Source organism: Sparus aurata, chromosome 23 (genome assembly GCF_900880675.1).
Source record: "Sparus aurata chromosome 23, fSpaAur1.1, whole genome shotgun sequence".
NCBI lineage: Eukaryota > Metazoa > Chordata > Actinopteri > Spariformes > Sparidae > Sparus > Sparus aurata.
The window spans coordinates 7,146,935-7,263,957 of NC_044209.1; the positions used below are offsets into that span (position 1 = coordinate 7,146,935).

General features: G+C 44.2%; 5 protein-coding genes and 1 long non-coding RNA gene across 22 annotated transcripts; 4 read left to right on the plus strand and 2 right to left on the minus strand.

The window, feature by feature from the left end:
• The first annotated feature begins 613 nt into the window (after positions 1-613).
• Positions 614-2,415, plus strand: junbb (JunB proto-oncogene, AP-1 transcription factor subunit b). Its single transcript, XM_030408924.1, has one exon. The coding sequence runs from the start codon at positions 937-939 to the stop codon at positions 1,924-1,926; it is 990 nt and encodes a 329-aa protein (XP_030264784.1). The 5' UTR covers positions 614-936; the 3' UTR covers positions 1,927-2,415.
• Positions 2,416-10,172: 7,757 nt separating this feature from the next.
• On the minus strand, positions 10,173-22,509 carry rtbdn (retbindin). Of its 2 annotated transcripts, none has more exons than XM_030408904.1 (6): positions 22,171-22,509; positions 20,896-21,057; positions 20,666-20,765; positions 18,783-18,911; positions 17,934-18,030; positions 10,173-11,816 (listed from the first exon to the last, which is right to left on the minus strand). In XM_030408904.1, exons 2-6 carry the CDS (start codon positions 21,053-21,055, stop codon positions 11,460-11,462), a joined length of 843 nt encoding a protein of 280 aa, XP_030264764.1. In that variant the 5' UTR covers positions 21,056-21,057; positions 22,171-22,509; the 3' UTR covers positions 10,173-11,459. The 2 variants fall into 2 exon arrangements, with proteins under 2 accessions (XP_030264764.1, XP_030264763.1); XM_030408903.1 differs by having other exon boundaries at positions 20,896-21,075; positions 22,171-22,508.
• A 3,421-nt stretch (positions 22,510-25,930) lies between these two features.
• On the minus strand, positions 25,931-39,343 carry LOC115576343 (uncharacterized). Of its 2 annotated transcripts, none has more exons than XR_003982826.1 (2): positions 36,969-39,343; positions 25,931-33,695 (listed from the first exon to the last, which is right to left on the minus strand). It is a non-coding gene; the product is annotated as an uncharacterized LOC115576343 (long non-coding RNA). The 2 variants fall into 2 exon arrangements; XR_003982825.1 differs by having other exon boundaries at positions 25,931-33,698.
• Positions 39,344-39,894: 551 nt separating this feature from the next.
• LOC115576340 (microtubule-associated serine/threonine-protein kinase 1-like) lies at positions 39,895-84,697 on the plus strand. Of its 6 annotated transcripts, none has more exons than XM_030408895.1 (27): positions 39,895-40,479; positions 49,524-49,555; positions 62,801-62,895; positions 63,467-63,545; positions 64,785-64,857; positions 66,029-66,189; positions 67,314-67,389; positions 68,176-68,385; positions 69,844-69,945; positions 71,975-72,107; positions 72,193-72,260; positions 72,697-72,773; positions 72,918-73,126; positions 74,294-74,432; positions 74,521-74,653; positions 75,373-75,538; positions 75,636-75,737; positions 77,078-77,200; positions 77,532-77,641; positions 77,753-77,913; positions 78,055-78,308; positions 78,407-78,631; positions 78,725-78,954; positions 79,394-79,516; positions 79,635-79,768; positions 79,920-80,107; positions 81,065-84,697. In XM_030408895.1, the coding sequence occupies exons 1-27, from the start codon at positions 40,441-40,443 to the stop codon at positions 82,705-82,707; spliced, it is 5,085 nt and encodes a 1,694-aa protein (XP_030264755.1). In that variant the 5' UTR covers positions 39,895-40,440; the 3' UTR covers positions 82,708-84,697. The 6 variants fall into 6 exon arrangements, with proteins under 6 accessions (XP_030264755.1, XP_030264757.1, XP_030264756.1 ...); XM_030408897.1 differs by having other exon boundaries at positions 49,527-49,555; XM_030408896.1 differs by having other exon boundaries at positions 39,896-40,479; positions 63,470-63,545.
• Positions 84,698-84,796: 99 nt separating this feature from the next.
• LOC115576341 (cysteine protease ATG4D-like) lies at positions 84,797-92,911 on the plus strand. Its single transcript, XM_030408902.1, has 11 exons — positions 84,797-84,964; positions 87,168-87,415; positions 87,527-87,610; positions 87,709-87,882; positions 88,841-89,114; positions 89,200-89,264; positions 90,763-90,890; positions 91,157-91,235; positions 91,335-91,411; positions 91,855-91,974; positions 92,121-92,911. The coding sequence occupies exons 2-11, from the start codon at positions 87,223-87,225 to the stop codon at positions 92,292-92,294; spliced, it is 1,368 nt and encodes a 455-aa protein (XP_030264762.1). The 5' UTR covers positions 84,797-84,964; positions 87,168-87,222; the 3' UTR covers positions 92,295-92,911.
• A 4,863-nt stretch (positions 92,912-97,774) lies between these two features.
• Positions 97,775-113,261, plus strand: smarca4a (SWI/SNF related BAF chromatin remodeling complex subunit ATPase 4a). 10 transcript variants are annotated; one of them, XM_030407265.1, is made up of 34 exons: positions 97,775-97,933; positions 100,734-100,997; positions 101,285-101,417; positions 102,142-102,600; positions 102,792-102,890; positions 102,984-103,239; positions 104,077-104,203; positions 104,359-104,532; positions 104,708-104,881; positions 104,994-105,161; positions 105,251-105,301; positions 105,402-105,532; positions 105,641-105,719; positions 105,800-105,906; positions 106,091-106,238; positions 106,387-106,550; positions 106,690-106,756; positions 106,883-106,993; positions 107,082-107,324; positions 107,461-107,574; positions 107,837-107,944; positions 108,041-108,127; positions 108,270-108,316; positions 108,438-108,604; positions 108,763-108,926; positions 109,103-109,369; positions 110,142-110,219; positions 110,319-110,537; positions 110,651-110,913; positions 111,256-111,364; positions 111,491-111,592; positions 111,709-111,847; positions 111,938-112,077; positions 112,564-113,261. In XM_030407265.1, exons 2-34 carry the CDS (start codon positions 100,776-100,778, stop codon positions 112,594-112,596), a joined length of 4,950 nt encoding a protein of 1,649 aa, XP_030263125.1. In that variant the 5' UTR covers positions 97,775-97,933; positions 100,734-100,775; the 3' UTR covers positions 112,597-113,261. The 10 variants fall into 10 exon arrangements, with proteins under 10 accessions (XP_030263125.1, XP_030263127.1, XP_030263126.1 ...); XM_030407267.1 differs by having other exon boundaries at positions 111,709-111,841; XM_030407266.1 differs by having other exon boundaries at positions 111,259-111,364.
• The last annotated feature ends 3,762 nt before the right edge of the window (positions 113,262-117,023 follow it).

Sequence of the window (117,023 nt, forward strand, 5' to 3'; positions counted from 1 at the left end):
CTCATGGATGGGCTTTATACAGGAGCTGGACTGCTCCTGGAATGAGGCCCGGGTGGGCGTGGCTTCCCGGTTCTCCCGGAGAGGAACCGGTACGTCATCATGCCCAAATAAGGCCTGAGGACTTCCTCCACTGGCTGGATCATAATAAAGCACAGTAACAATAGATACATAGGCAACATCTCCTATGTAATGGATCTAACGTGAGCTATAGAATCATCTGATCCGTATTTGATGCCACACTTGTTATATCACGTGAACTCAGACAAATGATGGCGCGTTTGTTTCACAGTCTAACAACACGGATGAATGAATTAAAAGCTCTGACTTGGTCCGCCGCGGCCGCCTCACCTCTCCGCTTACACAACAAGCTCTTATTCAACACACGAACGCGCAGAAAAGCGTGTAAGATACGGAGCGGGCTCGTCTATTTCTGACAGCGGGCTCCGCTGCGATCCCTCCTCGGTGCGCTCTCTTGCCTACAGGCTTGTTTACAGTCGCCTCTTCCCGGCATCAGCGTTACGCGTCGCGTTTCGCTGGGCGTGGCCCGAGCCGAGCGGGCCAATCGGGGCGCCACACTGCCCCAGCGTGTATGCCTATATATAAAGGTACGTGCCGGACGGACTGCACACACCTCAACACGCACCGCGAGGAGCAACTGACAGGAGTCCAGAGAATAAGTTTTGGCTCACAGGACTGAAGACAGCAGCAGGAGGACACTGGAAAAGACTTTATAGCCGCTGACACTGAGCTGCACACTTTTGTCGGACATTGGACTTTCACTCTTTCTCTTTTACGGAGTGATTTTGAATTCCCTCTTGATTTTGGGACACTGTTGAGAGAGAGAGAGAGAGGACGAGCGCATGCTCTCTGCTGTAACTCACTTTTGTTGACTGTGTTTCTATAAGCAGCCGGTAAGCTTACTTTTCCTACGACTTTATGTCTACAAAGATGGAACAGCCTTTTTATCATGACGACTCTTTTCTGTCGGCTTACGGCCACTCAGATGCTGCAATGCACGACTACAAACTGCTAAAGCAGAATATGAATTTGAACTTGACAGAGCCATATCGCAACCTGAAATCGCAGCTGAGAGCCGAGACAGACCTCTACCAGGGGGTTCAGCAGCAAGACGTGGGGTCCCTGAAGCTCGCGTCCCCTGAGCTCGAGAGGCTCATCATCCAAAACAGTAACGGGGTGATCACCACCCCGACCCCGGGCCAGTACTTCTACAACCGGGGCATCACCGATGAGCAGGAGGGCTTCGCGGAGGGGTTCGTGAAAGCCCTGGACGAGCTGCACAAGATGAACCAGATGCCCCCTCCTAACGTGTCCATCGGTGCCGGCGGGGTTACGACGTGTTCGGCGGCGGCCTCTAGCGTCTTCGGCTCCACCTTGCAGCCCGAGCCTCCCATCTACACAACACTGAACGCCTACTGCCCGAACACGAGCCTCTCTTCCGCATCCAGCTACCCCACAGCCACCATCAGCTACTTGCCGCCGCACCAGCAGAGCCACCCGCAGACCTCGACGCACGGCACGCACCCGTTCCAGCACGCTCTGCCCGGCGCAGGGCTCCATCCGCAGCGGCTGGTCGCTCTGAAAGAGGAGCCCCAGACCGTGCCGGACCTGCTCAGCAGCGACGGCTCGCCTCCGATGTCCCCGATCGACTTGGAGACTCAGGAGAGGATCAAGGCGGAGCGCAAGAGGCTGAGGAACCGGCTAGCGGCCACCAAGTGCCGGAGGCGCAAGCTGGAGCGCATCGCGCGGCTGGAGGAGAAGGTGAAATGTCTGAAGAACGACAACCAGGGGCTGTCCAACACGGCGTCCGTGCTCCGGGACCAGGTGGCCCAGCTCAAACAGAAGGTCCTGACACATGTGAGCAGCGGCTGTCAGCTGATGCTTACAAGCAAGATGGAGGCATTTTAAAACACCAGAGACTAATAACAGACTGATAAGTAATAACACTGGAGTCTGCATGCGCAGCACTGGGACACCGGCTCATGTGTGCCGTCAGCACTGACAGACACACGGGGTCGGGGGCTATGTGTAGACATCTCTTTAGGCTATTTAGGGTTTTAAAGACTGATTGAAATGGTACTTCCGGATGCTGGACATCGCTCAAAAGACCATTCAACCCTTTGCACCAGGGCAGCATCCAGACTGAGCAGACACTGAGCAACACGGCGGGCACAGGCCCAGAAAGTCGGGTTTACTAATGGTAGAAAATGGGAATGATTATTGTATACTTTGTACTTTTTTTGCAACTGATATTGTCATGCAATGCTGCATTTATTCAGTGTGTAAATTATTCCGTTTGCCCGGTTGATCCGGACAAACTAATGATGTCCAATGTTTACATGTCTTTTTTTATTTGTGATGTGTATTTAAGTAAAGTGTCTTCAAATGAAACGGAAATGGTTGACTTGAGTGTCTGTTTATATTCATCACTTATCTATACTTACATATATATTACACACTTATATATATATAACACATTTACATATATATTTTATATTTATCAAATTTAAGAGTTATTAGTCAAAAACATGGCACACACATAAACAGCTGGAAAAGAGTGGGGCAGATAATCAGGTTTCTTTCCAGCTGTAATGTCACCATGGCAGTTACCATGGCTCCCGGTGAGGAAGCCTTACACAAGCACATTCTGGTTTCAGTGTTTTTACGCACGGAGCGTGGCCCGCGCACGTAGGCCTTTCCTTATTACGCACGGGGCTTGTCCATATACGGGCATGTTGATGACTACTTCGTCATATGGGAGGATTTCTGGGAACCCCCGCCCAGGTAGCGAGCTGGTTTCATTTCGATCCCTCCCTTGTATCGATAAGGCCAGCGAGCTTCATGAGGGTGGCGGAATTTCCTTTTTTCTTATTGAGCAACTTCACATTAATCCGCCACTCACGGCTGGCGCAAAGTCCAAGCTTGTTATCAGGTAGTTAAAAAAGTCGGTCTGAGTCGAGTTGATGTGGGACACCAGGAAGTAGACGAGCCCTCAGCAATGAGACGTATGTGATCATTTTTAAACACTTCATCCACCGTGAAACCTTTAATTATGAAAGAATCCACATTCTTGCCCCAAATCCGCCTCCGCTCATGCGTGAAGGCATGTTTGAGGTGTCAGTATAATTGAAACGCTGCACACGAGGGGAAGTGACAGCGGCACCGGGAATGTCGGGGGCGTCTCAAGATGCCACGCCGCTTGGCACAGCAGTGGGTGAGAGTGGGCGCCCGGAGCGCGCGGGAAGGAGCATCTGTGTGGATGGATGGAGATGCGCGCCCTGCCAAGGACAACAGTCTGCCGGGACGCATCAGAGGCCAAGTATGTGCGGCATGAGGGGCTCAAAGGACTGGATATAAGGGGGAAAGTCCCGCGTTAAGTAGATGTGGATGAGTCATTAGGCTATTATCCAGGGGTCAGTAAACGTTTTCATGGGCCCCAGATGGACCAAACACTCATTATAATGATAATATGAGGCGGACTAATTGCTCACCAAACTGACTTAGGGGAGCACTTGGGGCTTAAAGAGGAAAATCAGTGAAGCCAAGAAAACAAACAAAAAATAAAAAATAAAGCATTTGTTCAAAGTCTCTGTGGCCTTTGGCAGAGAGAGAAGTGGTTCACAGGCTGGTCTCAGGAAAACCAGAGGGGGGTTTCTGTCCTGTAACAGCAGCCTGTGACGTACGAGTAAACAACAGAGACTGTCTGGACTGAAAACAGAAGAAAAAAAAAGAAAAGAAAAACACACCTCTCAGTACTCACGAAAACCACTTCAAAGGAGCCTATAGGAGAGGGCTGGTTGCGTGCGCGCTCTCACCTCTCGCTGTTTTGGAGAGGTTCTACCCTTTTTTCATCACACAGACGCGTGTTTTTGAACAGCCCAATTTCCATCAACAACAACTCCCCTTTATTTTTGTGCGCCATGGACCGTGGAAACAGAACCAGGCACGCGCCCACACGAGTTCCCCTTTCCTGTGACTTTTTAACAAGAAACCTACATTTCAGGGGATGTACATTTTTTCGAGCTCGGCGCCTGTTTTCGACACTTTTGTGATCAGAATCGCGATGTAACCGGCTGTTTCATGTTCCGCACAAAATATTCAGAGTCGTTAAAAGTCGCAACCTATAACAGCTAATCAGAAGCGGCACTTGTAAATGCCACTGCAGTGTTAGAGGCTGCGTTTACGCACGCAGCGGGCCTACATATTATAATGCGCGCACAGAGTCCAAAAAAACGAGCCAATTGAAGCCATACTGGCTCTCCACACGCCTCGGCCCACAACCCACACTGAGTGTCTGTGGGAACATCTGTGATGCGAACGGTGACGTATGAAGAGCTCTGGGTGGGTTTGATTTTTCCTCTCCACGAGCCCCCTTCCCCTCCCACAGACACACACATGCACACACGCACACACACACACACAGGCCTGGCTCTCTCTCACTCACTCATTCTCTCCCTCCCTCCCTCCCTCTCCCCTTGGTCTTCTGTTATCTTCTCGAGAACCATGAATATTCCTCCCACCTTGCCGCGGCCATCTGAGGTTCTTACAGAAGTTGGATCACAAGTTGCATCACTAGTTTTGGGCGGCTGATAGAGGGCTGGTTCTGGATGCGTTTGTTTGTTTGATGAAGCCCAGTTTGAGGAAAGTTTTCAACAACATTTGAGCCTTTTTTTTTTTTAATGTGAGATGCTCCACATTAAATGTAGGCTCCAAAAGCGAAATCACACGTGTGGGAAGCCCGCGATGAGGTAAATGGCTCGTTTGAAAGGTCTCTCGTGAAGGCAATAAGAGTTTCTTTTGAAATTAAACACGACAAATGATTCAGTGAGTCACGTGTCCCGTAAATTCAACAAAGTGTCCCCGTCACAATGCTGCCACATGTAGCAGGTCATCACAGAGTCAGTCCATCAGTCCGGTTGTGACAACACATCTGCGACATACTGAACCCACAGTGAACAGAGAGTTGTTATCCGGAAGGAATGTACAACTATATGGTCACATTGTAGTCAAGGTCGGTGTATTAATACTAAAACAGAGCCGTGGTCCTGGCAGCAGGTCTAGATCCACTCTCACACTGCACAGCAGGGACCAGCCAGGTTGGTTCGGAGGAGTTTTGGCAGAGCCACGTCGCCATCTAGTGGACCAACACCGGAACAACAGCTGGGATCATGAACTGCAAATTCGTACCAGTCTCAAAGACTTCCTTTGCTGTGATCAGGGCTGGTAAAGGTCCAAATGAAGCAGTGTGTGTGTGGGGTATATGTTAGATTTCTTTATTGATTCTTACACCAGGTCAACACAGGTTGGTAATCACATGCAGGACAAGCGCTACTGTCTGTCTACATACTGTAGTAGTAACCTGGTTTTTGAATGAAGGACTCAGTCAAGCTTTGGTCTGCAGTTGGAGCATAATTGTTAGTTTATCGAATTCCTCTTACATTAAACATTCACTTTGGGCACTGTGCGATCTTTATTTAAATGTGGAGGGCTGGCGTATTGTGTTTAACCAGCTGTCTACCGCCTTCATCCCCGACACAGGCAGAGTGCATTCATTATTCTTTTTTTTTTTTTTTTTTTCTTTTTTAAAAAAAAAACAGCAAACCTGCCCGTCTGCACAGCTTCTAGGATTACAGTACAGTATGTTTTTAATCTCGGCAAGGGACCGTGTGCAAATTATCTCGAGGGAAGTATTCAGAAAAGGGTGGATGGCTCTTTGTCTTCTGTTTCAGCTGCAGGTCCTGATTTGGATGAGCGTCCTGTATTTTATCTATATATTTCATGAAGTCATACAACAATGAAACAAATAAAGTAATAGAGTAGCTGTTATTCCATTAACTTATGAAGGTTAAGGTTATAAAGTGCTGCTTTACATGTCGGCGTACACCATCTTAAAGTCATCCTGCTTCCTCTGTTGTAGTTGTCATGTTGATATGAGTGCTGATTCCGTTTACAGATTCAGAATCAGAAATGCATACGTTACAGTTTCTCCTTCCAGAATATAACAAAACATCACACTAGATGTAAACAAAAGGTAAACACAGAAAGATAATAATACAATAGTAAGAATAGATTATAGAAGTACAAAATAAAGTAGTGGAAAATGAATAGCACTAAAATATGACAAATAAGTGTATGCATTTACTTTGCATATATAATATTCTCTCTCTCTCTCTCTCTCTCTCTCTCTCTCTCTCTCTATATATATATATATATATATATATATATATACACATCTTGAACTAGAAGAACTAATGGAAATAGAGATGTATGTGCCTTGTAATACACTGTAACTACAGTGTAGTTTAAATGATTAATAATGCAATGTGTAATAACTGACTAACCTATATTATAAATCATTGTATATAATGATATTTTAGATACTGGTGGAGGAGCATTGCAGATTCTCTTTCTAAGGTTTTTTTTTCACATTTGGTATGATTGTGTGGTCCTGAGCCTGAGTACAGTTGTCCCCCCATCTCCAAATGGACCCTACCTAAGACCACTTTTTCAAGTGGATCAACACAGTTCAACAAAGCGTGGGTTTCACAGTGCTTACATTTATTGAACGACTTGAAATTCGCAGTCAAGTGTACTCTGCTGATCTACAGCCATCCCTGATGTTAAGGTCTTATCTATCAAGGGTAGGCGGAAAATAAACGACTGTAATGCTGCTGTTTAGGGTCTGGCAGGCCCACCCCTCTTCCTCCACCCAAACAATTTTCACACAGTCCCTAAAGCACTTGTTTTGTATTTTTCCATATTGTGCTGTACACTTAATACCAAGTGTGTTGTCGCTTTGGTTGTCCATGAGCATCTCTTTGACGCGAGGGGTAATCTGCAGAATGAGGATGTGAATAAAACCAGACGCAGACGCACAAAGGCTCCATTAGTCACTACTCAGAAATACTGTGTGTTTGTGTGTGTGAGAGGGAGTAAATCAGCGAGTGAAAGGGAGAGAAAGAGACAAAACTGAGACATTGAGTCTATTGGACTTTGAAGGTTAGATTTTGGCCTTTCAGGAAGAAAGGAAGACGAAAAACCTCCTCTCATCTGGGCTTACGTAACAGTTTGTTTTTGTACATCGGCGCCGTAAAAAAGTCTGGATGATGCTGAGACAAATTAAAAAGATAACCTCATCTCATTTATGTCACACCTCATCCTATCACTGAAGCCCTGGCAGACCCACAGTCATTAGCTCAAATGTGTGTGTACTGTGTGTGTGTGTGTGTGTGTGTGTGTGTGAGAGAGAGAGAGGGAGAGAGAGAGCAGATGACATTCTTCGGTGACCCTCTCTGTCCAGCCTCTGTCCTGTCATCTGCTGTGATGATGACTTTCACAGAGGACACGCTATTAGCTCACATCATCAAGTAGCACCAGCTCAGGACAGAAATAGCTGCAGCGGACTGACACACACACACACACACACACACACACACACACACACACACACACACGCACACACACGCGCACACACACACACACACACACACACACACACACACACACACACACACAAAGAGACCGTGCCTCATTGTCTGCCCTTTTCACAGAAAAATGTCAAGCACTGTGTGGCTCTATCAACATGACACACATATTGTCTTCGTTTCCACCTGCAGAGGGCACACACACTGCTCCACTGAGAAACATCTCCAGCATGATTTATGTGTTAAATCCACGTATCAGTCACTTCTAATGAGATTAGAAAGTGCCACGTTGTGATAATAACCGGGATATTGTTGGTTAATCTAAACAATATTCATGGGACCTGATTTATGGGGCCAGCCTATTCCCTGGAGTCAGATGATGCAGTCTTTGCTGTCAGTTCAAGTGCTGCGAAGCTGAATCCCTGGGAAGACTTAAATCCTTCCGAGCCCGAAAGGCATTTTCTTTTTAATGTGGCCTGGTTAATAAATTCTGACTTTGACAGTGTTAAAATAAATTGTCCTGATACTTATTTAAATCTAACACTATTTGAATTTCTCCCTCAAAGCAATAGTTAGGGAAGGGTGAGACTGAGTGACAGCTGTCTGAGCGGGAGGGAAGACACACTTGTCATGCTGTATCAGTAAATTGGAGGCTGACAGTGATGGGAGAACAATGCATAGAAACTCTCTGCCCCTTTAATAAGAGGTGGAGGCCATGTTTTGAGACACAGACACTCTAATGTTTCTCATCATGCTGTCATCATCTGGGGCTGATGTTTAAGGTTGTTGGGTTCGATTTGACACGTTTTGAACAAGAAGAATTTCAATTAAGGCTTTCTTAGTTCATGAAGACTTTTCAGTGCAATCACCAGCTGTGTAGCAAGCGCAGAACACTGCGAGGAAGCGAGGCATCTGCAGTGTTTCTATTTCCAGAGATGTGATGTTTCTGATGCACGGTGTAGAGAAACTGTGTACGCAGCTCCGCACAGCAGGGGTTTTGGTATTTGAAGAAAGGATTACATGACAAGGCCTCTCCTTCGCACAATCCATCATCCATCCCTGATAAAGAAAAAAAAAATGCAGAAATCTTATGTGTTACTAAGGTTCCCTTGAAATGAAACCATGAAAGGTTTCCATACATATTCTGACAGTGATTCCCAACCATCTTAATGCCCCCCAGGGATACGCTACTCCTATTTTTGCGAGGTATAGGTAGATGGAATGCTATACTATGGAACACAAGTGAACTCCACTAGAGAATATAAATGTGATTTGATTAAAATTATATCCACGTATTTATGTTAAAGCAACATTGTGTAACTGTTTTACCTTAAAACAACAGCTTCATAATCACTTTGATACTACAGTGTCTTGTAAGAGGGTATCTCTGTCTCAGCCACTCTGCCCCATTACTTGTGTCTGCACTATGTAACTTCAGTGAGACGGTAATGAGTTCTGTTTGTTGTTAGCATTCACATTTGTATTTAGGACAGTTGTGTTGCACAAATTGCCAGCTTCCACATGATGTTGCTTTAAGGAGGACCATCATCAGCAAAGTAAAATGCTGATCCTTTCAAAATAACAACTGAATCCATGTCATCACGTGTAGTCACGTTGTTATTATTTTTCTGCATATTTCTGGACTTTTGAATGGGAGCAGCTGTAACGCAAGCAGTTTTCCCTCGGGGATCAATAAAGTATTTCTGATCTGTGATTGTGATTGTGATTAGTCTATGTTTGAAATGGATAGAGCACGAAAACAAGGCAAACAGCAGAAAATCTGGAATAGTTAGACAAATGTAACGGATCACAGTTATACTTGTTAAGGAATTTGAATAGGAAGGTAACTGTATGGATACACAGCAGTGAGCAGTTGAAATAGTTAAACAGTCTTGGTAGTTTGCTAATAGTAATGGATGACAATTAAAATAGTTTGCTAAAATGATTAACATTTGAAATAGATAGCTGTTCTAAGTAATTGATAAATGTCTGCAATAGTTAGCTGTAAGTACTGAATAATGATTTGAAATTGTCAGCTAAATAAAGTGAAGTCAAGTTTATACTGGTAAGCTAAATATCAGAATCAGAATCAGAATTCCTTTATTTGTCCCACAAACAAGGACATTTCTGTGTCACAGCATCCACAGGACAGTAATGTTACAATAAACCGTAATAATTGTAAAAAATAAACAATATAATAAAAAGGTAAGACATAGAATAGACTCGTATATACATAATATTGTACATAGGGAATGAAAACTTATAATGGTAAGCTAAATATAGTGAATTTAAGTTTATAATGGTAAGCTAAATATAGTGAAGTCAAGTTCATAATGGTAACCTCAATATAGTGAAATCAAGTTTATAACTGTAAGATGAATGTAGTGAAGTCAAGTTTATAATGGTAAGCTCAATATAGTGATGAGGATTGAAGAATGGTAAGCTAAATGTAATGAATAAATGGTCGTAAAATGGAGCTCCAGCCACGCTAAATGGTAGCATTAGGCTACGTTATGATTGCAGATTTGACGGAACTGACCTTCACATTGACAGTTGAATTCTATGAAAAATGTCCAATTCAAAATAATCAATAATGTTGAAAAATATATGCAAACAGAAACATCTGACTTCATCTAGCGTACTGCATCATTGTGTAGGGGGACAACAGATGAAAAAGGGCTTACTGTGTGAGGAGGGCAACCGGGAAGAAGAACTACGCAGGGCTCCGAATGGCATTTAGAAATGTTGTTTTTATTTTGAACGTAAAGCACAGAAACACCCATTTCAGCAAGCTCACCGTAACTCGGACAAATCAGTTTTCCTTTTATTACAAAACATTGACATCTAACAGTGCCTCACTCTAGAAATACACAACATGATTATAAAAGAAACGTCCACGGTGTACATTGATGACATACATGATCAAACTACCAGAGCATAACCATAACTGGTATGAGAGCTGCCTCTGCGGATTCACTCTGGCAGGCAGAACTTTTGACCCCGATTAAACCTTCCTTGGTCATTATCATACCAGATCCCCTTATGTCTGGCCAGTAGTCTCTGCTAGAAAGCCTAAGTTACATTCATTATTATCAATATTCTGTGTGACCTTCTCTTCTATCATAAACCTCATATACCTTACGACGTGTAGGCTGCACCATACGCCATCACAACAGCAAGATCTGCGTTTAACAACTGACTAATGCACAGATTAGATGATTAAAAAGAGTAGCAGGGTATTGAAGAAGCACTGGTGCAGATACGTCATGTTTACAATACAGTCAAGAGGACTCGTCTGGTTAATGATGACATGTTTGACTCATGCACAAGCGCCAATACTGTAGGACTCAACATTTCCCACATGCAAGACTTGTATGTGGTTTTATGGAAGCGGAGGACGACCACGCTTTTAATGCTTTTTAAAGTAAATCACTTTGCTTTCTTGAAAAAACAAGCTTTGTTGTTTTTTCGAGATAACAAAATAATTAATTTATGATCCCAAGATAACTAAATAATTGTGAGCAGGGCCATCTTTTCAGCTTCTGTATTTGTTAACTGAGCCCTACAAAGAAAAGAAAATACCTGATTGTGATAAAGATCTCGCAAAAAAAATCTCCATTTTACTGGCAGTAAAACATCTGTTCAGCCATTATTGGATATTATAGATATGGTTATTATTGAAGTCAGAGCCCTTGCAGGATTTAAATACTTGACTTTATCATTCAGTTGTGGCATCTTTAATAGTGACTGTTTTTATTTTAAATTCTGGCTGTTTAAATCGCTCATAAAACAGACCAGGCGTTACAAGCTTGTCAGTCTACCTTATACCAGATTTAGTATTATTCAAAACTGCACAGATTATATGTAGAATGTGATGATGATGATAATGAGAGCTTAGGTTGGTGTGGTAAGGTTAGTTACAGGAGCAAACGTTACAACTCCATTCCAAGAGATAGATTTTGTTTATTAGGTTCTACACAGTTATCTCTAAATATAATCACCATCTATCACTCCTCTCTACAAGCCGCTTCCGCTCCCCTCCATGTCGTCCACCATCACTGAGCGCTTGCGTAGCACGGAGTTACCCTTCCTGCCGCCCCTGGCCTGCAGGGGCAGCTTGGTCTGGCATGGGGCCCGATACTGAGGCAGGCCGGACTTGGTGGTGTCCAGCTCCTCGGGGTCGTCTTGCTGGGCCCTGAGGGCGGCGATCACGTCCTTGTCCGAAGGACTGAGGGTGAGGCAGCCGCAGGGGCGACCGCCGTCACCCTCAGCCCCGACCTCTCCGGTCTCTCCCACCTCCTCAGGTTCATCCTCCACCGTCATGAAGGCGTCTCCCCACAGGCTCTCGCAGAGATCCCTGCCGTGCTGATACATCTGCATGGACACAGAAACAAATATGCAAAGTACTTAAAGGAATGAAAAAGATATCAACAAGACAAGTCTTGCATTCAAAATTCATCTTACACCAGTATTACCAGCAAAATTTACTTAAAGGAGTACACCTCTGGCCAGTATGTTATGTTTTCTCTTCCACTTAGCTTTAATTTCAATGTGAATATAGGCATGAATTACTCAAATGTGTGAGATGGCGATGTAGTGTGATGTCACAAAGTCATGGAATTAAAGGAGGGGCTACTGATGCAGTGTTTTCACTTCAGGAGCAGTGATGTCAGTGGGAGAGAGGAGCTCACACACTGGCATCTATAAAAGACGCTGGAGGACAGCCAAAAATACAAAAAAGCATATTAAGTCTACTTTAAAATGTTAAAGGGTAAAAGACCTCATTATGCTAAATGTTACCTTTCAGAGTGCTAAAGTATGAGGAGATGCTAAGAGATAGTTATTTTCTTGTAAGCAAAAGATTACAAAAGCTGAATCCTAGAACAGCCTTGGCAGATGTATTCAGAGACAGGACTGAAAACTCAGTGGCTTTTCATCTACAATAATTCATCATATTTTATAAGTTGTTAATACGCTTGAAATTCGAAAGAACTGTAAGCTTTTACATAGTAGTACAATAAAGAGTAAATGCACACTATCTGCAAGGTTTTTTTTTTGCCACATCCAACAGGTATGGCCTTTTCTTTGACTGTAAACGTCAAAGAAAGTCCAGAATAATGGATTCTGGCCTTTCAGGGCAGCACCAGCCTTGAAAACAAACACCCTGTGCCAGGTGTTCCAGGGGGCTGCAGGCACCCGGCAGCTGCTCTCGCTCTCGCAAGCGGCTTTTGTCTGCCTCGCTCGCTCGCCCGCCTCAACTCACCTCGTCTCCACCAGCCTTGAGAGCGAATTACAGTGCGAGGTGACCTTGAAAAATCCCACTCTGGTATCTGAAAGGCTTCATCTCTGCGCCGCTCTCACGGCAGAACGACGAATACTGTCAAGCCTCAGCGAGCGCACGGGGGCAGATCCAAACTAATCGGAAAGGTCACTTCCAGCACCTTTTGTGACAGGAAATTCATTACAGCGCTCAGTCTTCCCAAAGTTACACTTTGAGGGAAAAACTCCAATTACTGCTGACATTAGCTTTATGTTTTCTGGAGCGTGAAAAATCAGCCTCCTCTCTAATAAGACACGTATACGGATTAAAGGGGATAGTGCACAACGCTGCAGAAAAACAAATCACAATTCAGCATTTAAGCTGTTTAACAGTAAATGGCGTGGGCCTGCATGCTTAGGTGTAGTTCAGAAAGCTCATTAGTGGAGTTTCAGTGACACAAACGCTGTGATTTGCTGTGTTTAAGCTCCCATTCACTCTCCAGTGACGGTCCCGTAACCAGTCATTAAGATGTGCTGCCAAGTCACGTCGCTCCCTCCTCCTATAGCTCATTTTGTCCCCTACCCAGCTTCCACTATATCTCCCGAGTGCAGTTTTGTTCTTCTTCTCTTGCTTATTGCTGCATGCACTGTTTGTATATGTGTCTTACTCTTCCTGTTTTCTCTGTAGCACACCCCCACCCCGACGTCTGCTTCCTTTCATCCTCCTGTCTGTTGGGGGATTAAGACTGAGTCACAGAGGGTGCTCAGAGATGGAAAAGCTGTAATATATTTACCGTGTTCGAAGGACAAAGAGGATGACGGCTGTTTCTCTCCACTACATATACGCTCTGTCTGACACTTAGGTCTTATCGCAGCGACCCCATAATACACACAGGGAGTGCGCACACACACACACACACAAACACACACACACAGGCACACACATTTACACACACACACACACACACACACACACACACACACACAAACATTTCTGTCCTTCCCCAGGCAGACATGGTTTCCTGCCAAAGCTAATTCAGTACAAGCACAAGTGGCTTTGGACGACATGGTGTGATCGAATAAGTGAGATACTGAGATTTCCTGCGGCGGTAACATGTCCTCCCCGTCCTTATCTCATTCAATTCTGTCCTCTGATCGAAAGCCCATGACATTACACCAGGTGTGGGAGGGAAACAGAAAGAGAATGGTCCTAAATCCTTGAACTGGTTAGCACCTCGCTGGCAGCGACAAAAGATAGATTTCTTCTTTGAGCGGTCGTCAATTGCAATGATTCACTTGGCCGACGGGTCACAATCAGATTTAGAGCGAGGCACATTTCATATTTTATGTGACCGAATAGAAATAGCTGTCGTTATGATAGTTGAAACAGTTATAAATGTCAAAATCTGCTCTAACATTCTTATCTGTGGGAACTAAACAGTGTTCAGCAGATTTTATGATATTCCTCAACAAAATGCAACTGGTAGAGTTGATCGTTTTAAAGGTAATGCTAGAGATAACAACCCACAAATCACAGTGGGACTGTTTAGTACATGTATATGTAGCACTTACTTTACCTCTACATTATTACATTTATTTTCTCCACTATGATTGTGTTATTACCGCGCTGCAGTGTTCTGTGCAACCAAATTTCCTTTTCACTCTGTAAGTCAGTGCTTTAAACTGCACCTTCAGAGTACTTATGGCGTATGTGGGCTGTGAAATAAAGGCTCTTTTATACAGTAATGATTAAGTAATAAGTAAGTAACTAATAAGTATTTTGTAAGCAGGTTGTAATATGGAGCATAACTGATGAAACAAACACTTTTAACTATTAATTTTACACAATGTCAATTAAAAACTACCACTTCTTCAGGTAGTATCTCTCCCTGTAACTATACAAACCCTGTCTCACAGCAGTTTAACTGGAAAAATGTATATTCATGGCCATGTACACATGTCCGAAAGACGACATTTTGTCCAGTATTTCAAGAGGATTTTTATCACCATACCATTACTGAAAACCATGATCTTTCCCTAACCTCAGTGAAATCCTATAAACACAATTTTGTGACTGTTTTCCCAACCTTAACCAAAGTGCTTTTGTTGCCTCAACCTAACCAGAGACTGGATGCAAAACTGGATGTTGGTGTGACAGTCCTGGATTTCATAAATGTCGTACCATTCAAAGAAATGTTGTGCAAGCACTGAATTTAGTCACGCCGAGGACACAAATTATGAAGTGCCGTGTTATGTTGGCACCCTGTGTATTTACACTGTCATTTTCGGGCTGTAATCTGCAGCATTACCAGAAGACATTCAGTTAAACCACACGGTCCAGTAACCTCATGTGATCATTGTTCCCATCCTCCGACCATTCTTCTGGATGTTTTTTTTTTTTTTTTTTGTGCCAGCGTTTCGGCACAGACACGGGCACTATTTGCTGATTAAACCTCGTTCCCACAAAATCCGGAGCAGAAAGAGTGTCTAATGCTGCGATAAATCAGACCTTGGCTGGCAAAGAATGTTGCCAATGAGTACAAAGAGAGAGTGAGCCACTCAGTGCCAGAGGGATTTTTGCATGCAGTGGATGTATGTGTGTGTGTGTGTGTGTCTGCCTATGTGTGGCTTTAAATGTATCAGCTCGTCTCTATGCAAATTGACATCTACTGCAGTAAGCACTGACAAATCCTGACTGTATCAGAGTATATTTATTCTACACACACACACACACACACACACACACCTACACAGTGTTTCTGTGTTTCGGGTGAACTTTTCAGGAGGTGGAAGAAAAGCCAGCGAGGATTTTTAAAAGGATTTGTTTCGGAACAGAGTGCATCTGTGTATTATATCATTTGAATTCGAAGCCTATAAATCACAATCTAAGACTTGTGAGAGCTTTTCATGTTTGTGTGTGCCTTTTCTATCCAGCGCGTCTCAGCCCCGAGGTGGACTACAACACCACCAAGTCTCCCGCCCCTGCTATCTTCAGAGCAAACAAAAAAAAAAAATCGAGTTTTACCGCTGTGACCTCCGGGAAAAAAATGCTGCGAGAGGCCGCCAGTTGTCTGCAGCCCCTCTGAGATGGGTGATTTGTTTGGATGTGCCGAACGCGGTGACTCATTTGTTTGTATTCAGGTTGCTGTTGTAGGACACTTCGTTTTGAGAGCTACTTAAATTTATCGGAGCCTATTTTGTGCCATTAGTGGCGCCCTACATGAAAGTGGGCCAATTCGGAGCGCACAAAGCACCAAAACACATGGGCGCGGAGACACACACACACACACACACACACACACTTAGATATTCTCTATTAGAATTTCCTCTCCTACTACAAATCAGTCATTTTGATTAACCATCCAATATCCACCAGAGAGCCTTAATAGGTCTGCTGTCTAGGGGTGTGTGTTCATTTGTTGGAGTGTCCTTTTGTCTCTGTGTGTGTGTGTGTGAAAGTGACAGAGAGACACAAAGAGAGAGAGTAGAAAGAGATAAAAGAGAAGGGAAAGCATGGAAAAGGACACATTTAGATAGATAGATAGATAGATAGATCGATAGATCGATAGATCGATAGATAGATAGATAGATAGATAGATAGATGAGGTGTCATGGCCATGGTGTGTGTGACAGTTAGCTCACTGACAGCCCCCCTCGGTAACTCGGCCTCTTCTTAAATCACCCCTCTGGCCTCTGCCCACTGAAGCAGGACCGAACCTTTTCATGCTTCAGCTCACAGAGCCACCCTGAGCTGTTAACCCTTCGCTGACCGCCCACTCTTGACCACCAGCACGCAGCGCACCGACTCCGCGCGGGAACCTTCCACCTGCAGATCGCGGCTCATGTGACAAGCCTGTCAGCGGGATTCAGACCTCTGACACCTCGTCAGGAAATCTCAGGTGAGGTGCGGCTGCACTGGGCTCACATCAGGCACGACCGCGTGTTTGTGCTAATAGTGAAACAGCTCGATTACAGCAGCTGCATCAGAAGCGCTTTATAACTGTGTCACAACAATTAAGACAAGGATCATGATGACACTGCTAACCTCCTGATGCTTATACCAGGTATGATGTGACCATGGTGACCACCAAACATCCTCTTCACACGTTTAAAGATCCAGTTTCATGTCACTGCAACAGAGATTTTACTTCTTTTTGGCACTGCTGGGTCTAATTACAAGTGTACGTGGTGTTGCGATCAGAAACTGTGGTGGGTTTCTACATAATGTAGCTTTAAATAGAAAAAGCTTGGTGAAAATGTTGAGTATGTTCTTCCCTGTTGTTTCATGTATTGTGAGGTAGATTGTTGCCAGCCCTTGGCTCGGCACGTTTGTTTGAGTGTTTGGAAATGTCCGTGCATTCCCACGTGCACAGAGATACATTGTAAAATGAAAGTCATGCTGACAGAGAGGAAACTATCTACTCTAAGAAATATATGTGATACATGTGTACGTGTGGATAAGGCCTTAATTTCATCACCTGACAAACTCCCTGAGGGTCAGAGTGTGGACATTCGCGTGATCGTCCACATTAGTGAACTCACGGCGCAACAAAAGTAAACTTGGCACTTAGTTCATACACTGTGTTAGACACTTGATGGTAATTTTTTTGTTAAACGGTCAGACACACCATTTTTCTTTTGACAGAATGGGGCCATCATGCTTTCTAGGGTGTATGTTTCAAACTTGTTGTGAACTCATTAAACTTTGTCTGCAGCTGTCTGTATGATCCACGCTTTATTTGATCGTAGTTTAACATGCTAATATCTTTTCATTAGCAATAAACAGAAAGTATGGGACTATAATTATGGTGTACAACTAATAATTATTTAGTTATACACCAAAGTAATGGTTACTTAATGGTTGAAAATGTTTTAACTGATGATAGAACTGGATGAACAGTTAAGGGAGCATCACAATTCATCCTAAGGGTAACACGAATGTTTGTGACACATTTCATGGCAAGCCAAGCAACGGCTTTGGAGACGTTTCTCTCAAAACCGCAAATGTCAACCTCGTGGCAGCGCTAGGAGGAAAAGTCATCCAAGTATCTCCTGGGGATCGTGAGTGGTAGAAAATTTCAAGTGGTGGAACGACTGGAGTTACGACCCACAGAGCCAGCGCTGCTGGTGTGACCGAGAATTCAGCAATAACAATCCCTCAACAGAATAAAAAGGCACAAAGTCCCATGATATGTAAGCAGCCAACCACTGATGTCCCAGATCAAAGCCTACCTGCTGATACTGAACACAGGTTCCAGTGCAGTTCTGCCCTCTGGGGTCTCTGGCCCAGTTACGAGCGCATGTCATGTCCATCCTGCAGGCGTCAAACCTGAAGGAAAAGGATGTAAAGTGTCAAAATAAAACAACTGAAATGCCAAAACACACAACTGTTATTCTGTCATTTGAATATTTCCTCCTATGGCACACTTTAGAGAGGCGGACGAGAATATTGATACTGTTATTTCCGGATATTCCGGATTATAGGTCCTACGTTTAATCGCTGCAAAAATGATGTAGAAATGTACTGTTTTATAGGAATGTACTGTACGTTACAGACATCAGCGTTCTGCAGTTGTTCCCGGAGGTATGACATGTTAATTAGTTCCATATTTACTGCACAGACATGAGTGGGATAACCATCTTATCAAAGGCTCAGCAATACAGAGAACAAAAGCATTTCCCAAATGTCAAACTATTCCTTTAAATACGCACATTGTAAATGTAAATACATGCAATACATACTTGGTATTTCATGATTTTTTTGTGTTTTTCCTCAGAAATGTAAGGAATATATGTGTGCTGAGAAGCAAAGCAACCACGAGACAAAGCCGTTCCTCATTTCTTAGAACCTCCTGGGTGTCTATGAACCCGATCCAACTTACCCTACTCTATAAGGAAAGCCTGATATACCTAACCGTACAGTTTTATGCCGTTTATTAGCCCTCTTCTCTGTGTTAGCGTGGACAGCGCCTCGGGCTATTGATGCACTGGCTGGCTGTCCTGCCTCTCTCCCTTGTCAGCCTCTCAGACGGAAACTGATTTTGATTTAGCTTCGCTTGGCAATGCGCTTGGCAGCCTCACCAATCACGGCAGAAGCTGTGGCAGAGCGGCACAGCCTGGATGTACGAGCGGCGGTGGGGATGGGGCCAGCGCGCGGCATCAGGGGAGCAGCGGTAAAAACACGACACACGCTTCAGGAAGCCTTCACACCTGAGGAGAGAGAGAGGGAGGGGAGCAGTTAGTAGGGACATGATGAATGGGGACATCTGCGTTTGAACCTTTATTGACACTAGGAAGGCTGACTCAGCGAGGTCTGAGGCAAGGCAGGTAAAGATGGCATGACCTCTAGCTGCTCTTGTCCTTGTCTGTTTTTTTTTTTTTTTGCCCACTTTACCTTAACTCACACTTTATATTTGAAATTTAATCAAGACCGTTCTACATTGCTGAATGAAGGAGCCGGCGACCCGCTGACACGTCTCATTTTTCATCCCACAGACTTATTTAAAACCTCAAAGTTATTTTCTATACTGGGCTTTAACATTTCACTCAGTTAAGCTCAAGTGACGCCTTGAAATAAGCGCTTACAAGGATGGCCCACGTAAGACCATCGCACAATGTGGGAAAAATAACTTGCATTGAAGCTACTTAAACCTGCGTCACAACTGATTTCTTGGAGGAAAACCAGCAAAGGAAAATGCGAAAATGCTTGTTTCCATCTACTCACATGCAATTATAGGAGCTGGTTCATTAAGAAAAGCAGCGGGCGACACCAATTCTCCATTGCACCGTTTAAGAAAAAGGCGGCGCTGAGGGTGCCGCAAATGAAGGTGAAAAACAATACAGAAAACACGATGGAAATATGACTTTTCTGCTCGTTTGACGTATTAATTAGAGGAAAGTCACATCAGATCTGTGTGGAGCGATGAGGAGCTTTAATCTGCTGCTGTTTTCATCTCCATCTCGGCACAGCAGACGCTTCGGTGGGAGAGCATAAGCTCTTTTGCAAAACAGGCAAAAACCGCCTCAAGCGAGCATAAACACTGTTTTGCAAAATTGAAGATGTTTTTCTTTCTTCGACCTTTTCTGATGTGATACTTCAAAATACACATAAAAAATGTGTTTGATGGAAACGCAACTACCGACAACGGCTGCCTATTTACACATCTAGCAGGGCAACATTGACATTAATTTACCTCCGCTGAGGAGGTTATGTTTTAAACTGTGTCTGTTTGTTGGTTGGTTGGTTTGTCATCAGGATTACACAAAAACTTCTGGACGGATCACCACGACACTTGGATGGAAGATGGGTATAAGACAAGAACAGACTCAATTAACTTTTGGTGCGGATACGGATAAAGGGAGCGATCCAGGAATTATTTCTCTCACCTTCTTTAACATTGAGAGATCTTCAACATTTTTGTTACTTTCACCGTGAATAAAGCGTGGATCTTGTTGAAATAAATGAAGTGTATTTAGGTGGCTGATATCTATGGGTAGGTACGATATGATGCAGAAAGCTGGATCTAGCAGATTAAAATATGTGTAATTTGATACTGGGCTGGACTGAACTAAAAGAGACTGTCGGGCCTTGGCAGAGGTATGCACTCTAATGGGCTCCATTCTAAGTTTTCTGCCAACCTTACAAATATGAGTCCAGTATTCCTTTCTGTTTTAGCTCTGTTTTTGGTCTCCACCAGAGAAAAGTGGCGAATACGCTTTACCCTATTTGCCAGCAATAGCTGCTAATGTTGTCTGTTTGCTCGTTTAGGGTAGGAAGCAGACACTCGTTTGTTCTTAAAATATGGTGTGACCGGAAAGGGTGGAACTAAACAATAGAGCTGCTGGCCGTAAAACAAAGAGTCGGTAATGTGGGCCATTGCTTTTTTAAAAAAACGTCAGTTACACAATTCAAAGTCAAATTTGCAGAGTCCAGATCAGCAGGATGTCTGCTGGGTGAGACTTACTCGGAGCTCAGAGGGCCACACTTGTCCCATGGTTCATTCTTGTTGAGGACAGAGGGAACATGGGAGATATCCTGGATGTCTTCGTCCGTGCAGCAGCTATCTGTCATGAGAGGACGTGAGAACACTTGAGCCAGCTGTCAGTCAAGAGATTTACTTTGATATCCTCACCACTGCTCGTCATTACACCATTAGGCTCTAAAGTGTTTAGAGACAACCACGCAGTCACTCACTGTCAGAGTAAAGCGCACACTCCCTCAGGTGCGGCTCCGGGCTGGGCGTGGCCTTGTGTTTGCCGTCTTGGAGACACACCCCCTCCGAGCGGGCTCCGCCAATCAGCGCAGCCGCCAAACACACGCAAGCCAATAGCAAGGGGGGAGAGGTGACACCCATCTCTGCAGCCACAAACACGTCTGGAGTTCAGCACAATGGACAGAGGCAGAATGAAAGGACAAATCTAATGCAGCAACATGTATTGAATATAAATGACTTCATGAAAACATAAAGAAAACAACTTTAAAATGACACATTTTAAATCTGTTACTCTCACGCCTCTTAGCTTCAATTATGTCATACTACAATGAGTGATGCGGTGTGAGTGAGACATCCAGCTCAGACTGTTTAGCTCCGTGTGAGCCCTGCGTGTGGTGACCCAGTATACGGGGTGAGCCTAATTAGGTGAGATTGAGGCACCGTGCTGAGCCCGGTGACATGCGGAGCTGTTTAATCTGACAAGCGGCTGGCCGATGTGTAGCCTACATAACACAAATTAAACAAATCTGTCGGACACGGCGGCGTGGCCCCTGGACAGGTCCGGCGTGGCCCGGTTTTACACAACAGAGAAAAATACAACAGAAGCACATTAGGTCACTTAGTGAAGCCTAAAGCCTATTAGAGTAATACTAAATTGTAAACAAATGAAAAGTGATGTGGTCGTATACTGTTGCAAGTAATATGCAGTTCACAAAAAAATAATTAAATGTGAATCAGTTCCTTTTTCCAAAATAAATACATAAAAAGAACATTTAAAGAAATCTTGCTCGGGAAAGTCTTTATCTCCAAAATCTGTCAATGGACACCTGCTCAAAGGTGTACAAACACTAAAATAAATAAATACATAAATAAATAACTAAATAAGACTCAGGTAGCTTGTACTATTTGCAACATATTAAAAAAATCTTAAGAAAATAAAATGTATAAACAAACATATTTCAAAAATGTCCAGTTTTTCCTATGGAGTCTGGTGACACTCATTAGTGAGTTTACACTCACCTCAAGGCACTTTATGGTATTTTTGCCCATCTGCTGTAGCAGCTGTGGCTCAGCATTTCTGCTACATTATATTCTCACATGAGCTGTAGTTGTAGCTGCCACACATCCGACTAAATGTTACCCTGAGATCACGACGACCTGAGGAATCAGGTGTTACTGTAATCTGATCAGATCGTTTCGACTGTTTTTTGTTTTCTTAAATTGTATTTATTTATGAATTATTATTTTTTTTTTACCTGTCGGTGGGTTAAATGATGCTCCGTCCGGATTAGTTCCCTCTGTTTTCTGTGCTCCTCCTGTGGCTCACTGTTGTCTCCGTGTCTCCCGGTGTGTTGCTGTTGGATCCAGCGCCTGTTCGCGGTGCTCGGTGCTCCGGTCTCCTCCTCTTCTCTCAGTCTCTCTCTCTCACTGTCGGTCTGTCTGTCTGTCTGTCTCTCTCTGTGCCGGCTGTGATCTCTGCTGCCTGGGGGCCGCTGCTCGCCACTTTGTCACCGGTTTATATGAAGGACATTTCAGTCCCTTCCACCAGGCGACTCACCCCCTCCCTCTGCCCCATGCTGGGAAGTCCTCTCTCTCTCTCTCTCTCTCTCTCTCCTCCCTCCCTCCCTCCCTCCCTTGTTTGCGCGCACACACACACACACACACACACACACTCACTCACACACACACACACACACACAGAGAAAAGACTCCCTCCTTGTTAATCTCCCACTGAGATGTTTACCAAATCCTCCTTGTTGACAGCCTTCAATCCGAGTGTGTCCGAGCAGCCCTGAAGATAAAAACACTGACTGAAAAAAAAAAAAAAAAGATTTCTCAAATTGACATCAGGAAAACAAACAAAGCAGACCCCACGGGGCATGTGCTGCCCTTGATTTTTGAGAGGATCATTCACAGGTGGTGCTGAGTCACACCTGACCTCCCCCAGCCCTTTCTATCCCCCCCCCCCCCCCCCTCTCTCTCTGGAGGTCAGGGCTTTTTCCAGATGACGGGGTGAGAGGAGGGTATGGCTGAGATTTAATACCGCATGATATGCTGAGGACAGGGAACACAAATCTCTGCGGAACAAAACACCGCACGGGGGCGGGGGAAGCTGCTGCGTGTTGCAAAAACCCCGTCCTGTTCTCATAAAGACGGGGTTCACTCCAGCCGGTTTCTCTGAATGCAGTCAACCCCACCCCCCCCCACCCCCCACCCTACCTGTGTCAATGGATGCATGTAGGTCACCGCACTGGGAGCTGGTGACCTTGCCAGCGAAAGGTATAATCCCTGACAGCGTGTCTTCATTCTTTCCATTGGTTTTTGTGTTCACATGCGTTCGAACGAGAGCCTGAGACTACAGGCTCTGGATGGGCTTATGTGAACACATGAGTGTGGGCAGCCGGTGTGTTTTTCCACCATGCGTGTATTATTGCTCCTGGCTTTTAATCTCACCTCCCCTTGGACCTGCTGTACCATCCTAATCCCTGGCCGGGTGAATCTCTCTCTCTCTCTCTCTCTCTCTCTCCCTGAGTGACCTCCCAAGGCTTTTGGCCACAGAGGAGCAGATGGAGAGTGTCTTGTGGCCTAGATACATCGGCCAAAACCAAGGCTGTGAAATTGGTGACATGCCTTCGACATGATTGGTTTTGGCAACCGAAAAAACCACGCAGAGGACGGGACGGGGCCGGACAGATTGGCCGTCACATAAACGCACAGATTTGAGTGCAGATGAGACGGCTCCTCGCCGGGGACTCAACTCAGAGTCCTGCTGTACGAGCTGAATGAGGATATGAGGGCTCTCTCGGGCCCCCGTTGTCCACCAGACTGTTTCATAACTGCTGAGGGTCATAACCACAGAGCACTTTATTTCTGGGGATGCGAGCAGGGGAATGAAAGGCAGACAAACAGCTCTCCATCTGGTAATTAGAGAAGGAATAACGATATCCTTTGTGTGAGAGCTATTCAGGGAACAGAGAGAGAGGGAGGACAAAGCAGGCCATCGCCGCTCTCTGTGTCCCCTTGTTGTCGCTCTCATTTAACAGGGTAGGGTCACTGCCTGTGCTCGGGCCTTAGGCTGGCCCTCGGCTGGCCCTCGGCTGGCAAACAGTTTCACCCACCCTTGCCATCTCACTAAATGACAGACATTCATTTCCGCCAGTTAGAGTTTCTTTGATTTGTTGTTCCACTGACCTGTTTCTCTGGGATGGCAGACAATTGAACCGTCGGCACGGACCTTTGGGAACAAAAGGTGAGAAGTGGGGAACCTGTCACAAAACTCTTCATAGGAGCAGGAGTACGAGATGTGTTGTGGTCGTCAACCAAGAGTAGGCCACTCGTGCCCCAGGGGGTAAATAACTGTTAAATCAAAACAGTCGCTATTTTTTTAAGTCGCGTCACAAATCGCTGTGAGGATGAAAACTAGGCTAGTTAGCAAGCACGGAGAGAAGTTGGCACTAAAAGTAAAGTCGTAATAACTACTGTTTATTTTTAACAACTTAGGTTGAAATAATTAAAGTAGGCTAGTGGTAATAGTACGCTCAAAGAAAACTTGAAAATAGTACTGAATGAGTCAATAAAAAAGTAACCTAAAAGCAAAGTAGGTCTATGTCTATGGCTAATCGATCACAGTTGAAATAGTTAAATGAAAGTAGTCCTGAACTAATGAAGAAATAGTTGCAACGGCTTGAAGTGAAGTGAAGTGACTGATAATAGATTGAAATAGCTAGCAAAAAAAAGTTCAAGCTAAATAGTAGATAAGTAAATAATAGATAAACAGATATAGCTGAAAGTAGGCTCAAGCAAATTTACAAATACAAATTTGAAACAGTTAGCTAAAGGCAAAGTCATTTAGGCCTGATAGCAATTGAATAGTTAGCAAAAGGTTAAGTTAACATGTTTAGCTAAAAGTAAAGTAGCCTCATGAAATTACTGGTGAAATAGTTTGCTAAAGGGGATAGACAGTTGAAATCTAAAGTTGATGGCCTATAATGTTAGCTAATAGAGTGGTGTAGCAATGAGTCCTAAAACCCGAAAATCAGGTAGCATTTTTGTATGTCCGGTTCCCTTGTCTCAAGTCAATGGGTTTTTTAAATTAGTTTTTAGTTAAATTCCTCAAATAAGGTTACACATTTTGTTCTACAACACAAAATACATCATGCAATGTCTCACAATTTAAATCAAAAGCTAATGTGTGCTAACGTGTCTTAAAATGCTGGTTGCTAACAAGTGGCTAAATGAGACTCAGAAGTTGTCAAGGACAATAAAGGCCATCACATTGAACACAGAAACTCATCCACTCACTAGTCTGTCTTTACAAGTGGACTTTAGTCACAAACTATTTTAACTCTAACATTACAACTTGTAGATGAATCATTTTATAGAAAATATTTATAGTAATTGAGGAGTAAGACGCTTAGTGGTGGTGACGTTTAATTCATGCGACCCACTGTTTTGTTTGTTCATAGCCTTATGTTAAACACGCTGAAGAAAAGTCGGACAGAATTCTGGATCTTCGTCTGTTTCCCCAGCATGAGGATGTCCGAGAGTGTCCTGTACTTGGAAAAACATGGGAAAGCCGTTGAACTTAGATGCTGTCGGTCATCTGGGAAATGATCTGACACTTGATTTCAGCCAGCCGTAGTTCACTCTCGTAGCATTTAGGGAACCACCGCTCCGAGTGTAGAAGCTACTCTCAAAGAAAGGTCAAAGTCAGTGACCTTTCAGTGGACAGAAATGTCACTGGTCAAATACCAAATTGTTGTTGTAGCTAATTAAGCTTTTTGCTAAGAAGAAATGTTTCAAATGTCAGGAATGTGTCTGAGGTTCGCAGTTGAAATGACTCAGTTATTAGTATACAGTATGTCTACTGGACTGGGCAATTTAACTTTGTATCTTTTGGTGTTAAATCTTTAATTTGTGTCTTCTGAGGGCTACTTTTGTGACTGCTTTGTCTAAATGCTTGTGTGTCCGATGCCGGTGTTAGACGACAACAAATCAGGGGAGAAATGTGCACACTTGAATATAATTCACCATTTATTCAAAGACAGTGTTTGAGCCAACATAACTTTCGGTGTGATCAATCAGCTCACAGACACTTGAGCAACATAACATTATACTTAGAGTAAGAATCTCCAATGCAATGTTGAAATACAATTTTATGACAAAGATGAATAGAAAAAAACACACACATATATACATACACATATACTCAAACATCTAGCTGTGAGACATAGAGCATCTGATCTCATCAATTTCAGTTCTGTCTAAAGCCTTGAAAGGGTTTTGTTCAATTGTGTCACTGTTCTGTCATGTGGAGATGTCAGAAATCCAATTTCCAGAGATCCTGTGGACTGTTGTTGGAAATCAAAAGAGGGAACTGGAGAGGTCCCAGTTCTCCACCCTGTGGTCACATGGCAGCACTGCATACACAGTATTCATGTCCATTCATTATCATTCAGCTATGGGTAGGACCTCATTTCATGTAAAACACCTACTTTGAAAACAGATTAGATTGTCTTCTTGGTAAAAATGTGTCTCTGCAGGAGTCCTGACCGACATCCTCGCAGCTCAGAGTTGAGATGGGTTGAAGAGACACATTTGAGTTGAGGCAAAAAAAAAAGAGTTCTGTTCATTTGTGCCCTGGAGAGACGAGGCTGAGCCCAGGTCTTTGGTAAGGCCATCGCTGCTAGTTTCCGTTTGGTCTCAACCTTCGTTCCTGGAGGTTTTTCCCAAAGTTCATAGTCAGGGTAGCAATGGCGTAAGTGGACAAGACCATGATGGTGCTGCCCACAAACTGTGACGAGGCTCCCCGCTTGGGCACAATCCTCAAGGCTCGCCTCTGGAAGTGAGCATCCGCTGCCTCCACTGTCTGAGTGATGGTCTCCATGCCTGTGTGTCGAGACGAAGAGCTCCTTTGACTCCTGGAAGTGTTGGTGAATTCAGATGTCAGTGCTCCTGATGGATGCTGATGGTGCCTTTCTTGCTGAAGCTCAGAACTCCTGTTTGCCTGCTCCACACATGCTTCTTTATCTACCCGGCCCTAGTAGCACACGTCAAATCCCCAGAGATGGCTGGGTGCCAGAGTACGTCAACAACCTGTTGGGAGACTGACAGAAGGAACAAGGTCTCCTGCCCGCAGGTCAAACTGTACAGATGGTGCTCAGTAATAGAACGAACAGAAGTCAGTCAGTCCTTGTATTTCAGGACCAAGGTCAGCACCAAACGGAGGACTAAATCCTGAATATCTGTTGAGAAGCTATCACCAACTGATCCCACAACTGTCAATATTTAGTATTAAAGTTACAATATGTGCTCTTTCTTGCTTTAACCCTCCGATGGTGTCCATTTCTAGAGCTCTGTGGCAGGTATGGTAGGACCCCCACACATCCAGGGTGCACTGCAGTTTTTTGAGCCAGACCAGTTCTGTTTATGGTTTTTCCCCCCCAAAGCAAATCATATCTTTTAATTCAGTTTAATTCCAGAGGGCTTACTGAACAGAGTGATACCCTTTTAAAAAGTTTGATGACTCTCTATTATTTTTTTCAAAACTTGCTTGAGATGTCCTTTAATGGTGGTATTTCTACTCCTCAAATCTCTAAGTATTATACTGTCATTACTACTACTATTACATTTATGAGGCTCTGTACCTGATCACGAGCCAAATCAGGCTCCAAAGCATTCAACTTTCGAGCCTGTAAACCACTGTAAAATAAAAAAAAAAGTGAGATGTGCTTGTTATTGAGAGGCAGTATTCTGGATATAAATTGTTGCCAATCTGATAAGATAAATGTTATTGCTTAGTATATTTGTTTATAACATTATTTCAATATCGCTCAATATAAACTCTCTGGACATTTTTAGACGTCAATGAAAAACACGGTCGTTGATCAGGTAAATCAAAGGTAATGCTGCTAAAAGTGGCAACTATGATTCAAACTTATGCAAAATAATGTTTGTGGACATTGACCAGTTTATATCCCAAAGGCAGCCTGTGTCACAACTGACTGGAACAGGAAATACCCAGATTTCTTGTGTTTTAGTGCTTAGCAAAGGTTTGAAGACTACCACTGAAGAAAATAATTCATTTAACATAACCTTTAGTTAAATGTGCAATATGTGAGGGTTTTATTTAAAAACTTGTAAGAATTTGAATAATCAAAAGAAATAAATTAAAAAAAATTGAAAATGGGAAGAAATAAGTTTTGAGTAGTTTTGGTTTTGTCTTGCAGAGACTAGTGAAGTTAGCATGCTAACCAGCTAGCCCTAAGCAACTCCTATCTCCTATCCTAGACAGCTATCTGTCTAGCTAGATGCACGGTTAACTGAGCTTTCTAGCTAAAGGCAGCTACAATTAGCAGCAATTAGCGGTTACTCCACTGATTCACTGCCCCCTATTTGTTCGGAAGTAGGAATTCAACAGATGGCCAGTTCCTACATATTGTATCTTTATTTTTATTTATTTATTGATATAATGATAACAATTCGATGTTTATGCTACATAGCAAATCATTTGGATGTTGCCCGATGAAAGTAGATGTGTTTATTAAAAATACATTAACAGAAGAAAACTATGTTAATTGTTAAAGGGTACTTTTGCTGTGTAATGACACTTCAACTGGTGCCATAGTAATGCAAATTAAACTGTGTTGATCCATGTTGAGAGGCTCACAGTTTAAAAACGGTGGGATCAAATGAAAAAACTGACATATATATTCACTGTTTTACTTCATTACTTCACTGTTTATCGAGGTTATCTCACCACTATCTATGCATGTGAAAAAAATATAGGTGAAAATAATGTTCCTACACCTCAGCAGCCGCCTCTGTACATTGTTGCTGTCCTCATCATCTCTGTCACATCCCGATTATTGCTTTCTGGGACATGGAGCCTGTTGTTCATCGTGTCTCATTTCCTCTGCTCGCATAAGGAGGAAATCACTCGCCGGCAAAACAAGACACTAGATATAGAGGAGGAATCTCTGAGTCACGATCAGACTGAAGTTTGTCGTTAAGGAGGGGATAAAGAGGCACACACGAGAGACAAATCTTAATGTGTGAGCTGTGTGGGTGCACCTTCAGAAAGATGTATCACATGACAGGCGCCCAGACAGATTCATGTTTGGATTACAGGCACAAGCTCTGCAGCCGTAGACGGATGGCGGAGGAACGTCCCGACAAACAGCTGCGTTCGTCCCATCACTCTGCTCGTGAAGTGACACCTCAGTGGCATCGGATCGATAGACAAATCTCCCTTTTTTTTTGTTGCTGCAGCACTCCTCTTCTGGCAGCATCTCATTGCTCCACTACATGTTTTTCAAGCCATTAATATTTCAAACTTTCACGCAGAGCTCATTTTAATCAAATGCGACCGGTTGTTTGGTGTGAATCGGTTGTTTTTAAAGATTCAAATTTAACTAACCGCATCAGCGTCTTGGTCCCCGCGCAAGAGGTCAGTGAATGTTGCATCAATCAACGCCAAGGCTGTGTGCTTCTTTTTGGATGCTGTGTACTCTTGCGTGGACTCTTTGCGTCATCGTAATAGGCTTAGCTGTGTGTGTGTGTGTAGGTAGGTCTTTGCATCAACTGTCTGAGGGACTAAAAACACTGATTTGGTCTTTGCTTAGCTCCTTTGAAGCCGCAGCCAATTACCCTTCATTCAAACACTAGGACACACACACAAACGCACACACACGAAAGAAATGCCTTGACTTTAATCAGTTCATCAAGCTGCTCTCTGAAAGCACTTTGCTCTGATAACATCTGCCTTTGTTCTTCTCTCTGTCTCCATGTTGCCGGTTGGGTCTCCCTGTTGCTTTAGCTAAGTAATAATGAATAATACAACACAGCCCCTGTCATGTCTCCTGTCTCCTTTCTCCCCTCCCCGGTTTATCTTTCTGTTCCTCCGCAAGATCATCTGATACCTCGAACAGCAAAACAGCCGACGATCTCTCTCTGCGTCGGTGTTGTTTACATTGCCATAAACCAAGAGGACACGCTTTCAAAACACTCGACTGCAGCGAGAGGCTGTGCAGACTGTTGATGTGAAATGAGACCTCTCAACAGTACGATCCTTTAGAAAAAATAGTTTTCCATCAGCTTGATAATGATCTAGTTTCCAATTGCCTTCATAGCATCTTCCAGTTTGGATTTCGTCAGACTCACAGTACTGAGACAGCTCTTTTTAAATGTTTAAATGATCTTTTCCATGAAACAAGACTTCTATCTCTGTTCTTCTTCAAACCGTTGCTAACCATTGAAACAAAATAAATCTGAGTATACGGCACAATATTAGAATTGGGTGGGATTTAGGCAATTATATTTACAAAAGGAACTTTTTTGTCCACACTATGTCGAGGTTGTAAACAATCCAAGACTTTATATGGTGTTCCACAGGGCTTAATTCCCGGTCCTGGTTTATTTAATCTCTTCATTAATTTGTTTATACATATTACTTAAAATAACAATATGTTCTATCATAGTTACGTAGACGACACTCAACCCTATCATGGCAACTTCCATCAAGTTCAGAAGTTGGTTCAGTCTGTTGATTTTTTTCAGTCACAGTGTGGACAAAACTAAAGTAATTTTTTGGGTACTCCACAATATAAGTAGGCAAACTATTAGTGCTCACATTAAATCAAGTCAAGAATCTCAGCAGATATAGTGATAGACTCTGACTTAAGCTTTATCAACAATATTAGAGGATGAGTTCACCCAAAACAATTACTATCTACTCACCCTCCTATCAATGCAAAGTCAGGGTAAGTTACTTAATACACAAACATTTCCAGAGCTTCACAGCAAAACACCCCCAAAATATTTCACATTTCTACCACCTTGTGTTTATTGCTTTTATTAGATTTTTCATGTCTGTATTTTTATTTTCAGCCATGCTCTAGGAATAGAAATGTCTGTCTGTTAGTCAGTTGACCCACCGCTTTAGTTCAGACTGAAATATCTCAACAACCATTCAACACATTTCTGTAAAACGTTATGCAGCCAATCCATTTGTCCCCAGAGGACTCCTACAGACTGTGGTGATCTGCTGACTTTTCCTCCGGCGCATTTCTTGTTTATCAGTAATGCCTCCATGTTTGCATGCTTTCTTTTCGTGCATGTGTTAATGAAATGCTCTTTAAACCAGCCCTGTATATGAATTCTGCATATGGATTAATTTCCCTTCCCTTCACAGTCCATTGCACTTCTTCTAATATTATTTCCTCATTACATGTCTGTATGTGCTGATCTCCTGTTCTTTGGTTTGTGACTGTGACGTGTGTGTTTGTGTGTGTGTGTGTGTGTGTGTGTGTGTGTGTGTGTGTGTGTGTGTGTGTGTGTCTCTGTTGATCTGCATTAGATCATCCGTGTGTTTTGGCCAGAATGAATGAATGAAGCAATCCTCTTATGGTGTCCACTGGGCAGAAGCAGCAGTGTGTGATGCACTGCTGAGGAGGGTTTAGGGAAGTCCTGCTGGGCCGGGCCTTTGGGCTGCCAGCAGGAGAGGCACCTCCTGATTCAGAATGAGACACCAAGATTACCCACAATGCCCGCTGCCACTGTCTGGCCTTTTCTAATTGGTGACGTCAGTCCATGGAGGTAATTAAAGATTGGGACACGACGACTGGAAGTAGGGATGGAGCGATGCAGAGGTAATGAAGAATGAAACGGGAACATTTTGATCCTCTTCTGTTCTGGGCGGACATTGGACACAAATCCAAACCAAAAATCCACATTTTCTATCTTTTCCTGGCTTCTCTCTTCTCCAGACAGGGATAACAACACTAAGCACCCCTGACCTAAGGCTATTAACCACAGCACCTGACACCTTGACTTTACGCACCTGTTTTGTCTTTGTGTGTTTAATTCTGGCCTTATCGTGACCCTGTGATCGTCTTACAGATTAAGTTGCGCTTTAAGTGATCACCCTAATCCATCTGATGTGGGTAGAGGACTTTTTGAATGAGCGTGAAATAGACTCAAGACGTTGCTCCCATATGCTTTCAGCGTCACAACTTAGATGAGGATATTTCCCCCTAAAAAAATCAACCAAGCGCCAATTAGATCACGCAAGTGGAAAAATGCCCCTGAATGAATGTGGAATTCTTTCAAACGGAAGAAATAGGACACTGAGTCTTATTCCCACCGGGTGGATGATCAGATGTCATATCTGAGATCAATTTAAATCACTGTTATATGGTCGCACTGACACAAAGCATCATACTTTTTCTCTGTTGCACTGCCATCTCCCGCCACAGGGAGTCACAGTGGTGATTTATTGGAGGAGAGAGGAGCCTGCGCCTTCAGGAAATCACAGAACTTCACATGAATGTGTATTAATGTTGAGAGACAACTGGAGAGCAAACAAACAGCAGCAGCAGCAGCAGCCTAATGCTGAATACATGTAGGTGACACAAAAAGCCAAAACAAGCTCATATTAACTTTGCTTTCACCAAATGCACAATAATAGCCACAATATGACACACACACACATGCACTTTAAAAAAAAAAAAGAAATTTTGGCCTTTATTGACAGAACAGCTGAAGACATGACAGGAAACAGGTTGAGAGAGAGGGGAAGTGACACACAGCAAAGGGCCGCAGGTTGGAACTCCAACCCGGGGCCGCCGCAGCGAGGACAAAGCCTCATGGGACGCCTGCTCTACCCACTGAGCTAAACGGCGCCCCACACACGCACTTTTTAAGTGGCTGTAATTCTGATTCCTTGCCAAACAGCAGGCAGCCTGTTTGCTCCCACTGTGTCTGTTTCCTGGTGATGGTGATCCTCTGGAGTTCTCTGTTAATGACAACATCGCAAGTGTGTGTGTGTGTGTGTGTGTTTACAACTGCGCCCAGTCCGAACATGCACGTGCAAGCCCATGACGTGTGTGGAGCATTTAGGAAAGAGGGCTGTTTGTGTGAGTGGACCCGATGACTCATTTGTTGTTGTTGTTGTTGTTGACGCTGTAGAATAATAGAGACAATAGCTAAACATGCCTTTAGGTTAGCTCGAATGGTAAAATCAATTGACGCTGAGCTTGCTTCATGAATGATAGTGTCTGAGAATCATGGGGCTTGGAGCTAAGATTGCGTTGGGATGACAAAGACGTTTAAAGATCCACTCCACACATGTTTAAGATCTGTACAAATGTCCTGCCTTGAAAAAAATGCTTTGTTTCTTAAACTCCAAAAAAATCCACATGCAGGTTCAATCTAATCCAAATATAATATAAATATGTAAATATGTATCCTATGTGAAAACCACCTTCTAGTGTCAAACCCTGCACATGATCTACACAGACACAACAAGCAGAATAGTGAAGGGGGATTTAAGGAACATGTTAAAAGCTATTATATTTATGAGGAGTAACATTGGGCTGAATAACAAGTTACTGTCTGCCAGCTTCAGCTGCAGTGTTTTATAAGTTATTATTTAAAGGGATACTTATGCAAGTATTTAGCATTGCACTTTGTGTTAGAGGACTCATTAATGACAAAATAATCAATGGTAGCACTTCATATTACAGGTCGGGATGTTTTATAGCAGGTGGGCCCACTAGCAAAACTTAACTGACAAAGTTTTTTTTGACATTTATTGAAAATTACCTCCGAAATACTCCAGTCATTTTCACAAAATGCAGTGAAATTGACCCTGATATTATTTAATTATTTCAACAATATTTCAACAAGCAGATAATAAATAGCTGGTGAAACAAATGTACTGACCTGCAGATGTTGTTTCAGATCTAGTTGGGCTGCAACAACTGACATTCTCTTCAGTGGACTGCTGAGAGGAGGACAGACAGAAACTAGCTGAAACTTAAGATTGCAGGATCAACAGACGTTAAGCAGAAACCAGTTGGAAGTTAAATAAAATGGCAGAATATGGGGTTATAATGGACACATTTTGATGGGTAATCATTGTGGTAATTTCAAATAAATTTAAATATGAAATGACCTGTGGGTACATGTAAAATGAGGTGTCACCATAATAGTCAAAATCGAAGTAGCAGAGGCTAAGACCTGCTCACTTTTATCCCCCAGAATGAGTCTCAGATGCTGGAACCTAAACAGTGCATCCACAGTACGACTCAGTGGCCCCTGCCTGCTTAACCAACAAATCTTTCAACCTTGCCTTTATATGGCAGATTTATGTTATAAATTTGAAGTTAAAAGACTTAACTTACTTCACCTCAGACAGTTATTTATTGAACATTTAGAAAACTCCTCAACACAGTCAACTAATCTGATGGAGTGTTATGTCAGTGGAGCGCCCCTCTGTGGCAACACGAGGGAACTTACAGACACATGGACAATGATAGATAGACAGGGGTGAAACATGACTGAATGATGGATTCTTCTTCTTTTCTATACCGTTTGATGAATTTGTTCATACATAACTATACTGTATGTGTTAACAACACATATTGTAGTCGGTGTCCTCTATCGTGGAGATGCTGGGTGCACTGAGAACCGGCAGCTGTACAGTTGTGTTGTTACAGTTGATGCTGCTGCTTGATGAGACTGGAGGCTGTGACCCGGAAAGCATCCCTGCCTCCCATCTGCTCCCATTCTCTGTGTGTGTGTGTGTGTGTGTTGGAACATATAATAACACCATGTGTGTTATCTCCTCCTGAGGGTCATGGGACTGGAAAGATTATCATAACATATAATAATATAAAATCCCCAAATCAAATTTGTCCTTTATTATTTTTTCTCCACTGTGCTCACATCGAGGCAATTTGTTTTCAACTTGGCCATAATGAACTTTTGTTCATCTGATGGATTTTAAGAGTGTTTCGTCATTCTAAAGACCATTTAATCCCTGAAATAACACTGAGACATTTGTGTTGGTTTTCAGATGACAGCAGGGGGCTTTCTTCTGTCTGTCTTCGGAGAATAATGTGAGTGTGTGGGTGTTTCAGTTGTGTAATAAGACATGAATGGGGAATAGATGTCAGTGTGTCTGAGCACTAATCCTCGCATTTATGAGGGATGTTGTTGTTGAAAATGAGCAGTGTAATAATTTAGAAATAAAGACTCCTCACTTCATACAGCTTAAAGGCTTTAAACGTGCAATAACATCAGGAGTCAGGAAAATTGGAGGCCGTGTTCAGTCCCAGGTCCTTGTCTGGCCGGGTTTACTCCCACATCTGGCTGTCAAATGGCAGATCCAGACAAACTCTAGAAGCCACTGTCTCCACAGCTAACTGAGCCATGAGCAAATTAGCGAACAGTAGCTAGCCACAGCCAAGGTTAGCCTGCAAACGGCAGCAGTTGTCGGTCACTCTGGCGACACGCTGCTCCCTGTGTTTTTCTTCGCTCTTGTTTAGCTCTGGTTTTGGTCTCCCACCAACTCCTGAGTGAAATATCTGGCTCTTTATCTGCTCGATGCTCCGCTACGCTTGCAAACTAGCCTCAAACTGTGTCCGTCTGCTGCCTGTTGCTGAGCAGGTAGCTCACAAACAAGTGCAGACGCTATCGAGAAGAGTGAGACTGAACCAACACGGTAAAGTCGTGGGCGGTAAAACCAAAACAATGAGCTGAAATACGCTAAAACACCCTGTAGACTTCAGAAGAACTGCAGAGTCGGGTGATAATTCTCTTTGGTTTGGCCACTGGGAGTGAGCACTTTCGCAAATATTTTTCACAGCTGTTTTAAAGACACACGCGGGTATTTATTTTAAATCTAACCAGGGAGGTAATTAGGTAAGTCTGTCCTTCAGTTTTGCATCGATGGCATCAACTCTTGTTCCGAACAAAACTGAGCAGCTGTCTCCAAACTCAAAGAGATTACAAAATCATTATGTAAGAGGATATGAAAGCACCATCGCTTCTGTGTTCGGCAGCTGCTAAGCACCAGCAGTTCATTCTGCGGCGACCATAATGACGACATTAGGAAGCTCAATGAAGTGAGTCTCCCCGGCCAGACTTCCACCTGCGCTGGGCCCTTTACAGTAAGCTCAGTTCAGCCGGTGCCGGAGCAGAAATCAATAGTCTCTCCTGCCTGCTCTGTGTCCGCCGGCTCCACTGCGGCACAAGCAACACTCCTGACTGTGACGGAACAGAAAAGCAACAAGGCTTTGTGTTCATGAAAGGGAGTTGACAGTGCTGTCGGAGTTCGGTGTGCTTGTCAGGGTTTACACAGCACATAGACCGCAGAACAAAGCCAAACCATCCGCACTCAGGCGATCTGGTTTTCTGACTGCCAGCCAGACGGCTCCGACAGCTCCATTTAATCTAACAAATAACAGCCTGCTTACTGAGGCTTTTCTCTGAGCAGATTTGTGCGTCTCTGAACACATACTGACACAGCAGGGGAAAGGTTTTCTGATTTCACTGTTGGGCTGATATCTATCTATCTATCTAGCTAGCTATCTAGCTATCTAGCTATCTGATTTACTAAAGGTGTCCACCCATTTCCCGGCCCCCATGATGTCGTGCCCTAATAATCCTATGGGTGTGACACTTTATTAAGTAAATATTATTCAGACTATTATAGCTCAGCCCACTCAGCTAACACTTCTAAAGCCTTGAAAGTGCAACTATTGCATCAGTTATTATCTGAGCACTGCAAATATCCCCCAAAATAGTTTCCCCACTAACCTTCCCAGGGAATCTCGTGGAAAATATGCTTGATAAAGTATTTCTGATGATTCTGATTACAGTGACAAAGCTAACATTCTATCCCAGCCCAGCCCCCATGTGAATAAGCCCATAGGTGCAACTTCTAGTGTGTCCTGTCACTTAGCTGAAGTCGCAATACTAGTTTTTTTTTTTTTACAAACACTAGTTCCGAGTACTTGAAGTACCCACAAACGTTTCCCCAGCAACCCTCCCACTGACCTCCATGGGAAACTCCATTTTAGCTTAGCATGTTAGCATCCTACTATTTGATAATTAGCTCTAAACACAAAGTAGAGCTGAGAATGATGGGAATGTCAGTTCTGCAGGTGCTTTGTCCTGATGATGGCCTGAGGTAAAAGTTTCAGTTATTACAATTAACCCTGAGGTTAACATGAATGCCTGAACAGAATTGAAGACTGAACCCACTGACCTGCTGCTAGCACTAGTGGAAAAGTCAGGATGACCAAAGGTGGTTGCCTTCTTCCTCTGGGGACCATGAACATCTCTAAAAAAAACATTTAACGGTAATCCATCAAAGACTGTAAAGACATTTCAGTCTGGAACAAAGCAACAGACAGACCAACAGACCGACATCGCCTTCCAAGGAGGTGTCTACCTTGCTTGCCAGTCAAGCTATGAATTCTGTGCAGGCAGTATTTACTTTGCAAAAATGGAAGGATAAAACATTAGTCAGTCATTCGGACACAGTGTCCCTGCAGCCTTCCTGCCCATTTCCTTTCAGATGGGTCAGCGTGGGCCGAGTTTGGACGGCGTGTTTCGGCTCTCTCGCTGCGTCTGGCACTGATGAGGTCATGGCTGTGTGGGCAGCGCCGACCATATGTTACATAAAAAAAATGTGTGAAAGTCCTAATCCCCAGCAAGGCATTACGTAATGACTTTGCCAAAGGGCCACCCGCCTGTCAATCACGGAAGTAACGTCATGAGAGGAAACATTGCGTTAGTGTGACCCAGAAAGCTGAATCTTTTCTTTGTTTTGTTTTCCGGCATCGGGTTTAGTTTGGGTTGGAGAATCTTTTCCGTCTTTGTCAATCTATATATCTATTTTGTAAAGATATACACAAGCCTTGGGTTTTTGTTCTCTTTGAATGAGGCATTTATATCTACAGAGGAAGCGCTGACATGTTTCTACAGTAGCCCAGAATGGACAAACCAAACGCTGGGTCTAGAAAAGGCCTTTGTGTTTGTTTTGGCTACCATAAAGGGTTGATTCAGATCAGAGCTGCTCAGTTGGCTGCAACCTGTAATCTGGCACTAAATCTTGGGTCTGGGTTTGTTACGAGAGTTGAGTCACAGTATAATGGACGTTTTAAAGAAACAAAGAGTTTAAGCACACGTGAAACCAATGGTTGGATTAATCTGTAAGGGGCCCTCTTTGTTCATTTAATCTAAAAAAATTCAATTGGACATATTCAGCATTTGTACACAATAGTAACTCAAAGACAACGGTCTTAAAAAAGAAAATGATTTTACCAAAGGACAATATATAGAAAAGACTTTTAATTAAGCACTGGTCTTAAAACAACAGTAATTAAATGAAAATAACTATACCAGCTTCATGACAGAATGATGAATAAGTAGCCCAGGTAAAAGCTCAAGCTTAACTTAGCTTAGCATAAACACTGAAAACAGCTAGCCTAGCTCTGTCCTAAGGCAACAAAATCCAACTAGCAGCGCAGTGGTACACTAAATCATTTTTGATTAATTAATAAAATAAACGAGGTGCAAACACGAGACGTGGTTATACATCATTATCATCATTACATATGATTATTACGGATCACACCCAAGTTCGCCCAAGGCTGTTGTTCTGACCGGGGAAGATGCCGAAGAGACTGTTCACCTGCAAAACTACAGCAAAAAAAAGACTGTGAAAACAGACATTACCAGAGCTAATGTGCAGGTTAACAGTTTGATTCAAGCATAGAGAATGAGGCCAATGAAGCCAGCCAATCAGAAGTGGAGTAGGACGGGCCTTGTGAGAACTTGGGTGGGATCATAATAATCTGTGTTTTCCACTGGTTAGCCTATGTGTCTTAGTATTTGCTGCTCTGCATTGTGTTTAAGTCTGTGTCCCATTCCTCTCAATGTTTGTTTCCTGACCTCTAACCCCAAAACAATCGTCGACACGACACCTGGAATGGTCTTTGTACGGATGAAATAAAATACAAATTGCTTTAGAGATGCTGGTTGGTGGATTTTGTAACCTTTGGTCTGCTAAGTCCTAATTAAGCAAACCACCTGCTGGCTGTTGTATCTGCATTATGGGTCTTATCTGTTGCAGCCCATTCACTGTGATGTGTCGAGGCCTCAGCCATGAGGTCACATGGAGGGGGGGACCAAAACCTTTCTACAGACCTCACGCAACTGCCTCTGTTGGCTACGGCAACACAGCTTGGCCAAACCACATACAGAAGTGCAGTACACTGTGATACTAGCCTTATGGCAATGTGTTAATGATTACTTCCAAAGTTATTTCTGTAGAGGTGTGCAGTTGCCCTTCGTAGCAAAGCAGTTTTTTGTATGACTTTTATCCCTATATTTGGGGGGGGGACATTTTGAGTATATTTGGATATTGAAGAGGGGTGTGCCCAGTCCCCCAGGAGGCTAATGCCCTGGTCTATATGCACATATTATATGTGCAATTAATTATTCATGTCAATCCGTATTGTTACAAACTTTATAACTGAGCAGAAATTATACTTTACATTTTACTGTGGCTTCTCACTCTGTGACTCCTCTGCTGATGTCTTCTTCCACGCACACACATCTACACACCCAGACCTGAATGTCCTCAACGGGCTTGAACAAACCAACCCATTTTTTTAGGATGGCTCCTGAGTTCTTAACCCTGAACTCAACACTGGTGTGTGTTGCGTCTCCTGAACTCGGGTTGGATGCTCCTCAATTCATCTGAGGAGGCTGTGCGGGCTGTGCGCGCAGGAGGAGGAGGGGCGAGAGGGAATCCCAGGAAGGGGTTACAAATATCGCGTTGCTGCTGTCGCCCCGTCCAGTCACCAGCTTCATAGGAAGTGAAGGTTCGGGAGCGACGGGCGGATGAATGAAACGCGAAAGAGCCTCAACTTTGTGCGTTTGTGAAGAGGTCCGAGCGGGAGGGACGCGCTCTCCTCGCCGCTGATGTTCACGGGAGCTGACAGGCTCCTCCGATGTCAGCCCGGCCGAGGAGCTGTGGGATGAAGCGCGTCTCGGGGCTGCGCTGCTCATCTCCGGTGCAGTAGTGTGTGAAATAATCGCCTGGTTGTTTTTTTTTTTTTCGCCCGCCGCTGAGCTCCGAACACGTTGTCCTTTTGTGACCAAATGTGCGGTGGTGGTGATGGTGGTGGTGGTGGTGGGAGCTCACGTTTCTTGTTGGTCCTCGTTGGGACATAAAAGGAGAACTTGGGTTCGGCATCGGGTCGGCTGATCCTACGTGGACATTGCGTTCGCATCGATCGCCCAGGCCTCCGAGTCGCTCCGCTGGACGGCATCGTAAGCGCACGGACCTCTGGCAAAATGTCAAGGATGCTCCGAGAGCAGGAGCGCAGACCGCAGCATGACTGGCAACACTGAGGCGCAGGACGCAGGAGAGGAGCGGGTCTGAGGGAATACTTGTCGCTGCTTTTCTGAGAGACATTCAAAGACAGGATGGGACTCCTCCGCATTTGGGTACCCTCGACGTGACACCTGACTCCCTCAGTGTTTGCGTGTGTGTGTGTGCGCGCCGTTCTGGCTCCGAGCGCGCCTGGACTCTGCAGTTCGGGTGTGACCTGGAGCCCGAGTGGATGCTGCAGCCCTGCCGGCTCCCAACACAGATTATTGAGGGGTCCTGATTCTTATAGTGAGGGGAAATCCCCGCTAGGAGCCCCACAGCTCGTCATTACGCCATGGATGACTCGGGGATAATACGGCGCCGGAGGCTGCAGGTGAGCCGGTCTGGACATCATCATCCTCATCATCATCATCACCACCATCCCGTGATCTCTGTCTCTCCCTCTACATGAAACACAACCTGTCCCTTTGCTTTCTAGCTTTAGGACACACAATCAGACACCGTCTCATTACACCACCAGCCTCATTTACGCACGCCTAAATGGCAAGTGACTGTCATTCTGAATTGTGTGGCTTCATCATTACAGCAGGAATCCTCCTGGCACCAGTGCAGCCCACCAGGCCTCAGGGTACATCACGATAATATTCCCACAGAGACTCCTAAATTTATCTTATATGGATTACATCATGGCATTTATTAGCTCTCATGCCATCACTTAAGATTAATGGAACCATCTGTCTATAAAGAACAGAGTGAGGTGTAATGATGTGTCGGCACAGTTGGCCTTGTACACACTATCCAAACGTGTGTTTCAGTTTGTATCGTTTTCATCGTGGATCCTGGCGATGTTCCGTCACTTCTTTGGTCTGTAAAACATCCGGGGAATACTGAAAAGTGGTCAGGATAATGTCACCAAACAGCCTTTTCTTTGTTTGACTGACAGCCTAAATCCAAAGTTGATTATTTTTAACTACAGTGTGAGACTGGGTTAAGAGGCAAGTCATCACACTGGACAAGCTGGAAGCCTCAGAAGTTTGGCCTTCTTGCTTAAATAACGTCTGAACGGCAAATCCATTATTCATGGGTTAATTTAGCCGATTGTTTCAGCTCTAATTACAGGAGGATGCAGCAGTCTGCATACCTTCCTGGCTTGATGCTGTCACATGGGGTCACACAGTGTGTCCCAGGTGCCGGCCGACCCGATCACTTTGCACGCCTCTCATCACCACAAAGCTCATTTTCAGATCGTTTGTATTTCGGTGTAGCTTATGAAGGCCAGAGTCTCTCTGACAAAATGCTGGTAATGAATCGTCGCTCATGCATACTGATATGACGTGTTCAAATGACTGTGCTCATCCATTATGGAGCAGCCTGCCTAACCACGGGTCATACAACCCCCCCCCCCCCCCCCCCCCCCCCCCTCTCCATCTTTGTGTGATTCAGTCAAGTGAACTGAGCAGAGATGAGCAGCCTCCTGCGGGAGTGTGTACATGCAGTGTGTGTTTGTGTCCTGATGTAGTTTGTCTTTAATAAGGTTGTTAAGATGGCAAAAAAACAAAAGGAGGGATTGTCAGCAAGCGCTCTGGATCACACCTCTGAGCTGCAGATTGACCTCTATTACTGTGTGAGAGAGAGGGGGGGGGGGGGGGGGGGGGGGGGGAGAGAGGAAAGAGAGTATGAAAGGAATCACGGGAGGATTAGTAGTGAGGTGTGCCGATGGTCTCATGTCTCATCATCCCCGTCGCTCAGCTCGCCGCTCTGCTGCTGTGATGTATGACAGGAGCTGTGAGGGAATTAATCATCACAGAGTCAGACTTACAATGTCCCTGGCATCTTATAGATATAGGCAGGCCAGCTGGGTGATTTGGAGTCTGTCCGTGCGTGTGTGTGTGTTAAATAGTGTGTTGTGTGATTGGCTCTCTGTGCCCTATTCAACTGCCTCGTCACTCCCCCGGGTCTCATCAACCCAACCGTCACTCTCTCTCTCTCTCTCTCTCTCTTACACACACACACACACGCACGCACACAATCATTCTGTCAGCACCATATGGTGACACGCCCCACTCCCCTGCAGTCAGGGGTCAGGGGTCACACCCATGATGCATTGCTCCAAAATGACTAATATGAAATGGACATCTTTGTGCCTCTTCATAGTGGCTGCACTCGTGACAGTGTATTTGGCTCGCTGGCAAACACTTACTATGTTTGCTTACCTTATAAATAAGATAATTAGTAATGATAATCATCATGAGGATTATATAGAAAGAGGATAAAACTGTTTTTGGTCATATTTGTGGAAGCTGTCCAAACATCAGGCCTCTTGATGTTCTTCCCTCCATGTTTATGGGGAGAACCCGTCATGTTTTTATGTTACAAGACCTGCAAGCCAAGCTGGCTGAGTCATTACATTACATCTTTCCCAATTCTACATATGTGCTCTCAGAGGGTCCCGTGTCCCCAGGATTTATGTTGGACATAATCGAAAAATGACAAAGAGTCCTGTGTTCCCAGGATTTATACGGGACATAATGGGAAAATTAGTCCTATGTTGCCTAATTCTATATGCCCTCTCTAAGGGTGTTATGTTCCCAGTATTCTGTGTTTCCAGGGTACTATATTCCCCAGATTTATATGGCACATAATGGGAAATTGACAAAGAGTCCTTTTTTTTTAGGGTCCTATGTTCCCATGGTCCAATATATTCTATTTATGTGGCATGTAATGGTAAAAAGACACCAAAAAAAAAGACTATTTTCTGCAATTCTATGTATGTGCTCTCTCAGCATTTTTTCCCAATATCCTTTGTTCCCAGGGGCTTATGTTCCCCAGCACTAGGGGTTAGGGTTATGATGATTTGACCCAGAATATTGAACAGGGGAACATAGATATGCTCCCTTCCACTGAGAACGTGGAGGCTTATTTAGCATATCATGTTAGCATTAGCAGTGATTCTCACAACACATGTAACCTTTTAAGCCAGATGTTCGCAACCCCTGGAGAACACTCATGTAGGCGGCGCTATCGCTGCCAAGAAATAAATCAAACATAAATTTCAGTACAGTTTGTAGAAATGACCACAATTTTTTACTTAGTTGCTGGAAATGGATAGACAGCCTTTGTGTTTGTCCCATATAAGAAATAGAATAAATGGCTGCAGAAAGAGAAAGAGCTAGGCTAGGCTTTGACTCTCGCGCCTCATCCACACCCATCAGCCCCTCTGCCTTCTCCATCCATCAAAACCCTGATCGGTTAGTCAGTCAGTGCTGTAGATGACGGCGGGCCCGGTCTCCGTCTCTTGGCAGCAGGACACTCCTTGATTGATCCCCGCTGTCCTTCTCCGGGCCAGCTCCCCGCCATTCTTCTTTTGCCGCGTGTCCGCAAAATGATTGGACTTCCCGACGTAGTAGCGGTGTGCTTTACAGGCATGCGGCTCAGCTAATGTCATTTCATTATTACAGGGCCTTTTTTTTTCATACCTTTAGTGCCAGCGAGATGACATGAAGGACACAGCTGAAATGGACCTTTTATAGGTTTATGTGTACCAGGGGACAGAAATCACTGAAGTCTCAGTTATGGGGTAGTGCATTCATCTATATGTTTACCCTCTGGCTTTCTGAATGGATGACTGAATGGACGGTTAGATGGACGGAAGGACGGTGGACCGACTCGCCGGCTAGGCTTAATCATGTTAACGTCAATTTTAATTTTGAAAACTGACATCTGTTCTCCGGTTCGAGCAAACAAAAGAGTTGTTCTTTCATTCAAATGAAGTAGACTAGCTTCATTAGAATAACGTTTTCTCTTCCCTGTACGTTCATGCCTCAGGTCCAGTCGATTTAAAAATGATTCATCGGGAATGACAGTGGCGCCAAACACGAGGCATCCATAAAAACAGGCCCCTGGAATGAGCTGGCGCAGCACATATAAAGAACATAGGCGTATATTGCACGAGTTGAACCACAAACAGGGTCATTTGTTTTAAAGTGAACGCGCTTTGACAGAAATGGGCCATCTGCAGGTTAGATACTACAAAAGTCAACATTAATCTGCATCTGTAAGCACTTGAGGTAATCTCAAGGCAAAACGCTCATACATAAACCATCGACATTACAAGACGAAATCACCCTCTGGTGGGCGCGTCTGAATTTTCTATTTTCCACAAACACATAAACACTCCTGTCAGTTTGATAGCCTGGGACGAAAGGGGATCAGACAATCATTTATAAGCCGAAGCCTTGGCTCGCTCCCCCAGAGGACGACGCTAAACCTTGATAAAAAAAAAACAAACAAAAAAACAGCAGCCGTCTCCTGTCAGAGGAGCCGGGGAGTACGGTGTGGAATTGTGTTGCCTTCTGATCTGTGAGCGGTGGGCATGTCATGATTGTGACAGGGCCTCCCCCATCTGTTGTCAGTCACCCCTCGCCACAGCCAGACTTCATTAGCAGTACTCAGGGAGCACTTAGCTCCGAAACCGACTATGCGTCGGCCATCGGTTGATGTCTTTCTCAGCCTTAGTGCACGCTGTGATGTGCCATGCAACGGGCAATAAGCGTGGTGTTGTGGCGCACTAATTACACCACGGGAGAATTAAGTCACAGCGAGCGCAGGCGTCAGAATATGTCGCAGGAGCTGGGTACGGTTCCGGGAGAACATTTCCTTAATGATACGTGGTCTGCTTATTCTGTGCTTTGTGGAAATGCTGAGACGTTGAGTCACAAAGGCAGATTTAGCAGCGGACTGGGGAGCTGGTCTCCTGGCACCATGACGACGGACAGAGTGCGTCTAGCCTGGAATCAGGAAATGAGTTGCCTCTTTCTGACCTTTTTACAAATTAAAGTGGAATTGAGGATTACGAGGGGACATTCAGGCAGATACTGTGTGACACTGGCTCCCAAGAATTATAATATGTAAGTGAGGGGTGGCAGACGACTGCTTTAATGGAATTTCTACTGGGTTAATAAAGGCCCTGTCGCTTGAGGATTAATAATTGAGCTACCACAGCACAGGGATGTAATCCGCAGTCCTGTAGATTCACGGCACAGTTTATACCTTCGGTTATAACTCTGCCTGTGCATCCACTCCTTCAGTTTCCCGTGTTCAACCTTGAACCAGTGAAAAGGCTTTGTGTGAGGAGGGGAGGGTGGAGGCATCGTATTGGCGGTGTCTGTTTATTATTTCAGGCTCCAGCGGACGGCCGCGCTTTGTTTAATGTGCCAACTGGTTTCTTTTTATTGTCTAGACATGCCTGAACATTAAAGAGCCCCGCAGAGGGACATCAGACAGACAGTGAGCAGATGTTCACAGGTCTGGAATCAGATACAAAAGAGATATGGAAGTCTGCTACTGTTAAACGTTCAGTGGATTTGGAGTTTCTTTTGTATTCAGGTATAAACGGACTATTTCTGCAAAACAGTGCTTTTTTTTTATTTTTTATGACCGCAACATTTGCAGCCCATCAGTTTCCCGAGGACGAACAAAAGCAAAAGCGCACACCTCTATTCTGTTTATACACGGTTTTATGTTAATGTGTGCACCGCCCAGGGCTGTAGCTAACACCGACGACACTGAGGTCATGCCCAGTGTATTTATTAATATATTATCTAACTTAATAAAAAAATATTGGAATTAAAATATTCCCACAATGCTGATGCCAGCATGCTAGTGTTAAGCAGTTCTATTGTTGGCCAGCTTAGTTTAGCATGCTAGCACGCCAGCATTTTCAGATTTGCTCCCAACGCAGTCGCCAAAGACGTTACTCCTGCCATCGCCATTCCTTGCAACTTAAAGGATAAACTTCACCTGAAAATGAAGATGCAGTCATTATCTACTCACCCTCGTACCGATGGTAGCCAGGAGAACCCTCGTAGTACTCTGGAGTTTTCCTAAACAACTGATGATTTTTTTTCAAAACGTAGAAAAAACTGCCATAAAATGTACGTTAAATGGCTCCATACAGCTCGTCTGATGTAATCCAAGTCTCCGAAAGCCCAGAGTTTGTTGGTTGCGCCTTATTAAAAGCTGCTAAGTAAAAAACTGGTTGGGGGGGAAAAAAAAAACCTTTTTTTCAAATCAATCTTGGATCTCGCAATCTCAGAAGACTCCTCATACACCAGAAAAGCTGTAGCCATTTCTTTGTTTTTATTGTTTTGGTTATGTAATATTTTTTATCTCACATGAATCCCAAAATGTGCCCAACAATGATCAGACCCAGAAAAATCCCGAATAGCTCAAGGAAAAAGCTGGTCGACTGCCGCGACAACCAGATGAGGAGGGAAGTCGGCGAGCGTGACTAAACGTAACGTGAATAAAATCCAGGCCCTGAGTTTAAATCAGAGTTAAACTTCTTTCCTCACTCTCTTACTGCAGTGTTAGGTTGCATTTTAGCGCAAAAAGCTTACGTATTATATCTTTAATGCCAAGGATTCACTTTTTATTCATATACAGAATTTAACAGTGTGCAGCAGGTTTTGAAATAGCATTGGGATTTTCGACGTGGTGAATTTTATTTACTGGAGCGTCAGCATTAAATGTCAGAAATAGAGATTTGTACATTTTGTCTGATCTGGTCGCTGGTGCATGGAGAGACTCTGGACTGATGAGCTCGAAATCCAGTCGGCGACCCCGACACTGCCCCTGTGTACAGTTCAGGATGAAAAGCACACATGATGTGACATGATGAGGGTTCACGGGGTCGTGTTTCACTCTGGACTCTATCACCGCTCCGTAACAGCACCGACTGTCAGGTCCAGTCAGGGCTCGTTTGTACAGCTGACCCTCGTCGGCACTGACAAGCCCGTCTTGATGCCTCTCTCTCGTGTAAGCCATCGTCTCCTTGGCTTTGACGGCTCAGGGTCAATTAGCCTGATCAATGAAGGACAAAGTGAGGAGGGATCAATAGGTTGAATATTCAGTTGTCCTTGTAAGGAGGGATTTGCCCCTGTTAACACGTAAACCCTGGAGACATGCAGTCGAATAGCCGTGTAGCCTGTTATTGGCTTATGATCCAGAGATTACTCCCTATTCCTTTTATCGGGGGAGTGTTTTCCACTCTGTTTGGTATATTATGGCGCCTCACTACTCTGTTTTCCCCTTCTGGAGGTAATTGCTATCCGTGACATAGACTTTTAGCCTTCTGGATGGCGACTGACAACATAAAAAATGCGCCGCTTTGTTGGAGGTTCGTCCTTGTAATACAGCGCTCTCAGGCAGCCACAGTATAATACGCTTTTTGTGGCTCGCAGGAAATCAGTAGCAGCAGGTCCACACACACACACACACACACGCTCACTTAGACACACACACACAGAGACAATCTTTGTGAGAAGGTTAACCTAATAATTGCACTGACTGTGGTTAGAAGGCGGTCGATGCGATGCTAACTGCAGCTTAACAGCGTTAACCAGCGTGTGACAGGAGAAGGCGCGAAGCGGCTAATGCATTAATTGCACACTGTCGTGGCTCATACCTGAGACTGATTTACACACCGACACACACACACACGGAGCTGGAGGTCAGATTGTTCAGGCCCAAGGGTAAGGCTGTGTGTCCGTGAAAGCGTGATCTCCCTCTCCCCCTCTGCTCCACCCTTGTTTACACCCTCGCTCCCCAGCTCCGTCGTGGAGGGTTTTGTAAAGAGCCAGGCTGTGCTGGCGTGAGTTCTGGCTCCGCTCGCACTGTTTTCATTCGGTGCAGTGAGTGTCTGCTGCTGCTGCTGCCTCAGCCCGATGTACTCAGTCCATCTGGACTCGGGAGATGGCAGGAGATAGAGGAGGAGGGAAGGGGGGGAGGGGGTGGCTTGGCTCAAAGCACTGGCAGAATTAACAGACTGGCTGGTTTGAAAACAAACATAGATGCTGACACACAGTTAGATGTAACAGGTATAATGTAAAGCTGATCATGATAAGATCATGTCCCCACGAGGCCTCCAAAAGCACAATTCACCGCGTAGCCACCTTGTGTCGTTAGGGTTGCTACGCCTGTCCTTCTTGTTGTTACACGCTAACGGTGGTAGATTGCCCACTCATAATTCCTTAGGGCATTTAAAAAACAATGTGTCCTTGATTTCACTACAGTGATCACAAGCAGGTTTCTCATTTCTAGCCAAGGATTAAGCGGCTAAGCTGATTTTTGTAGCTAGGCGATTTTATCAGCTGCAGCTAGTTAGCTAGTAGCTACAACAATGAAACCAACGTTATGTCCGTGAGTTCGTTGAGAACATTATCTCCTGCTGACTTAAATGTTCAGTGCACTTGACTCGGTTTAAAAATAGGACCCCGTGAAAAGGGTTTTATATGTTCAATCGATGGCTACAGACATGAAATCATCTGATGCAGGCTTCATGTCCCAGGCAAAAAGTTAGCATCCTCACCGTCTTAAGATTGATGTAATGAAACAGAACCGTTCTTAGATTGTAGGAAGTGGAAAGTTGTTCTTACTGAGCTCTATTTTTCATATCTTTAAACAGTATGTTTTCACTTTTAATATAACAAGGGAAAATCATGTTAGCACGAGAACATAGTCTTCTCAGATAACAAGTTGGTTTGGAGTCAATAAAGAGACTGACAGAGCTGCTAATGTTAGCATGAACACCGATAGCATCCAGAACACGTTGTGCCTTTTTACAGTTGCTAAGATATTGTTTCCTGTTCAGTAGTAAGGGTTTATTGTACAGTCGATTGGTTTGTGGGAACCTTTATAATTATGTATTGAATATAATTCCCAGGCAGACAGGACCGCCTCTTTATGGGGTGCTTTGTCCTGATTGGACAAATTGGGCAGGGATAGCAGAACATTTCTTTTCTCTTTTACTGCATGAAAGAGGGATAAGAGATTACAGAAACACTTTACAACAATGATTACTGCTAGAATATACAGCTATTTAACACGTATTTTAATTAAGAATTGATTTTACAACACTTACATTAGCTTTAAGGTGGACCGCTTTAATTAATTTTGTTTAATCGAATTTGCTCAAAGCAAACCTGGGACTGTGTTATATTTTAGCATAGGATTACGTAACGGAGAAGGGGTCTAGGATAAAATGGGCACAGTCTAATCTGTCTGTGCAGATATTTAACAGTAATCCTAAATAGCAATTTAGAGTTATTTTTACTTGGAAAAATGTTTTTGTTTATTGTCAAATCCCAACTTCTGGTTCTAGGGAAAACATCACATTTAACATGAAGATGCTCTCAAAAGGCTTATTGTGGTTTTAAATTCCCAACAACTCACACACAAAGGCCTGTTGACGAGTCATGGGATGTACGCAGCCTGTGAAAACAGTTGTTCTGTTGTTCCTCAAGAAGAGCTTTGTCAAGTCTGTGGATGATTTTCCTTCCCTGCACATGTGAACATGTATTTTGAATTTTTTCTGTACCTGATCTCTCTTTTTTTTCTTTTTCTTTGTCTTTCTTCCAGAAGGATTTGCCACTGCCTCGCAAAAACAGCAGGTGAGTGTTATCTCCGTTCATCCCTCCAACCCTCCTTCTCTCCCCCTCCCTCTGTTTTCTCCTGGCTCTCTTGGGAGAGACCGGCTCCCTCCCTTCATGACGAAAAACAGTCGCACCGAGAGATGCTGCCGACCGTGATTTTGCACATTGTGTTTAGAAAGCTCTGAGGAGGCTTGAGTGGTGCTCGTGGTGTTGAGTGTGCAGCCTTTAAGCGAACGGGGGGGGAGGAGGTTGTGCAGGAGGGATGCTGTCGGTGTCTGATTAAGGCCAGCCGGGAGCTCTGGATGCTGTCCATGGTGCTGAAAGCCATTCTGCCTTTTCCAGTTGCTCAGTCACTGGCTCCTTATCTCCCATTCTCTTTTCCTAGTGCTCGGTTATAATCTGTGGATACTCTGCTCACATATCCAACCCTCGGCTGTACCTATCCCTCTTTTTTGAATCCCTTTACCTTTATCTCCCGCTCGCATTCCCAGAATTTATCTGGTTGTTAGTTTATAAGTGTACTAAGAATCAGCTTTAGTTCAAGGGCGACAGAAGTATAAAAAACAAACATAAACATTAAAAGCAGGAAAGAACGCACTGTGATGTAATAATCTGATATATAGTAATATTAAAAACACTGGGGTGATTCTGCTGGGTGAGTACTTTTGGTACTTCAAGTACATTTTGCTTTTGACACTATATTTTAGGCAAAGTTTGCTATGACCCTTTTTTTCATAATAAAAAAAATGCCATTATTATGTGAAAAGAAAAGTCACAAAGAACTATGACCTTACAGTTACCTTCAGCATTTTAGCCTCTTTCGGCAAATTTTTCTGCTTTTCCAAGCTTATTGGCAGCGGTTTCCAGACGCTACTAGCAGCTGCTTTCTGAGAAAACACTACAATAAGCGTAAGCCACCTGCTCAGCAAGTAAATGTTGGCGGACAACGTTAGCAACTAGCTTCTGAACATAGTGGAGCATTTAGCAGCTTAAGAGCCAGATATTTCCATAGCGAGTTGGGGGAGACCAAAAACAGAGCTAAAAAGTCAAGTGAAAATGGGACTTACATTTGTCAAAAAGTGGCAAAAGGTACACACATTCTTTAATCGAGTAGGAAAGTACAGGCTCTGAAGTATTAATTCTAAAATATAAAAACCATCTCTGTCAAAATCAACTTTTACTAGCTTTCGCAACCAAAACAAAAATCCCAGTGGAAGCAGCACCCTGCACCTATAGTGTCTCTAAACATAGGATGTCAGTGTGTATGTCTACTTTAACTGAATGACTACACTAAAATTGAATTAAATTATCGTACACAGACTTGAGTACACAGACAGTTTTAGAACCACATAAGATATATAATATTCATAGTTATCTTTTCGTTAGTGTACAATCACCATGAGATGAGAATTGTTGTGTTTTTGTTAACTTAGAATTGAGTCTTTTATATCCACAGAGGGAGTGGGTCCTCTGCCATGGAACCTGTCATGTTTCTACAGTAGCCCTGAATGGACAAACTTGCTTTGCAGAGGGTCACTTTAGAGAAACGAGGGGTATTCAGTTGGTTGCCTTCTGCTATCTTATTGCTTGATGCCACAAAATCCTGCAGAGTGGATCTTTAAGGGTTAGGAGCGTCGTCTGCAACACGTGTCCCATTTCCTTGGAGTAAAACAACAGAATACTTCCTCCATCACTGCATGATGACTGGATTATTATGAAGGTATTACAGAAGAGCAATAGCGTCTTGAGAGTTCTCGAGGTGCTTCACTATAATCTCTTTGCTCCACTGAATAAGAGCAAATCTGGAGTGTGTGTGGGGGTTTAAGTTTGTGTGCGTGGTCACACCCCACTACCTCCGTCTCCCCCCTCCTCTCTCGTCCCCATTTCCTCGCCCCATCCATCTTCTGCCCGCTGCCCCCTCACTCGTCCCGAGTCATCACGGGTAATCAGACATGAAATGAAGCCGCGGCATTACCCATCCCGTGTTCCCCGATGCGTCTCACTGTTGTCCCTCACTTTCCTCCATTACTTTGCCATCGTGCCCCTCTCTGTTAAGACAGCGTCCATTTGGATTCAGTCCGTCTCCTTCTCATCGCGGCCCTCCTCTCTCTGTAGGGTGCTATCAGCACCAGCATCCATTATAGATGAGCTCGGTGGAGTTGGCTTCGCATCCAGTTCGCCTGCTGCATCCATTCATGGGTAAACACAGCCGTTCAGAGTGTGTTTGTGTGTGTGTGTGGCGTGCATCGTCATCAGTTATGCTTTTCAAAGATTCTTTGAACCCATTCAACATCTGGTTCTCAGTTATGTAACAGTCCCTGTGACTTTGTCCCTCATTCATTTCTTCTTCTCTGTGCTGAGGTAAATTAACCTCCCTTTACTCTCCGCCTCACTCATTCACGGTGTCCATGGCCTGCAGTAAAAAGCTTTTAACTACCCATCAGGTTTCTGCAATGCACAGACATCGAGAGAAAAACACAAACCAGACACAAAACTACACTCTGTACCAACCTTAGCCTTGAGAAAATGACCCACAATCCCCTGCTGCTTTTTGTTGTTCCTCTCAAAAAGACAGGCCCTCCCACCCTCTCTACCCCCCTCCCTCCCTCCCTTCCTCCCTCCCTCCCTCTCTGACTCCCTCTCCTTTGGGTCTCGGCCACACCAGCCCAGACACCAGTGCACATCCAAAGGTGGTGGGAGCTTACAGTTCGTGTTGCATTGCGGTGACACTGTCTCAGAGACTCTGCTGCTTTCTGTCGGCTTCTGGCTCACCGCTGCTGCTCCTGCTGCTCAGAGCTACGCCTAGATACCCAGCCGGCAACATGTTCCGACGCACTAAAAGGTACAACAAGAGAGGCGGCGCCGTGGTGATTTGGCTTCTGTGATGTGAGGTGTGGCGGCACAGGCTCTCTCTTCTCCTCTCTGTCTCTCCCTCTCTCTCTCTCTCTTTTTGTTCAGTGTCTCTGATGTTCAGTCAGTCCTCTCTCTGTGTCGGTATACTTCGTCTGCAGTATACGTTACAAATAGGGCACGTATTGACAGTGCGGCTAGTGTGTAAGGTCACCGCGTCTGCCTTCAGCTGTCTGTTCTGTTCTGCTGAGTCGTGGTGATTTTTCTTCGTAGATTCCAGAATGCTGTTACTGCGACGCTCAGGGTCTGACAGCTTGTAAAGAGGCATTGAACTTGTATAGAAGGCTATTTAAGCCAAACTTTTAGCCAGCCGACCGCTTTGGTTGTGTCTCAAATATCTCACAAACAGTTTCTTCATGGATTGCCATGATATTTAGTTTTTTTTTTTTTTTGGTATTTGGACATTCATGATCCCCAGAGGATGAATCCCACTGACTTGAATGGTTCTCCCTTAAGTGACGTCACGAAGTTGACGTTCGCAATTCTGAGTGACGTGTCTCGACAAGGATGGCTCGCCATGATGTTTGGTTAGTTGCATAGTTTATGCAATTGTATGTTAATTCAATACATTTTCTCATGCCAGTGTTAGGGTTAGGGTTTCTTTCCCGTTTTATTTCTTCATTTCTACCCTCGTGGGTCAAGTTTCATTTTTCCGCTTCCTCCCTTTTGTTTTTTTTCTCGCCCTTTTTCTGTGCACACCTGTGTCTCATTAGTTAATCCACCCCTGTGTATTGAAGCCAGTGTTTCCCCCTCACTCTTGTCCCTGTCACATCTTTCCGTCGCGCGTCTCCTGCTTTTGCTGCCTGATTCCTTTTGTGTTGCACCGGTTTGCTGCTAGCCTTTCTAGCCCGCCTTTTTCTTTGGATTGTTGCATTTTGGACTTTTCGGATTTCTTGTGTACTGCAGCTTTGATGACGTCATAGCTTGTGTCTTGCGTTCTGTCCCTTTTATGATTCAGTCTCACAGTGTGTTGTTTATATTTCTTGAAATATTTGATAAGCAAGTATTTGTTAAATGTGACAAAATACTTTCTAATGTGTTGGTCCTCATGTCCGATGGTTTGTCAATACATTTTCAATCAGTTAAAGTCCTGACAGTAATTAACTGATGAATCATTAATGTCTGTAGTTCAGACACTCGTGTTGGCCTCAAGATGAATGAGAAATGATGACACACCCATCAGCCTAACTGGCAAACATTGGCAAATTAGCATGGTGAACACTGTCAACACTGAACCTGATAAACATCGCAGTGTTTGCACTGTATTGTGAGCGAGCCTGACGGAGCTGCTAGCACGGCTGTAGACTCTTTCTTTGGAAGTTTTGAAGAAGATTCCACTTTCATTTCACATACTGTGATATTTATCATGATGACAACCTTCATGTTGTGGCACACTATCCAGCTAATAACAATAATACATTCGATTTTTTCACCCCAATGATAAAAATTAAAATATGTCCAAGAGAGATGTTTGGATGTGAAGAGCCTTGAGATTGAGACTCATAGTGTATTTACCGCTATATCTTTGGTGGCGATGGTCTCACCGATCCTGATGATGCGAACGTGACATGACGTTACTGATAGTCGGTTACTCATCATGGTGACATTTCCAGCAGAATTACAGGTAGACTGATTCACCGACTGTGGAGGGATCAGTCGATGATGACATGGACCCGAGATGAGTCAGACGGAGCAGAAAGTTTTAGATGGATTTTTTCCCAGAGTCTGAATCACTGATGGTGAGAGATGTGCTTTTTTTTCCGAAGATCGACTCTCTGGGCAGGTTATTTATTACCCGGCTGGAAGTTTTGTTATGCGACTGCAACCGTAGCTCATTGAAAGTACAAAGACTACTTTCCTGCGGGGATAAAAAAATACAATAACAACCCAACAACGTACAGTCATTCTCCTTAAATAAATAACATGAGCGCTGCTTTCCTTTGTGCCCGTAATTGTTGCTCTTAATCACCCTGTTGTCAACGGCCCGAAAATTCGAGCTGACATTCAAACACCGGGGGGGTTTCCTCTACGGCGGCGGGAGAAGTGGATGTCATGCTGAGTCTCGCACGGTGACTTCACCCTCCCCTGCTGAAGGGGGATTAAAACCGGCTTCTGTTACAGCAGAGACTCTCGCTACGGCACACCTGAGCCCAGACACACAGGCCGACAGATGGAAAACAACACAAAAGTCCGAGTCGAGCTCAAACACCAAGAGGAATGGTTCTGGAAACCCTGAAACCCTGCAATGTACGGTTAGGCGTTTAAAGAAGTGAGCTGAAGTCAGATCCAGGAAAGAGAAGAACAAGGGGAACGAGTGATTATGAAAGCGCAAGAGTTGGATAAAGAAAGTGAAGGTTGTGCAAGAGGTGAAGGGAGGAGAGAGTGAGAGGGAGAGTGCAGGGCCCTGGGGTGATATCTGTGTCTGCTCCTCCATTAGAGACCAGCTCTCTGAGGTTACGTGAGCAGGCAAGACACGCACACCAGCTTCGACTGCCTCCCTCTCTCACTTTTCCCTACCCATCTTTCTTTTCTGTCTCTTTCGTCTTTCATTTCGTCTCTCTGCGTCCTTCTGCGGCGTCTGCGCGAGACAGTCCTTTAATCAGGTTTCGTTCACGAGCATTTGCCATTCGCCTTGCCATTTTGCCAACAGCTCATTATTCAGAGATACCAAAAGTCAGAAGGCTGTCCCAGTGGACAGAACGGCCATTTGTCCGACCAGCCCATCGCTCTGAAAGCACACGCTCTCCCTACAGTGGTTAGTTCAGGGACGGCCCGCCCTGTCCATGGTGCTGAATCAGTAGTGGTCTATCCCTCAGTAGGCAACAGGCCTTAACCCTAACCAATGATCGGCTGGTCTACTAACAACATGATGCATCCTGATAGAGTGGGTATTCTCGGAACAACAGGCTTTCAAAGCGGTGGGCTTTTCTTTTTGGGGTAATAAGCTGTCGGACAAATGGGCATACCATCCTATGCAGCATTTTTCGGGCTTAACTCTGCCCCTTTGTCCGAACATAGATCTGCAACCATTACTATGCAAGGCTGCTTTGTCAAGCTTTGTAGTTCTCCACATGATGAAGCTTTTAAGCATGAACGTGAGAGAGAGTTTTTGTGTTTAAAACCATAAAACCTCAGACGAAAGGTGCAAGAAATTGCACATGTTAGCAAGTCAGGTTAACAAACTTACTACCTGCAGTAGCAGGCGTAGTCTTCACTGACTACATTAGCCCGTGTGGGGTAACAGCATGCTACCAGAATTTAGACTAACGCTAGCCCCTGTTCTGTAACTTTAGCAATGTCCTGACCATGACTGAGGTGAGCAGGGGTGAGGGAACCAATCAATTGCTATGCTAACGATGCTAACGGGCATTAGGGAATTACATGAATAGACTGTGGAAGCAATAATGGTGGAGAAGAAATATAAAGTGTGTGTGTGTGTGTGTGTGTGTGTGTGTGTGTGTGTGTTCCCTCAGGTGCTTTGGCTCAGGTGCAGTTTTGTCGCACAGCCCTGACACGCGTAAACAACACACCAACACACCAATACACACACACGCGCGCGGTCGCATCCGCGTCATCTGCTCACAAACGCTCCTCCATAACTAAGTTAACCATTCCACTTCACTTAGCCAATTATGCGCCAACCAATGGAGGTCGGTGGAAGGCCAGGACACCTGAGACAGACCGTCGAGTTTAAGTGCTGCAGCTTTCCCCCAAGAGGAGCGCAGGGCTCAATACACACAAGTTCAGGTGCTGCGTCTCCCATTAGCTCCTGATGTTAGTGAGGGACTCTGTCGTTCCTCTCTCCTCTCAGAGTAATGGGGCTCTTATTGCCTTTGATCCTCCTTCTCCTGCAGCGTCTCCCCTCTCTGGGCTTCTCTTACAGGAAAACACTTTCGAGGACACAGGCTCCTCAATGGCTCCAAATTTACCCGTGCTTGATAGATATTGCTACTGTCAGCTGCCGTGCAGTACCCCAGACTGAGACAGAGGATTTGAGCCTATTAAAGGAGGGGGGAAAAGCAAGAAAATGGTGTGTTTGATCCCGGCTGAGTGGCTTTGAAGTGCTGTCAGGGACCCCAAGGTGCCGAGGAACCTGGGAGTGAAAGAGGTGGACAAAAGGATCGTGGCGTGTGATTTGTCTCCTGGCCATTGTGCATTAGGGCCCGGCGATGATTTTTGACATTTAACGGGACGCTCGCTGCGGTCGAGTGCAGATGCGATGGAGCTGAGTGAGGACAGTGTTGTGCCTCGGGTCCTCGCCGCGACCACTTTAGCATCTGTCCTTGCCTTTTATCGCCGCTCGTGTGACCCGGCTGGACCATACTGTTTACCTACTTAAAGAGAGCAATAGGGATCAATACATCGGGTTATTTACACTAAGCATGTAGTTAGGGATTATCGTTGAAAAAAATACATTTATACAGAAAAAGTGCAAAGCATTTCCCGGCTCAAGCTTCTGAAATGTGAGATGTTTCTCTGTTTCATATCACCGTAAACAGACTGTTTGCTTCCCCCCTCCGTCCTGAACACAATCAGCGTAACAACAGTAACTTGGCGTGGCAGCCCTTCAAACGTCAAACGTGATATTTGGAAATTGATACCTTTTGATACCAGTGTTTATCTACTCCAATGTACGCTGCATGACTCGTTAACTAGCTTACTTCCTAAAAACTGGACTAACTACCTGAAATAGTTACTCAGCATTACCTCCGTAGCTAAGAAACCACATCATTACAGACCGCATTTTTTTGTGGGGTCAACTCCATCCTAGTATTTCCCCCACTTTCTGGATGTTTTCAAAGTTTAAGCTAGCATTAGCCGCGCTGTCGTGTTAGCGCTGGATTTGAAATTTTTCATTCTTATTATTAGTAGTAGGAATGACCTGACCTCCACTTCGATTTAACTACGCCATGTTGGATCACCTCCATACTGAGGATAACTCCTTCCGAGAGACGTGTAGTTTTAGCTTCGGCCTTGCAGCGTGATATCACGTAGGCAGTCGCAAAGTGCCTATTTAAAGGTCGATCTTCAACCGACTCTTAAAGACAATATTGACTCACTTAGCTACATAATGTACACTTCAATATACGCTGTGCTTACCATATGAGAGGTCTGACAATACATGAGTACACAGATAAACATAAACACTTTGACTTTTACTCGATTACTACTCATATGTCAGTTTGTATCACGAGCACATCTGCCTGATGTTGTAATATCTGCACCTACATTTTGCTCTGACCGTGTGTACGATGCACATTTTAAATCTACAGAAGAAAGACTTGTTGTTTTTTTCCCCCAGTCAGTGCCCTTACACACACACACACTATATTCTTTCCAGAGAAGCTGTCATTTGGTTCACTTGTTTGTTTGTGCACCATTTGATTTTGCCTATTGTGTTTTTTATTCGATGGTTATTGTTTTTTGCGGTGCGTTCATGGTTCACTTCCCTTTGAGTGATTCTCTCTCTCGCTCTCTCTCTCTACTGCTGCTGCTGCTTCCACTCGTAGAGATTCACCCATCGATCTGTTCTCCTGTCTCATTCTGTTTTGTTTTTTTTTTCGCTTTTTTTCCATTGTTTGCATAATTCATGTCAGTCATTTTAGGGGGCGACTGGTTATTCTTTGCTGCGATGAAACCTGTGACATTTCTGTTATTGAATGTCACTCTGCCTGTGGGCCTAATAAGTTATTTTACTCTCCCACCAACTTCCTTTACCTGCTGCCTGATGATTTGTCCGACATTTCGCTTTGTGTCGCCGTTCCGAAATCATTCCTCCCCCCCACCCCCCCCCACCATCTCTCTCTCTCTGCCTCCACCGTCAAACAATGAACTTGAATGACATCTCAATTGAGCCCTGCTTCTCCTTCGCTGTGGTCCCTGGTCGGCGTTATCAGAAGCCTCCTTGCTGCGCGCTGCATAGCAACAAGCCGTCATGTGACCACAGCTCCCTCCTCTCCTGTTCCCTCCAGGGATGTAGACGCCAACTACATTTTCCTGTTTTATTTTTTGTTGTTTTATTTTTTTGCTGCGTTAATAAAGTCCTCAAGTCTTTTTCGTGCCTTCATGAAAACTTTATATGTTGCACGGCGAAGCAAAGAAGGCCTGGTGCGCTCTTCATTAGTGAATGTGTTTAACCGAGAACATGAAATGAAAAGAAAACGTGATATATTTTTTTGTTTTTCTTCACGTCCCTTTCTCCTCCGTCTCCCCTGACCCTAAATCATCCTTTTCATCGTTTCCACCAACACATCATGTATTCGCTCCTTTTATTTCTCTCTGGCCACTTATCGTTCATTCACCGCTCTCTCCTCGTGTTGCGGAGGTAAACACACCAGCCTGGCCCGACCCCTCATCAGCACGTCTTTCCTCCCTCTCTCACCCTCCGAATCTCTCTCTCCCCCTCTCTCTCTTCTCTTTGAAGTGCTCTCTCCTTCTCTCTCTTATCTGCCTCCGTGTTCAATCCATTCTCTCCTCCTCTATTTCGCAGCTCTGCCTTCATTTGACTCAGTGCATCGCATACTTTTGTGCGGTTTCATATGAATGGGCGGTTTGGTTTTGATCAATATTAATGGTGCCCCTGCTGTTGAGTAGAGGGAGGAGTATGAACATGCAGAGGATGAAGGCTCCTGTTTGTCTGGCTTTGTTGGGAGCCGTGCTTCTCGCCCTCTGAATCATCCGCTCGAGCTTACGATGAACAGTATTCCCTCGTGTGCGCTGTTCATGCGATCTGTCGTGTTTGTGCAGCGTGAATATACTTACGTGTGTGTGTGTGTGAGATGGTAAGAAAAAAAAAAAAACTGGGTCATGTTTACCTTGCGCCTGTGCGGGTGATGAGCACCACCAATAGCGCGGTTCAACCCACATCTCTAATTCCTGTTTTCATCTTTCTTTTGTTTCGAGTTTCGTTCTACCGAGTTTGAAGTGGGCCCCCCATCCCCTCCCTCATTTCCCCAAACATTTTCTTTTCCGCTCATCTCGCTTTCATGTCATGATTTTGCCGGCTAACACCTCTCCCTATCTCGCTGCACATCATCTCCGCTCTCATCCTCCACACCTCCATCCCTCTCTCCAGCCCTTGGCAACAGCCGGTAGAATCCAGATTTTTCTGAGTGCAGTGGAGTGCATCTCTCCCTCCCCCTCCGCCCCTCTCTTGATCTTGAATGACCATCGAGCAGGAAGCAGGCCCCCGGGCATCGCTCGGAATTTTTGACTTTTCCATCAGCGGCTGCATATGCCCGCCGAAGTACATACACTGTAGAAAAGCTACAGAATACTGAAGGTGTTTTTTTTTTTTTCCCCAAGCTGTAGATGGAAAGTCAAGGCCGCGCGTTGTGTGTTTTTCGGTGTGTTTATACACAGCTTCCATTGATTTCCTGCAGCACTGAGAATCCATTAACCAAGAGTAATCCTGCTGCTGTTTGGTTTCTTGCTCTGTCTTTCTCTTTACTCCGAAGACACAATTACAGATGTAATGAAAACCAGTGAAGCTACGTTGAAACGTTCACACTAAGACCTACTACACACACACACACACACACACACACACACACACATACACACACACATGCCCTTGATGAGTTGAGTGGCATCACCGGAAGAAATTGAGAATATTGCAGCATCAGAGAAAAAGATTGAAGGTTATACAACCATGTCAGGATCTCATTGATCCAGTTTAGAAATGTCTGAAATGGCACAATAGCAGCTATCGGACCTGCAAGTTAAATTGGGCCTATTGGCATTTGCGATCAATATCCATAAGGCAAAGTAAAGATCTGATCAATCAGGATATCCTGTCTGGAACTAAGATAATGAAAACTGATAAATGAGATGGTGCTGTGTGTGTGACCTCATCACAATATTTTCGGTGGTGAAACAAAATTGAATGTCTTTATTCGATCGCGTTTTCACGAGCTTCATCAGTGGCTCTCTGCTCTGCCTTGTGTGTATGTAGCTGAGCCCCGCCCTCAGACACGCAGACATGCAAGCTCGCTAAGACAGCAGATCAGCGGGAGACCGGCAGACAAAGCAGGGTGTGTTTGGTTGTTGTTAGTGCTCCTACAGCCAGTCAACTGTCAGATGTCCCATGGTGGAACGGGAGCTGTTTTTCCTTTCTCTCGTCAGCTAGAAGACAATGCAGTAGGGCTCTAAACAAATAAAAATACACAATTTGCTTATGTGCAGATACAACACACACACACACACACACACACACACACACACACACACACACACACACACACACACACACACAGCTAACACACTCTTAACAGTGATGGAAAGTCTGTCAGTGTCTACAAATACAAAAAAAACAGAAAAAGGTTTCCGTATTAACAGCGATGTGGTCAGTACAGTGTGAACAGGAAATGTTTGTGGCAGCTTTTCATGGTGCAGATTTGCCGAAATGTCAACAAATAGACTAGAGGCTGAAACCACTGTGACGCAGATGGTATCACACTCACGATTCAGATATTGTGCGAGGTTCAGACCTTAAACTTTTATCGGCTTGCACCAGATTTGTTTTCTCAGTGCAGGATGAAGCCTGACTGATGTGTCACAGGGGTGATTCGTGGTCTGATTGTACTTCGAGGTCTGGCGCCTTGCAGCACTTGACAGCAGAGGGGAAACCGATTGGTCATAGGAGCCCTTTTGTGCCTTTATGTGGAAAGATTTATATATTTTTTTGTGTTTCTATCATTTTTATCCTTTCATTGATCTAGACCTCGTCTCATTTTATGCACAACCTCTAGGGCGGGGTAGGTCGATGAATTAATACACGTGGGTAACACATTTTTTTTTTTATTATTTTGCCGGGCCCCGCCATTTCTAAGCCACCCCAAAATGATTAAGGGGCTGCCTCGTGATAAAAAGTCTGGGGGTGCCCCTGTATATGGTGCGTACATATGTAACTCCATTAACAGATAAAATCAAGTTAAGTGCAGGCACAGATAGTAGCTCTGTGCTACTCCCCTACAATGCTGGAATTAAAGATTTCTTAGATCCTCTGGCTGACAGTTTGTCAGCAAGTAACGATGGCAGGTGTTAACACGTCGCCACAGACCGCCTGAGTCGGTCTACATCTATGGGAACAGAGTGGGTGTGAGGGAGAGAGGTCTGTACAAGTGAAGCTGCAGCGTGTCGTGTTGAAAGTCCTCTAGCGAGCATGACCTTGATTTTCTTTTTCCGAAATAGGTTTTATTTAGTAATTTTGGTAATTAAGATTCTTTTCTGTCTGGGCGTTCCTTATGAGATCCGTCCTGAAATCAACTATTCGATAAATGATTTCCATCCAGATGTGAAGTGGAACACGCTGCTAATGTTGTTAGCATTTCTATATAACGTGAAGCGTCTCCCCCTCCATCCATCTCGCAGTCTGTCAATGTGTATCTTCAGCCGGCAGGGTTGATCCCGTCTCATTCAGCTCACGTCTCGACAGTGCAAGTGTCAATGAAAGTGTACGGTGTGTGTGTGTGTGTGTGTGTGTGGCGAGATGGTGCGTCATACTTACATGTGAACCAATGTGCTAGGGGCCTGAAATTGGAGGGGGGGGGGACGACGACAAACCATCCTCTTCATCAGACAGTGGAGATGAGATTTCGTTTGCCATTTGTTAGTTGTCTTTCTTCCCAGTTGTTAGTATTCACATGTATTTCTGCCCCTCATGACTGCCCTGGAATCCAAAGCAAAGGGTGCTGCACGTGTTTAAAAAAAGCCTTTGAATTAAAATTGTGCCCTTCCAGTGTGAGTGTTCCGACAACAAAAAAGGGGCGTCTATAAAAAGCCTGCTCTGTTTACTACCTAATTGTGCGTGGGTGAGAGTCAATAATACCATGTGCAGTCTGAGTGTGTATGGAGTCGACAGGCGGATCTGAGTTGACTCATTGCGGTGACGACTGCTATTAAGCACCCAAAAAGCTTAAAAGCGAAGAGAAGCGGATGCGATATTTCTTTTCTGTGACCCAATCTTACAATCTCCATCCTTTCTTCTTCTTTTTTTTTTCTTCTCCTTCTCTTGCTGCTACTGTTTCTCTCTAACTTTGCCACTCTCTCATCTTGTTCCACACTTCCTCCCCCCCCATCATTTCTTATCTTGGCTGAGAGGAGGCAGACAGGGATGGATGACTGAGGAAATTGAATCCTCCTTATCGCTGTTGTGCTCCGGCAGTGATCCATGTGTTTTTTTACGCGTGCCTGCTTCTCCTGCGCCTACCCACCTACATGTGCAGCAACAGGCCCAGAGACGCAGGGCACGAGCGCAACTCTGCTGCGGTAACTTACGACGCAGTATATCCTCTCATGTTTACATGTGTCCCTCCCTCTCTCTCTCTCTCTCTCTCTCTCTCTGTCTTACAGTTGTCGTACGAGCAACAGGAAGAGCCTGATCCTGACCACCACGTCTCCCACGCTGCCTCGCCCACACTCCCCTCTTCCCCTCCCCGGACACCTCGGTATGGTTTGGCGACGCGTCACATCTCAGCTGTGACCTTGCCTTGCTCGTTTGTTGATGGCAGACAGGCTAATTTGAGTGCTTACGTCAACTGCAAAAATATTTGGGTCAGACAGACAAAGGGATTGTGTACATTTTACACAGATTGGCTGCCCCCAAAGTAGCTGGCTTGATTAATTCATCCATGAAAAAGCCCCCAATCAAATCTCACAGTCCATTAATCAAAACACCCGGATAACTATCCAAGAGACAAGGCTGGATGTATAAAAGGCTTAGGGTACAAAGCATTTATCAGTCTGACAATTGATGAACAGCCTTCGTAGTTTGGAAAAAAAAAAATGCAAATCTCTTCAAAAGCCTACGCAATTATCATGAATGTCACATTATTGCTGCGATCCAAATAATTAGCATTCACTGAGAAAAAGGCTGGTAAGAAGGTTTGAAAGTGTGCTTTGTTTTTCCTGCATTCATTTAGTCACAGATTAAAAGGGTCTGCTCACCTGTGTCGCATCTTTTCCCACCTTTGTGTCTCATGTCATCCCCCCCCCCATGTGCTCGTCTTGTTGTCCCAGCAGGCAGCAGCCCCCTGGACAGCCCGCGAAACTTCTCCCCCAGCAACCCGGCACACTTCTCGTTCGCCTCCTCCAGAAGGTCTCTGATTTACATCGACGCATTTTACCGAGTGTGATCACGCGTGTTTGCAAACACTTGTTTCCGTGCCAGTTATGTGAGAGGGACGGTAAAGCGAGACGGAACAAGGGGAGAAAGACAGAAGTGAAGTCAGCGTGAGACAAAGGGATGAGGAGGGGAAGGGGAGCAAGTGAGCATCAGAGAGAAGACGAGGTGTGGATCTGTTGTTGTGATAGGTCTCGCACATCCCGGGGAGCGGGGGGGGGCCTCCCGCTGCACACACAGGTCCTCGCAGTGTAACAAGCTGACTCATGTATGACAGGGCCAAGCCATTACTTTCACGGGTGTTTATTCACGCCGCTCTAATTAAACTGGGTGCGTGGACGGGTGGCCATGAATGTGTGCGTCTGCGGATACAGTAGAAGTTTTTTAGAATGCATAATATATTGCAGAATATGCGCATAACCTTGTGTTCTGTTTTTGTTTTTGTTTTAATTTTGGAGTTTAAAGGGGCGGTTCACTTGTCTGCATTGAACTAGAAGGCACTCAGCTTGTGGTGCTCATAACTCAGTTGCAAAACCACAAATCATCATCAATTACTCAAAATAATCCATACAGAACTTGTAGTCAGCAGTTGTGTAGCATAGTATAGACTACTGTTTTTCTTTCCCTGCACCTTCGGGTTGAACTGGAACATTGACTGTGAGCCAGGCCAAAGCGACTGCAATAAAATGTGGGTCTAAAATAATGATCCGGCTAGAGTATGTACACAGTAAGAAGGGCGAGACTCCACTAAGTGCGTCTATAGGCAGAGATGTATTTGAAAAAAGGCCAATTGGACTCTTATTTAGCTCTGTTTCTCCTCAGTCAGACACAGCGTTGGGGGTGGGGGCTCTAGGAGCCCGGTGTTCCTGTAAATCCTCTGTCCTCATTTATCAAATATGTCTGCCTGCCTGTCACTGTGCGATCGAAGCATACAGGAGCACAATGAATGGCTCCTCTGTGCTTTCTTCTCCGAGGAAGGCCCCTTGGACAAGTCACTGGTCTGCTGCTGAATGACATCATTTTAGTAAAAGTGAAACTGAAACACGTAGCGTTTGAAAATAGGTCAGGGTTTTGTCTCACAGTCAATGAACTGCTGGTATTTCAGTACGACAGCCTTTCTTCAGGCTATAGTGTTCAAGATAATATGATCTGGATTTTTTGGACAACGTGTATGGATAACAGTGGGCTTTTTAGTGACATTTGTTTTCTCTGCAGAGCGGACGGACGACGATGGTCTTTAGCGTCTTTGCCCTCGTCTGGATATGGAACTAACACTCCCAGTTCAACGGTAAATAATCACTCCCTTCCATTCACATACACCAACAGTTCTCAACAAGGGGCACTTGTACCTTGCAGTTGCAAGGAGGCACATCGTTTAACCAACAACTGACATCAACAGTTTGGTTGGTGGCTAAAAGCATTGGATAATTGTTGAGATTGATGGCAAACAGTGAAAGATAAACAGTTGACATTGTTGGCTAAAGGTATATGGTTGAAATAGCTAAAAGTAATAGATAAAGCGTTTAAACAGTCTTTCGGTGTGTCTCGTTGCGTAACAGCAACGTCAGAGGCCTGGTTCCCTCTCTGCATCCGGCTGTGGATGGAGAACAGGAGGGCAAAGTAATGAGCACCAGGCCGGCGAGATGAGAGGGATAAGAGAAATGTGGCATAGAGCGGAGGAGCTGGCATGAGACGGAGCACATTCTGTCCCACGGTCATTTATCTCGGGCTAAATTTAGCCATCGACTATCATTAGCAACAAAACGATGTTTCCCTGGAATCAATGCGCTGACTTTATGAATCAGACAGAGCGGTGGAGCCCAGTGCTTCCTCCAGCTCCCCTCTCTGTTTGTTCCTCACTCCACTGCTCCCAGTGAAAAGATGTCCCGCAGTCACAGTGAAAACACCACATCAATGAGGAGCTTGAATTGGAAATAGATTGAGTCTCCAAGCTCGTTCCATCCGCCCTGACTGTTTTCAATTAGTCTGACACCGGTGATTGATCAGTGATCGACGTTTCGGTTAGCAAACTGAGTGGAGGAGTCTCACTGCTTAGACGAAGGCAAGTGAGGGGGACGAGGCGAGGCTCGTGGGTCTGTCTCCAGGCATCAGACAACTACGTCAACATTTAAATTCTCAGTGTGTCATTCGCTTCAGTCTGCAAATACTGTATTAATTGACCCATTAGTTGCTTAACTTATGATCCCTCAACACGTAAACATGGGTGATGTTGCTGCACCTCGGATGAGTTTTGTTGTCGTGATTTTTTAAATTCTGTCTGATCCGTCCCACTCCACCCACTCTAATATTCTTGTTTCTCTTCCTCATCTGCCAACCTCTCTCCGCTTCCCTCATCCTCCTAATCCTCACCCCACCCTCATCCGCTTCCTCTTCCTCACCCACTCTTTGCTCTTGCCTCCCCTCCTCTTCCTCTTCCTCTTCCTCTTCTCTCACTCCAGTCGTCCAGCTCGTCGCAGGAGCGACTGCACCAGCTGCCCTTCCAGCCCACCATGGATGAGCTCCACTTCTTATCCAAGCACTTTGGCAGCACCGAGAGCATCACGGATGATGACGGGGGCCGCTGCTCTCCCCACATGCGCCCACGCTCCCGCAGTCTCAGGTCAGCAACAGCAGCACCCATGAGATTAACCAGCAGCTTCAGCTGCCCAAGAGCACTATCCTCTTTTTAAAAGCCCGCTTTCAAAGCAGATTTACAGGGGCAACTCCTGGTTGATCTTGTTATTGCTTTTATAGAACCTTTTTGCATTGTTCTGTCAAAGCCAAAATGTCTGAACGATGTTTAGTTTGGATAGGGTCTTAAAGATATGAATGTGTTACATTTCTGCATGCAAATGTCAATGTGTTATCCCAAATGATTCCAACAATGTTCAAACTCAGAGAAAAACACAAGTTTACTCAAAATAACAATGCATTTCATGTATTAGCCTTTATATGTTCAGAAAATTAGTTGTACTTTCATTTCTAATGATATATAAGGCATATAGGCATATTTAGAGCTATATTTTGAACATTTCTGCTGTCAGACAGCCCTTTCTTTTGGGACTACATCACCTCAACATCTGTATTCCTACCCACGAGTGCAGCTGTGCCTGTCCCACACTAGCTAATAAATAGGTCTTGCTGTTGCTCTGCTTCTGCGCCGGTGCTGTGTGCTGCTCTGTCAGTAAAGCTTTAAAGCAACATTTAGCTTTAGCTTACAATGTTAGCCAAACACCATAAGCTACTGGCAATACCAAGCTATCGAGGATGTAGCTGAAAATCCCTTCGTGTATTGAACTGAGCCAGCAGTTGACTTCAAATTTCCCTTTTTAAGGAGGTGAAATGTGTTATTTTTTACCTCACAGTGTCTCACTTTAATGAAAATATACATAAAGTACTAACTCTCTCTTTGTATTGGATAGAATCGTTGCATTTTTGTTACCTCAGAATGAGTCTTTTACACCTACAGGGGTTAGCGGGTCCTCCTCCCACCTGCACTTTTCGCCTTATTTGCATTCTTCGCTTTTTTTCACTCGAGGGGAGGGTGAGGCGAGGGGAATTCAGTTGGTTGCAATCAGCAACCTCACTGCTAGATGCTACTCAATTCTACACATTACCATCAAGTGCCAATCTAACCTCAAGCACAGTTCGAACATGTTCTTCATCAGACTGAACGCAGACTGTAACTGGATTGATTGAATCTTCTTGACTGTATTCCATGTTCTTCTGTTTTGCCTCGCCCAGCCCGGGACGTTCCTCCTCCTGCTATGATAACGAGATAGTCATGATGAACCATGTGTACAAAGAGCGCTTTCCAAAGGTGAGACACACGTACACAATGCTGCTGCGTAATAAACACCATATTCCATGAAAATACACGCAACCGTGAGCAAATCCTTCAGCCCACAGAGAATTCAATCTGTCACGCTACAATAACTAGCTAATCCTATTAAGTCAAAACTCCAATATCAGAGAAATAAAACGGGATATAATTTATGATTGAACATGTTCAGAGATTTGTGTGTACGAATGTTTGATATCATACATCCGAACACAGCTAAAAAAGAAGGAGCCATGGGGGATGCTAAACCGTAGCAAACAAGATTATGTGACACTGCCAAGTCGAGATAACTTCACCCTGTCAGAGAGTATATGAAGTTCATTCACTGAACACTGCCACAGCTATGAACAGTTAAATAAAAGACATTTCCTCATTGCCTTTTTTTCCCCCCCTCCCTTTCACTCTTGGCGGGTTGGTATCTAGAGGAAACGGGCTGAAAGCTTTTTACAGTGATAAAATCACATCTTAGGAAATTGGGCATTATGGTTTGGAGTTCATCTGAGGTAAAAGCTCTTTGGGCATGTTTTCACACGAGTCAAATGGAAAGAAATGGCATTTGTATTGAATTCAGTGTAGCAGCGGAACCACTCTGCCAGAGCCACAAAAGAAATTGCTTTCTGAACTTTCTGTCACATACCTCTGGGTCTTGTAAAGAAATTCAATCTTTCTCTAAACTTAATCTCTGACAGTTCTGTTCCGCTCTCCGTTCTCCCCATTTCCGACACTCCTGTTCGCTAATGCTAGCTGCGTTTGTCTCTCCACCAGGCCACAGCGCAGATGGAGGGGAGGCTGGCTGAGTTCATCCAGGCTTTCTCTCCTGAAAACGTTCTTCCGCTGGCTGATGGAGTCCTCAGCTTTATCCACCACCAGATCGCTGAGCTTTCCAGAGACTGCCTGGCCAAAGCCCGCGAAGGCCTCATCACTTCTGTCTACTTCTTTGAGCTGCAGGAGAACCTGGAGAAGCTTTTCAATGATGTGAGTTGGAAAACATATCAAGTTTAACTTGAGTAAAACCCAGTGAAGACATCTGACTGCCCTCAGATAGTTCTAATAACTGGGTGACCAACATTGACTGTATAAAAAATAGACAGAGCTTTGGGGACTAAAAGTAAAGCCAACGTGGAAGTGTCTTTAACCTGCTTTTTAATGGCCAGCAGGGGGCGACTCCACTGGTTGCAGAAAAAGGAAGAGTTTATGTAAGCTCTTCTTCTCACTTGATTTATTTATATCAGCAGCTCCCCAATGAGTTTTTGGTCTCAATCACTAGTTTCGAGTCTGAGTCAACACAGCATGATGTTCATTTTGTAAATCATTGTCCCGTTTAGAGTAAAATTGACAATGAAGCAGGCTAGGCTTAAGGGCGTCGCTACCTTGTGATTGAGAAATCGCCATCATGGTGTATCCTCGGATTCTTAGTCGCTCCAATTAGGATATCTTCCCAAGCTCCACCCTCTCGCCCTAATATGGTAGATTCTGGCTCCCAATAAAAAAAAATTTAGTTTGCGACTGTTGTAATGCCAAACTTGAGGCTTTAAAAACAGTAGTCCACAAACCAATTGGTGCCTCTTTTGGTACATGGCAGCAGATATCAAAAACAAATTGGAATTGGGATAAAGCTGCGAAATGTAAAACTAATTGTAACTTGTATTGATGAACTTACAGAGAATTATTACCAATATCTGCACTTAACGTAGCGTTTTAGCTTCTTTCGGGTCATTGATTGTGGTTAAACACCCGCGACTTTATTGTTTTATTCTACAGCAAGTGCTCAAAAGAATTGCATTTCCAGCAGCGGCAGTTTTTCCTATCTTGAGAATCCCACAATACACTACCTGCACAGCTATTAACAGCAGACGTTCAAAGTTAGCAACTAGCTAGCACAGCATGTAGCAGCTAACAGTCAGATATTTGTGTTGGTGGAGCCCAAAAGCTCCTGCTGTGATGTGGTTTGGTGTAATTGTTTTGGAGAGCACTCGTCAGGCAACCTCCATGAAATGACAGACACATAAACAAATGCATCTATCTGACGCTGATTATAATTTAGTTCAAACTCTGGGGCGCCTTCGGTGAGAAACATAATTGAATTGCCGTGAATGGAGGTTAATTGTGCTCAACACTTTCCTGGAGGAGATAACAGGTATCGGGGAATTTCATCACAACCCCATTTTGGCAGCTTGATTAGATCACTGTGATTCCTCTGGGTCGCCCTGCTTTGGGTAGATCGTATCTGCTGTGTTTTTTTTTTTTTACGATCAGATATTCTCTTTTCTCACAGCCTTTTAAAACAGCTGATCTGCGTCTGTCACACCGTCCGGCTTTTGTCTCTCTTTTAAATGTGTGCAGTGCTGTGTCTGTATACCAGTGTTGTTACAGGGATTTTATTATAAATGCTGTGAATCTTCTCTGACTCTGTCCCTGTTCGTCTCCACCCAGGCCTATGAGCGTTCCGAGAGCTCTGAAGTAGCCTTCGTCACAGAGTTGGCCAAGAAGCTCCTCATCATCATCTCCCGACCTGCCAGGCTTCTGGAGTGTCTGGTGAGATAACACACACACACGCACTTTTTTTCAGTATTCACCCGTCATGTAGCCCCCGCGCCGTTCGGCGCAGAACATTTCATGGTTCGCGACTCTTGCGACTTAAGACAAATTGATTTTCTGTAAATAAACATGAGCACAGATACTCATTTGTTAGCCCATTATAAGCATTTAAGCACTCTGATGTGTTACACAGCGGGGGTAGGGAATCAACAGACGCTGACACTGAAGTAGAGGTCCAGTCTGTCTGGATGGTGATGACATTTGCATTTAGATTAAAATTTGCCTCAGTACAACTAATACCAGGCAGCCAGCAGCCCCCCCCCCCCGCTGCCGGGCCGCCTTCCAGTCTGACTCAGACAGAGCGTGACCACAGTGTCATTTAAAGTTGGAGGATGCCGATTGTGTGTTTTTGTGTGTGTCGTCTAGCTGGTTTGTATTTGTGTCTGTAACAGTTTTCGAGGCCCTCTCGATGAGTCGTGCCACACTGATGCGGCGTTTGATTATGAGTGACAGCTAAGACTGTGACATGGAGAACGGATTCATCGATGGAGCTGCACCCTCGTTTTTTTGCATAAAGTCGCAGCGTTCCATCATTAAATCTTTTTGGCGTCGTTAAGAGCCGGGTTTGGACCAGCAGCCAGAAGTTGCACCCTCCTCTACGATATAACAAGTCTGGTTCAGTGTTTGGTGGAGGGAGTGGGCTTGATGTGAGCAAACAATTGAGAGTTTTCGAGCACAGACATTTTCTTTTGCAAGCATTCCGGTTAACATCACTCAAAAATACTTTGTGTTCCATCACCAGCCAGTGAACTGCAGACAAAACAATGGGATGAACAAAACAACCAAAAGGACAATCGGATATTTTCGACTCCAGCTGGATGAAATCGTGGCTCAATGGAACACTCTGTCGGCTTGAGCGAGCGTGTAGGCAGAGTTAAAGTCACGGTGAAATGGAAGTTAGAGGGATATATTCTGCACTGTGACATACTTTCAAGGGAAATTAAATATCTGGCCACGGCGTTGTTTCGCAAATACAGGTTTGTTGGGATCACTCAAAAGTGAGCGTGGCTTAGCAAATACAGCCTGATATGACGAGAATAAAGGAATATTCTCCTCAGCTGCACTCTTTTGAGGTGTAAACAGAATTTTCACCTACAAATCCAAATGCACACTCCTCCTCTCAGGGTGCACCAAGTGGATAGTCAATGTCCAAATGTAACCAGCTGCTCAGTAGACAATCCTTGTTTGATTGGCTGGTGGTGACTGAGTCCACCAGCCACATTTTGCATATTTTACCAGCGTTTGTTTGGTAGCTGGTGCTGAATTTGTGCCTTGCCTCCTTTGATACCTCTCTGCAGTCTACCGTAACTACAAGCCAGCATGAAATATTTTCCAGGAAGACAAAAGAGAAGGGTTTTGCTCTGAAAAGGTTGGAATTGGTGTTGCCACTTGAGGTGCAAAGTGGTATTTTGAGAACGTACAAAACTCAAACAGCTCCTTTAAATTATTCCTTGTGCTATGATAATTTATCAACATAATTAATTTGTGCGCATAAAATCATATTTGTGCTTAAATGTCCTGTCACAGGCTTAGAGTTATGCCGCAAATATAAGTGACAAGTGACTCTTGTCCTGGTGCCCTGCTCGAGCTCTCCTAAGGAACTTACTGTATTTACTATAGGTTCTGTTGCTGGGCTTACCCTCGAACAGATCATTTACCTTGTGTAAGGGTACCTTTCAGTGATAGGTCGCGGCATAAATAAAATTCAGTCTCTCCTCAGGCTGAACAGCACAAACTGCAGCGATGGCGTCTTCCAGAAACAAACCCTGGAGCTGCTCCAGAGGCAGTGATTCATGAAACGCCCGCTAAAAGCAGCCGCGCTGGCATTGCCCGGAATCTTATTTGGAAGCAATTTCTCGAGCAAAGATTCAATCATCCCACAGAGCCTAATCGAATGACATTAATTTCATGTTAAAAGAGCAGCCCCTAATCTTTCCACCTGATGACATCATGCTCTGGTTTCCAGGAGTTTAACCCGGAGGAGTTCTACCATCTGCTGGAGGCGGCAGAGGACCACGCCAAGGAGGGTCACCTCATGAAAACAGACATTCCACGTTACATCATCAGCCAGCTGGGGCTGACCAGAGACCCTATTGAAGGTGAGGAAAGAGAAATGTCGCGCGACATACAGATTGCTAGAAAGTAAATGACAGCTGATTGAAACCAACACGTTTGTGTCATCAGAGATGGTCAACCTCGACAGTTACGACAGCGAGGGGCCGCTGACGCCCGAAACAGACGACTCGACAGAGGTGAGATCTGAGACCATGGCAAATCTTCCCCGCGTTCGCCCGTCCTTTCCCCAATGTGCTTAGTTTTTAAAGTCTGCCCTGCCAAAGTCCTTTCTGCTCCCCGCTGCAGATGTATGCTTCATCTGCTAATGACTTGGCACACATGCTTTTATCCATCTCATTTAGGTCATTTATGCTGAAGTACAAAAAGCAGGATACCCCTCTTTAAATCTCTGGGCCCTTGCCTCTGGCATTGGGCAAGAATAAGCTACGTGGACAGAAGTGAATGTATGCGCATCGCCAGAATTAAAGTGACAAAAGAAAACGTGATTCTCTTGACACGATAGTAATAAGACTACAGGCTAGGGCTTAGGGATCCATTAATGTGTAGAATGAGTCGTTTTCAGCAGCCACGTTGGTTTGGTGATTTCAAACTCTGGTGACCTTTGATCGACAGGGTAAGATCAGAGCTATGAAGCCGCCAGGAGAAGCCGACTTCCAGACCATCAAGCTGATCAGTAATGGAGCGTACGGGTGAGTAGAGCCGATCACTCCACTGACTGAGGATGTGTTGACATGGAAGTGATTCATTCTTACATCTGTCAGTCCGGCCTGGGCACAGATCAAAACGGAGGTCATGAAGGGAAATGTAACGGTGGTTATGTGTCTGTGTGCCAGCGCTGTGTACCTGGTGCGGCATCTGGACACCCGCCAGCGATTCGCCATGAAGAAGATCAATAAGCAGAACCTGATCCTGAGGAACCAAATCCAGCAGGCCTTCGTGGAAAGAGACATCCTGACCTTCGCGGAGAATCCCTTCGTCGTCTCCATGTTCTGCTCCTTCGAAACCCGCCGGCACCTCTGCATGGTCATGGAGTATGTAGAAGGTAAGAATGTGTGTGTGTGTGTGTGTGTGTGTGTGGGTTGCGCTGGAGGAGGCGTACCGACCAGTGGGAAAAATGTGTTTGTCGAGTTGAAGCTGTGCCCACGTATACACCTCCAGTTATTCTATGTAGAGAAACGCTCCTTGTAAACAGGACTAATGTCGTGTCCAAAGTCCGTACCAATTCAAAGCAGGTATTGAGTGTGAGTGTGTGTGTATTCTTGCTGTAAAAATGGCGGATTCTCAAAGCGGATAAGATGAGTACCAACCTTGCGTGCTGTCGATGGATCCTATATACCCACAATGCAAAGAACAAAGGAAGTGAAGGAGCCTCTCACAGCTAAAAAAAAAGAAAGAAAAAAAGAATCCAATAATTTGTGGTACCAGAAATACAAAAAAATAATGTATTGGGTCTGTGTACAGCCAGTAGATTAAAGCTTCACATTGTAATAAAATAATTTGTCTTTTGTATTCCTGCGTTGGATCCTCTACGATCATCATCATCGTCGTTTATTGTGTCGGCATGCTAGCAACTGCTAATAAGCGCTTAACACCAAGTGCAGCTAAGGCTGGTGAGAGCTCACTGGTTTAGTCATAGACCACTGGGAATTTTGGCGCTGATGATGGCGCTAGATACAAAGCCAAGGGATCACCAGAGTTAGCGTAATTCATCCTGATGGGAACATGAATCTCTGGCCTGAACTGCACGCTAATCCTAATCCATTCGGCCATTGTTGAGATATTTCAGTCAGGAGTGATGCATTGACCAGTCCCCCAACATCAAGTCAAAATGTTTTTGGGGAGGATACAGAATCAAAAATTGCTCCTGATGGCTTTTCTATAGAAATATTGTCAGGCGCTGAGGACGGAAAGTGCTGCGTGCGAATGGGTCGACTAAATGCAGGTCCATTAATGCTGTCCTATTGAAGGGACATCCCATAGGTAAACAGCCTGATGTGAATAAACCCAGTGAATGCCGCATATCCTTGATTACACCGGGCAGAATGACTCAAAGCACAGTCATCACTGCAATGATTGCGCTCTATCGTGAGTGATGCTCATCGGCCTAAGTGGAAACTTAAATGGTCCCGGACAAGAGGCACCGAGAGACATTCATGGTAATTGCAAATGTCAGCGGCAGGACTAATCGAATAATGAATTCCACTGTCAGGTGGAGACTGTGCCACTCTGCTGAAGAACATCGGGGCTCTGCCGGTGGAAATGGCGCGCATGTACTTCGCAGAGACCGTCCTAGCTCTGGAGTACTTACACAACTATGGCATCGTGCACCGCGACCTCAAGCCCGACAAGTAAGACGGATCTACTGTAGTTCCCACAATAAAATGATGTCACGTCGCTTGTGTAGCTTGAATTTGACTCCGCTGTGTCTGTTCTCAGCCTCCTGATTACCTCAATGGGCCACATCAAGCTCACAGACTTCGGCCTGTCCAAGATGGGTCTGATGAGCCTGACCACCAACTTGTATGAAGGACACATAGAGAAGGATACCCGGGAGTTCTTGGATAAACAGGTATGACTAACACGACGTGCAAATGATTTGAAGTGAACCCGCACGAGCAGTCGGAGCCAAATTTCACATGGACGATTTAATGAAGTCATCTGAATTCATTTGCACTTTTAATTAAATGTGATACAAGCGGGGGAGTGAATGTAGCCGTTAAATTGCGTTCCTCTTGGCCTTGCCGCGGCGCACCGTCTTCAGCGACAGCACGATCCAAGTAAAGTTTAAATATGAAAACGCCCTTTGATGTCTCCATTCCTATGCAAATGTATTCCATATCATTGTGTGCCAGGGATATCTGAAGAAGAAAATGAGGCCGATAACAGTTGGCACAACAATAGGCCAGTATTTCCTCAGTTATTATAATCATTCCTCTTTTTACGTGAGGTTTATTTTTCCCCGAGCCTTTGATGCGGCGCTCGCGCTTTGAATCCGAGCCTCGTTATTTCTTGTGCGCGCATTTCGGCGGCCAGGAATCTGTTAGCATTCAGCGGATACCCATCTGCACATGAAAAAAACCCCTCACCGGGGCTTTCATCTTGGATTGGCGTCTCTGAAGTGAGCTACTTAGCTATGCACACGTGTCTCCGACTGATGGGTCATGAGTTTGGCGAGCTGGTGTAGAATAATCTGGACTCTTTTAAATGAGATGCTACAGTAAATGTTGGTGGTCATTGAAATGATGAAAAAAATCTAAATAATGAAGTGTTGCTGTTTTTTCCCTTCAGGTGTGTGGGACCCCTGAGTACATTGCCCCGGAGGTTATCCTTCGTCAGGGTTATGGGAAGCCAGTGGACTGGTGGGCTATGGGCATCATCCTGTACGAGTTCCTGGTGGGCTGTGTGCCTTTCTTCGGAGACACACCTGAGGAGCTGTTCGGACAGGTCATCACAGGTGAGGGATCAAACTCGGACGGATTGAAGGTTTCATTACACCCACTATCGCCAATCGATAAACCCATCGTTTCGCCTCTCTCTTCTGTACGTGGTAGATGACATAGTGTGGCCAGAGGGGGACGAGGCTCTCCCCATGGATGCCCAGCACCTGATCTCCTCCCTGCTGCAGACAAATCCACTGGTCCGACTTGGCACAGGTCAGTCACCTCAATCAGCGGATTCTAACCTCAAGTCACAGTCATTCTTCATTTTAATTCCTGGTCTCTGTTGTATTATTTTTTTTTTTACTAGGACCAGTTGTTCCTTTTTTTAGACAAGCCCCCACAGCCCAGTCAGATAAACTCAAGTACCACCAGTCATGCTCAAAATGTTTTCATTTGAATTGATTTTAAATGATTTATGTCAGTAACACTTACCATGTTAACTGTATTGTCACACTAATTTTGTCATGCAACAGCGCTGTCAGTGTTTTGGTTCGGCCATAATTGTTTTACGAGCACAAGCTAGTAGCGCCAACCATTAGTTTTAGCTAACTACTCAACCATTTATCAGCTGCTAGCATACTGCTTAAAATGTTGATTAATTACTTAAGGATAACTATTTCAACTGTTTTTATGTTACTGTACTTAATTTAAACCTTATTAATTTAGCTAACTAGTTCAGCTATTTTATTTAGCTCTCTGTTTCAACATTTATTAATTACGCTACATTTACCTATGTGAACTGTTTATCATTACTCCTGGCTAACTTACCCTTTATCTATTACCTTTAGCCTTTTCAGCCATTGACCATTTAGTTAACCTGTTCAACTGTTTTATTTAGCTACTGTTTCAAACATTTTTCCATTGAAATGAATAAATTAGGTTAAATATTTTAATCTTTTTCTTTTCTAATCGTTAATTATTTAGACTTATTTTGTCTCTCGCTGGCTGTTTTTTTAAGCACTCCCAATTTTAAAAATATGGTGTTCAAAGATTTATCCATTACTTTTAGCAAACTTATTGTTAATCTGTTGCCTTTGGCCTTTCCAACCATTATCCATTTAACTAACTTGTTCAACTGATTAATTTAGCTACTTGTTTCAACATTCATGCATTATTTTTACCTATTTTAACTATTTATCCATTGGCTTTGCCTCATTATTTCAGCCGTTTGTTCTTTACTTTAGTTGTTTAACTGCTTAGACTCTTGCTGACTAGTTTTTGTGCAGTCCCAATCTCGATGTGTGTCAAAATGTGGTGATTGCGGACATGCATTTTTTAGTTCAGTCGTAATTTCCATATTTCAAATTAGCTCCGCACTACTCCATGTACCCCGTGGCATCTGCAAGAAGCACCCCCTTGGGTACATTCACCTCTGGTTGGGAATCATTGACCTAGAATACAAACTGTCATCCCGCCCGTCGGCTCTCCTGCTCAGTTTACCCAAATAAGTCAACTTCTGTCAGGGTCACAGTGCCTCAGCCTGCCTTAGGGCTGCTGTTATTACCTGTCTCTCTCCGTCTCACCCTCTCCCCCTGCCTTCCTCTGCCTTGTAGGTGGTGCTTTTGAAGTGAAGCAGCACTCATTCTTCACTGAGGTGAACTGGAACAGCCTGCTGAGACAGAAGGCGGAATTCGTTCCTCACCTGGAGTCGGAGGAGGACACCAGTTATTTTGACAGTAAGTCTACCTGTGGGGGTTCAAGGCATGTATCACAGAGTCCTTTGAGCTTAGGAAATCCTATTGATCAGAACAGCTCAGCTACTGTAAATGTAGAAAGGCACTTATTACTGTGATGCACATCATTACGCTTGAACGTGTCGATTAAGCCTGAGCCGGGTTATCTCGGTTCAGTTCCCCGTTCACAGTGACTGCTTTTGTCTCGTGTGGGCCGATGTCACTCGCTGATAATGTGTGTTAGTGGGATAAGTGAGAGCAGTAGAAAGCTAATGCCGCCGTTCACTGTAACCTTTTGTTAACGCCTTGATATCTTGTTACCTTTCCTCGCCAGCCCGATCCGAGCGCTACCACCACGTGCAGTCATACGATGAGGACGATACCAACGACGACGAGCCCGTGGAGATACATCGCTTCTCCTCCTGCTCCCCTCGCTTCAGCAAGGTCACATCAACACTTCTCCTTTTATCATTACCATTATGTAGATTGCAATGGTTAATCCTCTGTTTAAACGACACTGCGATGTTGACTGTCCTGTTGTTGTGGACCTTGCAGGTGTACAGCAGCATGGAGCATCTGTCACAGTTGGAGCATAAACCTCATGGCGTGACTCTACGGGAGCACAAGGTCCCCAGGGAGGATCGAGTGGCCAAGAGAGAAAGCCTGGGTAGCCTCAACCTCAGGGACAAGAGCTGGAGGACTGGCTCGCCCGAGATGTGAGTGCAGCACAACAACACAGGAAGATCGTGTCCATAGATGTATCTATCCAGGCAGATTTGTTCCTGTGTGTTTAATCTTCATTAGCAGAATGATTGAGGAGAGATTCATACTAAAGCGCGAATGCTTTGTTTTTTCAGGAAGCGTTTGTCCTGCTCCGAGTCCTCCTTCATCGAGAGTGACTCCAGCCCTCCATCTGGGGCCCGGAGGCGCTTCTCCGCCCTCATGGACACGCACCGCCTGGCCTCCCCTCTGGAAGTCGACTCCGAGCTGCCTGTCCCCACCAGGCAGCCTCCAGTGAAGACCAGGGGGGCGTCCCTGGAAGGGGCAATGGGGGCCTCTCAAGGTGACCTGAGAGCATTTCTCAAAGACAGCAACGGGCTCACAGCTGGAGGTAAGACGGGATGAGGCAGCACAACATCACGCCTTGCTATAAACTTGATCGCAATTTACAACGAGAGCATTCACTGACTGTTGGGTTTCATGTCACAGACAAGCATCTGAGGCCTGCTGATGCGTCGTTGCCTCTACCAAGCAGCGCTACCGTTCTGGGGCTCCCGGACACACAGGGGCCTCGAGGGGCCACCACTGACCTGGTGCTGCGGAGGGTTCGCCACCAGCAGCTCTCAGCTGAAGGAGAGAAACGCAACTCGAGACCGGGAACCAAAGTTATCAAATCTGCCTCTGCCACTGCTTTATCCGTCATCATCCCTGCAGGTAGCCACACTGTTTATATGACATCTATACTATCGTAACGTACAGAGAAATAAACGCTGCGATGTAACCATCACTCCGTCCGTCTCTCCTCAGTGGAGCAGCATGGTGCCTCCCCTCTGGCGAGCCCCATGTCTCCCCGCTCCCTCTCGTCCAACCCCTCCTCCCGCGACTCCTCCCCCAGCAGAGACTTCTCTCCCATGGTTAATGTCCTGCACTCTCCAATCACCATCCACCGCTCTGGGAAGAAGTACGGCTTCACTCTCCGAGCCATCCGAGTGTACATGGGGGACAGCGATGTCTACAGCGTGCATCACATGGTTTGGGTGAGGAAACCACCATCAGTCATGACAATGACATATGCAACGTTTGAAACATATCAAGCAAAACAGAAGCCACAGAGAAACATTCAAATCCAGCAAAACAGGGCAAATAAGGAAGAATAAAGAAGTTAGACGCTGGCCTTACGTACAGCGGTGTGTCATCTGCATAGCTATGGACGTTTACACTGAGTTGTCATATATTTGGGCTGGGTTGAAGGATGTGCGATGATAAAACGAGTATGACATCATCTGAAATAAAAATGTGTATCTGAAATAAGCTCAGCAACTCTTCCAGAACCTGTCTCAACACAGTGGGAGCCATGGTTTCAAACGCAGCACTTAGGTGTGTCTGTCAGTCATCAGCATGTTCAGTTTAGAGCTTAAACCTGCAGGTAAACTGAGTGTCTGTGTAAATCCGTCTAAATCTTTGTTGTAATCACAGCATGTGGAGGATGGAGGTCCCGCTCAGGAGGCTGGACTCAGCGCTGGTGACCTCATCACTCATGTGAACGGGGAGTCAGTCCACGGGCTGGTGCACACAGAGGTGGTGGAGCTAATCCTGAAGGTGAGGACTTCCTACCTGTCTAATTTATATACATTTTGAGTTTTTTTTTTTTTTATAAATGGTTCAGTTACAATTTCCTCATACAATAATGTGATTCATATAAACGTATCATCTACAGAGTGGGCACAAGGTTACAGTCACAACCACTCCATTTGAGAACACCTCTATCAAAGTGGGTCCTGCCCGGAAGTCCAGCTATAAAGCCAAGATGGCGCGGCGCAGCAAGAGGACGACAGCCAAGGAGGGACAAGAGTGCGTTACTGCAGTATAGATGCATTAGAATACAAGAATATTAGAATATTATTAGAATATAGAATATTGGAAAACAAGAATACATCATCATGATTGTTTTAATGCTTTTATTCTCCTCCTCAACATATATTCTTTCTTTTGTCTTTTTCAGGAAGAAGCGCAGCTCCTTGTTCAGGAAAATCACCAAGCAGTCCAACCTGCTCCACACCAGCCGGAGCCTCTCCTCCTTGAACCGCTCGCTTTCGTCTGGAGACAGTCTCCCAGGCTCCCCCACCCACAGCCTCTCCGCCCGCTCACCCACCCAGAGTTATCGCTCCACTATAGAATCCCCTTACCTGGGTTAGTATGGAAGGTCGAGAAAACGTGTTTGTCTTACCTGGTGATTTTCTGCTGGGTGTAAAAAACTTTATATCGTATTATAACCTGGTGGTACTTTTTTGAGTTGCCACCACTAGTTGTGCTGTGGGCTTTCGTTCGTGTGGGAGAATGTGGGCAGTGCACTTCACATCTCGAAGTTGGTTTCACACTCCTCCACCCTTAACAGGTGGTGCTAACAAGAGGCCAACAAATGCCGCTATGCACCATCGGTTGGTGCATTGCTGCGTTTGTTGGACCAGTAAAGAAGATGACGTGGACGTAAATAATTCATGACTGAAAAAAAAAGAAGAAGCTTCACAAAATTGACTTTGCAAGTCTTTAATGTGAGGGGAAGAGCACTCAACACAGTCTTAGTCCTCAAGGATATAAAAGTGTTTTGGGGAGAACCACTCAGTGTGAACAGAAACTCGATTTGCAGGAAAACTGCAACTCCGCAGGGCGACTTTTACACAGCAGTCTACAGCATCAGTGTGCCGGGTGTCGTGCTCCCACCGCAGTCGTATTTAAAAAGTACAGGAAACAAAAGAGCAAAACACAACTTTTATCTCTATTTCAATTCCTGACAGGACAGAAATACAACTTTTATCTCTATTTCAATTCCTGACAGAACAGAAATACAAAGTTGAGATATGTTAATCAAAACGTTTGAAGATGCTATCGATAACATTCAGAAAATGTGACGTCACACTATTAGAAGCTGGAACCAACCGCCAGAATTCTGACACATACATCAACAAAACAATCATTTTGGACAAGACAAACATGTAAAAGATATTGATTCACAATCATAGTCATGTTTTGAAGGCAGAGACACTTTTGTTCTACCTTTCGACATGCTCTCTAGATGTGCTATTTGAATTTGTTTGCATAAAAATGTTGTATGTAACCTTTAAAGTTTATTTCCTCTCTTCCCCTCAGGCACCTCCTCCCAGAGCAGCTCCCCAGCGTCCAGCACCCCGAACTCCCCGGCCGCCTCTCACCACATGAGGCCCAGCTCCCTGCACGGCCTGTCTCCCAAACTCCACCGCCAGTACCGCTCTGCGCGCTGCAAATCTGCCGGCAACATCCCTCTGTCCCCCCTGGCTCACACCCCCTCCCCGACCACCTCCTCTCCTCCACCTCTCTCTGGCCACACAGTTGGTAGCTCCAACACCACGCAGATATTTCCCGCCAAGCTGCACTCCTCTCCTCCTGTCGCCCGCCCCCGTCCCAAAAGTGCAGAGCCACCGAGGTCGCCGCTGCTGCAGCGGGTGCAGTCGGCGGAGAAGCTAGGAGCGCCGATGCTGCCTTCTTCCTCCTCCTCATCGTCGTCGCCTTCTCCTCTGACAGGCGGGGTGTCGTTACGCAAGCATAGCCTGGAGGTGGCTCACGGCGACTACAGGAGAGAGTCTTTCCACTGTGAGCACAGCCTACAAAGTCTGTTAGAGATGGAAGGAGAGAATGGGCCTGCTCCCCCGTCCCCGTCATCATCTTCCTCCCCCTCTCCTCCGATGGGAGGGGAGATCGGAGGCTTGAAGCCCGTCAGGAGGCTCGGAAGACAGGAGTCACCGCTCAGCCGTGACACGCTGGTCACTGTGAGAGAGAAACATACTCAGACAACAGCGTCTGAGCCCGCTGAGGGCATAGCAGCTAAAGCTGAGGCCAAGACAAATGTTGTTGATGCAAGTAAGACATTATCAAGTGCTGAGGTGCTAAAGAAAAGCGCAAGTGAAGCTGCAGTGGAGACTAAGTCTGGTCCGGCACTGGTTGCATCCACTGCAGAGGCCAAGCCTGGCCAAGCTGAGAAACCTCAAAGTGCAAGCAGCTCAACTTCTGAGGCAACAGTCACCAAGAGTAAACTCAGTGAGAAAAGCTCAACACCCAGTGCATCAAAGGGCCTCCAGCAACAAGACAGCAAGCAGCAGCATCCACAGACAGACAGTGGACCTGCTGCTAAAGCTCAGGAGAAGACTGAGGAGAAAGTGAAAGGCACTTCAGGAACAGACAAAGGGAACATGCAGAAGGCGTTGTCTTCAGAGCAAACCAAGCCACGGAAAGGCTCAGACACAGGAGAGAAAGGAGGCATCGGTGGCGGTGATAAAGCCACCGAGACGACCAAGGTCAAAGGACCTGCACCTCCGGTTCCCACCCATGTTCAAAGCCACGCTGCAGCTCATGGCCCAGCTGCCAGAACCAAAGTGGAGAAGGTATCACACAGTTACCGCGGGGCTAAAGAGGAGAGAGCCCACCTGGAGGTCCTGGAAGAGAATCCCATGTCGCCCTCGTCCAACGCAGCTTCGCCCTGCTCGAGCAAGTCTCGCCCAATGTCTCCGGGCGACAAGGCCAGCTTTGTCACCCAGCTCACAAGCGTGGCCAAAACAGTGCTGGGGCCTATGAAAGGGGCATCGCAAGAGGGGGCCAAGGTGAGAGACACCTCGAAGTCAAGCGAGGAGAAGCGAGGAACAACAGCAGGAAAAGCGGAGGCTTCCTCAGGGGGCGGACGTCGAGGTGCGCAGACGGCGACCTCAGCGACAGTCCAGTCTGACAGAGGGAACAGTCGGAGCTCCAAGCATCATTCGTGATAAGAGGCCGCGAGAAAGAGTCGGACTCTCCCATGTAATGCCTTTTACTGTAGCATCACACTGACATATCATGAATTAACTTTGAACGGCGGAGAGACGTGAATGCCTGATGAAATATCACCAAAAAGATGACATGAGACATGTAGACACGTGAGATGTGAACAAAGATGCATCAGCCATGTTGGAAAATGTGCGCTCATGGTATCATAATGTAAGCCTGTGTATGTACTGTGCGTCCATCACAATGTGTTGTATATAGAGAAAAAAAAAAAAAATGCATATGTCTTAATGCATGTCTGACACTGCACATGGAAAGCGAGAGAATATTTAAAAAGATGAAAAAAATATAAAGCAGACCTGAAGGTGGTGAACACTGTGAACAACTTTTCAACTGACCGCGACGGGCAAACTGTTAACTACGTGTAAACAGGGAGGTTTTCTGTTACAAACGGGCATTACTCAGATTTCAGATCAGCTCCGGTGCCATCGTTTAGTTCGGTTGAAATTGTAAAAGAACAACACAAACTGTATTCCCTTAAAGTTCAGTTACTAAAAGAGTTCAGGCTTGAAGTGAGGATTTGAAAAGAAAATACTGGAAACCGGACCAAGATAGCAAAATGCCTGGAGAGTGAATCAGCAGGTTTGCTTCAGATCTGTTTAAGGGCTGAATTTCAGTGGAATTTGAAAGAGGTTGTATAGATGAACTTGCACAGGGACGCTATGCAATGTGCTAATAATGCAACTTTTTTTTGGTGTCCCCAACCACTAAGTTTACATTGTGCTCCGGACGGGAAGAGAAGACAGAGGAAAGGGTTTCGCAATAAGCCGAGAAAACACGTTTTTGTTTATATCATTGTCTCCATTGATCGTAGTGAAATGTGCAATGATATATTTTAGGTTACTGAGTGAGTATATTGAGTGTGGTAAGGAGACAAAGTGCGTAAAGAACCATGATGAAAGTAGCACTTACAGGACAATAGGCTAGAAATGCTCTTTCACTCGTTATTTTCTATTTATGCAGATGTGTGGTATATGGTGTAATGTTACGTGTGAAGGAAAGTGCCAGTCTTTTAATTTAAGTCTTTTTTCTTTTTTTTTTTTACACTTTAATGTAAAAATATATGCAATCCAACAGTGCCCAGTTCAATTAAACTGAGCATCTCCATCAGTGATACAGTAGTAGTAAAAAAACACAAAGCCAGGAGTAAATATGTTGAGAGCATCTTAGTGGTGAGGTTGTTAGTTCTTGTGTGTTACAGAAAACTGATGTTGATAGTTTCGCGACTCGAGGCTCAGACCTGTCTTAGACTGCCACCCTGTGGACGACATGTCAAGGTAACAAAAAGGTCCTAAGGTACAAAGAAAAATAGGTGTACATTTTGCCTGGGGGATTATTCCATTCCACACATTATTATTCTGATGCGTCTTTCTTCTGTTGATGAGTTTTGCAGTCTGACCTCAAAACATCACATCTATTTAGGATATAGTGGTCATCAGACATTAACCCAGTGTTTGGACATTCAACAGATGTGTTTTTGTTTGTGATGTGAGCAAATTGCACTTTATTTTGTGTCAAATATTTTTTTATTTACTTGTCTTATATATTTATTTTGTTATTTTTTCTATTTGTTCTATTTATTACTTTTTTATTTATTCAAATGTTTTTACATGTTATCGGTTAGGGACTTTCTGCTTTACTACTGAGATTAGTTATTTTTTAAAAATGTTACATTTAGACGGAGAAATCTACCAAATCTGTGTGGCTACCCCATCCTGTGCAGTTCTGATGCTGTCATTCCATGAGTCTGAAGTTGTAGTATTGCTGTCATGTCCATCTTTGTCCAAGTGTTTGACTTTTTTACAGCAGCAACTATCTCTCGACTGTTGTTGTCCATTGCATTGCATATTTACTAGCCACTGTTGTGAGAACAAAAAAGAACAAAACAAACAAAAAAAAAAAACAATGCAAAAAAGCCTATAGTGCAGAAATGTAATAAAATGCAGAGAAACCCCTAGTCTTGCCTGAGTTTGTTCAGGGACTCGCTCCCATTGGTCGTCTGTGTACCAATCACAGCAGTGCAAACACGTCACCAGTATAAACAGGAAGTGAGAGCAAACTTGATACGCTGCTCCATCTCAGAGTCCGAGCGCAGATTATTTGAGACGGAAACAGGCCAAACAGACGGGCTGCATCGATGAAATTCATTCAGTGACTTGCTCTAATTAAAGGAGACACAATGACGAAGCCTGAATGAAGGTAAAGGATGAATGTCGTCATTTGATAATTTCATAAATCCTCTGAGTCGGGGCTCCGGTGGACGAGCTCTGAAGTTGGAATGGAGAATTTGTACATACATATTTATACTTGAAGTTATACTCAATCGTTAGTGTGCCATATTTTGTGGTCGTAAAATGCGCAGTTTATATTTTTCTCCTACGCCACTGCGGTATTCTACACTATTGTAAACGTGTTTGTCATGGAAAGCTAAACTTTGTGACGTACAGGACATTTCATGGACACAACACGGAGTCTACATGCAGTGTGTCGTCAGAACTGCAGTAATTTATACATCAGTTTGAAATCTTTAAGGACAATTCACCACCATTTTGTCTTATGTCATGAGTTACATGACAAGTGACAGTTATCACTAATCTTTTTCCAACCGGACTGCAAGGCATGTACAGTAAACTACATACAGAGTGTAGTATATACATGTAAAGCAACCTGAATGTGGATTTTAATATGTGATATAGAATCGTGTTCAATTACAGAAGAGCTATATAAACTTAATATTTGACCACCTGTATGATGGTTAAGGAATATCTCAGTATTTTGAATGTGTTTTGAGTTATAGTTATTAAAATTTGAAGGGATTCCAATCGTCTTTATTTTTATTTTTACTTCCAGTAGGCCGTTTACTATATTGTTTTAATGCACCACAAATTTTATGGAAACTAACTTTAGTGGAGTATCTATATTTTTATCCTACTTTACACTTCTAATCCTCCTATATTTCATAGAGAAATATTGTACTTTTTCACAGCTTTACTATGTCTGTCTGACAGCTATACTCACTGGCTACTTGTCAGATAAAGATTTCGTACAGAAAGCACATTATACGCTGACGATTTTCGATCCATTTTTAAGGATAAGAACCAGTGGTTTGCAACTTGTTTTGGTCGTGACCAATAAAAGCAGTGTTTAGTTGAAATCCCTTGACACGTCTCAGATGTCTGTGAGGTGTCACCAGAGATGTTCCACAAAACCTGTCGGATTGTCCCGTTTAAATAAGTCATTGAGGCCAAAAGAGGGAACAAAAACACCAACCAGAACACAAATATCCAAGAAAAGAATAACATGGTATGCTCTTTGGAGCATCAGTGTTAACAATGTATTAGTGTTATGTAGCTCAATATAACAATCTCTCTGTGCTCAGTGCTATTATTTTTGATGCCTAAATTTCCTTTTACTCACACATGTGTACTTAAACTTGAGAAACACTTTCATTACAGGAGTAATTTTACATTGCTGTGTTGGTGTTTGTACTCAGAGTAGCTGCAAGGAACTCCTTATTTGTTGATTGTGGCCGACCCTTTCAGGACTGTAGGGTGCAAATTATTTTAGTCAAGCATGCGCCCACAAATCTGTCAAGTGCGACGAAACATTTTCATTCGTCGCACCAGTGCACCTGCCGGCAAGCACCTTGGACATCCAAAGTTTAAAACTTGGCGCATAACTTCTTCTTGCGTGTGCTGTGATTTAAATGAAGAAAACATTTATCTGCACTTCATTCCCGTTTACAATCAAGAACTTGAATTAAAATGTTTTATTGGGTGCTCCTAATTTAAACGTTAATTTACATTTTTAGTGCCGTACCACCAGACTACAGAGAAGCTTCTGTCCTCAAGATGTTCTTCCTCAGTTCATCTGCACGCTGCCACATAGAAACTTTAGATTAGAACTTATTTTACCTGAGTAAATTGGAATCCATGGAATATTTATGTAAACTTTATTTGCTTATGTAGTTCATAAAGAGGCATACGTATTAAATTAAGGCTGTTTCATTTCCAGTTTTTTTAAAAAGTACAACATTTAGAGTTTTTTTCAGTCAGTGAATGTGTGACCACAGCTTGTTGAGTCATCTTGTATCTACAAATGTGACGTGTCAGAGGAAGCAGGCCAAACACGGGTGAGAGTGGGTTTCCAGCATCTCTCCTGCTGCAGCTGCAACAGACACATATCTGAAATTCCTTGAGTCACAGGGTGCAGTCACATGGTCTCCCTCTTTACTTACCGTCATGGAGAATTATTCACTGTGCTGTGGTTAACACTAACCAATCAGCTCCAGGCTAGGACTCAGAACTTGTTTCTTTCAGGACCAAATCATCTAATGTACTCTGGATGAATGGTGGTCTTGTGTCATGTAATGTTATCTCATGTCTCTTCTGTGTCCTCATAGGCTGCTATGGAGTTAAAGAGGAATTCTTTACACCCAATCTTGGTCATCTCCAGTTATGAATCCCAGCTCCTCCTCTGCTCGCTGTGAGGGCCAGTCCCCTACAGATGACCTAATGGACGACTGGCTCCTTCTCTCCTCTGAATCTGCTGGGCCTCTGCACCTGGAAGTGAGCAGGGAGGATCAGGACTCAGAGGACAGAGGCAAACTCAAATCCAAGTTGGTCTCAGCATGGAACAGCGTCAAATATGGTTTGTTTCACGCCCACTAACGTAGTTACTGTTTAACATTGTTACTGTGTAATAAGAAGAGATCTGATTATTCTCCTGAAATGAAACTGTCTGTTCCCTCTAATGTCTCAGGCTGGTCCTTGAAGCAGAAATCCAAATTCAGCAAGAGCTCTCCTGTGATCATGTTTGGACAATCCTATAAGCTCATAGATCAAGGTCAGGCCTTCAGCAGTGGGCCTTCATACCTTCTGAAGTCATTTCTTTAATGTGAAACCAAGAGGGAAAATGTAATACAAGCTCTATAACTATTTCAGGAGAGAGGGAGCGTTTCCGTTGCTCCTTTGTAACTCTGCTGTGGCTGACGTACAGACGAGGTTTCCCTCAGCTGCCAGGCGGCTCTCTGACCACCGACAGTGGCTGGGGTTGTGTTCTACGCACCGGGCAGATGCTGCTGGCACAAGGTCTGCTGCTGCATCTGATGCCTCCAGGTGATAACACTCAGCACACTGCAATGATATTGGAGGATAATTAGATTGAATTAGATTAGATTTATCTATATCATCATTGTCAGGTACAAAGCCAGTTATTTTAAATAACATTTTACCAAATATGCAAAAAGAATACCATTATTTACATTAAGTTACTAATACAGCACATAGTTTGGACAGTCTTAAGATAGGCTAGTTAGCTTTTAGCTGGACTAGGCTAGTTTAACGTGTGTTACTTGTTATTACATTTAGCCACAGCTTTAACCCAATTATTAACGCACTGGAGCATCAAAATCGATTTTTCCATTTCAGGAATCAGTCAGACAAGTCTGTTAATTAGCTCAAAGCTAGCTGTGACCGCGACGTGTCATGATTTTCACGTATAGCAAAGTTTTTACACTTTGTTGTGTCATCACGTAAAATTACTTCACTGCACTTTGGTCATTACTAATGGATCCACCAATAATTAAACTTATTCTGAAAATCTATCTCGTAAAGACAATCAATATTTTTTTTTTTTGCATTTTGGGTCAGTTAAGAAACTTCAATAATACTTGTGGACTTAAGATACCAAAAGTTGTACTGATTTGGTCACAGAACATTTTGTTCTGTCCGCTACATGACATGATTGAGTGATAACAGAGTTTTCCGTCTGTTCAGAACATTGGGAAAACATAGCAGTCTGTGCCGGTCATATGATAAACCAGGGTCAAGTAGATATTGTGCTATTTTTAAAGCTGAAGGAGACAGTCCTAGAAAGAGACAGCTGATTGTTGAGTCTCATTGCCAGGTCATCAAATACCAACGCTTAACCGGGATGCTGGCCAACCCAAAGCGTCAGTATTTGACAACCTGGGAATGAAACCCAATAATCAACTGTCTTTTCTAGAATTGTCTACTTCAACTTTAAATTGTGCTGTATAATACTCATATGACATCATCTTTACATCATTCTTAGGTTGGACTTGGTCTGTGAGCCACCATGTGGTCAGAGATGACATGGACCTGCTTGGACTGAATTCAAAGGAAGGGTCCAACAAGAGGGGACGAAGACTGAGCTTGGACCTCCGCCTTTTCAGGCCCATGGCGGCTACACACAGGAGGGTGGTGTCATGGTTTGCAGACAACCCTACAGCCCCTTTTGGGATACACAAGCTGGTGGAGTTGGGCAAAAGTTCTGGGAAGAGGGCCGGGGACTGGTATGGACCTTCTATTGCGGCGCATATCCTCCGGTGAGTCCTGGAGTTATGAGTTCAGTTATCCTCACCAACTTTTATCAAGATGTTATATTCTACAGTGAATTTCACTTTGTTTCAGGAAAGCTGTGGCAGCATCAACAGATCTTCCCAATTTAGTGGTGTATGTTGCACAAGATTGCACCAGTGAGTGATTTCTTTTATAAGCATATTTAAAGGGCGTAGCAATTTTAGCTGTTTCCACACAGCTTTCCATTTACATGATGCACAATACTGCCTCAGGTGTTCTCCGTGGATCCGAGGGAATACAAAATAAAATACAAAAATACAAAATTAATGGAAAACTTAAAGGGGCACTATGTACTTTATATTGAAGAAATTCAACCCCAGAATTTTAATATTTAAAATCCAAAACCTCGATAAGGTAATAATGGAAATATTTGTTTTCCATAACTGAATAAACAAGCTGTTCTCAGAGGGGAAAAAAAGTCCCCAGAACACGGTCTGAAGCTAGAAAGGTGGCAGGGTCCGCCATATGTAAATAAAATGTATGAAATTGTGTTTTCTTTAAGGTCAGTTAAACCAGTTTAGTCATGGAAACAGAGTTTATTTCGTTTTTTTTGGCTTAAAAATAATCAGTCAATGAAGAGCTTTCTCTTCTGATAAGAGTTTCTCCCCCAAAACTACATAGTGCACCTTTAATGTGAGGGAACACAAAATTAATTCTGAGATCACACAGAAGCATTTCAGATGAAAAGTTGCCACCGTGACGTTTTACGTTGGAAAAATGAACAATGTATGTAAGATTTGCTTGCAATAAGTAAAATAAATCTGCCAGTGGAACAAGTAAGCATTGTCTAAAACCCAGTCACATTTAGCTCATTGGAATGCTCACATCAAGGTTATTGTGTCTCATATTAAAGGCACAGTGGCATTTTCTTGTAAACAAGCCAATAATAAACTGTTTTCTATAGCACCTTTCATACAGGAAATGCAGCTCCATGTGCTTCCAAACAAAAAAATTACATGCACCAAGTGCTTGACAAAAAAATGACATAAAACATATATAACATAAAAATCAAGGATAGTAAATGAATCCAAAATAAGATGGGAAAAAATCCCCACCAGGTAGTAATAGTAAAAATAAGGATGGAAATAGAGTAATAAAAATAGAGTGAAAAAAGAATTCATAGAATGCATTAAAATCAGTGCGCATACACAAGATAAAAAAGAACAAAGCAAACAAAAACAGGAGCCCCTCATAGAAAAACAGCACCAGGGTGCCCTGATAGCTCAGCTGGTGGAGCGGCTCATGCTGGAGGCTGAGTCCTCGGAAGCGGTCCGGGTCCAATTCCGGTCTGTGGCCCTTTGCAGCACATCTTCCCTCACCATCTCTCCACTGTTTCCTGTCACTCTCGAAGCTGTCCTTTCAAAGAACGGCTAAAATCATCTTTAAAAAAACAAAGAAAGAAAGAATCCCAGCACCATAGTGCTACTAGAAGTTTAAAAACTCCACAGGGAACCTTTAAGTGTAATGAGAAATTTCTGACTACAATTAAGACAAAAACACTTGTTAGGTTTTTGCAGTGCAGGAGCTCCATAGAAGTCTGACTGAAATGACTATGAGAGGAAATGTTGACCCATGTGTACTTTTGTATCTGTCTCTTTCTCTCCCCGTGTTCAGTCTATTTAGAGGATGTGAAGAGGTTGTGTGAGCGGCCTCCCCCTCAGTCCTGGAAGTCAGTCATCATCCTGGTTCCTGTGCGACTTGGAGGACAAGAACTCAATCCCTCCTACATCACTTGTGTCAAAGTAGCCCAACAAATCTTTTTTTGCATTCAGCCCTTTGTGCATTCTGTGTAAACTGACACAAACGCAGTATGATTTACTATAAAGTTACTCATCACAAGTAGGTTTCTCCCTGCATTCACTGCAGTCTCACAGTTCAGTAATAAATTATCATCACCCTGCATGCGTTTCTCTGTAGCCTTGACAGATAAAACCCTGTTCTAAAGCAATCAAAAAATAACTCTTGGCAGTACAGAGAACAACAACTCATTCATCGCTCGTCTCCACAGAAACTCTTGACATTACAGTGCTGCATTGGAATCATCGGGGGCAAACCGAAGCACTCTTTGTTCTTCATCGGTTTCCAGGGTAATGGCAGTACAGTCTACATCATAATTACCGTGTTCAGCTGTTTGATGTCAGTCCGCTCACTTATTTTTTCCTCCTCTGGCCCTGCTGTGCAAAAAGATGACCATCTGCTATACTTGGACCCTCACTACTGTCAGCCCACAGTGGATGTAACAAAGGAGAACTTTCCCTTGGAGGTATGAGGAAGTACTGCCTTCTCTTCTTCTTTTTGCTTTCTGTTTTGTATCCTCCTGTGACAGCTGGGCTTAGTCATGTAGTAAACCAGTGGCTCCCAACCCCGTCATCAGCAATAGCAGTTATGTTCCAAATGTGTTCATTTGGATTCCTGCCACTGAATGTTATTTTTACACTATTGGTCATATAATGGTGGATATCATAATAGTTTTTGTATTCACACACCTGAACAATCGATTTTTGTTAACTTTGCACTTGGAAATTTACAATCGCAGGCAACAACAGAGGTAGCACCAGGAATACCCCGTTGGGAGTCGCCGCTATAATGTGAAAACATAAAGTAAACAAGTTGAATGGTGACAGTAGACCTTTTTATGGAAATATTTTGTCTGAAGGTGAAGAGAACTTTTCTGATTACTACTCTTTTACTTTGCTCTCTCTCCAGTCCTTTCATTGTAAACATCCCAGAAAAATGTCTTTCTCTCGCATGGACCCCAGCTGTACCATAGGATTCTATGCTAAAGGCCTGAAGGACTTCGAATCACTGTGCACAGCTGTTAATGAGGTATATGGCTTGTTTGGGTCCCTGTTCATGGAACATTTGGCTTGTCAACAAGCTGTGCAGCTTTTGGATATTATGATATGATGTGTCACTCACCTTTAACAAATTGATGTGGTTTAGAGCTACTGGTTTGTCTCCTCCTCCCACAGGCTCTCTCCACATCAGCAGAGACGTACCCCATGTTCATATTCTCTGATGGAAAAAGTCAGGAGGAGGAGAAGGGAGGCTACACACCCCCAAACAACATCACCTACATCCAGAGGAAGAATGAAAGGAAAAGAGTCGACACCAGCAACAGCATGGACGAGTTTGTTCTATTGTGAACAAAAGTTTAAAATCTGCCCCGAGGGGCGTACTGTGATCAACGATCACACATAAATGTGACAGTTACACTGTGTGGCAACTACTGAGCGTAACAACTACCATCCACACGCAATAAAAACATCAAGGGACACCTGAAAGGTTTTGTAAAATAAAATGATCAGGTATCATTAATGACACTACAATATTTTTATTGCTGTATTTTATTTATTGTTTTTAGGTGAGAACACTTAAATGAATAGTTTAATTGAAGGATAAAGGATCTTTTCTATTTTGCCTTCTCGGCCTGTTTGTGTTGATCCATAAATTATTTTTTACTTGATCTATGATAGTGATAATTATAATAAAACATTTCTCCCAGGGACATCTTCAAGGCAAGTGTTACTATGACAAACAGTCTATTACTGTTTCATGCCATGTGACAGGATGTGTAGCCTTTGAATGGATTAGAAAATTGGATTCTTGTAAACATGTGACTCACACATGAGAAACACAGAAAAAGTCTGGTGGGGACTTAATTGGAGCTGTGGGAAAAGAACAAAAGATACTGAAAATATTCTTATGAGCTGGATGACTTTTGCTGTGTTTTAATTGAATAAACAGTTTATGAACAAAAGAAGAAACTTGTTTTTGATTCTGTACACTATCACAAGGTCTAAGAACTTTTAATATCTGCTGACTTTGCATCTAGAACAACCATCTGCTGCTTATTTATCCAATTTTTTCATTAGTTTCGGCTGCACCTTGTGTTTGGTGCAAACTACTGTGACATAGAGTTAGCATGCTAGAAGGCTAAACTAAGTAAACATGGTAAACAGTATACCTGCTTAGCATAACTGTGTTAGCATGCTAAATCCATTACTTAAAGTTGAAATAACATATCCTGCTCTCACATAGATCCAGTGATGTGCACAAGGGGGGGCAAGGGGGGCAGTCACCCCCCCTCGTGGCTTAATTGTTGAAAAACGCGCGCCCTCCTGGGAGCCAAAACGTGTGCTAAAGTGCCCTCTTGGGAGCCAAAAAGTGTGCTAAAGTGCCCTCTTTGTTGGCAAAACACACTAAACTGCCCCCTTGGCTGGTTAAAACATGATAAACTGCCCTCTTGGGAGCCGAATCGCACGCTAAAGTGCCCTCTTGGGAGCCAAAACTCATGCTAAAGAGCCCTCTTGGGAGCCAAATCTCGCGCTAAAGTGCCCTCTTGGGAGCTGAAGTGTCCTCTTGGGAGCCAAAACTCGCGCTGAAGTGCCTTCTTGGGAGCCAAAACACGTGCTAAAGTGCCCTCTTGGGAGCCAAAACACGTGCTAAAGTGTCCTCTTGGGAGACAAAACTTGTGCTAAAGTGTCCTCTTGGGAGACAAAACTTGCGCTAAAGTGCCCTCTTGAGAGCCAAAACTCGCGCTTAAGTGCCCTCTTGGGAGCTAAAGTGTCCTCTTGGGAGCCAAAACTTGCGCTGAAGTGCCTTCTTGGGAGCCAAAACACGTGCTAAAGTGCCCTCTTGGGAGCCAAAACTTGCGCTAAAGTGCCCTCTTGGGAGCCAAAATGTGTGCTAAAGTGCCCTTCTTTTTGCCCCTGCCCTTCAAAAAGTCTGTGCACGCCACTGCATAGATCACATATCTCTGATCAATAGTTAAAAAAAATAATACAAAACCACACTCCTGATAATCTCCACACAGTCTCAGCCATACAGCTGGATATACAACTTGGCATGGTCCCTAAATTCAGGCAGTACTCGACGCATACAGAATCCCTGCTTGGTCAGTTTCCTTTATATTTGAGAACCCAAGATGGTGAACAAGTCAACCTTCCAGGGTCTTTTTAGTTCCTCCAGTTTCCCGTGGAGCACTGCCTTCCTGTCTACACGAATCTGTCAGATTGTCTCTGTGGAGGCCCTCCATAGAGCCACCCCTCTCTTATGTTTTGGTGCTGGTCCATGCTATGTTTTCCAGCAGGGAGCCCCAGGATTCTGGCTGTCCTTTGTAGTCCAGCAACTCGACATCCTAAAGCAAGCGAGTGTTAAAGTAGACGAGGGCAAGTCGCTGAAGCTTCAGCGGGGCCCTCAGGAGGACCAGGGACTTGTCAGAATACTCTGCGATCATAACCCGCTGGAAGGTCTCCTCCGGCCGCGTCAGGTCAGCCAGCCTGGAAGACTTATACTGCGGGCCGCTGTTACTTAAATGAAAGCTCATGGGGTTCTGTTCCAGGCTATTACCAGGCTCTTTAGAGTCCCAGAACAACTGCTGAGACAACACAGTGCTGTCTCTGCTGCCTTTCTGAACAAGGAGGAAGCAGGAAGAGTGGAGGTGTTACAGTCAGGTTACTTGCCTGCAAATTCTGCTCTGAATCATTTGTGGTTTTGACTATCACAATCAGATCCAGCTAATAAAAAAGCAGAACCAAGAAAGAGATACAAGATCTGTGTACCATGCATACAACATACCTTTAGAGTTGAAGGTGAAATGGGGGAAAGCCACTGCTGCTCCCAGTCTTGTGTGATTAAGGGAGACAACAGGATGAGTCTTCGTGTCCTTGTTCTCGGTATTTTATTAAGATTGGCTTCTTTTTGAGCCGTTGCACTTCCTCGTCTTTTGAGTCTGCTTGTCTCTCTCTCTACTCTCTACTTTCATCTCTAGCCTTTGTACCAATCCTGACAGCTTTGGAAAGAAAAACCTTTTTTTTTTTTTTTTTTATCACATATCATACAATGCACAACATAGTGAAACTGGCACTCTGCGTTAAACCCAACCCAGAGGGACAGTAGGAAACATATGCCTCCTGGGACCAACTCCAGATCTTAGCCAGTATCTTGGTCAAGGACATTAACTGGAGAATCAACCTAATTTACATGTTTTGATGGTGTGGGAATCCGGAGCACCCGGAGGAAACCGATGCAAGCACGGGGGGGAGAGATGCAAACGCCACACAGAAAAGGCCCGGAACCCAGGACCCTCTCGCTGTGAGGCAAACTGTGCTGCAAATACAGGAATACCACAACATTTCATATTTTTGGCCTAGTTAACATAATAACTGTACATATGGATTTCAAACTGCTGTTCATGATGCTCAGTATTGGTACCTCTATGCAGTCACAAAGGGGGATACAGAATAACTGCAGACTGAGGCAAACAGTAGGAAGTAACCTCTCTTTGCCCTTGAATGCTGCAACAAATGTCTCAGTGCAAGCACAAGCAGAAAGGTAACATCTACAGTCGCCGTTAGACCTGCCAACCAGGGTCACTCTATCCCAGCACACAACGACCTGACCAAACTTTGCCCTCTGGTGGTTTGATTTCTACCACCGCACTGAGCAGAGCTCCTCAGCGGCGACTCTGTGCACAGACTAAAGACACTGACGCTGCCCTGACCTCACCTGCCCTCAAGCAGAGCAGTCACATGTCTATCCAACAGGCAGGATGTAATAACTGTTTGTCAGGCAAGAAGAAAAAAAATGCGTAAGGTGTTTAAAGGTGCACTATGTAGTTTTGGGGAAAGAAATACTAACCAGAAGGGAAATATCTTATTGACTGATTTTATTTTATTTTTTAAACGCCTAAACAAAGAAAATGAATAAACTCTCTTGGTTTCATGACAGAATAAACTGAATAAACAAACTGACCTTAAATGACAATATAGTTCCAAGTCGTGTTACTTTGTTTATATTTGGCGGACCCTGCCACCTCTCTAGCTTCAGACAGTGTTCTGGGCACCAGAAATAATTCTGAGCCTTATTGACACTGTAAATTTAAAAGATTCTGAATTTACATTTCTTCTCCAAAAACTACACATTGCCCCTTTAAAACTGGGCCTCATGATATCTGACGTGTGCGACTGGGGAGAAGTCTGGGAGCTATTATTTATAAATAATGAATAATATACATCTATCCATTATTATTTATATTTTCTGGGTGATTAACTGTGTATAACCCACTCAAGTCCACCAGAATCCACATAAAAAGAAGGCATCTTAGCTTTATAATATGGTTTATTCAGAGTAAAACAAGCATTTTGAACAAGTCATCTTGGGTTTTGGGAACATTTTGGGCATTTTCCACTATTTTCCACTTTTATGCACTGCAAAGATGCAGCAAAGGAGTTATGGATTTGTATGATGATGAGGAGGAGTTTGCTGACTTTTGATGATAAGTGCAAAAAAAAGCTGATATCCCCTTTAAACATTTCATTTTAAACACACTTAAAGAATATTGTGTCTACACATTCAAGACCCAAAGTAACTCACACCAAATTCAACCTCATTTCTGGAAAAGATAATATTAAAATACTCAGAAGGCAGAGGTCATCTGTCAGATATCATTAATACATGATACATTTGTAAGGATGCGTGATGAATCCTCAGAAGGTAAAAGACGGCCTTGGAGTGATGATTTGAACACAGAGATAACAGCTGGAGAAAGGGAGAAAATTGGAATTAAAGCTCAGGTTCAGACGATCAATACAAGATTTAAATTATCCGTGTACAAGTGGATTATACGCACCTATGTTACCCCGCCTCTGCTCCACCGTTTCAACCCCAATGTCCCAGACTACTGTGTAAAATGTAGTGTGGAGAAAGGCCAACTGTTCCGCTCTCTGCTGGAGCGCCTGAGAAACACCAGCTTCTGGAAAGATGTGCTTGATATACTATCACAAATCTCATCTGAGAAGCTACCGATGTGTCCACAGATGTGCATCCTCGAGGGATTTAAGATGAATAAGACCAAGAAGGAAACAGAATAACATACTGCCTTCTCCAAGCTAAACACACAATTGCTCTCTTTTTTTTTTAACCCTCACTGACCGATCTGATCACCTTGCTTTGGAGAAACTGCCTTGTGCTTTCCAAGGAAAACCTGAGATCTTTCAAGAAATGTGTGGGAAGATCTTATATTTTATGGGAAATAATTACCTGGGTCATTCATGCACTAAGTAATTAAACAAATATTCAGCTCTTATGCATTGTTGGATCATAATATTGTATGTACTGTATAATGTTAATGTTTGTTTTTGTCTTTTGATTGTCCTTTTCGTCGTGATCTCTGTTGCATAAACCCAAATACCAATATATGTATGTGTCAACACACAAACAAACTAACTAACAGTGTCATCATCTACAGGGTGTACCAGATCACTCAATAATGGAAACAACTGTCAGCTGCAGCTGTGGTATTTAATAATTGGTGTCTTTCAAGCACAGGCACAGGCAGGCATAATTAAACAGCCCACCTAAATCTCCACCCCATCGTCTCCTCCTCTCTGTGCAAACACGACAGGGGCTGGATGAGTCTGAATTCGTGAACATATCGGAGTGTCTGAGCGTTTTCACTTTGGAATAAATGCGCAGTTCGGTCATACTTCTCGCTTTCTCCTCCACAATACTCGGTCTCCTCCCATCCCCCACGCCGGCTTCTCGCTCTTCATCCCCCACTGTAGCTCAGCCTTCCACTGGGCATGCGGGGTAGTGCGTGAGGCGGCGGTTAGGAGGCGCTGCTGAGCCGCACAGGCCGGTCCCTGCGATACAATCTGCCGAGAGAGGGGGGTGAAGGAAAAAAAAAACCAACTGGGCAGGTCGGTCTTTGTTTCTGGTTAGGAGGAAAACCAAGAGACGCTGCAACCGGTGGGGACTAAAAACATCACCTTTCACCACTTGTGTAAGTCCACTATAATTTTGTTATGGGGTCGAGGGGCTTTTGCGTGTGTTTTTCGCCGCCGTGAGCGGATGCGTGTGTTTTAACGAGGTGTTTTTTGCTGGGGAAAAAGACGAGACCGACATTACAGTAGCGCTGCTGTGGCGCGACAGTGTGCAATGAATGAAAATTGTTTTTGGAAATGTGCTTAGAGCGGAGCACCGAGCCAAGGGTACGGGAGGCGCGTTGGATCAATCAGCCCCGGCGATGAGGGATGCTCGGGCGGTTCACATGTCGCCGCATCTGGACAAACAGCTCGAAAAAACAACAAATTTTTCGTAGCTAATTGGCCTGGAGAGAGCGTGGCCGGCTAGGCTAACCCGCTAGCATGCTAGGCATCGTCAGCAACCAGCTTATGTTGTTGTACTTTTACTCAGCGGGCTAGTGTTCTTTGTGGCTTTACCGTCAATTTTGGTATCATTTCACGGCATACCCGGTGGCGAAAGTAAACTCGTGTTACATTGTGTAAAACAGGCGGTTATACAGACGTTTTACATTTTTCTCACCGACGTAACGTTAAATCCGGCTAGGCCCGGCTAGCGTTAGCACAGCTACAAATGCTAGCCGAACAGTTATTTTCCGGTAAATGTAAACATGATATCAACTTGACTGACACAAAGTTTTTTACTTGAAACCTTTGTCCTCTCAGTCACTTTTAGTAGACCTCTGTGTGTGTTAGGCGGGCTCGGATCTTATTGAACAGAGCCTCGTCTAGTCTACATGTTTTTTAAATCATAGTTCTGAAGTTTAAATGACCTCCTGGCGACCCACTGTGAGTGTGTATAAAGTGTATATACTCCAGATCCAGTTTCATGCCTCAGTTGTCGCTCACAGGTCTGATGTGTTGTACCAGTGTTGTGATGTATCTTGCCCCATTCACCAGCTGACCATCTGTCACAACCTGAGTTAACAAGGGTTCATGATCGGACCTCTGTGAAAGGACCGCTCATCCAACAACAACAACAATATCAGAACTTAATAATTTCCTGTGTTCAGTTGTGGTTTCGATGTTGTGGTTGTTGTGTTTCACACAAGAGGCTAGAGGCATGTTGTGTGTGGTTTACACGTCGCAGTGCATTAGACATATTTAAGAACACAATAGCAGCATCGCTTTTGCCAAAAAAAGGATCTAACATGCCCAGTGATCCACAGAGGTTAATAATAGCTACTTTCTGACTTAACCAGCTGTCTCAACTGTTGACTACCGGCTTTGTGTGTGATTGTGATTGATGCTGTAACTTCAGATTTTATGCATTACTTTATTCCTCTCATTTCAGCTCGTCATTTCCGAAACCAGTTGTACAGAAACAAATGATTAGATTTTGGTAACCCAAACTACTTATACACATCCCATAACCAAAAAAAAAGGTTTAGGACGAAGGAACAAAACAATCATTATATTACCTGCCCCTTTCTTTGCAATAACAGAACATAAATGTAGATGGACAACCTTTTTATCTCCTTTTTTACTTACAGAGATCACATATGAATACAACAAAACACATACATACTACACAAAAAGTTCACATTATACAACTATTTTTTCTCTGTTGGTTTTGTCCAGAGAATTCAACAGTTTCATTGCATATGCTGAAATACACATCCACTCAAATGTAGTATCTACATTCTTACACATACATGCCTTTTAAAACGACGTTTCCTTCCACGATCCTCGTCATTTGACCATAAACTACTACTAATGGTCCATTTCCGGCTTCATACTTGAGTAAATCAACTAAACGTTTAATTTTCATGACATGTAAGTTGATTAACAGTCTGTTTCTGTGATTTCCTACATCCAGTCTTTTTGCTCTTTCCTGGGTGCATACGAAGGTTTCATGTTGGTCTTGTACACGTTGGCCCATATCTCTTTGCAATAACCACATTATGCAAGAATAAGTGAACAGTACAGAATATTAAGTGAAACACAATCCAAAATGTCCCTTTGCTTTTCTTTTTAAAGCTGCAATACTTAACCTTTTCAAGGTTTCCAAATACTTTTTGCTTCAAATATGAACTCTTCAATTCAAAAGACTTTGTTTATCCCCAGGGTAATCAAGACTCTTGTCTTAAATCACTGAACATCATTGTCCAATTACCCAAAACCATGAATTCAATTTTATTCCAATTGAAAGATTATTTTCACTAAGCCACCTCCTCCTTAAATTTGACCTTTACACAGACTGTTCTATTTGTAATTATCTTTAAGTCGTACCCAAAAAGTATTTGTATCAACTCCTTTGTGTACAAAGTATATAGGTTTGGAGCAAGTAGCAACCCTTGTAGGACTCCACATTTAACCTTCCTAAACTGATTAATTACTAGAAAACTGCACAATTGTAGTCTGTTATTTAAATAACTTCTTAAGCAATTGTAAACAACTTCCCTAATCCCACAAGCCTGTTATCTGAACAGTAACTAACTGTGGTTTATAGGGTCAAATGCAATTCCTCCATCGTTAAATAATCCCATTGTGCATTACTTTTTGTCCATGGCTGCTGTTATTTCAATTAACGCAAAAATGTTTATGCATTTGTTTTAAATCCTTTATTTTCCCTTGTGTTTAAAAAGGCATAACACAGACGTTTATTGTGTGTTAAAATATTGTGCACTGGGCATGATATTCTGTGGTTTTCTGATTCTTCACACCTCAGAAGATCACAACTACATTTTGCTTGAGGAAATTTAATACTAAAATATACTTGCCTGGTCACACATGATTTCTAATAATTGCTGTAATTCCTGTTGTCATTTCTTTCTGCAGGGGTACTTGCTGCTGCCACACATTCCCAGTTTCCCCTGAGAGATGTCCACCCCTGACCCCCCAATGGGAGGGACTCCTCGGCCCGGACCCTCCCCGGGCCCAGGGCCTTCTCCAGGAGCCATGATGGGTCCGAGCCCGGGCCCCTCTCCTGGCTCAGCCCACAGCATGATGGGGCCCAGCCCAGGACCTCCTGGATCTGGACACCCTCACCCTCCACAGGGACCCTCAGGATATCCTCAGGACAACATGCACCAGATGCACAAAGTACTAAATCATTTTGTATTTATGTGTTTACCCTGCTTTCATTAATATTTTTCCTTGTTCGGCTTAAAAAAACAAGAAAAATTCAGTAATTCTTCTGTTGATCTAGCATTTTGTGATCATGCAGCTTTGCCTTGTGTTATGACAATTTTAATCTAAATATGACTTTTAAAGTATAGTTGTTAAACCAAGCTGTATAAAGTATTTATCTATGGGGCTATTTTAAAATAAAAGTTCAATCTCACATCAAAATTTGTCTCACAAATGACATTTGTCTGTCCTGTAACCAGCCCATGGAAGCCATGCACGAGAAGGGAATGCCAGATGACCCCCGCTATAGCCAGATGAAGGGCATGGGCATGAGACCAGGGGGGCATGTTGGGATGGGACCCCCTCCGAGCCCAATGGACCAACATTCCCAAGGTAACACATCCAATATGTTTTATGTAGCCTAAGCAGTAAGTTCTAGAGAGTGAATACATTTTGGTGTTTATATCATCTTGATGTGCTTGCGGAATGAAGGTTGCCCGCTTGAATCCTCAGCTAATTTGACATCTGTGCGTCGTCGACACGCAGTGGGCGAAGAAATGTTAGAAACTGAGGTCTCATTTTTATCCCTGAACATCTCCACAAAGGAAGAACAGATAGCCCAGTTACACGGAGATAAAGTACAGCGTGTGTGTGAACCCATCCAGCCGGTTTCTCTTCTTGTGTTGCTGCTGGTTTGGCAGCCTGAGCTGACAGCAGTAGGCGGTGAGGGGCGGAGTATAGGGGCTTCCCCTTTCAGACGGCAACAAAAGCAGCTGCTGCAAAACCACACAGTCAGTACACAGCAGAGGATAGGAAGAGAGAGACACACAGACAGGAGCACTAAAATGACAAGACAGCGGTGTGTTTGATATGGTGAGGGTTCGGTGTTAAAGTGAAGTCAAGGGTGTTTTGTTGAGTTGTCATTTTTCGGGACAGTCTTTGAACTTGTAGCCTTAAATAAAGACAATAAAAAACATACATGCATATTTAACTTGTCTTATAACCAGTATATTTATTGTTGTTATGGCCAACTATGCCTCACTTGTTAAAATTCTTTTAAGCGTCCAACTTGACTCAGGGTCAGTATGTCCTCTCATGCTTCTGATGTGCTCTCCAGGTTACCCATCTCCATTGGGAGGCTCAGAGCACGCTCCTAGCCCCGTCCCAGCTAATGGCCCTCCCTCTGGCCCTATGATGCCTGGAGGTCCCCCCGGCCCTGTGGCTGGCCCGATGGAGGGCAGTGGGGACCCTAACCAGGCAATGGTTCAACCTAACCGTGGTGGCCCCCAGGGTCCAGGAGGGCCCCCAGTTGTGGCAGGTGGACCGGGTGGTGCAGGTGGACCAACTCCTTTCAACCAGAACCAGCTACACCAACTCAGGGCACAGATTATGGCCTACAAGATGCTGGCCCGCAGTCAGCCTCTACCAGAGCACCTGCAGATGGCTGTGCAGGGGAAGAGACCCATGCCAGGCATGCAGCCACAGCCCATGCCCAACATGCCACCTACTACAGGACCTGGAGGTGGGCCTGGGGCTGTTCCAGGACCAGCTCAGGCCAACTACAACAGACCACATGGTAAGGATGCCTATGAAGTGTGCTTTTTGTGAGTTTACCTCTTAAGAAAAGGATTTTCAAACCGAAAGGTAACATGAGCTTTAAACAAAGAAATATTTAATGCTCAGCAGAGACACCTGGTGGCTGAACATGCATGTTAGCTTAAGCTGTCTCAAAGCTTCCTAATTATTTGAAAAATGTGATTGTTTCAGGTATGGTAGGTCCCAATATGGCACCTCCTGGACCTGCAGGAGTTCCCCCTGGTATGCAAGGCCAGCCTACCAACGGACCCCCTAAATCATGGCCTGAAGGTGAACTTTTTAAAGGCTTGTCTCAGTCAGCTCTGTGTGTGTGTGTGTGTGTGTGTGTGTGTGTACTGACCTCTTCTCATTCCTCTCCACTAGGACCAATGGTGAATGCTGCTGCCCCATCCAACCCTCCTCAGAAGCTCATTCCACCTCAACCCACTGGCAGACCCTCTCCCGCTCCTCCCTCTGTGCCCCCCGCTGCCTCTCCAGTAATGCCCCCTCAGACACAGTCCCCAGGACAGCCGGCCTTGCCCCCTTCCATGATGCTTCACCAGAAGCAGAACCGCATAACCCCCATCCAAAAACCTCGCGGGCTGGACCCAGTGGAGATCCTCCAGGAGAGAGAGTACAGGTCAGATGGGGTGGGGAGAGACACGCTGGAGGACTGTTGATATATGTTTTTGTTTGAAAAACTATGAAGCACCGCCCTCTGTTCTCTTATTTGGATGTGTCTAAAACTGCTCCCCCGGTAATATTAATGATATGTTAATATTTGTATTTTATAATTGAACAGTCACATACCATAGCCTTTTAAAATAGTGAGTTCAAATGATCTATTTTGTAGCTCTAATGTGAGACGGCACAAACCTTTTTTCAATGAATTGTACAGGGACTATTAAATTTAACTACTTTTGGAAACCCCTGAATGAAAAGCGTACTGTTTTCAGAGTGTTAGAAATACGTAAAGCCCGGCTGCTACTTTAAAGCTCATATTTAATATTTATATTTATATACTGGACAACATTTACACTTATACATTTATACCTTTGCTTAGCCAATATAGACCAACCAACATATAGGTTGGGCTCTGGAAATAAGTGGACTGCAGGTACCATAACAAATGGATGGAACCTGATTAAGTACTTCAACCAGATAAATACACTAACACACTATATGAACTGAAGAGAAGGGGACCAAAGACAGAACCTGATATCATTTCTGTTTTACTGTCCAAGAAAAATAGATCCAATTCTTATCAATGGCATATTTTTGGTAAGTAAGACTTGAGCTAGTGTGGCGTTCTGTCAGAAAAATCAAATTTCAAAAGTTAATAAACGAGAATGCTATGAATCAGTTTGATGATTTAGTTATTTTACCACCTGATCTACCACGTTTACCACTATTTTGTGGATTATCAGCCTCGAAGGGGAATCGCTAATATGACTTTTTTTAAATGTGTATTTTTCAGGCTACAGGCTCGTATTGCTCATCGTATCCAGGAGCTGGAGAACCTGCCTGGTTCTCTGGCTGGTGATCTGCGCACCAAAGCCACCATTGAGCTGAAGGCCCTGAGGCTGCTGAACTTCCAGAGACAGGTAACCATGAAGTTCTCTACAGCTATCAACAAATATAACTGTGGCACATATTAAACTACTGTATATTTATTCAGTCTCCAACGTTACTGGCTTGTCATTGTTTTCTCCAGCAAATAGATACAGTATTTAATATGTCCTGTTTGTGGTTCCTACAGCTGCGTCAGGAGGTGGTGGTTTGCATGCGTCGTGACACTGCTTTGGAAACCGCCCTCAATGCTAAGGCCTACAAGCGCAGCAAACGTCAGTCACTACGTGAGGCCCGCATCACCGAGAAGCTTGAGAAACAGCAGAAGATCGAACAGGAGCGCAAACGTCGTCAGAAACACCAGGTACACCGTGTGAAAAGACTTCTGTGGGTGGATGGGGGAAAAAAGTCAAGAAAGCATGAAAAAAGTAGTGATATTTGTGATAACTAAAGAGAAGTCAGTAAAGATGTTGATTTCTATTTGTATCATCTCTAGACTTTAATAACAGTGGTGGCTTTATGTATCCTTCTCTTGACAGGAATACCTCAACAGCATCCTGCAGCACGCCAAGGACTTTAAGGAGTACCACCGCTCCATCACAGCGAAGATCCAGAAGGCCACCAAAGCCGTCGCCACCTATCATGCCAACACCGAGCGCGAGCAGAAGAAAGAGAACGAGCGCATTGAAAAGGAGAGAATGCGGAGGCTGATGGTGAGACTCAAATCCAGTCCGTCTATAAGTCTGTGTTTGCTATTATGTGGCAGCTTCGGAACGTTAATTAGTCCAACGCAAGCATCTAACATCTCTGTGAACATACTCCCAGGCTGAAGATGAAGAAGGATATCGTAAACTCATTGACCAAAAGAAAGACAAGCGTCTGGCCTACCTGCTGCAGCAGACAGACGAGTACGTGGCCAACCTCACCGAGCTGGTGCGAGCCCACAAAGCTGTACAAGCTCTCAAAGAGAAGAAAAAGAAGAAGAAAAAGAAGGTAATTGTTTTTAAAAGGCACTTCTGATACGTGTCTTTGTTTTAAATGTAGTTTTGACATGTACTTTTATATTGCCTGTGTATTTTCAGAAGCCTGAGACTGTGGAGGGTGGTTCTACTGCTCTGGGACCTGATGGAGAGGTGAGTTTAAAAGAGGATCACATCTACTTAACTTGATGTCATCATGTGTAGTCTCCTTTTTTAAAGTATTTATGTTTTTCTCATTTCCTCAAATCTGCAGCCTTTAGATGAGACCAGTCAAATGAGTGACCTGCCGGTGAAGGTCATTCACACGGACAGTGGAAAGATCCTGACTGGGATGGAGGCACCTAAAGCTGGACAGCTGGAGACATGGCTTGAAATGAACCCAGGGTTAGTGTCATGTCTTTCTTACAACTTAAGCAAAGGAGGTATTAACGCTGATGAATTTGTTGCCAATGTTCTGGAATACCTTCTCTAAAACATAATGGTCCGTTGCAGATATGAAGTAGCGCCACGTTCAGACAGTGAAGACAGTGGCTCAGACGAGGAGGAGGAGGAAGAGGAGGTACAGAACACAGTGAGCACTTCATCAAACCAGAATGAAGTCCCTTGTAAAGTCTTGGAAACGGTTTTCTTACCTCTCTTTTTGTTTGTCAGGAGGAGGAGGAGGAGCAGCCTCAGCCCTCTTCAGCTCCGACTGAGAAGAAGATCCCTGACCCTGACAGTGAAGAAGTATCTGAAGTGGACGTCCAGCACATCATCGAGTAAGATTTTGGACATCTTTATGTCAATAAATTAGCTTGTAAAAACTCTTAAAATGACAGTTCAGGTCGTGATATAGTAACACAAAAACACATAAGTCAAATAATTGATATGGTCCCCTGTACTTTATTTTTGCAGTTGTTTTCTTTTGCTTGTTTAAAAGAATGTTGTCCCTTCTTCCACCAGACACGCCAAGCAGGATGTCGATGATGAGTACGGCAACGCAAGTTTCAACAGAGGCTTGCAGTCCTACTATGCCGTGGCTCACGCCGTCACTGAGAAAGTTGACAAACAATCCACACTGCTGATCAATGGGCAGCTCAAGCAATACCAGGTATACAACCCAAAGCATGCTAGAAAGAGTAGGATAACGTTAACTGCTGAGGGAGACATTACAAACATGTGCTTTGATTTGTAGTGGAATCTAACCACATGATTTAATGAGCTGAGTAAGCTGAAACTAACCGTCTGCTCCTGCTCAGATCAAAGGTTTGGAGTGGCTGGTGTCGCTTTACAACAACAACTTGAATGGCATCCTGGCTGACGAGATGGGTCTTGGGAAAACGATCCAGACCATCGCCCTCATCACTTACCTCATGGAGTACAAGCGCCTCAACGGGCCCTTCCTCATCATTGTACCACTCTCGTAAGCCCCAACACATCTTTCTCAGTTTGCTATGGCTTTGTCTGTAGAAATGCAATTCTTAGGACAATATGGGCTTTATAAGAAAACTGTCGTGTTTTAGTTTTCATATGTTGAGAAACCTTTCTGCTTTTCTGAACAGAACTCTATCAAATTGGGTCTATGAGTTTGATAAGTGGGCGCCATCTGTTGTGAAAGTCTCCTACAAGGTCAGTGGCATCTCCTTGGACGGTCGTTCTCTTTTTGTCATGGAGAAAAATCTAATGAAAATTGAAGGATTTGGCCAATCTCTGCAGTTGTGTTAAGAAATTGAAAGCATTTCTGTTCTTTCCCAGGGGTCTCCAGCTGCTCGCCGAGCATTTGTTCCCATCTTGCGCAGCGGCAAGTTCAACGTGCTGCTCACCACATACGAGTACATCATTAAAGATAAGCAAGTGCTGGCAAAGGTAAAGACGCATCCTCAGCAGTTTTAAGTTGCGTACACAATTCCTTCACACTAGTTTCTCTTACTTACTTCTGTATTTCCTTCCAAAGCTTCGTTGGAAGTACATGATTGTGGACGAGGGCCATCGAATGAAGAACCACCACTGTAAGCTGACCCAAGTCTTGAACACGCACTACTTGGCTCCAAGGCGTGTGCTGCTGACAGGCACTCCGCTGCAGAACAAGCTGCCGGAGCTCTGGGCCCTCCTCAACTTCCTGCTGCCCACCATCTTCAAGAGCTGCAGCACATTCGAACAGTGGTTCAATGCCCCCTTCGCCATGACTGGGGAGAAGGTGGGTCATGCGCAGTGAATTAAAAATAAACATAGCAGAACGTATTTTCAAATAGATCTTGAAATAATGAGTTGCACATGAAATATTTTAAACTCTGACAGTACTCGTCTCATCCGTCCTGCTCTTTTCCCTCAAGGTTGACCTGAATGAAGAAGAGACCATTCTGATCATTCGTCGTTTACACAAAGTGCTCAGGCCTTTCTTGCTGCGCCGACTCAAGAAAGAAGTCGAGGCCCAGCTGCCTGAGAAGGTCAGCTTAAATGCAAATTCACTTTTTATTCTACTTTATGTCTGTTTATGTTTTTTCCTTCATATTTAGCAACCGTTTTAACTGTTTATCTATACTATGAGCTGACTATTTCAGCCTCTGCTTGTTAGCTCGTTTTCAAGCATTCTAAATTTCTGCATGTGGTGACAATTGAATCCTTAACACAAATATGTGGATATTGATTTTCTTGAAGTAATACTTTTTAATATAATTTGGTGGATTTTCCCTTATTGTTGCATTTTAGGTGGAGTACGTGATCAAGTGCGACATGTCAGCCCTACAGAGGGTTTTGTACAGACACATGCAGGCCAAGGGAGTCTTGCTCACAGATGGGTCAGAAAAAGACAAGAAGGTATGACGATGGAAGATAATCTTTTAAATTTGATCAATTTTGTTGCCTTTTCATTATAATGTTATTTCAGAGCTCATAAGTATTTTCCCATTCTAGGGTAAAGGTGGCACGAAGACCCTGATGAACACTATCATGCAACTGAGAAAAATTTGCAACCACCCCTACATGTTCCAGCACATCGAGGTAACAAACAGAAGCTCCATCAAATTATGATGTCACTAAATCATTTTCTCCTTATAGAACACATTAAAGAGTAATAAGTGTTTACACAATGGAGATAGACTTCATAGATAAATGAAGGTGACCTTTTTTGTTTGTTTGACAGGAATCTTTCTCTGAGCATCTTGGTTATTCTGGTGGAATCGTGAGCGGGTACGTGAAGCTTGAAGTTGCGTGTGCTTGTCTTGCACATGTACGTCTTGCAGATGTCTTGTGTGGATATATGATGCATCCTGACTCATTCTCTCTCATATTGCTCCTTCTGCCTGTCTAGTCCTGACCTGTACCGCTCCTCTGGGAAGTTTGAGCTGCTGGATCGTATCCTGCCCAAGCTGAGGGCCACCGACCACAAAGTGCTGCTCTTCTGTCAAATGACAACACTCATGACCATCATGGAGGACTACTTTGCCTACCGGAGCTTCAAATACCTGCGTCTGGATGGTGAGACACCTCTGACCAAGACCGAGGCAGATTTCAAGCCAACTTTATGAGAATGATCTCATAGCTAGCTTGCAAATGAATGCATGAAACAGCCATACCCATAAATATTGTATAAAGATTGACTTTTTAACGCTCTAATCCCCCCCCCCCCCTCATAGGCACTACCAAGGCAGAGGACCGTGGCATGTTGCTGAAGACATTCAATGACCCGGCCTCTGAGTACTTTGTGTTCCTGCTCAGCACCAGGGCAGGAGGTCTGGGCCTCAATCTGCAGTCTGCTGACACTGTCATCATCTTTGACAGTGACTGGAACCCACATCAGGTACTCAATATATGTTGGCATCCACACAGGTCTCGACTAATGTGACCTTTTTTGATAGATTTCATGTCATATGACACCAAAACCATATCCATATTGTGTAAAAGTAATGAAGTAACCATAGTTTTAATATTCACTATCACGCCAGCTTAACCAATCACATGTTTGTTCCCCTACAGGATTTGCAGGCTCAGGACAGGGCCCATCGTATTGGTCAGCAGAACGAGGTGCGCGTGCTCCGCCTCTGCACTGTCAACAGTGTGGAGGAGAAGATCCTGGCGGCAGCCAAGTACAAACTGAACGTGGACCAGAAGGTCATCCAGGCCGGCATGTTCGACCAGAAGTCTTCAGGCTGTGAGCGCCGAGCCTTCTTGCAGGCCATTCTGGAGCACGAGGAACAGGACGAGGTCGGGGCTCGAGGAGGCTGCCGCACTAGGGGGACGTGGGTGGGTGTGATCCAAAACTGTTACTACTTTGCCCACCCACCCACATCCACCTGTGTGATGCCTTACCTCTTCATTATCTGCTGTATTTTTCTTCTCTTCTCTCTTTTCCATAATCGCCTTTTTCTTAGGATCTTTGAGCTTTCAGTTATCCAGAATCTTCTTTTCTCACTTATGTATTTCTACTTCTACACAGACTATTGATGGTTAATATAATACTTTATCACTGATGCTTAGTATAAATATTTTGCTTCCATTCCTTTTCTTCTTTTTTGCGAAACATTTTAACTTTTTTCCTTTTCAGTGGTTAAATGCATTTCCGTCTGAATATGCTTGGCTTCAGTGATGAACTGCTGGCCAAACAGTGATGTTACCAGTGCCTACATGGTGTATATGCACTGAATCAGGGTTCCCACAGATCCTTGAAATCCCTGAAAATGCGTGACTTTGCAGGGGAAAACATCAAAACATGTGAAATAATGAGACAGACAGACATTGTCATTGAAAGTCGTCGAACTTGTTTATTTTCTATGTATATTAAATTGTTGATTGTGTTGTAAAAATGAAAACCACGATACGTCTCAAACTGGCCTTAAATATTTGTGAATAGCGCCTGGAGGTCCTTGAATTTGATGTTTGAAAAGGTGTGGGAACCCTGTTGAAACCCTGTTTTGCTTGTTATGTAAATGACATTCATTAGTTCAGAGACTTGGCTCTGAGGTGCCACATGAATCTGTCATTAGTTGTCACTGACACTTGCCTCATCTGTCTGCAGGAGGAGGATGAGGTGCCCGATGACGAGACTGTCAATCAGATGATTGCCAGAAGTGAAGAAGAGTTTGAACAGTTCATGGTTAGTCCCAGTCCCATATCAATTACCAGATGTTCTGTTAGTTTATAATGTGATTCCTTTAACCCCTTGCTGTTTCCTTTGTTGTTTTGTTTACCTCAGCGCATGGATCTAGACAGACGCCGCGAGGAGGCCCGCAACCCTAAGAGGAAACCTCGTCTGATGGAGGAGGATGATATGCCGAGCTGGATTCTGAAAGACGATGCCGAGGTTGAGAGGCTAACTTGTGAAGAGGAGGAGGAGAAGATGTTTGGCAGAGGATCCCGCCAACGCAAGGAAGTGGACTACAGTGACTCGCTCACTGAGAAACAATGGCTGAAGGTGAGGCATTTAGATGTCAGAAAATACAGTGAAGCATTAGGAGGCGAAAAGGATTCAGTATGTACTTAGTCTTTGACCTGAGTTCACTAAAAGATCATTTCTCCTCACCACAGGCCATAGAAGAGGGAAATCTAGAGGACATTGAAGAGGAAGTGCGTCACAAGAAGACCACCAGGAAGCGCAAGAGAGACCGCGACCACGATGGCGGCCCGGCTACACCCAGCTCCAGCAGCGGCCGAGGGCGGGAGAAGGACGAGGAGGTGAAGAAGGCGAAGAAACGCGGTCGACCACCTGCTGAGAAGCTCTCTCCCAACCCAATGTCCCTCACCAAGAAGATGAAGAAGATCGTTGACGCCGTCATCAAATATAAGGACGGGTGAGAACTTGATAATAAATCCTTCAAATCAGTGCATTTTTCTTTAACGTGAGATAAAAGAACACAGATTTACATCTGAGATATAGATATATTATTAATAATTGAAAGTTCCATAATAACCCAACTAGACAGGCTAAGAATCCTTTTCATCTTTTGTATAAAGCATCATGTAGTCTGTTTTATGTCAAATGTCGTGGAGTGAAAATGTACATTCAGTACCTGCTGTCAGAATTAGAATAATATAGATCACTCTCAGGATCCGCTGTTCATACTGTAAATATTAGAATGACTCCTCCTCTGCATTTGTATTCAAATTCTACACTTTATGTTTCCTCGTCTTAGCAGTAATGGCCGACAGCTCAGTGAAGTCTTCATCCAGCTGCCTTCTCGCAAGGAGCTGCCCGAGTACTATGAGCTGATTCGCAAACCAGTGGACTTCAGAAAGATCAAGGTAAGGATACAAAGTAACACCTCGCTGCTCTTCATGTTGAGACAACAGGAAAAATAAAGTTATGTTTGTGTGATTTAACCTTTGTCTGACTGCTGCCTTCCTTTGTTCCCTCCTTCCTTCCATCAGGAGAGGATCCGCAGCCATAAATACCGCAGCCTGAACGACCTGGAGAAGGACGTGATGCTGCTGTGTCAAAACGCCCAGACTTTCAACCTGGAGGGCTCCCTGGTGAGTGAAGCCAGGAGCACACGGGCTCTTAATGGAATGAGTTAATAGTGGAATGACCTTCAAATCCCTTGTATTTGCAAGAAGTCACTAAGTATAACTGGTCGCTTACTTTCCAGATCTATGAGGACTCCATCGTGCTGCAGTCCGTCTTCACCAGTGTGAGACAGAAGATCGAGAAGGAGGACGAGAGCGAAGGAGAGGAAAGCGAGGAAGAGGAGGAGGAGCCAGATGAAGGCTCAGAGTCTGAATGTGAGTGTAAGAAACGTCAACATTTTACTTCACACTCAAGATATTACTTAATCCGATGACAGAGGTGTTATAAACACTATCTTGGATTCTTTTCAGCTCGTTCGGTGAAGGTGAAGATCAAGCTGAGCAGGAAAGAAAAGGGCGACCGAGGAGGGAAAGGACAGCGACGACGGGGCCGCGGTGCCCGGGCTAAACCTGTGGTTAGCGACGATGACAGCGAGGAGGAACAGGAAGAGGTGAGACAACAACAGATATTCCACTGTGCATTAAGATGTTGAGTCGGTCCAAACTGATGACATGTTTAAGACAAAACTGAACCCCTCTTTTTTTAAATGTATTCTGGTTGGGTTGTATGTATCTGCTTGTTTAGTTGGCTCTGCTGTAGGAATACTTTATATTTCTCCAGAGGTCAGGTCAACATGATCAAAGATTTAAAGTTGCTTTGTAGCCTGCCAATAAATACAGAGAAGAAGAAGTACAGTGACATGGAACTGCTGCACTTGCGTAGTCACGTAGTGTCAAAAGCCAAAGAACCGGTCTGGACGGGTTTTCTTATACAATTTCAGAGGAAGACAACACTGTTGCAATGTCCAATACATGTTCCAGAAGAGTTTTGAAAGGAGGGGAAAAGTCACACAACAGCTTCTTGTTGTGAAATGATGGGTTATCTGTATTTCTGTCCTGTCCTGTTAGTAAATCTTTGTTTCCTTGGTCTGTTCCAGGAGCGCTCGGCCAGTGGCAGCGAGGACGACTGAAGTGAACCACTTGTGATTGGACCAACGGCCCACTGAGCCCCTCGACTGGACTTTATATATTTTACTTAGATACAGCAGGGAGACTGTCAGTGGACAAGGCCTAGTTTTACCTAGATGAGCTGATTTTTAGTGGGACAATTGTATTCTCATTAAAGTATACCATTAATTAAAAACCAATTTAAAAAAAAAACAACTAAAATATGAAAGATATGAACCTTCCACTTCCATATTTAAACCATCTTTCCCAGTATGAATAGTAGTGTGTCTCTTTGCCTTTTTTGTTCTCTCCTGTAAATGGAAAATCGACAGAGCCTGAATTATAGACTGATCGTGGGCCATAAAGACAGCTAACTGTTTTTTTAAGTGGTATTAATTTTGTCGTCTTTTACTTTGAGACAAAGGCGTACAGGAACCAGGCATCAACTGCGTTCCCTGAAGTCCCTTTTTGAATGCATGTCGTGCGTGTCTGTGGAAATGCACCTGGATGTGTCTTCACTATTATCTCTGTGTTTAATTTAAGACTACAAGCGGGATCACGGTACATCCCACCCTGCAGCCCCTCCCTCTCAGGTTGTGTATGTAAAGGGGGAGGGAGGGATAGGACCATTTTCTCGTGTCGGTGTCACTGGATTCCAAAAAGTACAATAAAGGCATCTCATAATTAATCTGCAAGCCTCCGCTCTTCTTTGTCCCAACAAGGTGATTAACTGCACTACTCCCATCTGTACACTAGATGGCCTACTGAGAACAGCCCACTGCACGCTGGAGACTTGTTTACATCTCCCGCCATACCTCTCTTACTAGTCATGGTGATGTTTCATGTACAACACAGTTTAGCATCAAGTCTGCGTCATTATTCACTTTTATTCTTGGGCTCTGTTGTACTTTTGGCATAGAACATTTACAGTGGTTTCCAACATTTATTTTTTCATTAGACCGACAGTACATCCACGTGCCAGTCAAATGAACGTAACCAACACAGGTCGTCATCCAGATGTGTTCACCTGGTTTTATTATAAACACATGTGAATCCACTCTGGTATAATTTACATGATGGCGGAGATTGTCGAATTTTTCATTCACTTGAGCTGTAAATGTTTTGGTTAAATAAAGATTACCTTCTAACTGCTTGTCACAAAAGGGAGTCGTCTCAGCCGTTTATCCACCTCTGCTCGATACGGCCGTTACTTTGAGCTACCTGTGTTAATCCTATATCTATAATTTTATTGCGCTCTATTTCAACCGCTCTTAAAATTCCTTTTAGCTAGTGCTAGCTACACATTTCAACCATTTATCTATTACTTCCTTTCTTTCAATTGTTCAAATATTTATCAAATACTTTCACCTATTTCACATATCTAACTATTCCAACATCACTAGACTACTGTCAACAAAGTGGCTCGGACAAGTTAGCTCTGCTAGCTCGCTAACTATCGAATTTCAGCCACAACATGTTGAATGGTTTCAGCAGAGTCAGCAGTGGTGCAGGGATGAGGTTTTTTGGTAGGCTAACCCAGAAGTTAGCACAGCTGTGGGACCCTTGACAAAAAGCCTATGGGATTTTTTTTTTTTTTTCTTCATTTTGGAATGTCACGGAAATAAGCTCAGTGGCAAACACAAATTCAGGATGCGTACAAGTTTTGATCAGCAAGATAATCTTCACTGATGAGCACCACTTCTGTGAGTTTCAAAGCATAAATTAAATCACTAGAAGTAAAAAAGCTAATTTTAGGCTATAAACAAGCTACAATTCAGTTGCATGAATTCAACGTCACCCCCACGATGCCTCTACACAGTTACAATGCACGTTTTTCTGTAAATTGATGCATCTATAAGTTGTAAAGTTAGAGTTGGCATGAGTCCATGTGTCTCTGTGTCCGTCATGATGACCTTTAATGTCTGTGACTACTTCTGTATTCTCATTTAGCCACTTGTTGGCAACCGCTGTTTTTAGGACTTAAACACTTCATTATCCAAATGTGGGAAATTTGGTGATGCGTTTTATGTCACAGAACAAAACGTGTACACATCCTAACCACAGACCTTATTTCAGGCATTTAACCGAGAAGCCGTTCAAAAGACTCACAGACCTTGAGACGAGGGAACAGGAAGTGCAAATATAAGCGGATTAAATACAAATATCTATTTTTCCAAATTCACTGGGCTGCTTTAAAGTCTCTCCCTGTATTCTTTGGCAACACGAGCATCCCTCCTCCTCCATCATCTCTAATCCTCTCATCTCAGTTTTTCCAGCGCTGTCCTCGGCCCTCCGAGATTACTCCTTGACCCTGCACCACGTACACACTCCTCCTTAACCAACACGTGATTTTTGCTAGTATGTCCGGGCACATGCCCCGACACCTGAACAAACATGCGGGGGTTACGTGTGCTGTGAATCTCCAGTGTGGACGATTTCTCATGACTTGGCTGAGTTTTAGGGGACACCCCAGCGTGATCCTCCCAGCAGACTCGTTTTCCCCCCGCAAACGTGTGTTTGTACAGTTGTGTGTCATTATTCGCCGATTCTTTTGCTTGTTCGCAGTAATAGTATTTGTATTACTTACCTAAAAGACTAAACGGGAGCGTTGAGTGTTTCAGGATATTCTGCCTGAATAAATCTTCGCACGATTGAAACCAACAAGGGCACGGGGCCTATCTGCAACGAACACCTCCGCTGTCTTTTATTGTTTCATCCCCTTTTAACACAGTGTCGGTCTTATCTTCCTTTCCGGGGCCAAGTCTAACTACTTCCAAGAAATAGGTCATTTGCCGAGCAGCCCCTCCTCTTCTACAGTGACAGCAAGGCAATCCAGAGATGCATCCCAAGTGCTGGCAGGAGGCGTTTGCAAGCGATTGATGGATAGATGCAGATGTGCAATACTGGAGTCTGGTGTATTTTGATGTAGATTTCTAACCAGACGCCTGTGATGCTACAAACAAAGCTCACCCGGGCTCACTCCTGGCCAGCCACTCTGGAGCCGAAGCCAGAAAACATGTTAGACGGCATCTGGAGGAACCTGATTTGAACTTTAAGGGGCGGCGGAGAGACTGAAAATCCGTTGCAGCCAACACACTGTTTGCTTAGTCAGGAGAAGCAGCGAAAATGAAAAGGGCTGCTGAGGGTGGAGGGGGGGGGGGAGGATACTGGAAGAACCAGAAAGTGTTTACAGAGAATGATGGAGGAGGTGGGGCATAGTGAGGAAAAGAGAGAGAGAGGGAGAGAAAGAGCGAGTAGAAGGGTGTGTGAGAGAAACTTTGCCTTATCTGCACTCTTCTTTTTATTAATGCTCTCTCTGTCAAGTCAAACACCAGGAATGTCTACCTCTCCCTGCAGCGTGACCTACTGTATCTCTTCAATCAGCAGCTCACAATGGGGGTGAAAGGCCTGTGTGTGTGTGTTTGTGTGTGTTCTGGGATAGGGGCTCACAGAATTGGGGTGAACAAAACTCGCCCGGGAAATCAGAGGTTAAACCGCGGCACGGTCTAGAAAAAGCTTTTCATGTTTCCCCGTCGGTCACCCAAAGGACCCAGTTCTGGCAGAGGCCTGAAAATTCCATGTCACTTCTTATTAAATGCACCCCGATTGTGCAGCAGAGTGGGGTTCGGAGGTGGGCAGGTTCACGCTCTAAAAAAAGGCCGACGCCGGACAGAAAGTGTGTCGTGTACTGTGCACGGCTCCGGTGCTGCAGAGTTTTCTCAAATACTGAGCTTAAGGACAGTTTTTTTAAGGGGCATGTACTTTACTTGCATACTTAACAACATTTGGAGGGAAAGTAAAACTCCAGAGGTACTGACAACAAAATGTTGAGTAACAAAAGTAAAAGTATTCATCATGTAGAATGGTCCCTGTTCTGGAATTATTGGATTGTTATTGCTGACAATAAGCAGGAGCTCCCCAGTGGCAAACTCAGGATGTTTGAGGGTCAGGGGCGATAGAATAAGAGGGGCACCAGTGCGCAGAGAGTCGAGCTACATTTATACCCTGGAGAGAACTTCATCATGTTTCATTTACCACGGGGACGTCCAAGAGAGAACTTTTGCTGCGTTTTTCTTTTTTTTTTCCTCGAACATCGGGGACAACCACCTGCCTCCCTCTGAAAATGTGTCTCAAAACTGTACACAGGTAGAGCACCTGAGCCAGACACAGCTGCCCTGACGACATTCTCCACCTCTGAACTCCTCACGTGGATTCATTTCATAATTATTCAAGTAGAAATTTTGAGCATTTGTGAACATTTGTGTAGCGGAACGCTGTTTCTCGTTTTTCCCTTTAAAGTCAAATTACCTTAGATTCGGACTTTTCAAATAAAAATACCTTCTCTCCTCTCCCATTAGCCACCTCTGGACCCCTCCGATTCATTTTGTGACCTATTGGATGGACCTGAACCCTACATTTGGGACCACTGGTCTTAACTAAAGTACTAAAC

Excerpts from the sequence above, each read along its gene's own strand:
- rtbdn (XM_030408904.1), bottom strand. The coding sequence starts at position 21,055 with ATGGGTGTCACCTCTCCCCCCTTGCTATTGGCTTGCGTGTGTTTGGCG. Across the intron at positions 20,766-20,895 it reads GTGTGCGCTTTACTCTGACA|ATAGCTGCTGCACGGACGAA; the intron begins GTGAGTGACTGC and ends CTCTCATGACAG. Across the intron at positions 18,912-20,665 it reads TGTGGCCCTCTGAGCTCCGA|GTGTGAAGGCTTCCTGAAGC; the intron begins GTAAGTCTCACC and ends CTCTCTCCTCAG.
- LOC115576341 (XM_030408902.1), top strand. The coding sequence starts at position 87,223 with ATGAATCCCAGCTCCTCCTCTGCTCGCTGTGAGGGCCAGTCCCCTACA. Across the intron at positions 89,265-90,762 it reads TGTTGCACAAGATTGCACCA|TCTATTTAGAGGATGTGAAG; the intron begins GTGAGTGATTTC and ends CCCCGTGTTCAG. Across the intron at positions 91,975-92,120 it reads TGTGCACAGCTGTTAATGAG|GCTCTCTCCACATCAGCAGA; the intron begins GTATATGGCTTG and ends CTCCTCCCACAG.
- junbb (XM_030408924.1), top strand. The coding sequence starts at position 937 with ATGTCTACAAAGATGGAACAGCCTTTTTATCATGACGACTCTTTTCTG.
- LOC115576340 (XM_030408895.1), top strand. The coding sequence starts at position 40,441 with ATGGATGACTCGGGGATAATACGGCGCCGGAGGCTGCAG. Across the intron at positions 63,546-64,784 it reads TCGTTCGCCTCCTCCAGAAG|AGCGGACGGACGACGATGGT; the intron begins GTCTCTGATTTA and ends TTTTCTCTGCAG. Across the intron at positions 69,946-71,974 it reads CCAGGCTTCTGGAGTGTCTG|GAGTTTAACCCGGAGGAGTT; the intron begins GTGAGATAACAC and ends TCTGGTTTCCAG.
- smarca4a (XM_030407265.1), top strand. The coding sequence starts at position 100,776 with ATGTCCACCCCTGACCCCCCAATGGGAGGGACTCCTCGGCCCGGACCC. Across the intron at positions 100,998-101,284 it reads ACATGCACCAGATGCACAAA|CCCATGGAAGCCATGCACGA; the intron begins GTACTAAATCAT and ends TCCTGTAACCAG. Across the intron at positions 107,325-107,460 it reads TCGCCATGACTGGGGAGAAG|GTTGACCTGAATGAAGAAGA; the intron begins GTGGGTCATGCG and ends TTTTCCCTCAAG.